A 128,294-nucleotide genomic window follows, 5' to 3' on the forward strand; every position below is an offset into this window, starting at 1 on the left:
GACAAGCAGAGAGAGTCATAGGACTTGAGGGGAAACACCCCCAATCAAAATGTATCTGAAATAATGCCCTTCTTTCTGTCTCCAATGCCTTTCTCTTAGGGCAGTCAACCATTGCCTGCAACTGAGACTATTGCTTACAATGACCTCCTAATTTATCTCTCTGTGTCAATGCTTGCTTGACTCCTGTGTATTTCTTCCACACACAATGGCCAAGGTGATTTTCAAAAAGTATAAATCAAATTATGTCATCCCTTGGTGGCTTAGCGGTAAAGAATCTGTCTGCCATGAGGGAGATGCAGGTTCAACCCATAGGTCGGGAAGATCCCCTGGAGAAGGAAATGACAACCCACTCCAGTATTCCTACCTGGAGAATCCCATGGACAGAGGAGTCTGGTGGGCTACAGTCCATGGCATCACAAAGTGTCAGACACAGCTGAGCAACTAAACAACAAACAACATGACTAAAAGTCTTTAGTAATTCCTTTTGCACTTTAGATAAATCTGAAATCCTTTCTGTGGATCCATGGCACTAACTGTCCCTGGAGGCTCAATTTACTATTTTCTAGCCCACACTAGACTTCAATTCCTTAAGTAAGATCTTTCAGGCCTCAGGGCCTTTGAACATGCTATTTCGTTTATTTAGAAATCTTCCCTTCATCCTATTCTTCTCTTACAAGTGGCTCTCCCTTTTCATTCCTTAGACTTCACCTTAAATGTCACTTCTTCAGGCAGAGCTTTCCAGACTATCCTATTTAAACTAGATTTCTCATTCTGGTCATTAGTCTCTGTTTTAGTCTTTTCATAGTATTTATCATGGTGGCACAGTGTTAAAAAGAGTCTGCCTGGTTCAATCTCTGAGTTGGGAAGATCCCCTGGAACAAGAAATGTCTACCCACTCCAGTATTCTTTCCTGGAGAATCCCATGGACAGGGGAGCCTGGTGGGCTACAGTCCATGGGGTTGCAAAGAGTCGGATGTGACTGAGCATGCACATTATTATTATCATTTCTTTTTCTTTTTTCTGATTTATTTTCTGCCTCCTGAACTTGAGTGTAGAGAGCTAAAATCATGCTTTTCTTATTCATTATTGTTTTCTTCTTGTGTAGTAAGGTACATGCCACAAAGTAGGAACTCAACAAATATCTATTAAATCAAGAAACACTTTATTTTGATATTTGGTTTTTCAAAAGGGTACATTTTTCATGACGTAGTCTGCTTTTGTCCACCTGATGTGAAGAGCCAACTCATTGGAAAAGACCTGATGCTGGGAAAAATTGAAGGCAAAAGGAGAAGAGGATGGGATAGGACAAGATGGTTAGATAGCATCACTGACTCAATGGATATGCATTTGAGCAAGCTCCGGGAGATGGTGAACTACAGAGAAGCCTGATGTGCTGCAGTCCATGGAGTTGCAACATGTTGGACATGACTGAGCGACTGAACAACAACAACAACAAAGTCTGCTTTAAAAAATTTTTAATTTTATTAAGCTTTATATGACATGCTGAAGTCTCTATTAAAATCATCTAGCTCTCAATTTCACTGAGATTGCTTTCGTTCCCCAGTTCCTCATGCTTTCTTGTCTCATCCTTTGTGGATTTTATGAACATGAATGTTTACTCGAATGTCAGCATACTTTGTCTGTTTTGTTCACTGCTGCAGCTTCAACATCTAGAACAGAGATTGACACATATATGCACTGCTGTGACATAAAGCCTATCCAGGGGGGAAGTTCTAAACTGATGCACTAAAACTTTAGATGCACAGAGCCATGGTTCTCACAATATAGAGTTTACAAACTGGCGTTGTATCCGCCAGAGGTGCCCTACAGAAGTGTTTTTGTTTCATCGGGGTAGTATTTTAAATTGTTCTAAATGAGTTGTGTGCTTGCTAAGTCACTTTAGTTGTGTCCAACTTTTTGCAACCCCAAGAACTCTAGCCTGCCAGGCTCCTCTGTCCGTGGGATTCTCCAGGTGAAGAATACTGGAGTGGGTTGTCATGCCCTCCTGCAGGGCGTCTTCCCGACCTAGGGATTGAACTCGTGTCTCTGCACTGGGAGGTGGGTTCTTTACCACGCACCACTTGGGAAGGCCTTAAATGAGTTTCCCATATTTAAAAGTTGGGACACCATGGAATATTACTCAGCCATTAAAAAGAATTCATTTGAATCAGTTCTAATGAGATGGATGAAACTGGAGCTCATTATACAGAGCGAAGTAAGCCAGAAAGATAAAGACCATTACAGTATACTAACACATATATATGGACTTTAGAAAGATGGTAATGATAACCCTATATGCAAAACAGAAAAAGAGACTCAGATGTACAGAACAGACTTGTGGACTCTGGGAGAAGGCGAGGGTGGGATGTTTCAAGAGAACAGCATTGAAACACGTATATTATCTAGGGTGAAACAGATAACCAGCCCAGGTTGGGTACATGAGACAAGTGCTCGGGCCTGGTGCACTGGGAAGACCCAGAGGGATCGGGTGGAGAGGGAGGTGGGAGGGGGGACTGGGATGGGGAATACATGTAAATCCATGGCTAATTCATTTCAATGTATGACAAAAACTACTGTAATGATGTAAAGTAATTAGCCTCCAACTAATAAAAATTAATGGAAAAAAAAAAGTTGGGGACCTCTGCCACATGGCGCGAGGGGCTGAGGCTGGCAAGCAGTGGCCCTGTTTGGAAGTCCATGTCCCCTCCATTCGCTTCTACTAACAATTCATGGTGACCAAAGATCCTGGAAATTCTGCCCCACTGCAGGCATCCTGAAAATAAGTGGGATTTTAAAACCAGATCAATACAGAATTTCAGCAGCAAACCCTTCAGAAATGTAGAATCAACTCAGGGAATATTTCTGCAAGATTGAGATGCATTAGGCCTGATTGGTCCTTCAGAGATTCTTCCAAATTTCTCTGCCAGTGATGCAGTAGGTTATTTATTACTACAGTAATAAATAATAGAAATTTTTTGCTATTCTTGAGATTTTCTTTGTTGTTAAATTCTGGGCATGGTGTAAGAAGCTGAATGGATTTCTTCCTCTTAGGATCAAGCTAACTCAGCTAATAAAAGTTATTCAAGGATACCCATGTTCCCAAAGAAAGGGGGAAATAAAAACAGGCATTATTTAAACCTTGCCTGGGCCATATGCCTTGACAGTTGACAAACAGCTTGTACCTGGACAAGTCAAGGTGTCTATTGTATCAATAGATGATGAGTTAGCACCAGAGGATCACCACCACCATCACCATCATCATCATCATTACTGATGAAATCTGAGTTTTAACGCAGGCATTTGAAAACAAGTGAAGTGCCCACACATTGTAACCAATCATTTCAAGTTGATATAAAGAGGTTCAAGTTACATTTGATCAGTAAGTACTTTAGCCTTGTCTGTAATCAGGGTCAATTTGACAAGGGATTTACTAGATCTAGAAATGAAGAGTTATTGGCCTAAGCAAATCTGGCCTGATTTCAAAATGATAATTATGTTTTTGATAAGCACTTGGCTTTTAGAATGTTATTTTTTGCTTCTATCCTCTTATTGTTTTGGTCACTGTGGGGAAAAAATAGGACTGATGAGGGTAAAAACATCCAAGTACTGCAGAGTTTGATTTAGCTTAGCAATTAGATACATTTTTATAAGTACTACTAATTGTCCCCTAAAATAAACTAGAATGCTATGAAAATGGATGTCACAGTCTAAAATTACTCATCTATTTCAAAATCTAATTCATAGCTTCTACTTAAATGTTTACAGATTATAGTAAAAAAAATAAGAACTATTAAAATTATAAAATGTGTAAGTATAATTTATGAGGAATGTATCATTCATGATTTAATTAAGTAGCTCATTGCAGCTGTTTAGGTTCATTTCTGAACAAAAATATCCTGCATCCAGCAGTACTATTAAAGACCAAAAGTTTTACCATGACAAGGTTTGCTTTTCCTTCACCTTTTTTTTTCTAAAAGTGTGAAAAAAAAAACAAAAACAAAAACACAAGAATCTAGCAAGCTGGAAGAGAACACTTTTTAAAACGTGGAAAAAATTAACAGAAGAGTAGTGATGCTCCATGTTCAAGGCCAGAGCCTTGGAATGGAATTAATCTGGAGTTCCTGGCATGGCCCATATTGGCTCCCCAGCCTAGAGCAGCCAAACTTAAGAATCACTGAGAATCGTTGATGGGGCTTACTAAAAATATATATGTGTCTAGAGCCTCAGACTGCTTAGTTCTAGGTTAGAACCTGGAAATCTGTAGTTGGTGAGGTTCTCAGGTGTATCTGATGATCCATATAAAGAAAGTGCTAGTCTAGTTCCAGGGGCTTTGAGAGATAGTAGAGGGACCTGAAATGTATCCATCATCCTGTTAGCCAGTAATTTCAAGTGAGCCTGGAATCCACGTTCTGAATCATGTAAGAGACCTCCAGGCTAGTTTAGTCCTTACATTCCAGAGTCTCAGAATCCAAGGTGAATGATGATAAGGGGACTGGAGATTAGAGGACTTGGAATTTAGTCTTCTTTTTGCCTCCAACCAACTGTGTAAAATCAATCTCACCTGTTTTATATCCATCTATAAAATAAAGGAGGTGGCCAAAGGGGTCCCTAAGACCAGGATTGCAAATTGGTAGCCTCAGGCCACATCCAGCCTGCAGATTGATTTCTCAGTACAATGTTTGAAAATAAAAGTTGGTTAGTTTCCCAATAGGGAGATCCCTTGGTCCCAAATCTAGATTTTCAGCTTCTCTTAGAAAATTGGAAATTCTGAGCAAAAAGGGGCCCTGATTCCTACCTAGAAACTATTGCCTGGTAGGGTAGGATTTGTTCCTTTTAAAAGGGCTACAACCTCTTATATCCCAAATGTAACCATACTTCCTACCCACCAGTCTGCTCTTACATTTGTTTCTGCTGAGTGCCTGGAGATTATGGAGCTGTTGACTCTTGTCGCAAGGTCGTTCTCAAGACTAACAACCTTTGTCTGTAGATTGCACCCTAGGAGTGGGTCCTTTAACCAGGCTTAAGTCTAGCTGGTGTCTCAGCAGCTACTTGGTCCTCCTTAAATTTTGAGTCAGGAAAGCAGTCTCTGCTGTTCCATTTTTAGGGCCTAGGGAGTCTTTAAGACAGAAAGAACAGAGTAGGAGCCTGAAGGAATGTGGTGGCTGCTTCTTCATAAAGGATCTGAAAGCTGAAATTTCTCTGTTTACAAATTCCTAAGTACAATATACCCAAGTGGGCCTTATTTAGGCCAAGTGTTTGTATCATGGGTTATGTGCTGTTCCACCAAGAGTAAAGACACAGCTAAATTGCCAGGTTTTTGCAAATTATAATGAAAATTGTATGGCACTGAGTCCAAAATCCTTGTACCAATATAATAATTACTGTATGACTAGAGTTACTGAAAGGAAGTGGCTTTTCTGGGAAAACAAAAGTGGGAAAAGTTCTCTTTTGCTTTTTAAGCATCTTTAGCCTAAAGGTGGGATAGTTGGGGTTGAGGGACTTGGGGAAATGCTGCTGAACTGATATAAACTTGATGGTGAAGGAATCAGATCTCACAGTTACTGGCGGAACTGACCTATTCAAGACATGTTTTTTTAATACCACTTACTCCTAAACACCTTCAAAATACACCAAATGCAAAGAGTGGCCAGTGTAGACAATAATCTCAGCTTCCTCAGGCAAATTAGTGCCCAAAACACACCCCCTGTGGTCAATTCATTCAAGTCAAACACTTCTTGGTTTCCAATTGTGGGCATAATTCTATGTTATAAAAATTGGATAAAATTTGAGCTCAGAAACTAGTATATACTACAAATATCTATGTAAGTGACCAAAAATACCTATTGGATGTTTTAAAGGATTCTATTGTTGAGAAAAGAATGGGAGAAGCGTATCATTTAGGCTGGGCCTAGAAGGATGGGTTGAATTCGATGGTAAAATGACAAGGATCATTTAGGTAAAGGGCCTAACAATAGCACACATGTTTCAGGAGACTTGAATGGTCTGCTATGACTGGAATGAAAGCTTCTTGAGTGATGAGGGAAATAAAAAGAAGTGAGAATTGGCAAGAAATAAGGCTAGAAAGCTAAATTACAGCCAAATCTAGAAGGGTTTGAATGCCATGTTAAGGCACTGGAGCATTATTTTTAGGTAAGAGTGATATTCATCGCAGGTTTTTGAGACAGGCCTTGAAATTAACATACTTTTATTTTAGAAAGATAACTCTCCCTGCAGAGTGCAGCATGGATTAGACAGGTGGGGGAGGGGGTAGCGGCAAGAGACAAAGTTGTTTTGAGGTTTCTAACTTAAATATGTTATTATTTTTTTCCTGAAACTGAAAGATAAAATATGTATTAATCTAGGTTTTGTTCAATGATGTGGTTTAATGTTAACTTAATATTAGATCTGAGTAAGAGATCTCCCAGGAAATTGAATTATTTTGTTAAAATAAAGGATGCGTGCATGCTAAGTCACTTCTGCTATGTCCTACTCTTTGATACTCTATGAACTATAGCCCACCACTCTCCTCTGTCCATGGGATTCTCCAGGCAAGAATACTGGAGTGGGTTGCTATGCCCTTCTCCAAAATAAAGGGTATATGTTATTGCATCCTAATATTCTTTTTTATTGAAGTACAGTTGATTTACAAAATTATGTTAGTTTCAGGTATACAGCAGATTCAGTATTTTCACAGATTATATTCTATTAAAGATATTACAAGATCATGGTTATAATTCCCTGTGCTATATAATATATATATCCTCATTGCTTATCTATTTTATGCATAGTAATTTGTATCTCTTAATCCTACACCTCTAATTTGGCCTTAACCCCTTCTCTCTCCTCTTTAGTAACCACTAGTTTGCTCTCTATGTCTGTGAGTCTGTTTCTGTTTTTCATATATACTCACTTGCATTATTTTTTGAATTCCACATATAAGTGACATCTCACACTATCGCATAATTGCACTCATCTCACACCCTAGTAAAGTAATGCTCAAAATTCTCCAAGCCAGGCTTTAGCAATATGTGAACCATGAACTTCCAGATGTACAAGCTGGTTTTAGAAAAGGCAGAGGAACCAGAGATCAAATTGCCAACATCCATTGGATCATCAAAAAAGCAAGAGAGTTCCAGAAAAACATCTATTTCTGCTTTATTGACTATGCCAAAAGCCTTTGACTGTGTGGATCACAATAAACTGTGGAAAAATCTGAAAGAGATGGGAATACCAGACCACCTGACCTGCCTCTTGAGAAACCTGTATGCAGGTCAGGAAGCAACATTTAGAATGGGACATGAAACAACAGATTGGTTCCAAATAGGAAAAGGAGTACATCAAGGCTGTATATTGTTACCCAGCTTATTTAACTTATATGCAGAGTACATCATGAGAAACGCTGAGCTGGAGGAAGCACAAGCTGGAATCAAGATTGCTGGGAGGAATATCAATAACCTCAGATATGCAGATGACACCACCCTTATGGCAGAAAGTGAAGAAGAACTAAAGAGATTCTTGATGAAAGTGAAAGAAGAGAGTGAAAAAGTTGGCTTAAAGCTCAACATTCAGAAAACTAAGATCATAGCATCCAGTCCCATCACTTCATGGGACATAGATGGGGAAACAGTGGAAACAGTGGCTGACTTTATTTTTCTAGGCTCCAAAATCACTGCAGATGGTGATTGCAGCCATGAAATTAAAAGATGCTTGCTTGTTGGAAGGAAAGTTATGACCAATCTAGACAGCATATTAAAAGGCGAAGACATTACTTTGCCAACAAAGGTCTGTCTAATTAAGGCTATGGTTTTTCCAGTAGTCATGTATGGATGTGAGAGTTGGACTATAAAGAAAGCTGAGCACCAAAGAATTGATGCTTTTGAATTATGGTGTTGGAGAAGACTCTTGAGAGTCCCTTGGACTGCAAGGAGATCCAACCAGTCCATCCTAAAGGAGATCAGTCTTGGGTGTTCATTGGAAGGACTGATGCTGAAGCTGAAACTCCAATACTTTGGCCACCTGATGTGGAGAGCTGACTCATTTGAAAAGACCCTGATGCTGGGAAAGACTGAGGGCAGGAGGAGAAGGGGATGACAGAGGATAAGATGGTTGGATGGCATCACCAACACAATGGACATGGGCTTGGGTGGACTCTGGGAGCTGGTGATGGACAGGGAGGCCTGGCGTGCTGCGGTTCATGGGGTCGCAGAAAGTTGGACACAACTGAGTGACTGAACTGAACTGATACAATATTTGTCTTTCTCTAACTTGCTTCACTATACATAATATTCTCCAGGCCCATCTACATTGCTGCAAATGGCAGAATATAATTTTTTATGGCTAATTTCCATGGTATATATATAGAACACATCTTTAGCCATTCATCTTTTGATGGACTTAGGTTGCTTCCATATCTTGGCTACTATAAATAGGGCTGCTATGAACATTTCGATGCATATATCTTTTGAAATTAGTGTTTTTATTTTTTCTAGATATATACCCAGGAGTGGGATTGCTGGATAATACAGTAGTTCTAGTTTTAGTCTTTTGAGGAATCTCTATACTATTTTTCATAGTGGCTACATCTATTTACATATTCTAATATAAAGATCCAACCAGTCCATCCTAAAGGAAATCAGTCTTGAATATTCACTGGAAAGACTGATACTGAAGCTGAAACTACAATACCTTGGCCACCTGATAAGAACTGACTCATTAGAAAAGACCCTGATGCTGGGAAAGACTGAAGGCAGGAGGAGAAGGGGATGACAGAGGATGAGATGGTTGGATGGCATCACCGACTCAAGACATGAGTTTGAGCAAGGTCCGGGAGTTGATGATGGACAAGGAGACCTGGCGTGCTGCAGTCCATGGGATCACAAACAGTTGGACACAACTGAGCGACTGAACTGAACTGAACTGAATATAAAGAAAGCTGAGTGCTGAGGAATTGATGCTTTTATTTTTTTATTTTATTTTTTTTTCCCATTTATTTTTATTAGTTGGAGGCTAATTACTTTACAGCATTGCAGTGGTTTTTGTCATACATTGAATTAGCCATGGATTTACATGTATTCCCCATCCCGGTCCCCCCTCCCACCTCCCTCTCCACCCCATCCCTCTGGGTCTTCCCAGTGCACCAGGCCTGAGCACTTGTCTCATGCATCAGTGTTGGAGAAGACTTGAGAGTCCCTTAGACTGCAAGGAGATCCAACTAGTCCATTCTAAAGGAAATCATTCCTGAATATTCATTGGAAGGACTGATGCTGAAAAGCTGAAACTCCAATACTTTGGCTACCTGATGCGAAGAACTGACTCATTAGAAAAGACCCTAATGCTGGGAAAGATTGAAGGCAGGAGGAGAAGGGGATGACAGAGGATGAGATGGTTGGATGGCATCACCGACTCAATGGTCATGAGTTTGAGTAAACTCCAGGAGTTGGTGATGGACAGGGAGGCCTGGTGTGCTGCAGTCCACGGGGTTGCAAAGAATCTGACATGACTGAGCAACTGAACTGAACTGAATATACTATCTCATTAAAAACTAGTATAATTTAAAAAACAACAATGGTTCAATTATTTAAAAACCTCCCCCTCCTCCTTATGAATTTCCTAGGGTCTTTTCCTCTTCCTCTTTTTCACCAATTCTAACTAAGCACTATTGCAGTACATTGGAGCAGTATTACAAAGTCTGGGCATTAACGCTAAGATGGTAATGTTTCAGATATAGTTTGGGGGTCTGGATGATCCTAGAGTTCCCTGTTCTTCCCTGCTACCAATAGCTGAGAATGTCATTAGACATATGGCATGAAAACTATCAAGTCAAACGTGGTAATAAGTCAGTAAACAAGAAATCTGATTATGACAAGAGATAGGAATGTAAAAGAAGCGTTACCCACTGAGAGGAAGAAGAACATAATATACACACTAATATTTCTAGTATGTTTTACGTTGGCCCATTAAATATGGAACCTGTTTTGGCCTCATGGAAGGATGGATGATTTTCCGTAGAGTCCGCCAATGACAGGCCTTTGAGGATTCTGAAGGGGAAAGGTAGCCCTTATGTAAAAAATACAATTACAACCATGTGAAATATCTTCTTGCTGGGTCTGGTACTATGGCACTGCACTGAGATGCTTAAAATTTCAATTCTTGTAAAATATGGAAAATGACAGCTGATAAGGACTATAACGCTGCTTCATGAATTTCACATAACTTGGAATACAGTCTGCCCATTGAGATGCAAGGCTGAAGAAAAATTCCATAGAACGAGGAAAGGCTGCACTTACTATTTCATTCTTTGGCCAATACTTTTTATTATTTTGGAGAACTATACACAGACTTCTTTATAAGTATTTTCATTCAATATAACTACTGTTAATTACAAATCAGTATTATCTTCATAAAAATAACACAGTCTTAGACTGTTTTAACTGGAAATATAGCAAAGAGCAATATGCTCAAAGAGCATATTCTTGAGCAAAGAGATGTCACTTGCCTTCAGGTTCCTAGGGGATGCCAGTGATGGACCCTAGGGCCCGATGGCCACAGTCCTCTGCCATGCAATCATAAAACACACAGCAAACTCAAGAGGATCCGCTCCTTCTCCAGCAATACTCCATGGCCAAGTTTAGGGCCTCCAGAGTCAGACAGGCTTGGGTTGCTTACTAGCTGTGTGATCTGGAGCAAGCTACCTAACCATCCCATGTCTCAGTTATCAAATCTGTAAAATAGAGACAATAATCTCCTAATGGGGCTTTGAGTGTTAAATGAGACAATTCATCCCAAGCAAGCTTTATGTCCCCTAGTGGGCAAAACCACCCTCTCCCCTTGACCAGTGATTTTAACAGGGTACTCAGCACATAATGAGTGCTCACAATCCATTAGTAATCATTTTGTATTGTCATTAAGGCCTTCCTTGGCGGCTCAGATGGTAAAAAATCTGCCTGCAATATAGGAGACACAGGTTCGATCCCTGGGTCGGAAAGATCCCCTGGAGAAGGGAATGGGAACCTACTCCAGTATTCTTGCCTGGAGAATCCCATGAACAGAGGAGCCTGGTGGGGCTACATCCATAGGGTCTCAAAGAGTCAGATGTAACTGAAGTGATTTAGCACACAGACATTGTCATCAAGGACCAGTAGCTTACAAAACCTCTTTGTTTCTTTCCTTGGCCTTGACAAGAACATGCAGACAAACGGTCAAATGTGTGGAGTAGGGAAGGGTGAGCCACAAATTGGACACCAGTTCCTGAAACTTTTGTTAATTTTTTTTTTTTTCTGCCACTAAGGAGAAGAAGGTGACCCACCCCTTGGCTTATTCCTGGTATTTTCAGATCTTACCAGGCTCGGCAGATGCCCAAGTAAAGAGAATGTTGTCACGTTACCAAGCCTGCTGTGCAGGAAAAGGGAAAACTATAACACGGTTAAATCATTTGCATGTTATTCTACAAGTTGCGCTCTGGTGAACCACGTCATCCGCGAATGTAATTTTCATGTATTTCTTCACCTCTCACCTTCTACCACTGCTATTACTTAACCCACTGACCCAGATAGCTGCTTATTAACATTTAATACATGTCGAAATGTTAGTGGGCTTTGAACAAAACGTGAACAAGTTTCTGACTTGCTTTTAGCTCTTCGCCCTTGAACCATTACATGAGTAATTCTTTACAGCTCTGCTCTGCTATTGCTATAAACATGGCACGGAATTTTTTTTTTTTAAAGATAAAAATGAACAATTTATGAAGAGAGTTGCCACCCCCGAGACATGTAAGCTTTCATTCATTTACTGAATGTTGATGAGCCCCTATTATGCTGGACGTTCTGTGCTAAGGGCTTAATGAGTGAATGTGGTGGTGATTTTCCAGTTGCTGTTCTGGTGGAAACAGGGGATGGGAGAGCTTGGGAGGAACAGACAGGTAAGTGGGCGATTATAATACAGAGTGAAAAGTCCTAAGACCCAAAAGGTGTGTCAGCAGTCACTCCAATTGAAACACATAGTGGGGTCCCTAACTTAGCCTTCAGGGGTTAGAAATGTTTGTTGCCTCCATTCAAAAACAAATATAAAGAAAATTATCCCCATTATCCTCATAAATAAAGAAATAAGTAAACCAAGTAAGTGGATAAGTCAAATTGATGATAAAAATACAAAACTCTAGGGAATTCCTTAACGGTCCAGTGGTTAGGACTTCGCAACTCCATGCTTTTTCACTGCCAGCCGAAGGTTCAAATCCCTAACTGGGAAACTAGGATTCCACAAGCCATGTGGTGCAGCCAAAAAAATAACTACAAATCTCTGTCTGACTTATTTCACTTAGTATGATAATCTCTAGGTCCATCCAGAAACTAACACAACATTGTAAATCAACTATACTTCAATTAGAAAAAAAATTCAGTCGAGGGGAAACCTGAAAGTTGGTGACATCTGAAGTGTGTATGTTGGGATATGCAAAATGCAAAAGTGTTTGAGGATAGGAATGTTTAATTTGACATAATTTTTTATTAATTCCTAAGTTTCTTTCAGAAAATACTTGACACAGCTAAATTTGGCAAACAGCAACTTTTATTTATTTTTTATTTTTTTACTTTTTTTTCAGCAACTTTAAAAAAAATTTTTTTAAATGATAAAAGTAATACATGAACCGACTTGAATAAATATTCAATGAGTACAGAAAGAAAGAGGAAGAAAGTGAACCTGCCTACTTCCTTCCCCCTTCCCCAAATCTACCCTCCTTGCCTAAGATGAACAGTTAACAGTGTTATGTGTATCCTTTTAGAAAAGTAGTTCTGTATTAGGTGGAGCCAACTAAAACTGCTCTTTCTGTTGGTCAAAATGGTCAAATGATCAACACTTTTGTAGGATTCCACCTAATATTTAGTCATCTGACACATCCTACTCTGTGACTTGCCTTTTTCTTTAGCAGCATACCTTTAAACTCTATGTGAATAAACAGAGATCAACTGTATTTCTTTGTCATCTAACATCTCTAAAAGGATCATTACAAAAGTAATCTTGAGATGACAGATTAAGGCCAATGATGGTGGAGCTGCTGGGAAAATTGCTCATAATTTGCTACCATTTGAAAAATAAACGGCTCGCCTGAGGTCAGCCTGACCAGAAGACCAGTTCTTTTCAAGGGGCCCAGTGTTCCTGGTTAAGAAGATTTTCAGTTTGCAAACAAAAGAATGGCCCATCCCCTCCCCTGTGTTAGGCTGGGTCTTGTTGCCTCTTATAATTTACCTTTCAGCCACCCAGCGTTCTCCCGCCGCACTGCGCCGGGCTCCAGGCTGTCTGGGGGAGAGGCTGGCTGGCTCCAAGACCCAGAGCCCGTAGTCTGCGACTCAGACTAAGTTTTTGTGTTAACAACAAATGTTAACTTGGTTTCTGATGACTGCCGGAGTCTTAGGCTAGTACCCTACCCTCTTAGATTGTTGCCTAGTATAATTTTTCATAATTGCAATCTTTCATAATAATGCCCTCAGAGGGCAATTTGAGTGGAAGTAGCCTTGGATTTATGATCAGAAAACTTGCCTTTAAATGTCTGCTCCATTGTTTATTAAAATGGATAGACTTCGGCCAAATCACTTCTCATTGAATCACAATTCGTTTTAATAGCTATAGAATTAAGATAGTAAAAAAAAAAAAGATCTTTCATTTACTGGGTGTTTACTGTATACCAAGTACTGCTTTCAGCACTTTGCATATATTCACTCACAGCCTTGTGAGGTGGTTGGGGCGCTATTTTAACCCTATTTTACAGATGAGAAAACTGAGGTGCAGAGGTTAAATATCAATAACTTGCCCAGAATCACATAGCCAGGGAGCAAAAGGAATGAAAGCCAGAGGTGCGGTGCTTAAAGAAGTTTACAGAGTATGAGAGGCTTTAGCATCTCTTCTTGGAGCTTCCCAGGTGGTTTGGTGGTAAAGAACTCACCTGCCAATGCAGGAGGTTCAGGCTCAATGCCTGGTTTGAGAAGATGCCCTGGAGAAAGAAATGGCAATCCGCTGCAGTATTCTTGTCTGGTAAATCCCACGGACAGAGGAGCCTGGCGGGCTACAACCCCCAGGGGTTACAAAGAGGTAGGAACACCAAGGGGCTGGGCACACACACGCACACACACAGCATCTCCTCTTGGCCAAAAGGGCAAAGAGGTGGTGTTTCTTTGTTTCTTTAAACTATTGCCCCCATGTGAGAGTCATCAACATTTTTGGAGCTGGACAGATTTCTGGAGAATCTCAGAAACATGTCAAGGGCAAACCTCTCATGTTAGGGAGAAAGATGCTGGGTCTAGAGCATTTAGGGGAGCTGGGTCAAGTTTAAGCTTGTTGATGAGCTTGTGGGGGCATAGATCTTGCTGCCCACTACCCTCAGTCATTCTCATGGTTTTCCCCACTTGGTTTAATACCACAAACAACTTAAAAAACCAAACACTGTTTATTGTGGAGAAAGTTAAACATCACCAATAGTATAATGGGCCCCAGGGGTCCCACTACCCAGTTTCAACAATCATTAGCCGCTTGGCCAATCTGGCTTCCTCTGTATTCCCACTCACTCTCCACCTACCAGCCCTCACTGGATAATTCTGAAGGGAATCTCAAGCATTATGCTAAGTTACTTCAGTTGTGTCCAACTCTCTGTGACCCCACGGACTGTAGCCTGTCAGGCTCCTCTGTCCAAGGGATCCTCCAGGCAAGATTACAGAAGTGGGTTGTTATTTCCTCCTCCATCAGGCATCAGACATTTCATCATAAAAAGTTCAGTATATATCCAAACTATAAGGACTCATTTAAAAAAATATTTATTGAAGTATAGGTGATTTATAATATCATGTTAGTTTCAGATATAGAGCATAGTGGTTTGGGTGGGTTTTTTTCAGATTATATTCCACTAGAGGTTTTTATAAGATGTTGGGTATAATTCCCTGTGCTATACAGAAGTCTTTTTTGGTTATCTATTTTATGCAGTAGTTTGTATCTGTTAATCCTATGCCCCTAATTTATCCCTCCTCCCACCTCCTTTTCCCCTTCGGTAACCATAAGTTTGTTTTCTGTGAGCCCTCTTCCACTTTGTATATAGATTTATTTATTTTTTTAAATTTCACATATAAGTGATATCACATAGGGCTTCCCTGGTAGCTCATATGGTAAAGAGTCCACCTGCAATGCAGGAGACCACGGTTCAACTCCTTGGTCGGGAAGATCCACTGGAGAAAGGACAGGCTACCCACTCCAGTATTCTTGGATTTCCCTTGTGGCTCAGCTGGTAAAGAATCCACCCGCAATGTGGAGACCTGGGTTTGATCCCTAGGTTGGGAAGATCCCCTGGAGAAGGGAACAGCTACCCACTCCATGGACTGTAGTCCACAGGGTCACAAAGAGTCGGACAACACTGAGCGACTTTCACTTTACAGTATTCATCTTTCTCTGAGTTATTTCACCAAGCATAGTATTCTCTAGGTCCATCCATGTTGCTGCAATATTTCATGGTTTGTTTTTTTTTTTTTAAGGCTAAGGACTCTTTAATATTAGCACAATGCTATTATCTAAAAAATAACAATAATCTCATCAAACAGCCTATCAGGGTTCCAGTTGCCTGCCCCACTTACCTCTCACTTAGGCCCCTGGTGGCTCAGATGGTAAAGAATCTGCCTGCAGTGTGGGAGACCCAGGTTCAGTCCCTGGGTTGGGAAGATCCCCTGGAGGAGGAAATGGCAACCCACTCGTGTTTCTGCCTGGGAAATTCCATGGACAGAGGAACCTGGTAGGCTACAGTCCATGGGGTCGCAAAGAATCGGTCATGACTGAGCAACTAACACTTTCAACTTCTTTTAAAATAGTTAATTGGCAGCAAGCAAATTTTGAACTTTCAACAAGTACAAAAGACTGTGGAAAAAACAAAAAGACTGTGGAGGATACAGAGATGGTAAAAAAAAAATCCTCACCCTTTGGTTCTGAGCAGTTGAGTATGAAGTTGAAAACCCACTATCTAAGTGAAATAAACCGTGTGCAGAGGGAAGCAGCACAGGATAGATGTTTGCTCATTGGTTGCCTGGGTTCAAGTCCATCTCTACCACTTACTAACCAGGTGACCATAACTAAGTCACTTGATCTATCAGTGCCTTCCTCTCTTTATCTGTAAAATGGGGCTAAATATAGACTGACCTCCAAGGGTTGTTTGGAAAAGCAATGTGTTAACACAGGCAAACAGATCAGCACTTAATGCATCAGAACTACTCAACAAACATTATCTATTATTATACCTGGGACCCATTAATAAGTCTTAAAGGTATTTCATAGTAGAAAGGTGGGGTGTTCCAGTTATTATGCCAGGAATAATTATAATACACAATAATAATTACTATGGATGATGATGATGAAGATGACGATGATGATCTTGGTCAGGATTTATTTTTTTAATGTGCAAGTCAATTAAAGTTAATTGTCAACCAGAATTTGCTAGTGATTTTGCACTTGCATCCTCTCTCTCTCTCATTCTCTCTCTGGGTTCACACACTCCTCCAAGCTGAAGTCAGAAGGACTCAATCCCTGCAGACACATCTCCAACACATTTCTGTCTTAAAGGGCCCAAGGGATAGAAGAGGTCTGATTCCAAATTGAAATGAGATAGCCATGGTGGAGAGGTTGCTATAATCTTTACGCTTAGAATAAGCATTCCTCCTGGATTGTTTGGTTTATGCCTTCAAAGTGTCACCCCTACCCTTGCCTGCTCTGTATATACCCCCATCTCCAGCGTTACTTTAAACACTGGGGGCCAGCAGACAGCCACAACCAGAGCCACTTCTGTCACTGGGAATAGTTTCTGCTACACCAAGGGCCGTGTTAGTATTGTTATCCCTTCAATCGTGGAAGCAGTTTCTATCAATCAAGAATGAAGGGAGTTTAACATGTACACACGACTATATATAAAATAGGTAAGCTACAAGGACCTACTCTATAGTGCAGGGAGCTATACTCAATATCTTATATAACCAATACTGGAAAAGAATCCTAAAAAGAATATATATATACATATATATATATATATATAATATATAACTGAATCATTTTGCTGTACATTTAATAACACAACATTGTAAATTAACTATCCTTCAATTAGAGGAAAAGCAAAGAATGAGGGAAAAGTCCCTAATCTGAGATCATTTAGTTGCAAATTTCAAGAATGGCAAGAAGATTAAATAATTCTATTCTCTCCCTCCCTCATCAATCAGGATACCTCATTTATATGTATTCTTTTTTTGTGTGTTTTAAATACTTTTTTCCTCCTGGTATTTACTTGATCATTTAATACTTTCAATCTTAAAGTAAGTTTTTCTTCCTTCCTTTCTCCTGCAACGTGACTTCTTTATCAGAGCCTAAGAAAAATGTCAAAGGTGAAAAGGTCATGGCATTTAGTGTGTGATTAAGACAAACTTGGATTGCAGAAATTTATGACAACAAGAATTTCAGAAAAAGAAGCTAGATTTCTCGGGGCCCAAATAAAATTTGGTAAAATAAAAATTAAAGAAAAAGGCACCCTGTTAGATACACATTTATTAGTAATTCCATCTTGCCGACATTCTGTCCCTACTGTGTGTATCATGGCTTTGTCTTGGGCAAGGCCTTCAGTGAGACCCACAGTTGAATTACAGCGCAGTTTCCTCAAAGAATGTATTATTTAGTGGAAAGGCTATGACAAGGTTAGAAATAATTCTAATCAAAGGCAAGGAAAGATATATGACTTCAGAGATGCCTGAGCCATGTGCTGTGGAGATTTATGGAACACAAATGTGACTCTTAAGTTTAGAAATACTTCTGATTCTGGGAAGTAGCAAGGATTTAGATAAGAGGCCCTACTGAGTTGATTTTTATTTATTTATTTTTTTTACAGAGACCCAGGAGGAGCACTTTCTGTTAAGTATAATAATCTTTTAGTGTCATCTTTTAAGTATAAAAAGTATACATATATAAGTATTAAGTAATGTCCAAAACATATATTTAAGTACTAAATATTAAGTACTAAAATACAGAATATGTATATATTTATATATACATATAAATGACTTCAGGATTTAAAATTGACCCCAAATCCTTAGAGGAAGAAATGGTGGCCCACTCTAGCATCCTTGCTTGGGAAATCCCACGGACAGAGGAGACTGGCCGGCTCTCCTCCAAGCCCACCAAGTCGGACTTGACGGAGTGAGTGAACACAGAGACTCTCTGCCTGCCTGGCTTGTGGGATTTCAGCCCCAGACCAGGGATCGAACCGACCGGCACCGGCAGTGAAAGCACTGAGCCCTAACCAGCTGGACCACCAGGGAATTCCCTAGATTCTGTTTTCATCTCCCCTTTCCTGCCAGCTGGATCTTACAAATCTCCCTCTTCCGGTGTTCTCACCTCACCCTACAAACTGCTCAAGGCTTCCCAATCTCCCTGTGGTCCTTTGCCCCATCCCCTCCTTTTTTTATACCACTCAATTTCTTGAAAATGTGTCTAGCAATAAATCCTAGGCTCCATCTCTTCACCCTGAATGTATCACTCAACCCACTGCAGCCTAAATTCTGGTGTCACAAACTCTGTGTGTGTGTCTAGGTGTGTGTCTGAGTCCAAGAGTATGGATTTAGTCACCAGTAACCTTGAGGTTAAGTAGGGTGGTGAATTATCACAGGAATTAAGTACAAGGGTGATGGAATCAGCCTGCCAAGTGTTCGAATCCTGGTGTAAATTTAATGTAAGTTACTTAACTTTCTTGAGCCTCAGTTTCCTCATCTATGCACTGGGGGATACCAAGAGTACCCACCTGGTAGAGTTACTGTGAGGTTGAAATGGGTTAGTTTCCATCAACATAAAGAATTTGGAACTTGCTAGGTGTTGCCATTTCCTATTATGTTTACAAGGCAACCATGCATTTCTATCTTATTTGACCTTCTTAAGAGATAAGCAACACCTGAACACGCCCATGCCCGTGAAATCTCCTTGAGCCATAGCTTTCTCTGTTTGCCTTTCTGACCCTTGCTTATCAGGATCCTTTGTGAGACCTTTTTCTGCTTAACCCCTAAATGTGGGCGTTTCCCTAGGTGTGACATCAGACCCCTGTTTTCCTCACAGGGGACACTCCATAGGATAAGGGGTGACGTTGTCCAAACCCTTGGCCGCCGCCACTTCCCTATGGCCAGGACCCATGCTGAGCCCCAGGACTGCACGTCTAGCTGACACGGCATCCATGAGCACCTCACACCCACCAGGCCTGTCTCCACATCCTTCACGTTCCATTACAAGCCTGCTTCTGTGTCTTGCTGAAGGGAAGCACATTGGAACTGACATCAGAAATCCGTTCCTCTCTCCACTCCTCTTCCACAGCACAGTTGGGGATCAAGGTCTAAGTTCTGCTCAGCATTTCTTTTTTACCCTTTCTCACCATTCTCACCTCCATTAACTTAATCCAGTTTACCACTCTTGTGGATCACCACATCAGGCTCCCGGTAATTTTCTCAAGTTCTGGCTCCTTTTCATTTACCCTTCACTGAGTCTTCCCACTCTCTTTCCCAAAATGTAAATCTGAATCACATCTGGCCCCAGAGTAGTCCTGCAGTGACTTCATAGCTTCATTCTCCATCAGAGGATGAAGTCCATGGTTCTGGCAGGAATGGTCCTTGTTTATCTCTGTGGTCTCCCATTCCTGTGAGGCCCTGATGCCCTATAGCTGTGCTGTGATGAACTGCAGCGTGGTCCATCTGCCTCATGCTGGTTCCTGCCTCTAGCCCCTTGCATGCCTGCTTCCTCCCTCTCCCTCTTGGCCCTCCTCTCTTCTGCATGCCTCAGAATCTGCCAACTCTTTGTGGGAGCTTCATGAGGCCACTGTACAATATGATCAAGGGTCTCCTCTGCATTCAAACATCGCCCTGTGCAGACTTCTGTTAGAGCATGTATAATGATTTCATCTTTGAGCCCCTGATGTGTCCCTCTTCTGTCTCTGCAAATCCCATGAGGACAGCATCTGTGTCTTGTCCAACTCCACATTCCTAGCGCCAAATAGAGCACACTCGGCACACAGGTGTTCAACAAACACTGCATGAAAGCTTGTCCTAAGAGAACACATCATCCTCTTTTGTCCTCACTAATTGTGAGCATTATCGCGAAAACAGTCTACCAATAACGATCATACACTCATTTCTCCCATTTGATGGACTTTCAAATCATTACTGGAAAAATAGTGACTATCAAGGAGCAAACTTGAAAATGACTGTCCCCTCGATGTAGTAATTCCATTTACGGGAATCTATCCTAAATAAGTGATCAGAGGCAGGGACGTTTTATTCACCAAGATCATCACCAAGTAATTTATGATAGGAAAAAAACTGGAAAAAATAGAGGAATGATGAAACGTCCAGAATTATGGTACATATATAGGGTTGACTGAACATTATGTTACCATTATATGGTATGTTTCCAAAGAATTGATAGTGATTTGGGACAATGCTTGTGTTATGATTAGTGAAAAAGCTAGATAGAAACCTACCAAATGTTGTAAAATCTTAAATCATATAATGAAAAAAAAAGAATAAACAGAGAAGAAAGATTCCAAAGAAACATAACAAAATGAACTCTTCAGTAATTATACCTTGGGTGGTGGTTGTTTTGTTTCATTCATTATAATTTTTGGTATTTTCTAAATTTTCTACAATAAGCATCTTTACTTTTACAATCAGAAATAAAAAAAATTTGAAATTACAGATTTGGGCTGTGTGAGGCTATAGCGAACCTTCTGGTTCTCTTTGTGCAGCAACATTCCTTCTCAGTTTTCCTTTGAGAACACAGCTCTCCACATTCTGAAGCCTTGTGATGTGGATGAGGTGGGCCCCCAACCCTGGCTCCAGGGATAGGCATGTGACTCAGGCCTGGCATGTGACCCAGGCCTGGCTGATCCTTATGTTCCATCTGTCTGGTTTCAGTGACTGGTTCTAGATGAGCATGTGACTTAAGCCAAGTCAGCACTTTTGCAGGAGATGTTCCTGAGGGCAGAAACGCTCTGATTGCATCTGCAATGAGCTGTAAGTCTAGAGCTGCATATGAAGTCAGGAAAGCAATACAGGGAAGCATTGCTAAGGGATGGAGATGAAGAAGAATTTCATGTGTGTGTACACATACAAACACATCTTCAACTCCTGATGACTGAGCTCTTAGACCTAGGAAAGCCTGGAACATCATCATCCCTGGACTTTCCAGTTATCTGAGCTAATAGGTTTTACATATTTTTGTTTTCATAAGTCAGTTTGAGTTGAGTTTCTACAACTTGCAATCAAGAGCCCTCACTAATACAATTATGAAAACAATAAAAATATATAAAGTATAACTCATGAAAGGGTGCAAGGGCTACCACAAAATAGCACAGAACTGGTCCCACACATCATCCCCTGAGATATAAAATATTTCCATTATTGTAAATGTTTCTACTGGACACGATCTAAAACAGTACATTCCACTGGCATTTCACTCACAGCACCTTCTACATGCCTCCTTTTAGGACAGAGCTAGCAGAGGTTAATACGAAAAATAGCTAATAGCCCTAAAGGCACTAGGATTGGTGGTTCTCTGCCATGCCTGGCCTTAAACCTTTAATTGCTAGATCTGGGGAGATTTGGGGTGTTCTTAAGGGGAGTTGGGATGAGAAGGTGTTAAGGGAAGTAGTTTTTTGTTTTTCTCAATGAGTACAGAAAGATTTCAATATTCTCCCAACCAATATGGCCACCCTGGGTATATACAGGCCCCTGTTAACAGATACTATAGTTTCTTATTGGGGTATGTGTTTTCCCTCCTGGAATGAGAATCCTCTAGGCAGAGACTCCATCTTATTGGTTTTTGTAGCATATGCTTACCTAGATGCTCATAGGTGTTTTTGAATGGAGAACATGAATGATAGTCCAGTCTATTGTTTTTTTTTTTTTTTTTTTTCCTGGATAGAAGTTTCCTGCCTAAAATTAAATTGCAATTTGGTCTCTTTTCATCCAATCTTCTGAAGACTTGTTATCCTCTCCAATATCAGTTGATTGAAGAAGAAAATTGTAAATTTTCTCTCTCGGGCATAATGTTGATATTTTAACACCTAGTGATTTTTCTCCCCACTATGAAATGATTTCAGAAATAAATCAAGATCCCAGAAACTTATCATTGCTCTGAGTGGTACCTTTTATCTCTGTCATTTTCAGAAAAAGATGCAGTCTGATGGCCCTGAGTACAGCACCCTTTGAATTTCAGTCATCCCATAGCTGCGTGACTTGAACCTTTTGCTAGGACATCGGACTGTGGGCCCCACACTTGACTCTAAGGGCTGCGGCAGGGTACCCACACCTTCTGTGAACAACGGTCCTCGCAGTCCCTAGTTCCTCCTTGCTCTCCCCAGACACTTCAGTGCTTACTGAATGACTAAATATACTTAAAGAGAGGTGGTCATTTATCCATATTGATCGAGTAGTGATAATTTTTAAGTGATTAGCTAACTTTAAAAGCTACATTTCTTTAGAGAAGGAAATGGCAACCCACTCCAGTATTCTTGCCTAGAAAATCCCATGGACGGAGGAGCCTGGTGGGCTACAGTCCACGGGGTCGCAAAGAGTCAGACACGACTGAGCGACTTCACTTTCCTTTCCTTTTTCTCTGCATTAGCTTGCCCGCCCTCTCCTATGTCTTCCTTTTCACTAATAATTCTAACGATTTACAGATATTTGCTAATTATACTGGAGGTCCAACCGTAGTTACTTGTAAAGAATGTATGTTATCCTCTTGCCTCAGCCCCCAATTTAATGTTTGCTCATTTGTGGTTTTGCAACACCCCCCATATTTTATGGTTCTTGTTAATGTTACTATTCATTGGTATGACAATTATGGTTAAAAAAAAAAAGGTACATTTCTTAAACCAGTTTAGGTCCTACCAACATGGAACAAGGGAGCTTTCAGTATGAAATAAGGGGAGAACTGGCTAATGATAAATTTTGGCTGCTACTTTAGAGAAGAGTCTAAATGCATCTAAATTATTCCACAGCTCTTTCTTATGGGCACTTTCCACTTATTTTCCATTCTGAAGAGAATGGAGAGGTGTCTTACTGATTTATTAGAATGCAGAGGGAAGACTCATCATACTTGGATGACTCCAAGTCTTATAATGGCTGGGTCTCCCCTCTTTTAACTGTGTGATCTTGGGCCACTTTTAGAACTGAAATAATAAACGTATCTGCTCTACCTACCTCACAAAGCTGTTATTGTGAGCACGAAATAACATTCAGCATAAGGAGGAACTATAAAACCCTACACAGATACTGTTGTTTCCTTGGGTAAAGCACTTCCTAGGCCGTGAAAAACTTGGCTTAAGAGGATCATTTTACTATTGTTCTGCTCTTGCTACAGGCTAGGGCGGCTAAGAGGAACCCAAGAACCGCCACCCTAGTAATACCTTCTGATAGGCACAGAAACAGTACAAGGGGGGGAAAAAAAAAGACGCTCAGAGGGCTTTTAGTACAAGAACTTTGGCGCAAATGGGTTTAAAAACTCGAGCTCGCAGAGTAAACTTCACAAGGCCCCTCCCTACCCCAAAGCCCCAGTCTCCAGAAAGGTCTCGGCAGCGGCCAAGCCGTCCAATAGAAACCAACGGTGCTTTTACAGGTCGAGGAGCAGGTGCAGAAACAGCTTTAAAAATTACCTACGCCTGGGCTCAGCCTTCTACCGCAGCTCCTGGCGCCACGCTTGGTCCCCTCGAACAACAGGAATAAAGAATGTCGGGGCCCAATTCCGCTCCCCCCAAATTCCTGTTCCCCGCGCCCCTCCACCATCAGCGGCGTCCGGCCTCCGCCCTCGGGAGCTTGCTCGAGGGGCGGTGGCGGACCTTTATTGTCTGGGGAGCATCTGCCAGGTGGCGGGCCGATCCCCTGATGTGCGCGCGGTGCCCAGCTTCACAAAGCGCGCGGCGGGCAACACCACTCTCGTCCGGGAACATCACCGGGGAGGAGAGGTGGAGAGATGTATGGGCTCTGGGGTCGTGAGCGCGGGGCGAGGGCCGACGTGCCCAACCACTCTCCGCGGGCTCAGTCCCCCGGGATCAGCACCTCGCAGGAACAGGGGTCAGACGCCGCCGCCAGGGAGCGAGACCCAGGCCGGAGGGAGGGAGGGAGGGGAGGCGAGGAGGGGCGCGCAGAAGGGGCGTGGCCGTCGCGCAGGGGGAGGGCGCTGGGAGGAGGGGCCGCGGCTCGGCGCTCGCGGCTCTGGGGGCTCGGCTTTGCCGCGCTCGCGGCACTCGGGCGAGAGCCGGAACGTGGAACAGAGCTCCGGTCCCAGCGCAGCCACCGCGATGAGAGGCGCTCGCGGCGCCTGGGATTTCCTCTTCGTTCTGCTGCTCCTGCTCCGCGTCCAGACAGGTGGGAGGGCGCTGCGGGTACTCGGACCGCGCCCCCGCGGCGCAGCTGTGCCCCGTGAGGGTCCGAATACGTTGGGTGGCTGGGGAGAGGGGGCTGCCGGCCCCTCTGCTGCGGTGCGTTTCGGCCTCGGGAAGATTCGGGGCGGCCCCGGGACTCTCCTGCGCCCTGCCCTGCTCACCTGCGCCGGGAGCCCTCCGCAGCCGGGGGGGGGGGGGGGGGGGGGGGGGCGCTGAGCTGCGGGTCTTCCAGGAAGGCTGAGGGCAGCGGGCTGCGTGTGAGTTCAGGGCTGCTTTTGTGAGGAGGGCGAGCTGAGCGGGGTCAGAGGCGGGCGGCGAGGGAGTTCTCACGCAGCGCGTTATCTCCGCCGGCCGAGGCGCGGCCGTTGCTTCCTTTTGTTAAAAGTTGTGCGTGAGAACCGGCCCACTGGTTCTCCGCCGCGCCGAGGGCGAAGTTGGAGGAGAGCCTTTTCTTTGCTCTGCAGCGGCTGCTTTCCAAGCCGCGGCGCTCTTTGTGCCCCAGAGCTGGGGACGCACCCGCTGCCTCCTCTGCTCCAGGCGCCACGCTGGACCGGAGTCGAAGGCTGCGGCGTCCTCGGGTCCCCCGGTTTTGCTTTCAGCAGTGGGGAGCGTGCGGCTCTGTGGCCGCGAACCTGGAGGTGCGGCTCCGGAGACAACTTGGGCAGGGGTGTGGAAAGCAGCCGCTAGGTTGCAGACTTTGCTTTTGTACATCCCGTGCCCAAGGCTCGCCCCTTTCTGCCGCGTGCCGTTTCTTTCCTGCAACGCGCCTCGGAGCGGCTGGTGGCTGCGTTTGCTGCCTGCTCCCGGGGGAGACCGGGATGGCGCGCCCAGACATTGCGGTCCCCGACCCCGGCCGCCGCCCACGCCCGGCCAGTGCCCGGCCAGGCTGACGGGGCTCTGCCAGCCCCTCACTCGGTGTCTGCGACCTCCAATCGCAGGTCCGTTTCCCTTGGGAATATTGAGAATCGCAACACACCCTCTCGCGTGACTGACTTAACGGCTGCCCGAGGTGGGGGCTGGGAGACGGAATGGAACTTTCCGCAAATCTTACTTAAATTTTAAAGCTCTTGTGAAAATCGGTTATATCTGCGCGGGAACGTGGGTCTTCAGGTGGAGGAGGAGGATTTGCAGGCTCCTGGAAGCCCTCAATCACATTCCTGCCCCCTTTTTCTGGGTGTCGCTGGTGCGCAAGCGAGTGCAAGTCGTCTAGCTAACCCCCTGAAGCTCTGCTATTTCCCACGTCATTTTTTTTTTTTTTTTAAACCCGTAAGGCTAACTTGATGATGTTAGGGTAGAAAGTGAGTCTGAACTGGAATTCAGGGGCTCCAGAAGAAGCATCGCTATCAACTATTGCGGAGCTGTCTCGTCCGTTTTCTGACTGCTGGTTAGTTTTCGCAGAAAATCTTAAGGCATTGTGAGGGCTTTCCTGTGGGGAAGAGAGGTAGGAAGGATCATGAACGAGTGGCCGGATTCCGGTGGCTCATTTGACTGACTAAGCTTCAAATGAGATGTTTGGTCCCTTACATCTTGGTGCCTTGATATTTTAATTTCATTTAAGACATGTGCACTGGACCCGATGGGGGCACGAGAACCATCACACCGGCTGTTTCCATTTTTTAGAAAATTAAATGAATAGCTTCCTTCTTCCTCAGAATTAGCCTGCTCCATCCTAGAGAATGTTTTGGCAAAGGGGATTTTAAGGTCTGGCTCCTGGGGGGCAGTGTGATGTAGTGACAAAAGCTCGTGCTGCCTTTCCGATTCTTTTCTCAGCTTTTATGGGCTGCCTGCCATTGTGCCAGTCCCTTAAATTCAGGGGAGCACACGGTCCTCCACAGGGTAGTGAGGGGTCTGCACCATGAAGGATCCTTTGGGTCCCAAATTCTCCTCTTTCAGTGTCGTGAGCACAGACTCTATACTTCTTCTTAACTCTTTCCCTGAATCCTTCCCGCCTCCTTGACATTCCAGTGCCTCTCCTGATCACAGAGACTCCTTGGTGGTACCCTACTCGTCTGACTCTGGTTAAAGCAGCAAGGTGTGTGTTCTCTCCAATCCACATGCTTGCCTACAGTTTCCCTTTGAGGGTTAGGAGGTGCCCACTCTGCAGGATCCTCCATTTCCGCCCCCCCCCCCCCCCCCCAGCCCTTGCAATGTTTACAACTCCTGTACCCAGCAGGATGAACCTGCAAGGAATAGTGAATCATACCCTGTCCTCGTTCCTGCAGATGTGAGGCTGGAGTCATTCTCAGCAGCTGGACGCAGAACATTCTGGATTATTATCCTGCTGGAAATAACATGACGGTCTTATACAGGAAACCCAGATAATTCATTTATGCCCTCTCTGGTCTCTCCCGCCCATCCACACATTTTTTTCCTTAAGACTTTATAAATCACTCATGCTGTGTGCAACACGTTTTTCTAGTGTACCTTAAATTTCATATTAGTGCCAGATCCTGTTCTGGGGTCCATTGCCTGAAATTTCCAGTCCTCTCGATAAGCCCTGGAGGTAGTCCTGTTACCACCCATATCAAAGCTGGAGAAACTGGCTGAGAACAAGCCAGTTCCCACAATAATCAGTGGTGAAGCCTGAGAGTGGCCCCACCTGCCCAGGTGTATATACTTTCACATGATTTCTCAATCGGTTATAAAGTGAGATTTATTTGAAACTATTACATATTGTATGCCTGGCATTGTTGGAGGTTCTGGGAATATAGGCTGGCCAAGATTATTACCTTCCCAATGTTGGTGAAAAAAGAGCTTGAATTGCCCGTCACAGGGTGTCTGAACTAGAGTTCTCAATTTGAGGGAAGTTTCGTCGAAGGGGGAGTCATTCACTGAGGCTCCCCAGGGGTATGTATGATATGTATATATGATAGCTCCCCTTTGGCCGCTGGGTAGGAGGGCACCCACTCCAGTGTTCCTGCCTGGAGAGTGCCATGAACAGAGACCGAATGACACAGCTTGAGGGCTTTAGATGGGAACTGCCCTGTTCCAGTTAGAATCCCTCCAAAATGAAGACGCGCTATCTCTAAAATGATGATGCAAGTTAGTTGAAATTCTTTTCCATCCCCACTGTATATAAGAAAAAAGTGGTCTTTGCATTGTATACTTGTGGTGAACTTGTGAGAGAGAAAACCCCCAGCGATGGATAACACCATTGGCCATTTACCCTGGATGAGCACCGTGAGTTATAACGCAGTTCACCACCCAAAATCTTTCTCTCTCCCAAACAAATGGTGTGCCAAGTTATTCTGTGGGCTTCCCTTGGAGCACGTTTATGTACAGATGTTGTGGTGATGGATTTTGCTGCTGTTGTTGACAGCCGCTAAAAGTTGGTCTTAGGATTTTGACTCATTTCCTGAAGTCTCCCCAGCTGATTAAAGGATACCAGGAAATGAGCCGTGGTGTCCTGAGCGGAATTCTTGAAGCTGGACTGCAATGCGGGAACCCCTCAAGGCAATGGTCAAGGCTGCAGCGGTATTTTCCAGAATGAATTTAGTTTAACAGCCGACAGGCTAGGGAAGTGTGCTAAATGTTACTGTGTTCGTGTTTGGTGTCTTTTTAAAAACAGGCACTGAAAGACATTTGAAGAAACCTTAGGCATGCAAAATTTCACACGTGGTCTCTAACTTGAATAGATATTTTCATGGCTGTAAATCCAGAGTGAAGAGGGCCTTCAACGGAGTTACCAGAGGTAAAAGTTTGAATATAGAGCGAATTCAGTATAAATCATTGTTGAAAGTAGAGAGGACTTATGAATAAGCCTGGCTTAGCAGCTCTGGTTTCTGACATTTTGGACTTGAGATAGCCCATTTTTTACTTCAGACACTTAATTGTAAACTGATAGCCCTTACTTGGATGTGTTTTGTTTGGCTCACATGATGCTGTTTTTGGAAAACACTGGGGAAGTATTTAAAATATGGAGAACTTGTATAAAAATCTAGATCTCTCAATTCTCTTGAAGAACTGAAAATTGCCTCTTTACATGGGACCTCAGCTCTTCCTGTTGCTCTAGACAGTCCCTCTCTACTACCAGTGAGGCTTTTAGGCATTTAGCCTTGGGCTCCAGTGAGCACAGGTGGGATATTGCAGGTACCTGGTGGAAGGCTCACAGGCCTAAGGAATGAAAGACAGCCTTGTCTTAGTCTGCTGACTCCATGACTGACAGCTTTGTGACCTTGGAACGAATTGCTTACTCTTGTGAGCTTCCCTCTTTCATCCTAGTTTTAGCTGTGTGATGTTGGGAAAATTACTTAACCTCTCTGTGTCAGTAAGTATGTGGCTACATATAAAGTTTTTAGCATGGTGATGCCTGGCACACTCATGGTACAGGCTCAATACATGTCAAGTTTAATACATAATTATAATCTATAAATTAGAAATTATTGCTATCCATAAAATGTAATTAATGCCTTCTCTAATATGATTACTTTAAAGATTAGAAACAAATTCTTGTAAAAATACTTGGTGTAGGTTCTGGGATGGGGATAGCCACCTAACAAATGAAGAAACTTCATAAGTGTGTAGCATTTGACTATTTCTCTTTATAACCCTTGCATGCAGATACCAACAGATTTTCGACAATTTTTAAAACGAAATAAACTTTAATTTTTGTCTTGAATTTTACATAGCTTTTGACATAACAGTTGGGAATCACTAGTCTTAGATATTGAACAGATCTTGGACTATTTTTTTCTCAGGAGGAAAAAAACCCAGATTTCTCCAGTGAAAATATTTATCGCTCCTAATTTTTTCCATTCATCTTATGTGTTAGCCTTAGTGCTTACCTTTTAGTTATGAAATGATTTTGCTAGATATCTTTGGCTGCATACCTTTCTGACAGCTATGTTTTTAAGGCTTTTTTGAACTTTAAAGTTTATGCGAAATTGCTATTCAGGGCATGTGGCATCCCAGTTAAGAGCTTGGGCTCTGAAATTGACAAGCTGGGTTTTTATCCAGTTCTTTTTTTTTTTTTTAAATCTAGTTCTACCTCTTGCCAGCTCTGTGACTTGGGATGAGACCCTTCACCTCGCTCAAGCTTCATTTCCTCACCCGTAAAATGGGAATGATGGCATAGGGCTACTGGAAGGAGAAAATTAGATTATGCACAAAACTCATTTTGCATAGCGTCCCTTACAGGGAAAGCATGGGAACTCCACCATCAGGCTGATTTTAATGTTTCTTTTTCAGCTTTGTCTCTTGGGAAAGAAATTTAGAAATGGTTTAAAACCAGGTTACATAGAGGGGTTTGTCTTGGTATTAATCAAGACGAGTTAGTTAGTGTTAGTCACTTTAGTCAGGTCCAATTCTTGCGACCCCATGGTCTGTAGCCCACCAGGCTCCTCTATCCATGGAATTCTCCAGAAATACTGGAATGGGGCAGGAATACTGCAGTGGGTTGCCATTCCTTTCTCTAAGGAATCTTCCCGACCCAGGGATCGAACCCGAGTCTCCTGCATTGCAGGCAAATTCTTTACCATCTGAGCCACCAGGGAATCCCAGATCAAGATGAAGTTTATCCATTTATTGTAATTGTTTTACTTTTATATATATTTTTTGACCTCATGGAGAGGTATGCGGGATCTTAGTTCCCTGACCAGAGATGGAACCTGCACCCTCTGCAGTGAAAGCATGGAGTCTTCACCACTGGACCCCCAGGGAAGTCCTGAAGCTAATCCATTTAATGTCTGTTTTGTTTTTTGTTTGTTTTAAGATTCAGTTAGCGTTGTGTTCTCTCCCTGGTTCTATGTTTAACCTTATTCGTAGCTGCTTTCTACAAAAGGGGGTGCAGCTTTCTGGATAAAAGTTTAGGAGGGGAAGTTCTGTAGATGGCCATTTTCTCACTGTGAATAATAAGTGTAGCTCACAGAGGGTCCCTGAACCTATGCCTTGTAAAGTGGCATTGAAAACCTTGAGAGGGAGGGGCTCCTCCGTGACTGTACGAGGTTCTTCTCTCTAGCTGTTGAAGGACCAGGCTGGGCTTGTCCATTGCCCCCACCACTGGACACACAGCAGTGCTCAGCCAGTATAGACTCTCGCCTCTTCTCTAGCACGTGTATAGAGCTCTGCTCAGTCAGCATTTCAGATTCAGTTTAGCAAAGGATGACCAATCCCTTTGCTTTGGTCCTGCAGGTACTGTACGTGTGGACTCCTGGGCTGTGGAGGAATAAAGTGAGAGCAGAACCATCAATTCAAAGTAGAATTTGGTGTCATAAGTGCAGAGTACCCAGGCAGTATTTCAAAGGAGAGGAGTTTACATCTTGGTGGGCATGTGATAGAGATCAGGGATCAGTAAAAGTGTCCATATGGGAGATAATATTTGACACTAAGATCTACACTTTAAAGGAGGGCAGAGTGTCTGTAGGTGAGGCTTGTATTGGGAAAAAACTCCTGAAAGAGGGAGCAAGAGATTAGGATCTTATTTGAAGATTCAATTCATGTTAGGACTAGGGGTAAGGAATTGGAGGGAAGAGGCTGGAAAGGAGAACTTCGGTTAGCCTCAAGGATCATTGGTGGGGGAGGGTTGTTTTAGTGTTGGGTTTGGTCCAGATTCTGCAAAATGCTTTTGTAGTCAAGGCTGTCGTAGACTTGACCCAGCAGTGGCCCTCCCAGCTTTGCTCGCCAGTCCCGGGCTGTCTGCTTCACCGTTTTGTCCTGGGGCACACTCCCCACCCAGCTCCGAGAACTTGGGCACCCCCTTGCTGTGGGCAGCTGAAACTAAGGAGTGTGTGTGTGTGTTTAAGTTTTAGTAAAATACACATGAAGTTTACCATCATGAACATTCTTTGGTGCACAGCTCAGTGGTATTATCTTCACATTTTTATTTAAGATCGAACACTTCCATCTTATAAAAACCTAGCGCACTCAACCCATGAAACAGCCCGTCAGCTCCTGGCAACCATCATTCTACTTTCTGTCTGTATGATTGTGACACTCTATGAACCTCACATAAGAGAAATCATTCAGCTCTTGTCTTTGTGACTGGCTTATTTCATTTAGCATACTGTCTTCATGTTTCAGGGCTTCCCTTGTAGCTCAGTCAGTAAAGAATCTGCCTAGTTCAGTTCCTGGGTTGGGAAGATCCCTTGCAGAAGGAAATGGCAACCCACTCCAGTATTCTTGCCTGGAGAATTCCATGGACAGAGGGGCCTGGTAGGCTACAATCCATGGGGTTGCAAGAGTCAGACATGACTTGGTGACTAAACCACCATGTGGTGATGTACACTGGAATTTCCTTCTTTTTAAGGAAGGCAGTGCCTGTACACGTACGTGTCTACCACAGTTTATCCATTCATCCATCAGTGAACACTTGGCTTCTCCCTTTTGGCTGTTGTGAAGAATGCTGTTATGAACATGGGTGTACAAATATCTAAGAAAGTTTCTGAGCCTCTGTTAGAATGGGGTTAAGCCTTTGAGTATTATATGTTAGGGGGAGCTGGACAGGGGTCCATCGGTCACACTCTTTAGATGATTAGATGGTCTTTGGATGAAAAACTGAGCACTTGGGTGTTGGGGTGCATGCTCTGGAGAGAAGGAGAAACACTTTAGATATAAGGGGAAGATAAAGGTGTCGGATTTGGTTAATTCACTTGGCCAACTTACAGGCATCTTGGATTTGCCAGTCACTGATGAGATAGTGAGGAGGGGGAACAGGAGTTACTGTGGGTGTGGTAACAGAACTGGGGGTGCTATGGAATTAACAGAAATAAAGCTAAGAGGATGAGCCCTTTTGAAAGAGGGCATGTGATGCTATGTTTGTTTTTTGGTTACTTACAGGCTGCATTTTCTTGAAACTCAATTTCACAGAAACTACGATAGCTATAAATGAAATTCTTAGGGTCAGGTTCAAGTGAAAAACAAAACTTAAACTCCAAAGGTCAACAGAACATGGCTCTGTAATGTTACAGTAGGATTTTGGGATTAGAAAGAATTATGTGTTGTGTACCAGTCATGTAATGAAAAGTAACTTTTCCTGAAAAGAAATTGATGACAGGAAGATAATTCTGCATTTATTCTCTGCATTAGACCATTAAATAAGTATGTTTATTGGTTTTCTCAGAGAATAAAATGGATGTTTTAGGTATAGAAGAGGATATAGAGTTGATTAAAGCTTTGGGAAATAGGCCCTTTGAAAGCAACTTAAAGAAATTGGATTTATTAAGCCTGAAGAAGATAAGGTGAAGGGAGGTTTAGTGAATGACAGTGTTCAAATATCTGCAGAACATGAGTGAAGAATGTGACTAAATAAGACTAGTTTGAATTGCCCCAGAAGGGAAGTTAGGTTTTTTTGTTTATGTGGAAAATCCTTTGATTGGAAGGGTTGAAATCCTTTGACTTTATTGTGTTACCAGAACTAGTTATAGGGTCTTGGCTGCAGGTGTGACAGAAGCCAAGTAAGTAATTTTCGTCTTTACATGGTTAGGTCCTGCGCCCCCCAGTTGGTATGATGACTGTGTAGGGGCCTACCTGAACTCTTTGCTAAATAAAATAACCAGCCCCTTTTCTCTCTTCACTGCTGTGGCTGTGGAGTGGAGTGTTTCTCGTCAATTCTGGGTGGACTAACAGGATCTTTGCAATTTTGGGTTATATTGAAGGTGGCCAATAAGGAAGTTGCACCTAAACCTGGGTTATTGATTGCTGTATTGGAGGTGGGGATGGTGAAAATAACCACAGAATGAATTGTACAGTGCCATAGCTTAAGCTGAGGGGCAGAATAAAAACAAGGAAGTTGGAGGTCTAGAGTAATCTATGCTCAGCCATAATTAGCCCTGACCTAAGAATGGCTGTGCTCTGTGATTGCCCCACCGACTGGTGATTCTGAGACACAGTCAGTCAGGCTGCACACAGGCTGGGGTCTGTAAGGATGAAGGAAGCCCTTTCCCCTTGATTACTCAGGGATGCACTGTTTGCTCTGGGGCCTGCCCAGCATTCTCACATCCCTTCACATCTGCCCCTTCCCTTTGGTCATTTGGTGGTCATGGTTCAATGGCAGTTAAATCAGCCGACCATCCAGCAGGAGAAGGTGGTAGAAATGGAACTGCAATTCAGCAGTCTCTAGTTGATTACATCATTTCACCTGTCATGTCGTCATGCATAAAGATTTCTGAGATGTGATTTCCTGCCTTGAAGGAAACGGGAATCTATGGAAACAGTGCTAGGTAGATGCTAATGTAGTAAAATTTATAATAAGACTTAAAGAACAGTTCAGGTTCAGAAGCTAAGTAAGACACATATTGTATCGCATTGGGCTCAGGTAGAATGGCTGATTGCAAGGAAGATTTGGAAACCAAGTTAAACCTTGAAGTGGGGCGATTGGTCAGGGTGTGAACAGTGGAAGCAGAGGGTGGCAGCTAGCTGAAAGACTCCCGTAGAAAACGATCTCTGTGGAGACTAACAGAATATGAGAGAGGATAAGTTTTAGGGCATCTGGATTTTTCTTCGGTAATTGCAGTATTTCCTATAATGCCATATGTGATGAGATTTTTATAAGTGTCATCTGGTCAAGGAGGTGCTCACTCAGAGAAGTAATTTTAGGAAGAGTGTAGATCTCACTTTTGCATGGTATTACATATATTGTGGGCTTCCTAGGTGGCGCTAGTAGTAAAGAACGTGCCTGCCAATGCAGGAGACTGAGAGATTTGGGTTCAATCCCTGGGTTGGGAAGATTCCCCTGGAGGAGGAAATGGCAACCCACTCCAGTATTCTTGCCTGGAGGATCCCATGGACAGAGGAGCCTGGAGTCGCAAAGAGTCAGACACAACTGAGCAACTAACACACACATATACACTATGCCCAGTGCACGCTCGTCCACGTGTGCACATACACACACACACACACAGTCTGCTGAGCAACTAACACACATATACACTATGCCCAGTGCACGCACGTGCGCATGTGCACGTGTGTACACACACACACACACACACACACAGAGTCTGCACCGTGCGCATCCAGAGTAGGTCCACGGATGTGTACTTGGAGTTGCTTTTAAGTCCAGAGCTGATTACCCTCCCCTGCCTTCCTACCTACCCATCCCCGCCCCCAGCCAAGATCACAGGTTTTGTATGCTCAACATCTGGTAGTAGCAAGAGGTAATCTTTGAGTCTTAACAAATTTTAAATATTTATTATAATGGTAACTCAGGTATGTAACATAAATTTATGCATAAGTATGCATAAATTCATTTGTTTAGCAAACAAAAAAATCCCCAGCAGCAAGTAAAACCCTCAAGGCTTGAAAAGAATTCTGATCTGCTCTGGGTTCCCTAGTCCTGTATTAAGAACGTATTAAATTTTTTTGAATTTACCAAGGCTAGATTAATGGCTCAGGATGTGATCTATTCTGGAGAAGGTTCCATGTGCACTTGAGAAAAAGGTGAAATTGATTGTTTTGGGGCGAAATGTCCTATAGTTATCAATTAGGTCTAGCTGGACCATTGTGTCATTTAAAGTTTGTGTTTCCTTGTTAATTTTCTGTTTAGTTGATCTATCCATAGGTGTGAGTGGGGTATTAAAGTCTTCCCACTATTACTGTGTTATTGTTAATTCCCCCTTCATTCTTGTTAGCATTTGCCTTACATATTGCGGTGCTCCTATGTTGGGTGCATATATAATTGTTATATCTTCTTGGATTGATCCTTTGATCATTATGTAGTGTCCTTCTTTGTCTCTTTTCACAGCCTTTATTTTGAAGTCTATTTTATCTGATATAAGTATTGCGACTCCTGCTTTCTTTAGGTCTCCAAAGGTAATGAGGGGTGCTGGTTACTGCCCTTTCCAAAGCAGTGATCCTCCAGGAGGAGGTAGCTGTTTGTGAGAGGTGGAACTATGATTTGAGATAAAGATGTGAGTGATGGTATTTTCCAGGGAATGCCTTGTACTTGACCTAATCGATTAAAAAATAATAGGGTAAATGAAAAGAGGAGAAGTTCTTACTTTTTCCTTTGTATCTCTTAAGTTCTTTAGTGAAGCAAAAACATTTGGTTTTACCCCAGGTGACTCAGATTATTTCAAAGTTTTAAAATTCTTGAAAACAATCAGGGCTGCCAGTAAGTTAAATATAATGGCCTATGCAGATTTAGCAGAGGAATTGCTTTGCAGGGTTTGAACAAAGGAGGCGTTATCAGGTTTGGTAATTGTTTGATGTCTCTGTTTTATTGAAAGGGAAGTATTTATAGAAACGGATCTAATGTAGATTTGACTTCTGGGGAAAATATTAGTGGTTTTGTGTGGCTTTTGGCTGTTTTTCTACTTGGCTAGGACATGTTTTAAAGAAAACAAGACTAAAATGGCTTAAAAAATTGAGAATTATTCTACTTGGAAAGACTGTGGCTCCTTTTAAAGTGTGTTTTATAGTTTGTAAAATGTTAAAAAATGTGTTTCCATCATGTTCTTCACAGTGTAGATTTCTTTTTTAACGGCTGATGGAAGATTTTCATCTCAAGAAACACCCTGGTAAAACCGCACAGGCTTTAGGCTTTTCGTCATTAGTTAAATTAAACTAGGATCCTTTCTTTAAAAATACGTCATTAGAATCACCACTTGAAAACAGTTAATTGGGATGTTTAAATGTTTTTCTCATTATTTTAGAATAGTTAGTATATTTACTACAGGGAAATTGTAGGCAAGTTTCTAGCTCACTTTATCATGAAAAAGGACCCTTCTTTCCAGCCTTTTAAAATAAACTAGCATATGTAGAAGGGTTTATGAATTTTTTAAGGAGATCTGAATGTGTAGCCTAATTTCCATTCCAGCATTTTCAAGGGATATTATTTTAAATGATCACTGTAGTTTCAGAATGAGTGCCTTCTAAGGAGAGGCTGGCCAGGATGCCGAAAGTGCTATGGTAGTGAGCAGCCTGCAGTGAGGTAGGTGAGCACAAGCCAGGTAGGTGGGCACAGTCCAGGCAGGTGAGCACAATCCAGGCAGGTGGGCACAGTCCAGGCAGGTGGGCACAGTCCAGGCAGGTGGGCACAGTCCAGGCAGGTGGACACAAGCCAGGCAGGTGGGCACGGTCCAGGCAGGTGGGCACAGTCCGGGCAGGTGGGCACAGTCCAGGCAGGTGCAGGTGGGGAATCTTGGATCCGCAGCTCTGGGCATAAAGCTACAGTGCTTAAGGTTTACAGCTTCATTCTCTTCGTTCCTTCAGTATCTTTTCAATGGACCCTACATGTACCAGGAATTTAGAGATTTGTTTACAAATATTTATTGATGCTGTGGCGGGGCATAGCCATGAGGAGGCAAAGATCCTTGTCCTTTTGGGGCTTATGTTCTAGTGAATTCTTTTCCTTTCATGAGCCCCGGTTTACAAAGAGCCCAGAAGAAAGAAAAAGTCTAGGGTCTCTTAGTGAGAAAGCAGCTTTATTTAGATATATTTCTATTTTGCATTAGGGTCAATTAAAGAAGGAAGTAAAGAAAGGCAAGATTTCTCCGAGGGTTGGGGGTCACAGGGAAGGTGGGGCCAGAGGAGGCAAAATGGAGAGAGATGGGAGTGGGGAGGGAACAGGGTCGCGGCAACTCCGGAGGGGACTTGTGAGATGTTTTGTCTCTTGAGTCCTGTCTGCCTCTGTGGTGCCCTCAAAGGGCTGAGCACATCCCAGCGTCCCAGCTTGGCATGTGACTTCAGCCTCTCTAGCAGGTATGAGACTGTACTGATGAAGGATGTACCAAAGTGGGTGACAGAAGTGTCCACAATGCCAGGGAATGTCTTCACTTCTCAGGAGTTCGTGGAGTCTTGAATGTGCCAAAAGTCCGTCATCCTTCTGTAGGTTTGGAACCATTTTTTTCTCAGAATGGACCAGAATGGTTTTTCACAGCTGAGAGAGATGCTTCAGGGAGGCAGGCTGAATGCTCTCCAGTCTGTCTGCAAGGACGGGAGGCTCTGTACCTCCTTTTCACATTCTTTCGTCTTTTTCTTGTCGAGATTGACCACCTTCCATTTTTAACGATACCTGTATTTATCACTTTGAGTCTGACAAAGCACGCAGGTCGTGGTGAAGCTAAAACAGTGTGGCCGCTGTTGTCAGGCTGGGCATGGTGTTTCCACTCCACTGTTACTGCGGTAGCCTGGATGAGAGGACAGGATGACTTCTTGGCATTTGAGCCTTAGGATGAACTTTCAGAGGTCCATGAAGTGATAAGCTCTCCGGCTTCAAATCGAGGACTCCCCACAGTGAGCATGGATGCTCTCGGCACACAGGACAGGGAAGTCCTTCCTCTGTCCACTCTTGGGCGTGGAGTGGGGCTCGCGCTGCCTTAGGTGGTGCAGTGTCTATCCTCGGGAAAGAATCCACGATGAAGACCGATACCCTCAGGAGTGTTTGCGTGGAAGAGAAGGCATCCCACTGACTACAGCTGTGGTTACTTAATGGCCGCATTAAGGTGGGAACTCAGGTGCTTGGTACAGTGTCAGGTAACAATTCTGATGAAACCAGCAGCCTTAGGTATACAAGTGCGGGCGCTTAAGTAATTACGAAATCAGTTGCTTTAAAGCACTTAGTCTAGATTTGACGGAAGACTAGTGTTTCTAAGCTGAGAGTAGAAATAAAATAAAAATCCAGTTTCATCATCGTTCATTAGCACCTGTTGTTTGGGGTGAGAACATCAGAGCCTAAATGTATTAGACTTTGTTTAAGTTTGCTCTTGGTTGACTAGGGAAGGGTTGAAGGAAACAGGAGAGGGGCCTGTGACTTCTCAGCTATTTCCTGGGTTATTTGAAAACTTACTAGCAGCCATTTTATTTCAAGATGGAGGAATTGGATCTCACAGTAACTTTAAAAACTATATAAATATAGCTTTAAAATACACAGAAATGTTAAGTCTATATATTGGGACTTCACAGGTGGTGCTAGTGGTAAAGAACCCACCTGCTGATAAAGGAGATGTTAAGAGATGTGGGTTCTATCCCCCGGTCGGGAAGATCCCCTGGAGGGCATGGCAACCCGCTGTAGAACTCTTGCCTGGAGAATTCTTTGGACAGAGGAGCCTGGTTGGCTACAGTCCGTAGGGTCACCAAGAGTCAGACTTGACTGAATTGGCATAGCATGTACACAGGCATATATATAATAATTATGGGACCATCTCACACACGGAGACAAATGTAACGAACCCTCATATACCCATCATCCAGCTTCAGCAGTTGATCAGCACCAGTTTTTCTTCCTTACTTCATCCTCCCATTTTATTTTCCTTTTCTAGCCATGCCATGTGTCTTGTTGGGATCCTTAGTTCCCTGACTAGGAATCGAACCCTGGTCCATGGTAGTGAAAGCCTGTGTCCTAACCACTGGACTGCCAGGGAATCCATCCCACCTTGTCCTCCCATTATTTTGAAGCATATCTCAAGCATTGTAGAAATTCATTTCTGAATGTTTCCAGTGTGTAGTTCTAAAATAGAAAGATTCCCTTCTCTGGACATAACGATGCCAGTGTCACAGCCTTCAAAGTCAGTGAAGTTCCACAATGTCATTGAATATCCAGGATTTACATTTCCCTTATTGAAAATAAATATGAAAACATATGTGAATATATAAATTTTTGCTAGAATCCACACAAGAGCCACATTGTCACTTGGCTGGTGCGGCCTTTAAGTCATTTCTAATTTGTAGGCTGTCTTCCCCAGTGTCTGTTGAAGAAACTGAGGATTTGTCCTGTGCAGTTTTCCACAGTCCAAATGCTGCTGCTGCATTCCTGTGGGCTGTTTAACATGCTCTGTTCCCTGAATTTCCTGTGAACTTGTCACATAGAGGTATGATTATACTCAGCTTTGGTTTCTTTTTTAACAAGATAACATCAATAGAGATGGTGTGTTCTTCTATAATTTTATTTTCTTTCCCTATTTTGGATATACTGTTGAGTACTTGCAAAATTTTTGGCATTTGTTCTAATGGTTGCCTTTATACCGATACCTTTATATAATATTCTTGGTTCACTCTTTCTGGGCCCAATTTCTTATTTGGTTGCCTTCTGTGAATAACATTTAAATTAGTTACTAGTCTATTCTTTCCCTTTTCTCTCCTAGCTTGGGATTTGAAGAGATATTCTTGTACTCCCAATTACTATCTATAAGGCAGTCAGCAAGCATATTCTGCTTTGCAGATACTCCTCCATCCCCTAACTTTTCTGAAACTGCACCAAAATTACTTTATCACAATATATAGCAGTCACATATTCTGCTATCTCCTTTTTTAATCATCATTTAATCTTAGTTTTGCAAGTAAATGTATATTTAATGCTTGCCAGCAGGGCTTAGGTCTTGTCTTTCCTGAAATTTTGGTTTTCTGTAGCTCGTTCTCTAACGTACCTCAGAAAGCACTCATGGGAAGTAGCTCCTGAATTATGTTCACAGAAGCTTTTCTGTAGCCTTTGCCTTTTATGCTTAAAAGTCAGGTTGTTTGATATAAATCCTTGGCTCATCTTTTCTTTGCTCAAGGTTCTTTAATATTTTACTATACTGTCTTTTGCCCTAAAGAGTTGTCAAAGTCTGCTGGCAGTCTGATTTTCTTTGCCTCGTATTTAGCTTGATATATTTGTCTAGATACCCAAAGGACTGTTTTTTACCTTTATTCTTTGAAGTCTAGTAGTTCTGTAGTGTTAGATGCTCTGGGTTGATTTCCAACCCCTCCCCCCACCCCGGGGACATAATGTGCTACTTCCCTGGTAGCTCAGATGGTAAAGAATCCACTGACAATGCAGGGAATCTGGGCTCGACTATAAATTTAAATTTGTCTACAGTGCAGCTTTTGCTGTTGACTCTATTCTTCATCTTGGCTTTTAGAGCTCCCATTTTGTGTATGTTATGTCTTCTTTGCCCGTCTTTTATTTTGACCATTTTCTCTCAAATCCTTTTAATATCTTCATAATTTGACAAAACATTTTCCTCCTTCAACTTCTTTTGAGGCATTATTCATTTTATTTGCTCTTGTGTTCTTTTTATTTACCCTATACTTCTGAAGTGATTTTTTTTCTTTCATTTTTCTTAGTTTTTTTTTTTTTTTTCCCATTTATTCTCACTAGTTGGAGGCCAATCACTCCACAACATTGCAGTGAGTTTTGTCACGCACTGACACGAATCAGCCATGGATTTACATGTATTCCCCATCCCGATCCCCCCTCCCACCTCTCTCTACCCCATCCCTCTGGGTCTTCCCAGCGCACCAGGCCCGAGCACTTGTCTCATGCATCCCACCTGGGCTGGTGATCTGTTTCACCGTAGATAACATACATGTTTCGATGCCATTCTCTCGAAACATCCCACCCTCGCCTTCTCCCACAGAGTTCAAGTCTGTTCTGTACCTGTGTGTCTCTTTTTCTGTTTTGCATATAGGGTTATCATTACCATCTTTCTAAATTCCATATATATGTGTTAGTATGCTGTAATGTTCTTTATCCTTCTGGCTTACTTCACTTTGTATAATGGGCTCCAGTTTCATCCATCTCATTAGAACTGATTCAAATGAATTCTTTTTAATAGCTGAGTAGTATTCCATGGTGTATATGTACCATAGCTTCCTCATCCATTCGTCTGCTGATGGGCATCTAGGTTGCTTCCATGTCCTGGCTATTATAAACAGTGCTGCGATGAACATTGGGGTGCACGTGTCTCTTTCAGATCTGGTTTCCTCGGTGTGTATGCCCAGAAGTGGGGTTGCTGGGTCATATGGCGGTTCTTTTTCCAGTTTTTAAAGAAATCTCCACACTGTTCTCCATCGCGGCTATACTAGTTTGCATTCCCACCAACAGTGTAAGAGTGTTCCCTTTTCTCCACACCCTCTCCAGCATTTATTGCTTGTAGACTTTTGGATAGCAGCCATCCTGACTGGTGTGTGATGGTACCTCATTGTGGTTTTGATTTGCATTTCTCTGATAATGAGTGATGTTGAGCATCTTTTCATGTGTTTGTTAGCTATCTATATGTCTTCTTTGGAGAAATGTCTGTTTAGTTCTTTGGCCAATTTTTTGATTGGGTCATTTATTTTTCTGGAATTGAGCTGTAGGAGTTGCTTGTATATTTTTGAGGTTAATCCTTTGTCTGTTGCTTCATTTGCTATTCTTTTCTCCCAATCTGAGGGCTGTCTTTTCACCTTGCTCATAGTTTCCTTTGTTGTGCAAAAGCTTTTAAGTTTAATTAGGTCCCATTTGTTTATTTTTGCTTTTATTTCCAATATTCTGGGAGGTGGGTCATAGAGGATCCTGCTGTGATTTATGTCGGAGAGTGTTTTGCCTCTGTTCTCCTCGAGGAGTTTTATAGTTTCTGGTCTTACATTTAGATCTTTAATCCATTTTGAGTTTATTTTTGTGTATGGTGTTAGAAAGTGTTCTAGTTTCATTCTTTTACAAGTGGTTGACCAGTTTTCCCAGCACCACTTGTTAAAGAGGTGGTCTTTTTTCCATTGTATATCCTTGCCTCCTTTGTCGAAGATAAGGTGACCATAGGTTCGTGGATTTATCTCTGGGCTTTCTATTCTGTTCCATTGATCTATATTTCTGTCTTTGTGCCAGTACCATACTGTCTTGATGACTGTGGCTTTGTAGTATAGTCTGAAGTCAGGCAGGTTGATTCCTCCAGTTCCACTCTTCTTTCTCAAGATTACTTTGGCTATTCGAGGTTTTTTGTATTTCCATACAAATTGTGAAATTATTTGTTCTAGTTCTGTGAAAAATACCGTTGGTAGCTTGATAGGGATTGCATTGACTCTATAGATTGCTTTGGGTAGTATAGCCATTTTGACAATATTGATTCTTCCAATCCATGAACATGGTATGTTTCTCCATCTGTTTGTGTCCTCTTTGATTTCTTTCATCAGTGTTTTATAGTTTTCTATGTATAGGTCTTTTGTTTCTTTAGGTAGATATACTCCTAAGTATTTTATTATTTTTGTTGCAATGGTGAATTGTATTGTTTCCTTAATTTCTCTTTCTGTTTTCTCATTGTTAGTGTATAGGAATGCAAGGGATTTCTGTGTGTTAATTTTATATCCTGCAACTTTACTATATTCATTGATTAGCTCTAGTAATTTTCTGGTAGAGTCTTTAGGGTTTTCTATGTAGAGGATCATGTCATCTGCAAACAGTGAGAGTTTCAGTTCTTCTTTTCCTATCTGGATTCCTTTTACTTCTTTTTCTGTTCTGATTGCTGTGGCCAAAACTTGCAAAACTATGTTGAATAGTAGTGCTGAGAGTGGGCACCCTTGTCTTGTTCCTGACTTTAAGGGAAATGCTTTCAGTTTTTCACCATTGAGGGTAATGCTTGCTGTGGGTTTGTCATACATAGCTTTTATTATGTTGAGGTATGTTCCTTCTATTCCTGCTTTCTGGAGAGTTTTAATCATAAATGGGTGTTGAATTTTGTCAAAGGCTTTTTCTGCATCTATTGAGATAATCAGATGGTTTTTATCTTTCAATTTGTTAGTGTGGTGTATTACATTGATTGATTTGCAGATATTAAAGAATCCTTGCATTCCTGGGATAAAGCCCACTTGGTCATGGTGTATGATTTTTTTAATATGTTGTTGGATTCTGTTTGCTAGAATTTTGTTAAGGATTTTTGCATCTATGTTCATCAGTGATATTGACCTGTAGTTTTCTTTTTTTGTGGCATCTTTGTCTGGTTTTGGAATTAGGGTGATGGTGGCCTCATAGAATGACTTTGGAAGTTTACCTTCTTCTGCAATTTTCTGGAAGAGTTTGAGTAAGATAGGTGTTAGCTCTTCTCTAAATTTTTGGTAGAATTCAGCTGTGAAGCCATCTGGTCCTAGGCTTTTGTTTGCTGGAAGATTTCTGATTACAGTTTCGATTTCCTTGCTTGTGATGGGCCTGTTAAGATCTTCTGTTTCTTCCTGGTTCAGTTTTGGAAAGTTATACTTCTCTAAGAATTTGTCCATTTCTTCCAAGTTGTCCATTTTATTGGCATAGAGCTGCTGGTAGGAGTCTTTTATGATCCTTTGTATTTGTGTTGTCTGTTGTGATCTCTCCATTTTCATTTCTAATTTTGTTAATTTGGTTCTTCTCCCTTTGTTTCTTAATGAGTCTTGCTAATGGTTTGTCAATTTTGTTTATTTTTTCAAAAAACCAGCTTTTAGCTTTGTTGATTTTTGCTATGGTCTCTTTAGTTTCTTTTGCATTTATTTCTGCCCTAATTTTTAAGATTTCTTTCCTTCTTCTAACCCTGGAGTTCTTCATTTCTTCCTTCTCTACTTGCTTTAGGTGTAGAGTTAGGTTATTTATTTGACTTTTTTCTTGTTTCTTGAGGTAAGCCTGTAATGCTATGAACCTTCCCCTTAGCACTGCTTTTACAGTGCCCCATAGGTTTTGGGTTGTTGTGTTTTTATTTTCATTCATTTCTATGCATATTTTGATTTCTTTCTTGATTTCTTCTATGATTTGTTGGTTATTCAGAAGCGTGTTATTTAGCCTCCATATGTTTGAATTTTTAACAATTTTTTTCCTGTAATTGAGTCTAATCTTACTGCACTGTGGTCAGAAAAGATGACTGGAATGATTTCATTTTTTTTGAATTTACCAAGACTAGATTTATGGCCCAGGATGTGATCTATTCTGGAGAAGGTTCCGTGTGCACTTGAGAAAAAGGTGAAGTTGATTGTTTTGGGGTGAAATGTCCTATAGATATCAATTAGGTCTAGCTGGTCCATTGTGTCATTTAAAGTTTGTGTTTCCTTGTTAATTTTCTGTTTAGTTGATCTAGCCATCGTTGTGAGTGGGGTGTTAAAGTCTCCCACTATTATTGTGTTACTATTAATTTCCTCTTTCATACTCGTTAGTGTTTGCCTTACATATTGCGGTGCTCCTATGTTGGGTGCATATATATTTATAATTGTTATATCTTCTTCTTGGATTGATCCTTTGATCATTATGTAGTGTCCTTTGTCTCTTTTCACAGCCTTTATTTGACAGTCTATTTTATCTGATATGAGCATTGCGACTCCTGCTTTCTTTTGGTCTCCATTTGTGTGAAATATTTTTTTCCAGCCCTTCACTTTCTGTATGTGTTCCTTGTTTTGAGGTGGGTCTCTTGTAGACAGCATATATAGGGGTCTTGTTTTTGTATCCATTCAGCCAGTCTTTGTCTTTTGGTTGGGGCATTCAACCCATTTACATTTAAGGAAATTATTGATAGGTATGGTCCCACTGCCATTTTCTTTGTTGTTTTGGGTTCACGTTTATACAACCTTTCTGTGTTTCCTGTCTAGAGAAGATCCTTTAGCTTTTGTTGAAGAGGTGGTTTGATGGTGCTGAATTCTCTCAGCTTTTGCTTGTCTGTAAAGCTTTTGAATTCTCCTTCATATCTGAATGAGATCCTTGCTGGGTACAGTAATCTAGGTTGTAGGTTATTCTCTTTCCTTTAAGTATGTCTTGCCATTCCCTTCTGGCCTGAAGGGTTTCTATTGATAGATCAGCTGTTATCCTTATGGGAATCGCTTTGTGTGTTATTTCTTGTTTCTCCCTTGCTGCTTTTAATATTTGTTCTTTGTGTTTGATCTTTGTTAATTTGATTAATATGTGTCTTGGGGTGTTTCGCCTTGGGTTTATCCTGTTTGGGACTCTCTGGGTTTCTTGGACTTGGGTGGCTATTTCCTTGCCCATTTTAGGGACATTTTCAGCTATTATCTCCTCGAGGATTTTCTCATGGCCTTTCTTTTTGTCTTCTTCTTCTGGGACTCCTATGATTCGAATGTTGGGGCGTTTCACATTGTCCCAGAGGTCCCTGAGGTTGTCCTCATTTCTTTTGATTCTTTTTTCTTTTTTCCTCTCTGCTTCATTTATTTCCACCATTTTATCTTCTACCTCACTTGTCCTATCTTCTGTCTCCGTTATTCTACTCTTGGTTCCCTTCAGAGTGTTTTTGACCTCATTTATTGCATTATTCATTTTTAATTGACTCTTTTTTATTTCTTCTAGGTCTTTATTATACATTTCTTGCATCTTCTCAGTCTTTGTCTCCAGGCTATTTATCTGTAACTCCATTTTGTTTTCAAGATTTTGGATCATTTTTATTATTATTCTAAATTCTTTTTCAGGCAGATTCCCTATCTCCTCCTCCTTTTGTTTGACGTGGTGGGCATTTTTCATGTTCCTTTACCTGTTGGGTGTTTCTCTGCCTTTTCATCTTGTTTAGATTGCTGTGTCTGGAGTGGGCTCTTTGTATTCTGGAGGTCTGTGGTTCCTTTTTATTGTGGAGGTTTCACCCAGTGGGTGGGGTTGGATGATTGGCTTGTCAAGGTTTCCTGGTTAGGGAAGCTTGCGTTGGTGTTCTGGTGCGTGGAACTGGATTTCTTCTCTCTGGAGTGCAGTGGAGTGCCCAGTAATGAGTTTTGAGATGGGTCTATGTGTTAGATGTGACTTCGGGCAGCCTGTATGTTGACGCTCAGGGCTATGTTCCTGCATTGCTGGAGAATTTGCGTGGTATGTCTTGCTCTGAAACTTACTGGCTCTTGGGTGGTGGTTGGTTTCAGTGTAGGTATGGAGGCTTTTGGATGGTCTCTTATTACTTAATGTTCCATGTAGTCAGGAGTTTTCTGGTGTTCTCAGGTTTTGGGCTTAAGTCTCCTGCCTCTGGATTTCAGTTTTATTCTTCCAGTAATCTCAAGACTTCTCCAACTATGCAGCACTGATAATAAAACTTCTAGGTTAATGGTGAAAAGCTTCTCCCCCGTGAGGTGCACCCAGAATTACATGAAGAAGAGGAGAGGGAGGAGGGAGATAGAGATGAGCAGGAGGAGAAAAGGGGGGACTCAAGAGGAGAGAGACAGATCTACGCAGTTGTCTGTTCCCAGAGTGTTCTCTGTAGCCCAGACACCCACGAAGATTCACAGAATTGGATTGGGAAGAGAAGGGGAAGGGAGGAAATGGAGGTGTTCTGAGGTAGAAAACGGAGAGTCAAGATTGGGAGAGAATAATCAACACACTCCTGAATAAACATGGGAACTGAATATTGGATTCTTAAATGTCCAAAGTTGATATCAAATACTGAAAAACAAAGATTAAAAATCTAGAGTAGAGGTTAAACTCTTAAAAATACAAGGTAAAAACAAAAACAAAAAAATTTTAGAAATATACATGAAGTTCACTTTAAAAATAGGGCATCTTTTTTTTTTTTTGCAAGGTTATAGTGAAATGAAAATGAAAATTAAGGAGTAGTAGAGAAGTAATAGAGGACTTTAAAAGAAAATAAGAGAAAAAGAAAAAAAAAACAAAAAAAATTTTTCCTAATTAAAAAAATAGTAAAAATCAATGAAAATGAAAGTTAAGGAGTAATGGGGGAGTAATAGGGAATTTTAAAAGAAAATAAAAGAGAAAAAAAAAGAAAAGAAAAAAATTTTTTAATTAAAAAAAAAAAAGGTAAAAATAGATCTAGGAATTTCTCTGGAGCTGTTGCGGTCAGTGTGGGTTCGGTTCAGTTTCAGATAGCTCCTCGTTCCAGCTTACACTTCTCAATAACTGTAGGCCCCTTCCGGTGTAGTCGGTGTTACCTACAGGGATTTTAATCTGTTGCACTGGTCCCTTCTGAAGCGGTTCCCTTTGTTTCTTTGGCTTCTGTTTGCCGGTCTCTTCAGTGCCTAATTTCCGCCCACAGGCGGGTGGAGGTGGTCTCTTCTTCAGGTTCGCTAGTTCCTTCGCGCTGCGGGGAGGGACTGGCGCTGCTTTCCCCGTCTACGCTGCTCAGGCTCCGGCTGCTCCATATGCAGCGGGCCCTGCGCTGCGCGGGTTCCAGCCCTCGGGTGTTCCACAAAAGCGAGGACTCGGCTGCGCCTGCGTTTTCTGCCTTCCCCGCCCGAGCGCCTCAGGCAGCCAGGAGCTTGACGGGCGTACTCTCCCCGGGTGCAGCACGCCTTCTCCCCTCCGAGTCCCCAGCCTCAGTTTCTGCACACGGGGTGCGTGCGCCTTGAGTTTAGCCGCGACCCTTCTGGTGGATGTCGACCATCCAGAATCTCAGGAAGTCTTTGGTTAGAAACTGGAGGCCTGCTTGCAGTGCAGTAGGGGATGCGGTCCTTGGGGCCGAGCCTGCCCCTTTCCCCTGCCCCCTGCCTCCTGCCTCCAGCAGGGCTGGGCTGGTCCGCAGCCGTCTAGCTCCTCCGGACTTGCTCGGTCCCTTTGTTCTGTGAACGGCCAGCAGTATGTTTGGGCCGGTTAATTTTCTCTCTCTCTTTTTCTGTCCCACAGTTTAAGTTGGTAACTCACAAAAGCTCCCTCCAATTGTCCCCAGGGCACTCAGGCCCGGTCCTTACCCTAAGCAATGCCGCCCGCTCCTCTCCGTTCTGCCCCCGCTTGTTGCTGGCGGGTGCGGGCGTCTGGGGTACTTTTCTGCTGGGAGTTGCTTTTAGGCACGTAATCTGTGGGTTTTATTTATTTTTCCTCCCAGTTAGGTTGCCCTCCGAGATTCAAAAACTTAACCCAGACCCACCAGTGCGAGGGTTTCCTGGTGATTGGAAACTTCCTCTATTAAGACTCCCTTCCCGGGACGGTCCGTCCCTAGCTCTTTTGTCTCTCTTTTTATCTTTTATATTTTGTCCTACTCCTTTCGAAGACAATGGGCTGCTTTTCTGGGCGCCTGATGTCCTCAGCTAGCGATCAGAAGTTGTTTTGTGACGTTTGCTCCGCGTTGAATTGTTCTTTCGATGAATTTGTAGGAGAGAAAGTGGTCTCCCCGTCCTATTCCTCCAGCATCTTGGCTCCTCCCTTTTCTTAGTTTTTTGTCTCCATTTTTCAAATCTTTTCTCCAGTCAGCTCATTTTTTTTCCTTTTTTATTTAATTGAAGTATAGTTGATTTACAATGTTGTGTCAATTTCTGGTATACAACAAAGTGATTCTGTTACATATATATATATATATATATTCAATCAATCAGCTCATTTATGACTTTAGAATTCTGATTGAGTCTATTCTTTTATAACTTTTTGATTTACTTTAGCTCATTTTTGAAGTATTCTAGTTTTCATATATGTCTTTCTGGCATGATTTTATTGTCTATACTAGGGATGTGATTCTGTTCCTTACCCTCTCTTTATTAAATAAAACATTTGGAATTCAACTGTGATTCTTTTCTGTTCTTCACTATGAGTTTTAGTTTTTCTGTACTCTTAGTAGAACCATTATAATTCTTCTAGCTTCTCAGTTCTGAAGAACCCACTTACATTGTTTTCACGAAGTGGTTTAGAAAAATGGACTTGACTCTTCTACTCCTGACATCTTCACTTGTTGGTCTCTGTCCCCAGCTCTTTCCTGACCGAGTCTTTCCTTGGCCCCGCTTCACTCACCCTGGAGTCGTCCTTAGCAGTTTCTCCGCAGTATGGAACTTTGGTTAGTTTGTTAGTTCATAGGGATTAGACCTCCCCCACCCCGGAACATCCCATTAGAAGTCCATGGGACACACTACCTGTGCACTCCTAGGGAAGCTGGAGCCTGCAGACTACTCCGCCAGCTTCCGTGGGTGCTCCAGAATGGGGACGGGAGCCTCCCAGCGAGTATCCCGTGGCAGTTCTCCAAGCTCCTGATGGTTTGTCCCCACTTCCTTCATACACAGCGTGCGTGGGGATCCCCCGTCACCTGGGTTTGTTGTAGATGCTATCTGTGGGTTTTTGGTTCTGCTCTATTTGTCCGTTTTTATGGTTAGGATGAATTGGGGAGATTCAATGAATTACACTCCCACTACCATCTTGCCAGAATATCTATGGGCTTTTTAAACATAAAATTGGTAACCTTTGGGTCTGTTAGCAAAATAGCAAAGTCTTAAGACCTTAAATCACTAATAATAGCTGTCTTATTTAAAAGTAATTTTCCTTCAAAATATAAGAATGTGTGATAGAAAAGTTAGTGCTTTTAACTATCTGAAAACTGACCACTTTATGGGATACTTAAGCCATATTCTAAACTTAGTGTTACAAAATGTAATGGTTGAAAGTATCTGAGGACCAGGAAGTCATCTCTGTTCTGTTGTTTCTGAGGAAAAGGTGTAAAGAGCCACCCACTTATGCCATTATTTGTTTGGGTTGATATTCCTTGAGTTCTAAAGGAGACAATTCTATTTTATAGTGTTAAAAGGATTAAACCACATTTTCACTTTTAATACCATCTAATAAAGATAAAATCATTACTTAATTAGGTGCATTTTTCTTTTAGCTTTTTTTCCCCCAGTGAAGAATTTGCATATCTCTAATTATAGTCATTTGAAAAAATTGCTGCCAGGATTTGACATAATATTAATTTAGATTTCCAAAAATACGAAATTTCCTTCCTCCAACTTGAGTTTCCTCCAATTGGCCATTGATTTAAATTACATGCTAAAAGGTGACAATTTAGAATTGGCCCCCTTTTTCTCCTGTATTTAGAGACAACCATTATTCTAAAGCCATTGAAAGAAGAAGTAAAACTTACTCAATGGGCATAGTGGAAACTTTTTTTTTTAATTCTGGAAAATAGAGCAAGATCATTTTCAGACTTTTCCTTCTGGTTTTTCTATGAAGAGATTGAGAAGAAATCATTTCAAAATGGAGCTGGTCTTTAAGAATCCTTTGCAAAGGGTAACAGGCTTAATGTATTGCTCTAAGTGAATGTCACCCAAGAAAAATTAAGGGAAAAGTCAATACTCATTAAGCAAATTGACCAGCCAAGTGTTTTGATAAATGTTGCAACAAATTTGAATAAACTAATTTTGTCCATTAGTGTGCTTTTAGTCCAATGTGATTGTTTGGGTCTAATTATTTTTTATTTTGTGTATTCAAAAGTAGAATGGCTGCAGAATTGATGATTGCTGCAATTATCTGATTAGCAATTTAGAAAATTGGTGAGTGGTATCTGACTACTCACCAAGCAGTGCCTGGCATTTCATAGGACTTTGTGCAGGAGCACACACAGTCTAAGGAGAGGCCTGGGCTGGCTGGCTGTGACCCACTGCAGGTGGGAGCCCTGAGGTCGTCACTGGTTAGCCTGGGCTGTGGATGTGGGCTCTTGCATGTCATGCACCAGATTGAGGTCTGGTGTGCTGCAGAAGTTGTATTTGCCACCCTGTGTCACTCTTCCGGAGTCCTGTAGCTGTTACTGGTGAATTCTGCAATATTTCCCACTTCTAAAGCTTGGGGATTCGAGAAATCTGTGCCCGAGTGGCTGCCAAAGCTTGTCAGGGGGACCCAGCGCGAGGCCGATTTCTAGGTGTAAAAGCCAGGCAGATTTGCTCACTCAAGAAAATCTGTTTTTGCAGGTTTGCTTTGAATTCCAAGATACAGATACAGATTAATTCTGGTTAAAAAGAATTTTTTTTGTTGCACTAATGCCATAGGTTTCTCCTGGTAACTGCCTTGTCAGGGAGGGAATGGTTGGTTCTCCAAGTGTGGTGCTAGACCCACAGTAGCAGCAGCATCACCTGGGGCTTCTTAGGGGTGTGGAAACTCTCCCTTCCCACTCCAGACCCACCAAATTTGGAAACTCTGGGGACGGGGCCCAGCGGTCCCTTTTACCAAGCTCTCCAGCTGTACCTGGTACAAGCTAAAGTTTTAAAACCACTAGCCCTGAGTATAAAAATGACTGAGCTTTGTTACAGTGTTGGGCTGAGATAGTTAAAAAAATTAAACCTAATGTAGCCTCTTGAGTGTTAGAAGAGTGTTCAATTCCCTGTTCTCTTTCTGTTGCACTGAAAAGATAGATAGGCGTTTCAGTTGCTCCAGACAGGAAAGCAGACAGTTGCAGTTCTGAGGGACCATGCCCCTGGTGGAGGCTGAAAAGTCGTTCATGGAGGTGGGGGTAGGGGAGCGGTGATGGAAAGGCCCGTCTGGATTGTATTTTAAAGCAGTAAATGTGATTGTGTTCCTCTCTGATCACACCTTTCAGAGACTTCTCAGTGTTCTTGGAACAAAGTCTGTCCATGTAGGTTCCATCCGAGACTTCCAGTGGCTCCATTTGGTCTCCACTTTGCACACAGTACCTGCCTCCTCTTCTGTTCTTAGTGCTGGCTTCACTCCTGGAAGCTGTCCTTGCTCCTTGCAGCTCCCTGCCCCTCTGTCCCTGCCGGGGGCACCCTTTTCTCCCTGCTTCCTGGTGCCCTTCAGAGCCTAGCTGGCGTGTTTCCCTCTCTGACCCCGCAGGGTAGGTCAGGTCAGGGCACCTTGTACGATGGATGTCTCCCCACTCCACACACTAATTGTGTGATTGGACAATTACTGGTTGACCTGTGCAGCTAAATATAAATTCCATGAGGGAGAGAGAAAGACTCTGCCTTTTTCACTGCTGCCCAAGGGTCCAGCCTGTAGCAAATATTCAAGAAAAGTTTTTGGATGAATGAATGAAAGGTAGGGAGAAGTAGTCCCATTTTTATTCCTAGGACACGTGGGGTGGTGTGGTTAATGTATGCAATTTTGATGGTGTGTCACCTAGTGAGTTTTATTTATAAGAGCAGTTGCCACCATCATCTAATCCTGCTGGAAGGGGGAGTCCCTTGCACAGGGGAGCAGAATCTCATGATTTCTAGTTTTCTAGATTTCTAGCTTATGGGACACCCAAGAGAGGTTCTTGAGTATTATGCGTCCAGGGATGTGGGAAAGGGGGGAAATCCTCTGATCATGGAGATATTCATAATAGACAGACCAGTAGCCCAAGTGGTAAAGGTGGCCCCTGGGGGGGGGGTTTCAGGGAAATGACTGTCCTCTGTCCCCTCAGGGCTTCTGGGAAGACCTGCTCGCTTTGCGCACAGAAGTTGATATTGGGGCACCACCTTTCTCCCCGCCCACTTTCAGATCTGTTTGATGGAACTGACACGCACTCCTGTGCCTCATTTTGGTCAGTTTGTCTTGGCCTAGATAAAGCTAGGGTTTTTCATTCCTGTTGTAGAAGGTGACAATCTGCGAGTTACCTCCCAGAGGTGACAGCTTCAAAGTGGGAGCATTTTGCCTCGAATCAGAAACTAACCTTGCTGACAGTCAGGGGAAGGGTTGGCAATAGCATCCATGGGTGTAATTTATTAAAAATACATGTATTAAGAGTGAGGGCTCATTTGTTTTTGGGGGGTGCTGCACAGAGGATCTTAGTTCCCCGACCAGGGATGGAACTGGTGCGCCCTGCAGTGGAAGCAGAGAGTCTTAACCACTGGACAACCAGGGAAGGAACTTAAATCCTCTTTAAAGATGGTGGTATCAAGATCTAGGGTGGCTTGTTGAGACTCTTTTGATATAAGAAGCTAATAATTTGCTCTCTGTATTTGCCAGTTGATGGATTATTGTTTTTATTTTACATTTGGGGCTCAGCATACTCTCATACCCAGTGTAAACTCCTGATAGATAAAGTGAAATGGAATAAACACAGGAAGTTTTAAAACAAACATCATAAACACTCCTTCTCATTTGCAACCATTTATTGACCATAAGGTAGGTATAGGATTGAGATAATGTCTGAATCCTGATGTAGCTCACTCACTACTGATTTATAGATGTCGGAACTCAGATGCTTGGAGAGGTCAGGTAACTTCCCCAAGTTTCACATCGCTCAGCTTGGAATCTCCACAACCCATAACGTTTCCATTTTATTCCTGTGGCCTCCCCTGCTCATCCAAGCTCAGAAAAGCAGAGTCATCTCCAGTCTGTGAGCTGGCTTCTAGACTTTAAAATATTGTTGAATAAAGTTACGGAAGTTGCAAGATGAATGCAAAGAACTTCAGGATACCCTTCACTTAGATTCACCGATTAACATTTCGCCACATTTGCTTTGTCCATGTATATACATATTAGTTTTTTTGGACTCTTTTGAGAGTTAAGTTGCTAATATGCCTCCCTGAAAACCCATCTGAGCCTCAGCCTTGGATTTATGAGAATATGGAGGCCACCCAGGCTGAGTTCCTTTTCTGGCCCCAATCCATGTGGTTCTACCCCTTCCACCTCCGCGGCTCGCCCCACCCTCCGCCCCGCCCCAGGCTGGGGCCTGGCCCCAAGCTGGGAGCCTCAGCTCACTCTTGTCCTCAGCCTTACTCCCAGTCCTTTAATTTAGATCCTAAAACCCATGCAACTGCCTTTCTGAAAATGGGCTCTCTCCAGCACCTAACCAACAGACCCTCTTCTATGACACCTAGTACAGGCAGATAAAAAGGGGCTCCTCGAAAAAAGGGGGGGCTCCTCATATGTTTCTATTTACTTTGTAAAGAAGGGGGAGACTGGGGCTCTGTCCCACCTTGTTCAGGGCTGCAGGTAAACTATTTGACCCCTTCACTTTGATTTCTCTTTTCAAGAGACTTGGGGCTTCCCTTGTGGCCCAGCTGGTAAAGAATCTGCCTGAAGGTACGGGAGACCTGGGTTCGATCCGTGGGTTGGGAAGATCCCCTGGAGAAGGGAACAGCTGCCCACTCCAGTATTCTGGCCTGGAGAACGCCATGGGCTCTATAGTTCTTGGGGTCACAAAGAATTGGACACAACCAATGCTGGTTGCCTTTTCTCTGGCAAGTGCTTCAGATGAAATTGTTTTTTTTTTTTTTAATCAACAATTTCGTTTTTACTTTCTTTGTTTTAAACCAGCTATAAAACGACATTTTGAAAGTGGAAACAAAAGGAAAAAGTTCTGTCCTCCTAATGTTTGGGATAGAGGGGAAGGTGCAATTTCCCTTGTCTGACAGTTCTATTAAAAGCAGAATTCAGAGTATAATCACTAATAAAATGTATTGATTTACCCATTATGGTGAAAATTAGCTTAAACATCTATTTAAGCCACGTATTATTCCAAGCATCTTTCCAAGTTAGAAAAGCAGAGAGAGCTCTTTCAAAAATATAGATCACATTTGAAGACAGAGTTTAAAAAGCGCCTCAGGAAAATAACCCAAATGTCAGGATAAATGGAGAAACTAAAATGTGATGTAATACATACAGTGAAGTATTATTCAGCCTTAAAAAAGAAATTCTGACACACTAACAATATAGATGAACCTTGGAGACGTTATGCTGAGTTAAGTGAGACACGAAAGGACAAGATTGTATGGGTCCACTTATGTGTGATCCCTAGGGAGGTCAGATTTTTGAGACAGCAAGTAAAGTGGTGGTTCCCCAGGGGCTGGGGTGTGGGAGTGATGGTATAATGGGGAGTTATTCCTGAATGGGTGCAGACTTTGACTTTGGGATGGAGAAGCTCTGGAAATGGGTAGTGGTGGTGGTCGCGTGACATTGTAAATGTATTTACTGCCATTCCATTGTTTAATTAAAAATGGTTAAAGTGATAGATTTTATTTCCATATATTTTACCAACAAAAAACGTTCTAAATACCCCCATTGACATGTATTTATGTTATATAAAACATATATGACCGTCCTTTGTTTATCGGTAACAATATGATGTCATTGAAATGAGATGCTGTAGAATTAAAACTAGAACTTCTAAGTGTCACATATTTTTATTTTGTATAAGCTTTCATTTGCTTTTAACTCGGCCTTATTTCCCCCTTTGAGCCTGGGATGGCATTTTTGAGAAACTGTCAGTTTCCTGGCTGGTGGACAAGGCGTGGTGATTAGATTAGAACTCGCCACCCGCACTCACTCTCAACCGCACACGTCTTGGACAGTGCTGCCATGAAGTCAGTTTCTGTCTGCAAGGTCCTTCTGCAGGTCCCGTCACGGGCCTGGCTGTTCTGCCCTCTGTGAGGCGTGCAGCCTTGGGGTTTGTTCAGAAACGAGATGCGCCCATGTCAGTTTTCCTGGGCCCTTGGTAGGTCTGGGGTGAAGTCAGCCTGTGACTAGCGTGGCCGGCCTTCCATGCCCTTCACGCCCTCTTCCTTTTCACTTTGCCATTAAAAGAAACAACATCTGTCAAAGCTTTTCTCAGGTTGGAGGTGGTGAGCAAAGTTATTAATTGTGTCTGCTATTTAATATTTGTTCCTTAAGTCAAGGAAGTTAACACTGAAAGAAATCAAGAGCTCCCCCACCTCCACCCCCAACCCCAGACTTCACAGATGGTAAGGGTCTTGTTCTGGTGTTTATTGATTTGAGTCCTTCTGCTTCTTATCTGGTGGTGCTTTCTGTAAGTGCTTTCCAGAACTCAAAACACGGAAATCTACGTATTTACAACAGGAGCCGCACTAGGCTTTTGGGGAAAACCCACTGGAAATGAGGAAGTTCCTCTTTCTGCTGCACGAGTGGATCCTGATACATCGTGCCTGTCAAGTCCAGACCTTATCTGACTCCCCAAAGACCCACTTCATAATGGCCTTGCAGATCTTTGTCTAAGATCAAAGGGGAAGTTCTGCTTCCTCAAACATCAGTTTGTATTTTTCTTAGGATAAGTGAGTAGGAAATATATTAAGTAGCCTTGTGAAAGCCTTTGAGGATGTGTGTGTATCTAGAAAAGATTTTGCAGGATAATAAGATGAGAAGGATCCTCCTTTCATTGTCCAATGAATGACACATGCTTACTGTTCACTTTGTAAGATGTAAGAGCTAGGGACTGAATTCCATGTTGAGGCCCTTATTCTAATTCTGTGTCCAAGCAGTAGTTTAAAAGCAAAGCAGGCAATTAATTATATTACTTATATAATAAGAGAATTGCTGCTGTTCAATGATTGCCACAAATAGTTGAGTACTGTTTGTCTAGCTACTGGTTTTATATATATATATATATATATATATATATATATATATATATATATATATATATATATATATATATATATTTAATCGAGACTCTTTTAAGGCCTAAGTATTTGATTAGGTACAGATCCTAGAGCTTTTGATGGCTTTTGATGCCCTCTTTTTAGTTTTTCAGAAGAGGAAACAGAGGCCTGTGGACTTGCTCAAGATTTAGCATCTAGAATTTCTCTATGTCCCCACCATTACATTTTTTCTTCACATCCTTCACTAACTGCTTCAGAGGGAAAATATGCGATTACACATTTCGTCTAAAACGTACAAATATTAAATATCTTAGCAGACACCAGACGGTTAATGACGTTGCTTGTCGCCTCCAGCCTGAGAAAAGCTTTGACAGGTGTTGTGTCTTTCAAAGGCATTTATGGGAAGCTGAATCCTTGATGCTGAGTCCTCTTAGTATGTTTCCTTATAGGTGTGCAGACCATCTCCTTGATCTTGCCTGTGCTTTTCCAACATCAAAAAACGTGCCCGCGGATGTCTTCTCTTGCCACCAGATGGCGCACTTGTGAGTGGGGAGCTGATGGAAGGAAGGAGTTAAGGGTTCAAGCACCGGGAAGCTCCCAGTTGGGGACTGTTGGCGGATCTGAGTAGCGACATACTTTATAGCAGAGCACCAGGCCTGCGTGATTTGGCCCAGGATCAGAAAAACAGCCAGAAAAGCAGAACATGCCAGTGCTGCAGGAAAGGTGTGATCAGCACAGGTGATTTATTAGTTCTGGGTTAGTCCATGTGGTTAAGGCAGAAAATGGAGGGGCTGACCCTGGCCCCGGGAGCAGAGTCAGGAGCCCAAACCACAGGTGAATCCACCCAGGCTGAAAGCCTGCAGGAGGAGGAGTCAGTGAGGGGGTGGTGGGGATCGGGTCGCTCAATCCTGCCTCCTGGAGAAGGGCACCCCCGTTCGCAGTGGGACATCCCTTCCGAGCATGGATCAATCACTCCTGCTCAGACGTCCATCACAGTGTGGGACTCAGGTGTGGTCCCCTGACTTCTTTTTGTGCATCGACATTTTTCTGAAAAGAACAGACCCAAAGAAAGAGGGGCTTAAAAACAATGGTGTTTTTACTCTGCCTCATGCACCTCGTGGCCACATTCATCAGCCCTTGAGGTCAGGCAGTGGCTCCCTTGGTGCTTCCATCAGGCCTGCCTCAGGACCTTCTCTGCTGTCTCTCCTCTGTCTCTTCTTCCCGTCCCCGCTTCCTTTGCTGTTCACCCTGGCTGCCTGCTCCTGTGGATGTTCATCCTCCCACCTTTTCACATGGGCCTCCTCTGCTCACTGACTTCAGGAGTCCTCCCTCCCATCTCCCTGACTCATCCCTCCCCTCCTGCCCCTCCTTCCTTTGCCAGGCCGTCAGGGCTGCGCTTCTCCCATATCCTGTGACTGCAGTACCATCAGAGATACCCCCGGGATTGGCGGGGGGGCGGGCTGGGAGGTTGGGGTGCTGGTGTGCAGTCAAGGGTGCGAATGAGTGGTGTAAGTTCTATGACTCACCCCTCCTCCCTACTGTCAGTGATCAATTCTGTGCTGAAGACTTTGAGACTGGTTCTCTGACCATTTGTGCCCCCCCACCTACTGCCATGAGAATCTAGCATCCTTCAAGGAGTCCCTCCTCACCATCTAGCTTGGAGTTTCCTGCTGCTTTCTTACCAATCAAGTCTTTGCCATCTCTACCCTACTCAGCCACCTTGGGCCTGGTCACTTTCTTCTTGGCCCCTCTGTTCTTTGTAGTCTCCACTGCCTTCATGGATGATTTCATGGACACCCCTCATCCCACCCGCTGACCGCCCACTGGGTGCTGATGAGTATGTGTGCGGCCCTCATCTCCTCCACCACCCCCTCTTGGCTTGCAGGACATTCTAGCGACCACCTGCTGATCCGATACCTCTAAATCAGTTTTATCCCCCTCTGGTCTTTTGGCACCCACTCTTCTCATAGGTGTAAGCCCCAAACTGTGGTGTCTTCTCTCCTTCCTCTTAACTTCCTCACTGCTCAGGTCCAGCCCATCCCAAGGCCCCGTGTTTGCCCAGTAAGCCCATCTCTCCTGTCCCTCCCCAAACCTGGTTTCTGTTCTCATTAGCTCCTGTCTGGATCTGGTCTTCTGGCTGTTCTTGTCTCTAGTCCTGTTCTGTCAGTACTGGCCTTCCCTGCTCCCAGAGGGGTCCCCCCAAAACACACCAGTAGCCCATCAGGGCAGGCTCACTTCCTTACGCGACAGAGACGGGTCTCTGGCCTTACACACTCTGATGCTGCAAGGATTCTGAGTGACACGTGACTTCTGAGCATGCGCCTCACTGGTTCTGTGACATTTGCTCTGTGGCCCCTGACCGATAGACCGTCTTCTCTGTCTGCATGCAGCCTGGCCAGGTCACGCACACTCTTTAATCTGAGTTCCAGGAATCCTTTCTGACCCATCTTCTGCCATCCCCCCCTCCACGCCCTTTCTGCCTGTGCTTGCTTCATTGTACTGTCATTATCTGTGTGAGTCCCGCTTCCCCACTGGGCTGCTATCCCCCGCTCTGTATTCCTGGTCCCCGGCCCCGCCCAGGCCAAATAGTGGAAGCTCAATTACCATTGCATCTGTGAACACACGATTCCGAAGCGCTGGCTTTGTTTCTGAGCCCTTTCGCTGTGCCACTCATGACTAACACTCCAGCTTTTCTTTCTGTCTTTTGGTTTCTTTCTTTCAATTAATTCATAATCTTTAGACCAACATTGAAAGACACTTGAGTTGCTTTAAAAAAAAAAAGCTGTGCTGCAGGAAATCTCTGTTATTTTGTGATTTTTAAACTGACTTTCAAATGGCTGATCATTTTACAATGGTCTGTTGCTATTACTTGAAACTGTAAACTGTCTTGAACATGGAAACAGATTTTGTGTAATCGCTAAATATCCTGGACCTAAAGTAGTACCAAGACCTAGCATGCAGAGAGAAAATTTCTTTTATTTTCAAAAGCTAAGTACAAATTTGCATCGTACCAAGGAAATGTTTTTTCAGTCCCCAAACATGGGAATATTACAGTGAGAGACTTACGGGATGGTGAGGAAGTTGCGTCAGTTACTTTTTATTCACTCAAGTCTAGAACCAAGTAGATTTAGGCAGTGAGTTCTATTCAGCTGAGTCCTTTAAATCTCTATGTTACAAAATTAAAGGTAACTCTGAACTTTGCTCCTACCCCCCAGATCCATCGGAAACAGTACAATTGTAAATTGGAATTCACATGATCCATTTAAGACTGTTCTCAGATTTACCAGTGGAGGGGCTCTTCCCGGTTGGAGTCAGGATTTGGGCGATGTGTTTGGGAGTGTGTAGTTGGGATGTGGTTCAGTTTCTTTGAAAGCTCATGGTCTCCTGCCGCGCGCCCCCCCCCCCCCCCCCCCCCACTGAAAAGATGCATTTGTTTTTTTGTTTGTTTGTTTTATGGTATGTATTGTAGTATAAAACAAACATTGACTGTTACTCGTCACTGAGTGAAATTGACCTTCAAGAAGACTGTTAAGCAATCTAGATGAGAAAAGCACCGCTCTGTAAGGTGGCGTGCTAAACTATCTTCCCCGATCCTGCACCTCTGCCTCTCCTGTATGTAGTCATGCCTTCACTGTGCACTTACTGAGCACCTTGTGTACTCCTGGGACCCCGTGAGGCTGTGAGGCTAGAGATGGGTGCGAACCTTGCTTTGGGTTCTGAGCGCTCACAGTTGAGTGGGTGGGCTGGGGTCCTCGTTGGATGAACTTTTCCTCAAACACAGGCAAACACACAGTCTTCCTGGCTCAGCTCTCACAGTGCCTCCCCCTGGAGTTTTTCTTGTTCCTTTTGGGCAGAATGACAGCTGCCTCCTTTGAGTCTTGGGACCTGTTTGTCATCTTTCAGTATTTTTGCTTCATTTGCATTGGGTTTGTCTCGTTTACAAGACTGCGTTCCCACCAGCATCTAGTTCACTACCATGGTAATAATCATGCAGCAGATCCGTGTTGACACCAGTGACTTCTTAATGGTTCTGGTGGGCCCCCTGGCAGGGCTTCCTTCAGTCTGCGTGGGATCCAGAGTGGATTCACGCTCTCCCTGCCACTGAGCAGGAGCATTTTTTATGACTTCTGTGGTTTTCACTGAGCTCATCCCTCCCTCCCCCAGCTCTATTCTATTTCCAGTATCATCCACTTGTTTTTAAAGCCTCATGGGTGTTGTGGGCAATTACTACAGTCCTTCCATCTTGATTTTTATCCAGTTTACTCCTATGGGAATATAAAAGTATGTCAGAAGCAGTAGGATATACAAATCATTAGCTCTTTTATTACGAATTGTGGTTGAATAGTATGTGAACCAAAGAGTAGCTAAACTGCAGTAGAGCTTTGCTCTTTGCCTTTGTCACAGCCTTACTTCCCCAAAACTAGAATAGCCTCTCTCCGTGGGTCATCTTCAATGCCATTATTTTGCCTGGTTCCTTATATTTGTGTCCAAAGAGGAGAAGGTTTTGTGATGACTTCCTTACTTTGAACTTCAGCTGTAAATCTGGTTTTTGCAGCTTCAGATATTTGGGAAGGGTGTTTGGATATTTGTGGAGGAGGACAGGTGAGACGCGTTTGAATGAACCGTTGACGTGGTCCAACCACTACTGTAGGTGTTTCGGGGGCCTCCTCTGCTCAAGCAAGTCACCCCCACTTACACAGGTCATTAAGAGCCTTCTGTAGAAGCCCCGAGTGGACTCTCAGTGAGTTTAATCCAAAGATTACAGAAAATAACAGGTCTACCTTGAATGGGCTTATTTTGCTTAAGAAAAGAAAGACTGATGGCTTTGTTCTTTTTGATGGAGAAGCAAAAGCTTTCCTGAGATTGGGTTGACTGATGGACGTTCTCAGACCATTCCCAGCTGCTGTCCTCCACACCCACAATGCAAAGTCTGCAAAGTTTTTAATTTTAGCTTGGAATGCAGAATCCCCCCATGTTTGTGAATTGGAGGCCTTCTCTCACTCTTCTAGTGTTTCACCCACATTTAGCTTGAAGTACTTGTGGGTTTTTTTTTCCCCCAGTTGAACCACGCTTGTAGAGTGTTGCTTAGATATCAGAGAATTGACAGCTTTCCCCCCAACACATACTCATATTTCATCAACTTTCATAACATGTGCTTAGATATAAGAGATCCCTGGGTTGGGAAGATTCCCTGGAGGAGGGCATGGCTATCCACTCCACTATTGGACAGAGGGACCTGGCGGGTTCCAGTCCATAGGGTCACACAGAGTCAGATACTACTGAACGACTTAGCACACACACAATTTATGTATAATATACTGTCAAGTTCAAATTCCATAAACAGGTTTGAAAATAAAACCAAAGGACTCAGATAGTGTGAGGAGAGAAGGAGAGATGGATGGAAGAAGAATCTGGTAGCCTTGAGCATTAAAGTCTCTTGGGTAGTAGTCAGTGTGATTAAAAACTGGGTTATTCAGCCCAGAGAGTTAAAGAGCTTCTGCTATGAATGCCTACTTTGTATAAGATAGTAGAAAGCTAGGAAGAAAAGGTGATGTTCATGCCCTTAAGCACAAATGTGTGGATTGAATGAAAATAATAACAGTGATTAATTTTTAGTGATGTGGATTTAAGATAAATTTGGGGGGCTCACAGAGGCTGCTACTGAAGGTCCGAGTGGTCAGATAAGAAAGCCAAGGAGGCTGAGAAAGTTTGAGGCTTCACCTGGGCCTTGATTTTAAATTAGATCAATTTTAATTATTATTGATTTATTGATTTTAAATCTAAGAATTACTGATTTTAAGTTTTTAAAAAATTGTGGCAAAATATACATACATTAAAAGGTACCATTTAGGAGTGTCTAATTCAGTGCTATGAAAGTGTGTTTACAATGATGTGCCACCATCACCGTGTCGTAAAGAAAATCATCCCAAACAAACTCAAGCCATTAAAAGAATAACTCTCCAATCCTTCTTCTCTTTAGCCCTTGGCAACCTCTCTTCTCTTTTCTGTCTCTCTGAGTTTGCCTATTACTGGTACGTCATATACGAGGAATCATACAATATTTAACCTTTTGTGTCTGGCTCATTTCACTTAGCATAATGTTTTCAAAGTTCCTGTTGCAGCATGTCAGAATTTCATTCCTTTTTGTGGCTGAAAAATACTCCTGTTTTGTGTATACACCTCATTGGGTTTACCTGTTCATCTGTTGATGGACAATTGGGTTATTTCCATCTTTTGGCTGTTGTGAATAATGCAGCTATGAATGTTGGTGTACGGGTATCTGCATTCCTGCTTTCAGTTCTTTTGGGTGTGGTTGAATTTTATACTGGTCAAAGAGGTTACAGGGGTTATGTTGGTATTTGTTTTGAACTGCTATTAAAATCTTGCATTGTTGACTGTTCATAAGTGCCCTTTTCCTCTCTTATTTATGCTTTTTGAGAGCAGGGACTGTCTCCTAGGTCCAGCACTTAGCAGGATACCTGGAATATTTTCTGAATAGATCCTGGAGTTCCTAGCCCCCAGCCATCATTCACTATACTGGTTGGTCCTCAGAATGGTGGGTTTTGCCATCTGTCATATTTGGGGAACTCATTAATTAACATATGTTCAGGAAACAGAAAATAACTCAGTATTTTTATTAGTCAAACATCATTAGGGGAGTACATTTCAAATGCGAAGGGTCCTGACATAAAACCTCATTCAGCAAATGTTTGTTAAGAACTTGCTATATACAGATTCATTTCAAAGTGTATGATTTCAGAGCAGTTTAAAAGCTCAGTTGGACTAATTTATTGATATTGACTTTTAATATAAAGGTATGTATATATATGTCTGCGTGTTTGTGTGTGTATATGTGTGGGTGTGTGGGTGTGTATATATGTGTGTGTGTGTGTGTTTGTGCATATATAACATGAACCTCTAATCTGTGTGTGTGTTTGTGTGTGAGAGAGAGAGAGAACATTATAACAACACTCAAGATAGTTTGGAGAAAAGAGAATAAATAATATCCACACCCCGCTCTAGTATATGCTCAAGTTTGAGGGTTGAACTTATACTTTATTTTCAGAAGAAAACCCTGAATGCCTCTGGTGGTGATTATTTTTAAAATTTATTTTTTTTTAAACTCTTAAAGTAAAGTGTAAGCTAGTGATCTCAAATTTGGAAGCTTTTCTTTTGGTGGTGGTATCTATAGTAATTTTAATGGATGAATCAAGCCATTACTTTTTCTTAGTAGAGCAACAGAGCATTGTCCTCCTTTGGAGAATAGGTCAGTAGACTGTTGACATCTGTTACTGGGGCTAGGTGTTTCAGAACCTGTCCTTCCACCAATCTTTTATATGGTCAGTGATTGAAGGGGATTTTTGTATAACTGTGCTGCGCTGGGGAGGAAGTACGATTTATGATCTTTGTTCTGAGGGCCCTCATACCCCAGAATAGGCAGAGGTAAGATCTAGATGTAGACCACTATTGTGCATCAGAAGCCAAATGGGTGATGGAGCTGAAGATTTTGGAGAGTTTAGTGGGAACAGGTGATCGTGACCTGGAATAATTAGAGAACAAACAATATCCATGAAGACTGGGCTTTTTTTCATGATAAGGAGGCAAATTGGTGGAGTAGTTATGTCCTGGGTGCATGGGCAGAGAGGTGGGCATAGCATGGAATGAAGAGCTTTTGTGTGATCCTTAGGCTAAACGGATTGGAGAGGCAGGTTGGGTCCAAGAGGGAAATAGCTAGAAATTAACACCATGAGAGTGGTTTGTAAACTGTGCATGATGTCAGTGTTAGCTGCTGCTTACCTCTGTTAGGGTTTTTGAGGCTGGGGTTGGGGCTGTTGAAAAAGTGTTTTGGGCTGATGGATCTCAGGGTTATGAGGCAGGATGATTTGGGGGTGGGGTGAGTGGAGGCTGGAGGCATGGAGATCTTTCAGGAACGGATGTTCTTTCTGGACGTTGTAAGTGACGTCAGGGATGAGGGCAGCAGGAGTGGGGAGGCATACAGGGATGTGTGACAGAGGCTCTGGGGAATGACTGGTATGATTTATTGGCAAGGAGGGAGAAGTCAGGCAGAAATCTGGGAAATGATGGGCCCAGTTACTTCCATAGGAAATGAGTAAGTCAGGGCTGATTGGAGGGAAGATGAGACTGTTTTTAGAGTAATCATGTCTCGTATTTATTATATGTTTTCTGCATGCCTGAGGACAGTTCTGAGTGCTTTCCATAATAACTTTATGAATTAGGTGCTGTTACTGCCCCCACTTTCCAGATGAGGAAACCAAGGTAGAGATGCGTGGTAACTTTCTTAAGGATCACACACGTGCATCCTGGCAGATGCAAATCTGGACAGTCTTATCTCTAGAGGTGATTGTACTGAGGGAAGTAAGTCCGCTGCAAACTGTTATATACAGAATGGATAAACAGCAAGGTCCTACTGTATAGTGCAGGGAGCTATATTCAGTATTCTGTGATTAAACCATAATGGGAAAGTATGAAAAAGAATATATATATTTATAACTGAATCACTTTGTTTATAGTAGAAATTAACATATAATTGTAAATCAACTGTACTTCAATTAAAAAAATTAGAAACCTCAAAAAAAGAGAAAGAGTCAAGTTCTTACCTAGGATGCCTTACTGCTTCACTATAATAACTAGCTGAAGAAATACATACTGCAGTGCACTCCAGTATTCTTGCCTGGGAAATCCATGGACAGAGGAACCTGGTGGTTATTTCATTCTCCAGGACATCTTCCCAACCCAAGGACTGAACTCGCATCTCTCACATTGGCAGCTGGGTTCTTTACCACCAGCCACCACGGAAGCCCAGATTGAAATATATTTGCAGTATAAATTCTTAAGAATTTTTGGATTACATTGGAAGTACTTCGTTTTTAAAGGAGATACTTGAAAAACCAGCATCTTCACTTAGCACTGTGCCCATTTTCTTATTTAACAGTCTGTATGACTAAAAATCACCCCAACCACTTTATTTCCATAGTCTGGTTCCACCATTTAGAGCTTCAGTCTGGGGGCACACACTTCTCTTCTGTTGGTGCTCGGTAATATTTGATGACTAATTCACCTTATTGTTGAATCTTCTGTGACTCAAGGCTGCCCAGCATCTTCTGATCTGAGGTGTACTTTGCGAGACATCATGGGGCTATAATTGATGGCATGGTTGGAAGGCACCCAGATGAAATATTTGTTTGGGTAACTAAACTAAGACTGGTGATTTAGGTTGACACTTTCAGGGGTCAACCTCAGCCCTTCTACAGAGCACTTTTGGGCTGTCCCTTTCCATGGGGTCTGTTTCTTCTATCTTCAGATGTCAGCATGCCTCCTTTTTTCTTTTTTTCTTTTTAACTTGTAACCTTTTAACTACTACTAAAGTTTTAACTACAGGTCTATTTCTGTGCTTTCTCCTGCCATAGCTCTCCAGGAAGAGGTCTACACTTGCAGGCATTACCCTTGAAGCCAACAGAAATTCCCACTCAGCTGAAATTGGATTTCCTGTGTGTCTTCCTAACCAGATCTGGGGACCTGTGTTTGTTCCCTTTGATCTTGCTCAGCATCTGCCCTGGGACCCACCCACCTTCTCTCGGGAGCCTTTTGATGTGTTGCCTCCCTTGTCTTTTTTAGCCTCTCCCCTTCCTTTCTGATGGTCCCATTTTAAAAAAACCTGTCTTGACTCTTCCCTACTCACTCTGAGCTGGGGGAACGCTATGACCAGTACTCACTGTGTTCCTCTTCTTTCTACAAAACCGTTTCCTTGGATTATTTGATCCTGTCTTATAACTTCACAGGTACTGCTCTTTCTCCACCATCTGAATTTCACATCACCCAGGTGTAGCACCTGGGAGCAGGTGTCCTGCTTCTCCCGTCTCTGCCCCTTTCTCACCGTATCTCCATCTGTGCCCTAAATGTGTGCAGAGGCTCCTGCTGTGGCTTACTCTGACTGCCCCTTCCTCCACTGGCTTGGACGGCTTTTGCTGCTCCTTCAGAACCCACGTCAGTTCTTGTCTCTGACCTTGTACGTGTGGAGGGGGTCACAAATCAAAGGCACATGAATCATCCCCCCCATGATCCTGCAGAAGTGACTGAAAGCCTCCCAGGGAGCTCTGTCATCCTGGTGCCCACACCCCCCAACCTGGATCGTATGTGAGTCGACCTCTTGCGTGTTTCATGGCACCGCCACTGCTAGAGTGCTCTTTGTCTTGCAGCCTCACATCTTCCTCTTTCTCTTAAATCCTTAACTGTGAGTTCTGTGGCTTCTGCCGACCTGTGGGCAGAACTTTTCACTGATCTCCTGGAGTCTAGTTGATCTCAGGTATCTTACCGTGCACGCGTGTCTCTGGTGTCTGTCTATGGTATCTGTCTGCTCTTTCTCCCCTTCTGATACTGTGGAAATCCAGCCCACTTCTTCCTCTGTAGCCTGAAGCTAAGTCTTGTATCTATGTTTCATTATTCTGGCATTGAACACTGTGTACTTTAAGATCTGGAGTGTAAGGACAGTGTGTCCCCTCTACGTGGATTTTCTCCCAGCATCTAACAGGGTGCTTTTGCAGCTTGTAAATAATGAACAGATACTTACCTTCATGCAACGGATGCGTGTATGCACTTGTGTGCACAAGTGAATGAATGGATTGGCTGCTGTGATTTCCTAATGTTCCAGTTTTATATTCAGAGTCTCTAGTTTTGTATCTTTAGTCTGACACTTTCCCAACTGAGCTATTTAGACACTCCTTTTAGTTTTGTATCTTTAGTTTGCTGTGTAGCAAATCTCTGTAGGCATTAGGGTTGATCAGGCTGCAACCCAACGTCTGCTATGAAATCTCATGATCTGACCATTAAAATAAGATTTTCATTTTCTGCCTTATCATTTGAAACACAAAGATCTTTTTTTTTAATGACCATCACCGAATAAGGAGAACTGCATAGGAATAACTGAATTCACAAAGCTGGAAGAAAAGCCAGGCTTTCGTGATCATGTATGTTTTGCCTAAAGAGTGATGGGCCGGTAGTTTTTTTGCTGTGCTGTCTAATCGTGTGAGGTTTTGTTTTTGTTGTTTCTAGACTGGGTGTCAGCATGCAGTGTCATTGCAGTGGCCCATACTCAGAGCGGAAGCTTGACCCCGTTGTGTGTTTAACCCAGAGAATGCCATGGCATCCAGCAAGTCTTGGCTTGCATACCAAGGGTGACCCTCAGGATTAATTGAAAGTTGCTGAAAATAACTTAATTTTCTAGATGAACTTTAGAAACTTTGAACAGAACTCTCTCACCATAAATAGCTGGGCAGCTTTGTCCTATTTTTATTGTCGAGTACACAGAAGATGGAAATCAATATTGGAAGAAGTGCTTTATTTCGCCCAAGAAAAAGATCATGTTCAACACGATTTTCGTTTTTCTTGGCAGGCTCTTCTCAACCATCTGTGAGTCCAGGGGAACTGTCTCTACCATCTATCCATCCAGCAAAATCAGAGTTAATTGTCAGTGTTGGCGACGAGATTAGGCTGTTATGCACTGATCCAGGATTTGTCAAGTGGACTTTTGAGATCCTGGGTCAGCTGAGGGAGAAAACAAACCCGGAATGGATCACCGAGAAAGCAGAAGCCACGAACACAGGCAATTACACGTGCACCAATAAAGGCGGCTTGAGCAGCTCCATTTATGTGTTTGTTAGAGGTAAATGCTCAGCTTTCTTTGATGCTATGCTTAGAGAACTTTATATCCTGTCCTTAATTAAGGATGACATAGATGGCTGAGTCATGGATAAAATATTACTGGCTGGGTCTAGAAAGCATAAGACACAATTTTCTTGGTTAGTTTTCCCCCACCTTCTGATACACAGTGGCCTCGGGTATGACTCCAGCTGAAGGTCTTGTAAGGCTGTGATGCTCTTCCTAATGAGATTGCAATATGGTTTAGCCCATTTGTCCTGGTGGTGTGAGTAAACCTGAGAATAAATTAGGCCCTTTGGGAAGACAGCATTTTAATGCCTTGAGATCCCAGATATTCCCACTTAGTAAAAACACTTCAGGGAACTGAAGGCCTCCAAAGGCCCCAAACAGACCAAAGCTTCAAATGAATTGACCCACTTTTAGAGAGTAAAGTCCAGAAACAATTCCGTTGGTTAAGCACCCTCTGTCCTTCCTGAGTTCTTAATAGTAGTCAGTTCATTCATTTAAAAAATTGTGACCTCTGAGAAACAAAAGGGAAATGTGATGGTTGGATTTCTGTACCTCATTTCCTGTGATGAATGCAGTGATTCATCTGTGTTTGTGCTTTTAATAACCTTGTCAGAAGGAGGTTTCCTGGCGGGGCCAGGGGAAGGCCTAGGGGAGGGGTCTTTTTGTTGGTGTGAAAACTAGAATACTTAAAGCTTAAGAGACATAACAAGGTTATAGGAGGAGAAATAGTTTCAGTTCTCGTCCTGGGTTTGTACCTGGCCTGAGGTTGTCACTGCAACCTCATCTATGATAATGTGGAAGAAGATCCAATAAATTTGTCCTAGATTGTGGATCTGAACAACCTCTGAAGTCACAGTTCCTCACAGCAACGCTTGGATAAGATCACCTGCTCTGTGTTCCTTATATAATTGTTTTCAGGGAGACAGAATAAATGCACATTCTAGCTCTATGGAAGGTTAGTAAAATTGACTCTCCTGTTCGCTATGAAGAAGGTTGCCATGAAACTGAAACTGCCTCTCTTTAGTTTATCTTTTACTCTTTCCTGGGTGGATAGCTGAAAAGAAATATACGTTCACAAGCCACAGCTAGCCTCTGGGTATGTTTCATAATTGTTGAGCCGCCCGTGTTCTATTCTTTGACATTCAAGAAGGTACTCTGTAATTTCCAGGTGGTAATGAAGTGTCATTCTGCTTATTAATAGGATGGGTAGATGTCTGAATAAATAGGGAAACTGCTGCATTAGCTAAATCAGTCTCACAGAGCGCTCAGGTTTTCTTTATAGGGGAAGTCATCCTCAATAACTTAGAACTATATTTAATTATTACCAGTTTAAGATGTTTAGATGCCTATATAGTTTGTCTTATGGCAGTGAAGGAAATCAGGGCTTTGTGGGAACTATAGCTCAAGTGACTGAGAAAGAGTAAGTGGGAAAATAACCAACGATAGCCTCAAACCATATTTCAGCCATTATGAGATAATTTATTTGCAGAATAAATTAGTTAGGCTGGGAGGTGCATAATTCATTTAAGAAAACTCTTTGAAAATTGGTCAAAATTATATGAAAAGTGGATTTCAATTATGTCATTGATTTTTGTGGAGCACTCAATTTGCATGTGGAAAGGACATTTAAAAAACATTTTAGGGACTTCCCTGGTGATCCAGTGGTTAATATTCCACACTTCCACTCTAGGGGGCACGGGTTTGATCCCAGGTTGGAGAACTAAGATCCCGCATGCCGCACAGTGTGGCCCAAAGATGAGAAAACGTTTTCAGTGTCATCTCTTGGCCCAACCATGTGTCTGTATGATCACTACACAGTATAGAGGTGGCAGCATACTGTGGGTGGGTACAGAATGAGGTTTGTGCAGAGGTTCCAGTCAGACTGAGGCTTTCCCAGCCCATGCCAGGTATCCCAGCATAATTACTAATTGCACCTCTTTCACTTCCAAGTGTCCTGGTTTGGACAGTCATGTATCATGTATTTGCCACAGCATTTCTGAACCTCGTAAGCTCCCCTTGTGCATATCACTTTATTTGATTTCCAGAAGTTCTATGTATACCTATCTTTCAAGGAATATGAATAGAGCACGGACCACATGTTGTTTGTACTGCATGGCCCCCTGATAGTTTTCTAGATTCTTTTCAGAAGCTAGAGGATCCTGGAGACTGTGAACTCCAGAAAGAAGGTCACTCCGGTTAGTGGAGAACACTTTTCCCCACACTACTAGATGTCATCAGGCTGCCTATGTTCTTTGCAGTGTTATCTGTTTTAGGGAAAAAGTAAATAATATAATAAATATTACAAATATTTAAATTCATAAATATTATAAAACATTTATATTTATAAATTTATAATTTAAAAATAAAATTTAAAATAAAAATAAAAAATTTATAATATTTATATTTATAAATATTATAGTAAAATATTCCCAGAATTTTAAGAACTCAGATTGTGGTATCAGTCACAGCTGGCTTTGAGTTCTTTCTAGCCATTTCTGGACCACATCACTTAAGGGGAGTTGCTAGTTTTGAGACTTCAGTTTATCTATAAAATGGTGATAGTGATAGCACCCATCACATTATAGGTGTTTTGAGGATTAAATGAGAAAGCTAAATGTGCCTGACATGGTTTAAGTGTTACTTTTTCCTTATTAGTATAGTTCAGATAAATTCTACTTTCATTTGCAGAGAATAAAGTCAGGAGCCATTTGGGCTACTGGGGATTTTTGCTGTGAAAGAGCATTTTATTTATTTTTAAATTTTTTGGCTGAGCCACATGGCACGCAGGATCTTAATTCCCTAACCAGTGATCAAACCTGTGCCCCCTGCAGTAGAAGCATTTGCCTACAGGATTACAAGGGAAGTCCCCGAAAGGCAACATCTTAGATCTTTATAAAATGTTTTCATTGTCATTTTAAAAACGTGCCATTTGAAATGCTGATTGTCGGTTATGCTGTAGACCCTGAGAAGCTTTTCCTGATCGACCTTCCCTTGTACGGGAAAGAAGAAAACGACACGCTGGTCCGCTGTCCCCTGACAGACCCCGAGGTGACCAATTATTCCCTTACGGGGTGTGAGGGGAAACCGCTCCCCAAGGATTTGACGTTTGTGGCTGACCCCAAGGCAGGCATCACAATCAGAAATGTGAAGCGTGAGTACCATCGACTCTGTCTGCACTGCTCAGCGAATCAGAGGGGCAAGTCCATGCTGTCCAAGAAATTCACCTTGAAAGTGCGGGCAGGTACGGCCCTTGTTTGCTTTTGGCTGGGTGTTGGAACATCCATTGATTTAAAAGGCTTCTCTTCTAACTGTCCATCTTAGTATTAGTATATTGGTCACTCAGGCAGCTGCTCTGATCAGTTCTCCCAGCCTCAAAATAATGCCAGCTGCTTGTAAATTCTTTATTTCACAGTCCAAATACCACGTGACTGGCCCAAGACCCACCACCAGCTGGGTGGGTTTACCAGGGAAGAGCAATTAGATGGTCCTGGGGACAGTCATTAAACCTACTGACATCAGGACATCCCAAAGTTTAGTAAATGCAGTGTTCCTTTCAAGGGAAACTTATTGGGAAGCCTTACACTGTTTAAAAAGATTAGCACACGGATTATTCACTCCTTGATTTACTGTTGATCTGTGAATTGACTTCCTCCTTAAATATTTAATTTTAATGCCTTCTTAGACGGTTCACAATCTGAGAAGGAAAGTACCAAGCTGACAATGGACCTTGTTATGAATGCAACATGAGGTAGAATATTTTGGTAGCTGGAGGATACCTAGACTTTTGTATTTCAGAGAACATCTTACTCAATACCAGGGAGCATTTAGCTATTGAGTAGTTATCGTTAAGGCTTTTGAAAAGGGTTCTCTTTGGAATTGAGGAAAGTTTGATTATTTAAAACCTGTGATTTTAAGAAATAATCAAGATGTACATGAGAAAGTTGCCTGTTTGGTCAAAAGGATGTAATTAGTTGTTGGTCACATCCTCATGAAACCATCAAGTGAAGTAAAGGTGAAGGCAGCTTCACTACGCTAGGGTTTCTGCCTAGCTTTGTTCAGGATTATTACCATCTCAAAGTAGACATTCTCTCTTTTTCACTCTATATTAATTAATTTACTTGAGGGATGCAGTTTGATTCCTGATGTCTTCAGGTACATAAGTAATACAGATTGGTTAGTGCCATACTTTATATTAAAGACCACAGAGTGAGCTGGGCATGGCGTAGGGAAAATGGTAAGTTGAAATGTTGAGTTACAGTGCAACCAGTTGTTTGAGGGCCACTTTTCATTTTATTCCAGCCATCAAAGCTGTGCCACTTGTGTCTGTGTCCAAACCCAGCTATCTTCTCAGGGAAGGAGAGGAGTTTGCAGTGACATGCTTGATAAAAGACGTGTCTAGCTCCGTGGACTCTATGTGGATAAAGGAAAACAGCCAGGTGAGTGGATTGTCTTCTCTGTTTTCCTCAATGTATCATGCTGTGTGGGAGGTTTGAAGGCTTTTCTTTAAAGAAGTTTTATTTTTTTAAGAAATGTATCTTATTGAAGTCTAGTTGATTTACCACGTTGTGTTAATTTCTACTCCACGGCATGGTACATAATATGCATTCTTTTTCAAATTCTGAGAGAGTCTATTAATCATCCTGAGGATGGCTCAGCTGGTGTGTCTGTCAGAGGTGGAGCTGTCTGGAGTGTGTTGAGATTCGTATTTCCCTGTTTCATAGCCCCATATGCAGACGTGTACGTTCATTATGAGTAACAAAGAAATGTCATTTTGTAAATTTATTTTGAGAAAGTCGGAAACTTCAGACTTGTTATTACTCCATACTGTTTCTCTGAATGACTTTAGTGGGGAAAATTTTTTTAAAAAATTAACAGTTCAGTGAATAGCTACCTTGATTTTTATAAAGCTATTATGGAAACTATTCAGGCCAGATTATTTAAAATACTGTGAAAAGTTGACATTTTCCCCTTTCATATTAAGAAACGTGATCTCAGATATTAACCCGGAAGCCCTTCCCTCCCCCATGGAGAGGCCTGTCCATTTGAGAGATGGGTTTCTTTGTGTATGGGTTTGATTTCCTCCTTTGAGACTGCTTACCTGAGATCAGGTTGCTAATGGTTTTCTGTTTGTTTTAGTCACTATTAATAAAGTGGTTATCTTCAATCTGAAGCATTTGGACATGTTTAGGTTATCATTCATTTGACAAATGCATATTGAATGTCTACTATATGTCAGATACTGTGTTAGGCGTATATTAATAAATTTTGGCTAGTTGTAGTTGAAGGGTTTTTTCCCTCTGAATTCACTCACATTAATAGCAAGGTCTTTGAAATGTCTAGTTTCCCTAGTATTTTGCTTTTAAGATTCCCATCGACTGAGTTTTCAATAATTTCTGTTTGCATACTCTTGGCCATCTAGTTAATTTGCTATCATAGTAGTTTTTCTTCAGTACACAGGTATATATACATTGGAAGGAAGAAAATATTGTCTTTTCCTCCTCCTCTTCCTCTTCTTCCTCATGCTCTGAATTGGCAATTTTATGCCTATTTAGAGAATCCTATGCTAAATAAATAACCATGGCGATTAGCATAATGCAAAGTCTTATGATGGTGTTCCTGCAGACCTGTGATGGATGATACCTTGCTAAGTGAAGTCTGCCATTGACTAGGAGAATGGAACCAACATCTCAGAGAAAGAAGTCCTAGTTTTCATACCATATAACCTAATAAAAACAATAGCTTACATATGGGTTTTTGACTAACCTTACAGAACACAATCCCATATTAATTGCCTTTCTATGATTCTTGATTTCAGATGAGAGAACAGTTTAGACTGTGTGTATAGCTGAGCCTCTGTATAAGTTGAAAATTAGCCTTTCTGAGATGAGAAATAAATTGCCCCAGGCAGTTTTGTTCTGAACCATTTTTTCCCAGGAGCCCTGCTTGCCATTCAAAATTAATCCACTGGCACTGGTAGATAAGGCTTCAGTGTTGGGAGCTCTTTGGGGAAATCCCAGTGCGTACCTCCAAGGGTTAAGGAAAACCAAATCACGTGCAAACACTATGTAACGTGTGACTTGCAGATGGGGCTCATGGCTGAATGCCAGAGTTCATCCATGAATCTTTTACTGACATCCTTTGGCTTAATTTGGAATACTTAGTGCTATTATAGCACTATCAAATTATTTTAAAAATCTGTGGAATTTGATTTGAATCATTTAGAGTAAGTTTAACTCACAATGAAATTTAGGGTGAATTGAGTGTTGGAAAGTTTTTGCAATTGTTTGTTTTAAAATGTAAGAGAATCTTGGAGTTTATTCAACACTGTAAATCTTGGTTAGCTTTTCTAAGGCTTATACATTCTCATATTTTTAGGGCTTTTAATCATGATCTTTGACAGTATCCTAAATCATGGCCTTCAGGTTTGGATGTTGATATTGTGTCAGTTATGACAAACTATTCCTTCCAGCACCAATGCATTCATTGTCCTGTTTAGCTCCCTAACAATGGACTCCTGGGCTCTTTGCAGGAACTAGAGGGAAGAATCGGTAAATGTAGAATATAGTATGTGACCTGTCCATCGTCTCTCTGCCTTTACAGAGGAGAAGTCTGTAACATGATGGACTAGGAGAGGCCAGAGAAAAATGTCATTTCCCCTTCGTGTCTTAACAATTGCTGTTAGGCAGCAAAAATGTCAGATTTCTGCCAATTATTAGAAGACGCTCTTAGAAAGGAGTATCTTCAAATCGACACAGTGCTCCAGACTGGAAAGGCCTTGAAAGACTTTTATTCTCTTACTCATTTTTGGAAATAAAATCTGAGACCATAGTGGCATCCTTGACTTGGCCAAGATCTCCCAGTTAGTTAACCAAGCAGGTTTCTCTTCTTTTTATTTCAAAACATTCAGCTTTGGCAGTCAGCTTTTATGTGTGCTTATTTTAGTGTAAAAAAATTTCTAAAAATATAATAGCATGAGAAAAAAGAGAAATAACTATAATTCTGCCACTGTACATTAGCAGCACTGTGCAGTAAAAATAGAATGTGAGCCTCCTATGTAATTTAAAATTTTCTAGTAGGCATGTGACACTAAAATCAATTTTAATGTATTTAGTCCAATGTATCCAAAATATTTTATCATGTAATTAACATAAAAATTATTAATGGGCTATTTTACACGACTTTCTTTCATATTAAGTCTTTAAAGTCTGGGACATATTTTATATCTAAACACCCTTCAGTTTGCATTTCAAGTGCTTGCAGTCTCGTGTGGTTAGTCCTTATAAATGCTATATTGCCCACATTTTTTTCCATGTTTCTTTTCTCTCTGTCCCCATGCATATGTATGAACACATGGTTACTGTCTTAAGGTATACTCATTTTACACTTTTTACATAAAATAAGCATTTTTAATTTTCATGTATTTAAAGTCTTTTTGATACCTGGTACACATTAGGTCATCTGCAGTTTTTCTCTTCAGCAAATATCTTGGAGCTTTTGTTTCCTGTTGAGTTGTTTCTTTGAGATAAATTTGCTGGAGTTGATCAGGGCTCTGAACGTGCCTCTGAGTTGCTTTCCAGCAGGATTGTTCTCCCTCACAGTACTGTCAGAATGGTCTGATGCTAATAGTCCACCATAGCCTGTACAGGGGTCTCCCTTGATCTTGTTCCATGTCAATATCCACTGTTATTTTGGGGTTTTTTAGTTGTTTCCCCACTTCCCACCTACCCCTCCCCATTGTAAAAGGAATGCGTTCATTTAAAAAAAAATTGGAAGATGCAGAAAACTCTATGCTATTCCTTTTCACTTTTTCAGAGAATGGTTGTAGTTTATATTATGGTTTTTTCCCCATGAGGTTTCCATACAAGAACTCTCTCCTTGTCTTACGTGCAGACAAATATTAACAGTAGGATGGTGATATCACAAGAGTAAATGCACAGCCTTTTTTCTTCAGCTCATGTGTAAATAATTTGGGGTTTGGTTCTTACATGTCTTGTGAACTTCTGAACGCTCTTTAATAGTTGCCAAAATTCTGCTGGGTAAGAAGAATAAGATGAATTTTCAAGTTAATCTTAGACATTGTAAATTTATTTTTATTAATGAAAATAATATAAATGTTAGTAAGATAGAACATGACTGTTAGTAGTGATGTTTTTTCTTTCAATCACTGGGATTTATTTTTTCAATTTATTTTTTCAATCACTGGGATTTATCTATTTATTTATGTAGAAAATACATAAATGTTTATAAAACAGGAAATATTGATAGGATACAGGTATGCTGACTTATAAAATATCAGTATCCTCTAGTATTTCTTAATATACTAGCTTTTAAAATTTGGCACTGTTTAAAAAAATTGTTTAGCACTGCAGAGAATTTGGAATTATGTATGCTGTGGTTATTAAGAAATGAATTTTCATGTTTTTTTCCAATCATTAATAATGACTATCTTTCAATATAGTCCTGTAATATGAAGTGTTCCAATGACAGACTTGTCATGGTGTTTTATTATTCTTACTTAAGTAGTGTATAATGAATGCTAATATGGAGAAGTTAATTGCTGCTATTTTTAATTTATCTAGGAAAGATCCTGAATATAAATTGCATGGTAATCTTTGATTTCTTTCTTGCCCTCCCCTTCTGAGAGCAGCAGACTAAAGCACAGACGAAGAAGAATAGCTGGCATCAGGGTGACTTCAGTTATCTCCGGCAGGAAAGGTTGACTATCAGCTCAGCAAGAGTTAATGATTCTGGTGTCTTCATGTGTTACGCCAATAATACTTTTGGATCAGCAAATGTCACAACAACTTTAGAAGTAGTAGGTAAATATCTCTGGGAATGGGTAAATCACTTGGCATAGTGAATAAAGAAATTACCTGATCGTTTCCTTTTTACATTAATGGAATGTTGAACAGATTCTTACGGATTTTAGTATCACTGAATGAATGAATGAATACATGAAAAAAAAAAAGATCTTCCAACCCGAGCACAAAAGCAAATCAAATTCTACCCATTTAATAGAGGCAAGTGAAAAGCTATAACTGTGAAGGTGTTTGAATGTGTCATTCTCTGCTTAACCCCCATACCCCAATAAAAGTAGGTTGAGCTTTTCCCAAAATTTTACTCCTTGCTGAATGACCTGAGTTTGGAAATGGACGGAGACTTTTTTCTTTGGAGAAAGACGTATGCTTAGTCCTGAATGTCTTTCTCCGGGTCTTTTGGTGAGGTTCTCCAGCCTTTTGGCTTTTGGTTCTACCGTTCATGGGCTCTAGTCACTTGGTAGCAGAAAGGGCTGAGCTGACTTCCTTCTCGGCATGCCCCTCACCTTACCCTGTCGTCTGACCCTGCAGGCTATCACATAAACTTCAGGGAGGCAGCCCACTGGCCGTGGCTGCTTGTTTCTGCAGAGCGTGAGCAAACATGTTAACCTGAGCCATAACTGGTACACACAACCGGTTTAGTCTTCTCTGACCTAGCAATCTGCTGCTGCTGCTAAATCGCTTCAGTCGTGTCCGACTCTGTGCGACCCTGTAGACGGCAGCCCACCAGGCTCCCCCGTCCCTGGGATTCTCCAGGCAAGAACACTGGAGTGGGCTCTAGCAATCTGACTAAATACTTATTTCCCAAGCATCTACTTAATGAGAGCAGACTGTGGTAAAGTACGTGATGTTTTTGAGTTATTGGAAAGTATAGTAATTTAAAAAAAATTTTTTTTTTTACACTTTTTGGACTTTCAGTATTGTTTGCAAGTTTTCTTGCTTTGTTTTTTGTGTTTTTTTTTTTGGATGCCACTGTATTCTCATTGCTTGATTTTGATTAAGTACTTGTAGGGTGGTGAAATTCTTCATCATAATTTCACCAATAATAAAATTACATAATATTTGTTTTCATTTCTCTCTTTCCCCCCATATTTCTTCAATACTTTATGTAGCAGTGTTAGAGGTTTGTGATTTATCCCACAATTATCTCATATGAGTTTGGTGTTTCTGCCCATGTTGTAATGGAAAGTGTCTCACCAAAATGAACGTGAAAAAGACGCTTTATTTGCAATTACAGAGCTAGTCCCAAGAGAGGGTACTATTCTGTCCCTAAACATGACTGTGAGCCATTTATTAATTTGAATAAAAGGCTATGCTTTTAAAATATTAAACTCCATAAGTGCTAATTTGCTAAGTTGATTAGGGAGCATGCTGATATATCAGCTTCAGCTCCAGAAAGCAATTAGTAAGGATGTTTTGAGCATATTGTTGTATGTAATCAGATTTTTAAAATCCATTCATCAATTTCCAAGAATATAACTGTATAACTGGAAACACTTGGGGTCATGTAATCTGAATCTGTACTGCTTCGGGAGAGGGTTGGGATGGGACAAGAGCAGGAAGAGACAGAGAAAAGTGATCTTTAGGGGCTGGGAGTAGAATTTGGACAGAGTGGAGTGGTGTGCCGCACAAGACTTTAGGATGACCCCTACCTAGTTTTGAGTTGGGGCTCTACCACTTAACTTTCAAATGCCCCCCACTTTAACTCTGCCTATATTTTCTCTTACAACACACACCCTCTAACTCCCAAGGCTGTAGAAGGGAGAAAGGCAACAGATTTTATAGATGTGCCTGGTGTAGTGTTTGCACTTGATTAACTGTTAATGTCTCATCAGTTTCTTAAATCATATTTTATAACAAGCCAGGTAGGAGTTTTTGATTCTAATAATTCTTGCACTTCATGAATTTGAAACTCTGTTCTATTATATAGGACATAAAACCATATTGACCAAACTAGACTATAGAAAACTCTTGAGGAACTAGTATTTCATGATGATTGTGACAGAAATCAGTGCAAATAATATCGCCTGTAATATTTCTATATTTTGCATTGTGTTTTATCTTTGAATTTATGACCTTGAGTACCTGAAAATTTAATATAGCTTTCAGATGAAACATTTATTTCCTCAAAACTAACTTAAATTAGCTTAAGGAATGACAGAGGGGCACCATTTATGATTCAGGTATTAGAACAAGCTGTTGGTTTCCAACTTGATTTCGTTTGGATGTTTTTTAAAATTTCACCTGAAAAATGTTTTTCCATTGATACAAAGGACAGTTGGACTCCATTTTTTTTTTTTTTTTTTTAATTCTGAATCTGTAGGAAACAAAACAGTAAATGTTCTAATGGCAACCTCATGTGGGGTATCAATTGCATGTTAGATGCTCTCCGGAGGATAGCTACTCAGTAGGTGGGTAGTGGTTTAGTCCGTAAGTCATGTCCAACTTCTGCGACCTCATGGACTGTAGCCCACCAAGTTCCTCTGTCCGTGGGGTTTTCCAGGCAAGAACACTGGAGTGGGTTGCCGTTTCCTTCTCTAAGGGATCTTCCCCACCCAGGGATTAAACCTGTGTCTCCTGCACTGCAGGTGGATTCTTTACCAACAGAGATACTAGGGAAGCCTGGGGTGTAAATATATTTAACTAGATAGTACCGTAGATAGTGAATGACAGTCTTAAATGTTATAACTCCATCTTCAATTTTGAAAAAGAAATAAAACAGTAAGATTAAAACTCCTTCATAATTCCACTGACTTGCTATAACCATTTTTAGGGTTTGGTATATGGTTTATATTTGTGTATGCAACAGGATTTTAATTATACATATAACCTTAGGTTCTCTCTCTTTCTCATTTAAAGTGTGTGGAGACTCTAAGATATGTTACAGTAAGAAGCCAGCCTTGGCCTCTCGCTGTGTGTATTCACGTTGAGGCTCTGCCTTTGGGTAGCCAGCTATATGGCTTTCCAGGACGTGGTTTCTTTTCTCATCTATAAATTAGGGGTTATAAGATTATATGCAGATGACACCACCCTTATGGCAGAAAGTGAAGAGGAACTGAAAAAAAAGCCTCTTGATGAAAGTGGAAGAGGAGACTGAAAAAGTTGGCTCAAAGCTCAACATTCAGAAAACTAAGATCATGGCATCCGGTCCCATCACTTCATGGGAAATAGATGCGGAGACAGTGGAAACAGTGTCAGACTTTATTTTTTTGGGCTCCAAAATCATTGCAGATGGTGACTGCAGCCATGAAATTAAAAGACGCTTCCTCTTTGGAAGGAAAGTTATGACTGACCTAGACAGCATATTTAAAAGCAGAGACGTTACTTTGCCAACAAAGGTCTGTCTAGTCAAGGCTATGGTTTTTCCAGTGGTCAGGTATGGATGTGAGAGTTGGACTGTGAAGAAAGCTGAGTGCCAAAAAATGGATGCTTTTGAATTGTGGTTTTGGAGAAGACTCTTGAGAGTCCCTTGGACTGCAAGGAGATCCAACCAGTCCATCCTAAAGGAGACCAGTCCTGGGTGTTCACTGGAAGGACTGATGCTGAAGCTGAAGCTCCAGTACTTTGGCCACCTAATGCGAAGAGTTGACTCATTGGAAAAGACCCTGATGCTGGGAGGGATTGGGGGCAGGAGGAGAAGGGGACGACAGAGGATGAGATGGCTGGATGGCATCACCAACTCAATGGGCACGAGTTTGAGTCAACTCCAGGAGTTGGTGATGGACAGGGGGTCCTGGCGTGCTGCGATTCATGGGGTCACAAAGAGTCGGACACGACTGAGCAGCTGAACTGAACTGAAGGTTCTCTTTCAGTATTGCTGTAAGATTAAATATTTGTCATAATTATTAAATAAAATACACTAAAGAACTTAAGGCAGTTCTTGACACATAGTAAATATTCCATAAAAGAAGTTTATAAATATAATATTGGCAATTATTATGGTCTTTTTCAAGCTCTTCATTGTATTATTACATAACCATTTCTAAGGAATGCTTTATTTACTTAACCAGTTCTCCCTTTTCTCATTTTTAAGATTATTATGACTAGGGTAAATGGCACTTCTTTTTTGCATGTAGCTATCTACCTCACTAAGAAGAGTTCTCTGGATTAAATTGAAAAATAGATAATTTTTTAAATGCTTTCTAAAGGAGTTGTGCCAAATTACAATGTGTAATTCAGCATGCTATTTTAATTACACTTGCAAAATTATTAAGTTTATTTCAAATTAGCTTTGCTAGTTTTCCATAGAAAGGATATAGATTATTTTTAACAGCTGTATTGAAGTTTTGCTGTTTTTAATGTGAAACGGGATCCCCTATTTAAATTACTAGTTTATTTTTCCTTCTGTATTTTCATGTCTTCTTTTTCCTATTACCTTAATTAATTTTTCTATATATAGACATTTGAAAACGTTTATGTATTCAGATTTGTCTTTTATAAGTTTATTTCTTTGATTGCTTCTAAAAAGCCTGGAAAACTGCCCCCAGCCCCAGCTTGGTCAAAGTTTAATAGAAGTCAATTTTGTTGTTTAGTTAAAAATATGGCTTAATTGTTAAAATGCTGTTCTGAATCATCTGTGATGTATGATATAAAAAGATATATTTTTAAGTTTAGTTTTCTTTAAATACTAAATTACATTCTTGCAATATTTTTATTGAACATTGGGGCTATCTTCCCCTCCTTGATTTATGACATCTTCTTATCACATATACAGTTATATTGGGTCTAGGAATGGGCTATTTAGTCCAAATAATTTTTAGCATAATATTCATCAGGACTGGTAGTTCTAAAAGACTTATCCAATGGTGATAGATCTTTAACCGAGTTGCTTAAGAGATAAAAATAAGAGAATAAACATTTCCAATGTGTGTCCTTTCTCATTTATGACTAATTCTCTAAGAGTAAAACAAAATGTAAAATGACTAGTTAAAATTCTTACTTGGCATGCTAAGTCGCTTCAGTCTTATCCAACTCTCTTTGTGATCCCATGGACTACTCTGTCCATGGGATTCTTCAGGCAAGAATACTGGAGTGGGTTGCCATTTATTTCTCCAGGGGATCTTCCAAACTCAGGGATCGAACCCAGGTCTCCTGCATTGTCGGCAGATTCTTTAGCATCTGAGCCACCGGAGAAGTCCAAGAATACTGGAGTGGGTAGCCTGTGCCTTCCCTAGGGGATCTTTCCAATCCAGGAATTGAACCAGAGTCTCCTGCATTGCAGGCAGATTCTTTACCATCTTACTTGGCACTACCAGTTAACACTGGAAATCAGTCCAGTACCTTTATAATCCAGAAGTGAAGCTGTGTTATTTGTTAAGATTTTTGCAGATAACAGTTTCTTTCTGTTTCATTCTGCTGTGGTTAGATAAAGGATTCATTAATATCTTCCCTATGATGAACACAACAGTATTTGTAAACGATGGAGAGAATGTGGATCTGGTTGTTGAGTATGAGGCATATCCCAAACCTGAACACCGACAGTGGATATATATGAACAGAACCTCCACTGATAAATGGGACGATTATCCCAAGTCTGAGAATGAAAGTAACATCAGGTAAGAAAAGGGCCTTCTCCTGGCAATTACGCAGTTATACCTTTCCCCTTCTCTTCTTGTTGTTTGGTCACTAACTTATGTCTGACTTTGTTTTGACCCCATGCGCTTGTAGCCCCGCCAGGTTCCTCTGGCCATGGGATTTCCCAGGCAAGAATAATGGAGTGGGTTGCCATACCCTTCTCCAGGGGATCTTCCTGACCCAGGGATTGAAACCCCATCTCCTGCAGTGTAGGTGGATTCTTAACTACTACCTCATCCTATTTCTGTGACCATCAGTGTATGAGGAAACAGCTGATACAGAAGGAAGTTTGGGGCTGCTCCCTGAGTCTTCATCACTTCATTTTGCCATGTGTTTAGAGCACCCAGAAGAGTCCATGCTTCAGTTGTATCATCTGTGAATTAGAGGACAGTCCTGTCCTGTAGTTCTGGGGATAGTTCAGAGCAGTCGCTGGCATATACTAGGGCCACATTAAATAATTCTTTTCAGAGAAAGAGGCATGTTAGTGCCTTTAGGTACATTTTTAAAGCTAGAAGGAAACTAAGAATCATTAAGAATCTTTAGGCCAGGCAATAAACCCAAGTTTCTTTTACATCAGCCTTCTCATTCGATTCTCAAATAAGTTTTATGTGCTTATTTCTGGCCATACGCTGTTCTCATTCCCTTATGTACATTAACTCAATAATTTTAGTCCTCACGACTGCTGTGAGGAGGCACGCTTACTTCCCTCCTTTCTATAGAAGAGAAATTTGAGACTTTGACGAGTTAAGTAATCTCATCAAGAGCCAGTGGTTTGTAAGAGGTCGGTGCCTAGTTAGAATTGGTGTTTTTTTCCACTGGTTGGGAGCTCTTGGCTGTTGTAAGAATATGGGTGAGAGAGGATACTGTCCTGGACCAAGGTCTAAGGGTTGGAGAGTGGATCGGGAGGAAGATGGACTGGTAGGTGTCCAGGCTTCCTCCTTAAAGGACTGAAGGGGCAGGGAAGAGGGAGGAGTCTGGCTGGGGCAGCTGGATTGGATGATAAGAGGCGATAGCATTCCAGGGGGAGGGAGAGGGGCAAATCCAGTGAACTGAGATAGGGGTTTGTTGAATTCAAACTTGCCTGTGGGATCTTGAGTGGAGATACTCAGGTAGAATGTTTCATAGGTCAGTTTCCCTGGATGCAGCTCCTGAGTGGGATGCACAGGCACGGGCTTCATTAAGAAGAGAGAGACACGGCAGAGAGTTGGGAAAGTAGGTTAAAAGGATGCAGGTGAGCTGCAGTCCCGTCCTAGGGGCGCTTTGCACTGGGGGCCATGAACATAGGTCTGGAGAGGAAAGAGGCATAGGACTGGGAGGTCTGGATAGGGGTCAGGATTTGAAAGTTGTAAGCGACAGTAAGTAGCTCAGAGGAGCGTGAATGCCCTGGGAGTGTATGCAGCGTGACAGGAGACTGAACAAGCCACCCATGTGCAGAGTTGCTTGTGGCCCGTGGGGGCCTAGGGCCACCCAGAGAGCTCCCTCCACCCTGGAGCCTGTGTCACTAACTCCCTGGTGGTTGTGCTGAACACAGCCACTTGTGATAACCTTGGTGTGAAACAGAAGCCCCGGTAGCACATGTCCCAGGGGCCACTTGGAAGAAGCAGCAGGGGTAGGAGGAGAACCAGGAGATGCTGGTGTTGTCAGAATGAAGGCGAGGGCCATGGTATTGACCTTGCTGCATGGCCCTTGAAGTGTCTGCTTTGAGACACCTTGGTGGAGAGGCCTGCCAGTCTGGGGTCTGGCCAGGCAGGTGAGTTCAGGACCCTGGTGAGAGGGGGGCTGAACGGAGGACCAGGGCGGGGAAGGGTGCTGGGCATAAGGACAGCACGGGACGAGGGTGAGGTTGCCTTGTGACGAGAAAGCCTTTCCCCACCCTGTTCTCACATACCAGGCATTTGTCTCAATGAAATAGTGGTGTGTGTTTGCATTTGTTAATACTGAATCACATGGGGCATACTTTTCCAAAACGGGCATGGATTTCCAGATGGAAACTGTGAAAGCCACACACTTTGAGGTAGGTGATCCACAGGTGACTGATGGGTGGCTCTTTTTTTGTAGATACGTAAGTGAACTTCATCTAACCAGATTAAAGGGGACTGAAGGAGGCACTTACGCGTTTCATGTGTCCAATTCTGATGTCAGTTCTTCCGTGACATTTAATGTTTACGTGAACAGTGAGTAGAACAAATGGTTCCTTATCTTTTTATTTTTTATTCTTTTGAGTTGTGGCTGGTGTTTGCAACAGCTGCCTCCCCGAGTTCATTGTGTACTGGGTCAATAATGTTTCATGATAATTTTGACCTTAACAAAGACCTCGTGGTTTGGTGGTTGGAAGGATGTGTACAAAAACCGATTCCTTGTCCTACAATTCGCTGCCCACATGACCTTGTAGCTGGTGCTCAGATGCTGGGTGCTGCCCTTTGAAGTCAACAGGGGAGACATAGAAGTTAAAAATAACAACAGTTTGAGGGAGAATGTATTATTATTGATTGCTGAGATGGGGAGCCGGAGGTTGAATAGGAGCTGGATTATGGTTTTAGGTGGGAAAGAGGTGCTGTCAAGCCCTGACAAATGATTTCTTTGTTACAGCACCTTTTCTTGCAGGGTTAGGGTATTATTTTGTGTGAAGTGAATGCAGTATTGATCAGCTCAGGGTGTTCCTGCTGTGTGCTGTGCGGGGACTGGGGGAGGAGGGAGCAGGCGGTTTAAGGTGGGAGGACAACGTCTCTGTACAAAGGTTGAGCCGCAGGGGCTGTCCTCACTAGCTGGGACTTTTCTCAAGTGTAGGACCTGCTCCTGCCTCTACTGTGAGGTCACCTGCATTTCCCAGGAAGAGGAGCAGGTGCCCGCCACACCACACCAGCAGGGGACCAAAGGCTGGAGGCCTCCAAAGACCTGGATCCCAAGGGACTGTCCACAAAATGACCATCAGGGTTAGCTATCTGCAGTGTATTGGTGGCGGGGGTGAGGGGGTGAGATGACAACCTGGAACGTTCCCTGGAAAGCAACTTAGTAATGACCGAGCCCTTCATATGTGTTGGGCTGCAGGAGAGGAGCCAGTTCCCCATCTTCCAGGAGCTTCCTACTTGCTCTGTGGAATGATTCTCCATCATTACCTCTCTGATGGTGCTGTTCACTAGCATAGTAGGGTGGGGAGCATGATCCCCTTACAAATGAAGACCGGAAACAGCTAGCAAGTGATGCTCAAGACAAGTTTTTGGTTGCTAATCTGGAGTCTTTTGTCTATTCCAGCATTTCCAAACTTGTATTTCCTGAACAAGGTGTTAACGTGTATTTAGATAAAGAGCATCATATCCGCATACAGATTTTTCTGAGCTACAGACTTTCTCAGCATCCTTGATAACGCTAATGTATATTTTGCCTGCTCAGAAGGAGGTGTGGGATTGAGCATATATCTCGAATTTGTATGACCACAAAACTGCTTTACCCAGGGAAGCATGTTAATTAACATCTCAGTTCTTCAGAACAGTTTTGATTACATGGTATTCTCATTGGCCTGCAATTCAGGTATCTCTAGATTAATTCAGATGTTAATCAGAGATTAGTGTATTACACATGGGCAAAATTGCCTTCTTCTGAGAAATCTTCATGTTCAAGTAATTGAAGAGATGATTGCAGGTGAATCAATATCCTAGCAAACATCATATGCATTACTTTCTATATAGAACTTTATTTTAGCCGTTCTAGTGCAGTGCTTCTCAAACTATGGTCAAGGACCTTGTGTATTTGTAGTTTCCAATTTGTTCTGAATCAATGTTTCTAAATGAAATACAGAAAGAACCAGTCACTAGAATGGAGAGATGGAAAAGAACAAAGATATATAAAATCCCAGAATGGATCTTTTTTTTATTACTAGACTCAACAGATACAATTATGTGAAATTGCTCCTTCTCAATGCTTACTCTTGGCTTCTGTGCTTACATAGCGTACACCAGAACTAGCAGATTTGTGGCCATGGTCTACTCGACAGGCCTCACTTTGAGAAGCTTAGTTGTTGCGAATTTTCTAAAATTGTGTCATTTGTGTCCATCTCTCTTTCCCTGGCTTCAAGGTCAAGGGCTCATTAAGATCTCTCTCCCCCCTTTTCCTGCTTCTATTTGCCAGTATGTGGCCTGCCAGTCAGCCATGCGTCATTGACCTTAGAAAGACGTCTCTGAAGTCACCCTTACTTTTCTCTGGGTGACAAAATTGCTACATTTTTACTTAACCAGCCCAATTTGCCGTCCAGCAGGATCCGTATTGATCACCTCTGCTGGTGAATTCGTGCCTGTTTGAGACTAGAGAGGAAATGGCCTGAACCTTCCCAAGTGACCCTCTCTTGGGTTCCCTGTAACTCTGGGGCCTGGGTCACAGATACTTCCAGCACGGGCTGAGCCGCTGCTTCAAGGCCCTGGGCACATGGGTGGCGGTGTGCAGTGCCTCTTCGCTTTGGCTCAGCTCTTCAGGGGTCTGTCTGTTCATCGAAGTCGCTTTATTACAGGCACTAAGCTGACTAAAGGCATTTCCTTCACTTACCCAGCACGTTGGAGTTCTTGATCTCCAGATGCTTTGACAGAGGTAGCATTTTTGTGTGAATACTTTATCTGTTTCTTAGAAACTGTGTCCCAGTTGCCCTTCACAGATATAATTAGCTAATTTCTTTGCTGACTTTTTATTTTTTGGATTAAAAAAAAAACTAGTTGATGCTATCATGGGGCAAGATTTTTTTTTATGTTAAATTTAAAATCAAAAGCTAAAAATAATTTTAATATTTAAACTTGGACCAGTTGTGTCCATTTTGACATATTATTTTAGCAAGCCAAATGCATATGTAGATCTGCTGTGTGGTCTATTCTGTAAATAAACTGAGCCCCAAGGGTGAAAGGAACTGTGCTCTGCAGAAACTAGAATGAATAAAAATCAGAATAATAAATGCATGCTGTTAGCGTAGAAATTCAGGCTACTTTTAGTGACAGGGATGCATAATTGCTTAATAGATTCAGCTATGAGAAATGCTCAAGGAAATCTTGATTTCAGTAGTTAAACATTTGGTAGTTGAAGACTTCATTTGCTTTGAAAATTTGAGAATGTTGTACATGTGTGTGTTTGTGTTTTATCACTTATGTGGGAGGCTTTAAGGGAAAGCTATGTACATTTAAACTTTAAAATGTTTCAGTACTGTTTTTGGCTTCTCTAACAAGACATGATTTGCATGGGTCTGTTGACTCCGTGACCTTAAAGGTGGTTTGTAATGGCCAAAAAATGGAACAAACAAAACAGTGATTCTTTGCCTTGAACTTGCATTGCTATAATTATTCTTGAATTGCTTATTGAAGATGTATATAGAAGTCAGATTCTTAATTCTAAAAGAAAGTTTCATATCTTTGATGAAAACGGCCATTTGTTTCTGTTTCAGATCAAAATTTGGCGACAAATAGGGTTTTAGGAGCTATAAAACTACCCAAGTGTTTTCTTAATACACCTTACTCTTTCCAAGATTCCTGCAGGTGTTAGAAAAAGTGATAAAACCAAGATTCTGTAGGTTAGGTAGCCTGTGATGGTACATTAGAAATGTGTGGTCTCTTTGATGACAGAAAGACTTGGAGAATGAATTTAATGGTTGCTAGAGAGAAGGGATAGTTAGGGAGATAGTTAGGGAGTTTGGGATGGACATGTACTCTGCTAGAGTTAAAATATATAAGCAACAAGGACCTACTGTATACCACATGCAGCTCTGCTCAATGTTATATGGCAGCCTGGATGGGAGGAGAGTTTGGAGGAGAATGGATACATATATTGGAGAAGGGAATGGCAGTCCATTCCAGTATTCTTGTCTGGAGAATCCCATGGACAGAGGGACCTGTTGGGTTACAGTTCACAGGGTCGCACAGAGTCAGACACGACTGAAGCGACTTAGCATGGCATGGATACATGTAAATACATGGCTGAGTCCCTTCAGTGTTCACCTGAAACTATCATAATATTGTTTCAAGTATACCCCAATAGAAAATAAAAAGGTTAAATTTTTTAAAAATGCAAAAAAATATAATTTTAGAAATCTTACAAATTAGCAAAAAAAAAAAAAAAAAGGCCGGGAGGGTGGAGAGAAACTTATGATCTCTTTGGTAATAATAAATGTCATACAATAAAGGTTTTTACCAGATTTAGGACAAATAAAAGGCCAAACATGTATTTTAACTGTAATTAATCTGGATTCTCGACTTTTCTCTCTCTTATATACACACACACACACACACACACACACACACGCATGCACGCACACATGCATGCACACACACACACCACATTTTTTTTATTCATTCATCCGCTGAAGGAGATTTGCATTGTTTTCATACTTTGTTGTAAAAATTACTGCAGTGAATGTGGGAACACAGATATCCTAGATAAGAAAAAGTTCTGTGTTGTTTTCCATAATGGATATACCAATTTATGTTCCCACCGTCCCGTTATGTTAAGGAACCTAGAGTTTTATTTTCTCCACATTCTTGCCTATGCTTGTTATTTGTTTTTTTGATGATATCCGGGTTGACAGGTTTGAGGTGACAGCACATTGTAGTCTGATTGCCAGTAGCCTAGAATGGCACTAGTAGTGTTATATCAGTAAAAGGTTATCTGGTAGCTTTTTGAGATCCACATTATGAATTTAGAATTTGTAGCAAATGGTGTTTGGAGATTTCTCTTCAGTCTCAAAGACCTTCTGTCCTTTAATGACAGACCTACTTTGGCTTCTCTGGTGGCTCAGGCCGTAAAGAATCTGCCTGCAATGTAAGAGACCCATGTTCGATCCCAGGGTCAGGAAGATCCCCTGGAGAAGGGAATGGCAGCCCACTCCAGTATCCTTGCCTGGGGAATCCCATGGACAGAGGAGCCTGGTGGGTCACAGTCTGTGGGGTCGCAAAAAGTCAGACACAACTGAGTGACTGACACTTGCACTTTCACAAATTGAGTGAGAGAATGGTGGTACTCAGGTGGCGGTGCAGAATGGCCAGCAGGACAAGAAAAGTCTGGAGAATGAAAAGGCTTGCCTTTCATCTTTGGGCTTACATGGAACACAGATGATGTTAAGCTCGATTGGATGACTGCTGAACTCTACCAAATTCTCAGAATCACCAGTTTCCCTTCATTATGGCAGAGTGTTAACAGAGGGGTTGAAACAATTTAAGGAAATGCTAACTAATGCATTATTTCTAAACCACTGCCTCACATAGTTAACATCCTGTCTGGTGTAAGCGATTATTTATAGATCATACAGTATACCCAAATCAGTCAAAGTAATAAATCATTCTGAATGAGGCCTTTCGATGGGAATGTTCCCCTTTGACCACATCTGCAGAATCTGGGCTGCTTTTTATATATTTGTGGTCATTGTTATTATTTAGTCGTTAAGTCGTGTCTGACTCTTTTGCAGCCCCATGAACTATACCCCAACAGGCTCCTCTGTCCATGGGATTTCTCAGGCAAGAATACTGGAGTGGATTGCCGTTCCATTGTCCAGGGGATCTTCCCAACCCAGGGACTGAACCCACATCTCCTGGGTTTCCTGCATTAGCAGGCAGATTATTTTACCACTGAGCCACCTGGAAAGCCACCTTCTCCAAGGGATCTTCCCAACCCAGGGATCGAACCCACGTGTCTTGCAGATTCTTAACCACTGAGCCACCAGGGAAGCCCATTTGTGGTCATATAGATCCGGTTATGGATGGCTAGACCATCCTTCCAGGGAGAAGCTCCCCAAGGTGGAACACCTTGCAACACCTTGGGCAGCCCACCATTTGCCACAGGTGCGTGTCGGGCTGTCAGGACAGCCTTGGAGCTAGATGGGTTTGGATAGCCTGCTTGCCAACCATTTGAGTCCCCCTCCTGGCTGCAAGTCTCTGATTATATTTAGGGTAAGTCTCTGATTATATTTAGGGTAAAAGTAATACTATCGGGTTTGGGGCACCTTTCCAAATCTTCGTGAGTCAAGAGAGCAGAGTTGCTAGGACTTTGCCTTTTTGGAAGATGGACATGTTTTCCAACCTCTTAACCATTTTTAAAAGTGATAGGACCTTCCAAACATTTGAGTGTCCAGACCTTTCTTGTGTTAGAGGCTAAAATTTTGAGACTTAATGCTGACACACTTGTGAAGTTTTGCTTGAGAAGCTTCTAGTATTTTTCTTTTCTTTTTTCTGGTTAGGTGGATTCTATTTGACCTACTTCTGTATTAAATTATTGGAGTTCTTAAACATTAAATAAAGCTAGTGCTACAAAGATAAGTGCTAAATAAATCAGAACTCCTTTCTGATTTATTTACTTGCTTTTCAGAGTTTGCTGTGAGACTACCACAGTATACCCAGAATGAGGCCTGGTTTGTGCAAACACTTACATACATTTGTTTTTAGATTAAAACAATGTTTTCCTATTACAAAATTGTTATAAGACGGGTATGATAACTTGAAATTAAAAGTAGGCAAAAATAAGAGTGAAATAAGTTTTAATTCTACCTTTTAAAGTTGATTTACATTTTATGGATTACCAGTGCTAATATATCTCCTAATACATATCTTTACAGACCACTTAAGAAAACTCGTTTTTGGGGGGGTTGACAAAAATGAAGTTCTTTTGCCCCGCCTTGTGTTTTGGTGCTGAACAGTGATGCGTCGCGAGCCGTTTCCAGGCCCTAACATTTCTCCTCAGCGCTCTGCTTAGGTGCTCAGTCGTATCCGACCCTGTGACCCCAGGGCTGTAGCCCGCCAGGCTCCTCTGTCTGTGAGGATTCTCCAGGCAAGAAGACTGGAGTGGGTTGCCATGCCCTCCTCCAGGGGATCTTCCCGACCCAGGGATCGAACCCAGGTCTCCTGCATTGCAGGCAGATTCTTTACCATCTGAGCCAGCTGGGAAGCCCAAATATTACTTTGGTATCTCCTTGCATGGATATTTCATGGTTTCCTTAACCAGTATCTGATACCGTTTTGAGACATTGTGCTGTGTGAGGTGGAACTCTGAAATGATGTGATTGAATTTTAAAGGAAATTTATTAAATGATTATTTAAAGTTTATAATTATCTTATTTAATCTCAAGTGAGCAACCTTACTTTAGTGGCAGGAAGTCAGTGAGGTTATCATCTGTCATTGTCTTTCATGCTCCTATATCTTGAACATATGTCTAGGAAGATACACTGTGCTGGCTTGCAGGACAATTCCAAATTAAGGAATAATGTTAGTATGGGTAGCTAATTCTATGTAAAAATAGTTTCTTGGCTTTCTGCATTAAGTTTTTTATAGGTAATTTGAGATACTTGACAGTATCTGAAGTCTGATTTTATTTTCTTTTCCCGAACTTGAAATGAGTTTTTGTTCTTAAATTGCTTGGGAGTTATGAGTGTTGTTTTTGATGTGACACTTTAATATCTCCTCCTTATGAAGAGGATCTCTGTGGATGCAAGAATTTCTATAGACATTTAAACTGGAAGAATAAAGGAATAGCATGGCAACCTAATTTTAAAGCAGAGTTTGAGTCTTTTATATTTTTAAAAAATTTAGGCATATTGGCATCATTCTTCTTTCATGTCTCCTAAGAAAGTTGGTGGTCTGGCTGGGTGTGTAGCTAGTTTGGGGAATCTATTCAATCACTGAACTGATGAGAGCAGGGTACCTTATCTAGATCGTTAGGCCCTTTGGTGGTGTGATCTGGCCATTATTTCATGTTTATGGCGTGAAAGCAGAAGAGGTTTGTAACCGCCTACTTCAGTGTTCCTGGGCCTTCCATGGTGGCCCACACAGTAAAGAATCTACCTGCAATGCAGGAGACCCGGGTTCATTCCCTCGGCCTCGAAGATCTCCTGGAGAGGGGAATGGCCACCCACTCCAGTATTCTTGCCTAGAGAATTCCATGAACCTGGTGGGCTACAGTCCATGGGGTCAGAGTCTGACCCAACTGAGACACTTTCACTTTTTCACTTTCAGACTTCAGCTAGAATTGACCCTGGCCCTGGGACATACTTTTCTAAAAATAGCCTGAGTAGTCCCTTTCATATAAGTGGAACTGCTGCTCTGTGGAAATTTCCGTTCCAATTGAGCCCCATGTGTTTTTACATCAAATTAGTCCCCTTCGGTTACAGATGTATACACGGTCACCTATAATGTATAGTGGAAATTTAAATTAATCCAAGAATAGGTATGTAATTTTTCCACAGGCATTGTGTTAACCCTTCTCTTCCACTTCTAAATTAATGTGGCAAAATGAATCCACTACTAACACAGAGTAGAAAAATAGCACTTTATCACATGTCTGCACTGCTAGGCAGCAAGCTGGACTGCGCCGTGACGTGTATACACATCCCGCTCCCCCACCCCCACCCCCGGGTCACCGGTGATGGTGCTTCTGGAAATTGAGCACAGTGATTCTGGCTGAGGAAGGCTTTCTCCAAGTAGTTTCGTCATTTTTTGTAAAGCTAACTTCTAGGATAGGGAGATCTTTTTGATGGCTGTTTAGAATAAGGATTGACAAACTATATAGCCTTCTGGCCAGATTTGACAAGTATCCTGTTTCTGAATGGCTCATAATCTAAGAATTTCCTTATTTCTTTGGGATGGGTGGGAGGTAGGAATGATTTTAAAAACAAGATTTGTGATGTGAAAATTTTCACAAGATGTGAAAAAGTCGAATTTCAGTGTGCGTGAATAAAATTGTAGCGGAACACAGCCTTGCACATTTGCATACACGTCTGTGGCTACATTTGTGGCAGAACTGAGTGTGTATAAGAGAGACTCATAACCCCTATAATGCAAAATATTTAGTTTCACCTTCCGCATTAAAAGTTTGCATACTTTTACATTTAGGACATCACTTTATTAGATTTTTTTTTTTTAATGATAAACATTCTGCAAAACATAACTGGATGCAGAAGACTGTAGTTGAAGTTTTGTTTAGTTGGTTCAATGAATTTCTGTTAAAGTGCTCACACACCAGTTTCTGGATGTCTTTAAGAATGTATAAAACAAAATGTAGTTTCTTTAATTTTTTTATTGAAATGTGGTTGATATACAATGTTGTGTTAGTTTCTGGCGTACAGCAGTGTTTCACTTCTGTGTGTGTATATATATATTCTTTTTCATATTCTTTTCCATTACAATTTGTTGCAGGATATTGAATATAAATCCCTATGCTATGCAGTAGGATCTTGTAGTTTATTTTGTATATATTAGTATCCCAAATGTACTTTCAAAATATCTGTTCTGGAGATTTTTTTTTTTAAGTATAATACTCCTTTTATAGGTAAAAGTTAACCCGAGTTTTTTAATACTTTTTTAATTGATTTAAATTCCTATATTATAATGATATTATGGCAGGAATGTGTATTTGACCCAGATCCAAATCAGGATAGTGACAAAGCATCACTGTGTTGCTGTTAAATGTCATCAGACCTACAGTTGTAAAAACAAATCCATCCTTATGGTTCCTCTTCATTTAGTCTTTTGTTATATGGACACTTGGGCTTCCCAGGTGGTTCAGTGGTAAAGAATCCACCTGCCAAGGCAGGAGATGCAGGTTCGATCCCCGGGTCAGAAAGATCCCCTGGAGAGGGAAATGAATGGCAACCCACTCCAGTATTCTTGCCTGGAAAATCCCATGGACAGAGGAGCCTGGTAGGCTATAGTCCCTGGGGTCACAGAGTTGGACACACACATGTACACACACACACGCGCGCGCGCGCGGACACTAATGTCTGTGTTCTTTGCTGATTAGAGAGTGTGGGCAGATGTGTGTTTGTAGCAAGAGTTGATGGAGTCGGTTAGGGTGAGCCAAAAACTATGATCATATCTTTCCCATCAGTTACTTGTATACCTCCTCCCATCCCTAGGCCCCCTACTCCTATCATCTGTGCTGTGTTCTTTAAAATTCAACTTGTTCTTGCCTTATGTATGGACCTGATGGTGGTGAAAAGAATATTTTTTTAAGATCATATATCTGTGGGATAAATCAGCAAGTGGTTGGGATTTTTAATTGCATGAGCAATAAATTCTCAGAAGAGTTATAAGCACTCTGAAATCTGCCTACAAGCTGATCAGTATTGTCGTAGATGCAAGATGACTCAGGTCCACAGTGCTTTGAAAGGAGACAAGACTATTTTTTTATCTCTACAGGAAATACATAACTTATACACCTCTTAGGCTTATCTAAACCTCCAACTTGGGAGGATTTAGGGAATGTGTCATTTGGTATACTGCTGATTGCAGAATATCTAAGAAAACACAGCTCAGATTTAACCTGGCGAATTGCAGGGAGTTATGTATCTTTAAAAGCAAAATGTATATTTAATGACTTAGACGGTGCGTTGAGGCACTTACAAAATGCAGATGAGCCCAGATTTTCATTTTTAGGAATCAGAATTATACCTAGCTCATTCTTTATGCATTAAACATGTTCCTTGTGCAACTTGCCACGTATAGCCCAAGCTGTACTCATGTAATTGAGCCCTTTCAGAATGAAGTCTCTTGTCACCAGCATTAGGGACAGGGCTGGAATTAGGATGAGGCAAGAGAGATGCCTAGGGTACAGAATTTAAGGAGGTGCTCACTCTTTTTTTTTTTTTTTTTTTTTTTCATTTATTTTTATTAGTTGGAGGCTAATTACTTTACAGTATTGTAGTGGGTTTTGTCATACATTGACATGAATTAGCCATGGATTTACATGTATTCCCCATCCCGATCCCCCTCTCTTGGTGTCTACCTGAGTCTGCAGGATCTGGAGGATGAGAGCCTTCTTAAATTCCTCACCTTAGGTGTTTTTCTTGCCGCATCCTTGTCCTGGCCCTGATGGGGTCCCTTGAAGATTCTCTAAAATAACCCCACTTCTGGGTCAGATTCTCAAATTACTTAATCTTGGGGGAGGTGAGGTGGGCCAGGAATGTGCTTTTTAACCTCATCTCTCTGTGCTTCAAATGCACCTTGAAGTTTCAGGGGCCCTCTGAGCTTGGTGGGCCAGCCTACGGGCCAACAGGACAAAAGCTGCTTGGCTTGCCTCAGGTTATAGTTGGGATAGTAGCTTAAAAATGTGTCTGATTAACCAGCACAGAGGAACAAGTAGGCCAGCCGGACCACACTGTTTGCCAGCCCTGGCCATTGTATAACTGCTACCAGGTGTCACGCTGGAAGGCTTGGATCTTAGGGCACTTGTAACCAAAGCTAAATGTAATTGATTATGTAATTTTCAGCTGTTCCAATTTTTTAAATTAAAAATGTTTTATCAGTTTATTATTAGCTGTGTTCATTGTTAAAAAAAATTAGAAAATAAGTCAAAAGAATGAAACAGATATTTATGTATAACTCTACTACCCAGAGATAACAACCATGAACATCATAAAGCATCCTTTCAGCCCCCCCTTTTTTTCCTACTGAGTAACATTTAATTCCATTAAAAATCCAGCATGTGGCATTAGGAACAATGAATGACAAGAGGGAGGTTGTTATGAGGAAATCTGTCTTATGAACTTGATTCCCATTTGAATTCTGTCCAGTTGGAGTCTGTCCAGTTATCTTTGCTGTCTGTGTGTGGACCTTCTCCTCTCATCGTTAATCTCAGTATGGAAGAAAAAATCCACATGGCCAGGTGTATGTGCGGATTTCTTATCTCGTGGCCCACTATTGCAAAAATGGTGTAACATAGGAAAGTCACCATCAGGCTAGGCTGTTCTTCCAGGTCCCTTCTTGTGACACTAATTGAATTCCTTTGGAATTTGAAGGACTTGTTTCTTTGGTAGGACTTAATAATTAACAGCTCTTACTTTGTGTCTGCAATAGGTCAGACTCTGCTAGGAGTCAGAGGTACAATCCATAAGACATGGTCCTTGCCCTTGAGAACAGTCGGATGGAGGCAGACCAGGATATTTTAGAAGTGCGTCAGGTGCTCTAAAGTGCTTCAGGAGTAGGGATGCGAGACCAACCAACTTGGCTTTGGAGAGTTGAGGATGGCTAGGAGAAGGAGATGACACTTGAATTGAGTCCAGAGAGACCTGCCGTATGGCGCCTGCCGTCTTCAGCAAATAGCATTCTCCTAAAGTTCCACTGTTTTCTGTGTTATGTCCTACTTTTCAGCCTGGTCACACAGTTGCCCATGATAATTAAATGAAACTTGCCAGATGGATGCTTTCGCAAGACAACGGCTTGTCTTCTTGCTCTATTTGTGAAAGCTGGCATTGGATCCAAGCTCTCAAGGATGCCCCTACCTTGAGATTGCTTTTGAAGTGTTGCTCTTTTGTGTGTGTTAGCCAAATGGCCTGCCCGTCAGCAGGGCCAGGTTGAATGACAGGTGGGTGTGCCATGCATGCAGACACTTTTATCCCTGCCAAGCCATTGTGCCTGCAAGGAGGTGAGGTGCTGAGAGGTTGTTCTACAAAGATGTCATTTATCAGCATTGCCTTCCTTCGAAGAAATTAGTTTCTGACCTGTTGGCCTTTTTCTCTGACCATTGTAATCGATGTCATGTAATCAATGACAGATTCCCAGTTCTTAAGGTTAAAACACATACATGTTATCATGCTGTCTTAAGCAGTTTCTCTTCAATATCTAATACCTTTAGATATTGAAGAGAATATTTAGAATGACCAATACAGTTAACCTAATTGCTACCAAACTTGATTAACCTAGGAGGGTGGGTAGTCTAAGGAGAAAAAATAATAAATGAGTAATAAATTAGTAATTAATGCTTTTTAAAAAATATTTTTAAAATTTATTTACTGGCTGTTCTGGGTCTTAGTCAAGGCATGTGGGATCTTGTTCCCTGACGAGGGATCAAACCCAGGCCCCCTGCACTGGGACATGGAGTCTTAGTCACTGAAGCACCAGGGAAGTCCCATTAATGAATGCTTTTTCTGTTTGATTTCTGTGAATCATTCTTGATTCCTTGTCAAGAATCATTTCATTTCATCGTCACAACATCACTATGAAGAGTTCCTGTTGTTACTGTTGTTATTCACGTTGGATACCCGGAGACTCGTGAGAGCCACCGAGGGCCCGCGCTTGGGTACAGGCCTGCCTGCCACGCACGTGGCCGCCCATAGCTCTGTGCAGAGTCTCGGGGTCGGCACCCGCGATGCTGTACCAGGGACACTGATGTGCTCATCACCATCTCTGCCAGTGTAGCTTACTCATTCTCGGGGGGTGTGAGTCCTTCAAGTGTATTACCAGTAGAACAGCTGAATGTAAGTTCTTTTTCCGTTCACTAATCTCAAGAATTTGCAGGGTACCTTTGATTGAATATCAGTTGATTATTATAGCTACACAGAAATGTCAAATTAGAGCATTCCTGCTGATACAGTTTACTTTTTCAGTGATTGTACTCAGGTTTAGACATATGTATGAGTAAAACTCTTGGCCTGGTTTCCTCTTCTAATTTTCTATTCCTCTTTTGCATTTGAAATAAAAGTTTGGAGTTAAAAGCCCATATTGTGTTTTACTCTGATGTTTTGGCTTCTCTTTAAAAAGGGTGATTCAGCTCCTTGTCTTCACCACCCCTTCCACACCCCCATCAAAAAAAGGAGGGGGGAAATTTCCGAGGCAGGCATCTTCTCTTTTCCCATAACTCCTCCTAATTTATTCTAGTTCCTGCAATAACTTGAAATTCCAGTGAGTCTTTGAATCATTTGAGAGTCTGATGGCAGGAATCCTGTAATAAACAGTGTTGTTGTTAAGTCACGTCTGACTCTTTGCAACCTCATGGACTGCAGCACACCAGGCTTCCCTGTCCCTCACTATCTCCCAGACTTTGCCCAAGTTCATGTTCTGCCACACTCTTCTCCTCCTGCCCTCAATCTTTCTCAGCATCAGGGTATATTTGAATGAGTCATCTTTTCCCATCAGGTGGCCAAGAGTATTGGAGCTTCAGCATTTTCACCCGTTAGACAGTTGGGAACCCTAGAATCCTGATAGAACCCATCTTTCAGGTTCTCTCTCCCTGGGAACAGAAACCTGGCCAGGTGGTCCTGCAACCTCAGTCGTCCCTGAGGCAGGGAGAGCTCGGAGACTCCCACATCCACAGGATGAACAGTCCACACAGGGGATGAGTAGCTCTAACCGGGGAAGCCTTTTTCTTGGTCAAACCTTCACATCCACCTCCCTGCACCTTCCATTCACTGGTTCACATTCTCCCCTTTGAGCAACATGTTCTCTCAGGGTCCTCTTAAGCCTTGAGAAAGTTTTTAAAGATTCAGAAATTGTGGAGGGAGCCTTGATGAGGTTTTCCAGCAGTCTGACATATGGCCGCTTCTCTCTTCCTCCAGCAAAACCAGAAATCCTGACACATGAGAGGCTGGTGAATGGCATGCTGCAGTGCGTGGCCACAGGGTTCCCAGAGCCAACCATCGATTGGTACTTTTGTCCAGGAACAGAGCAGAGGTGAGATGATTATTTTGGATACCACTTAACACTCATCAGGAAAAGACTGCAATTCACTTAAATTTCAAATATGTTTTCAAAGTATTATTTTTTAAAAAAAACTTTGTTTTGATTAATTTTTTTTATCCATGTGGCTTTTTAGAGAGCATAATTGCTATATTTTTCTTGGTAGACATTAATTTTGTTTGCTGAAACATGATTACTGAACGACATCTTTATTTCGGTGGTTATCTTTTGGATTTATCATGCAATTTCCAGCCTGCAGGTAGATAAAGCAATTTCCCAGGACAGAGTAATTAGATTTCCAATATATACACAGGAGGTAATATGTGTGGGAAATATGACTGTAGTTATCATGAAAAAAATTACCTGAGAAGTTAATTGCCAAGTTACCAAAAAAGTAATGATCGCGCAATTACCACACATATGGTGCTGGGGAGCTACATGTTTTAAAAAGGTTTTCTCCTTGATGAGGTGCCCAGCCCCTGAGCAGAGTACATCTGGAATTGTACTTCCTCTCTTTCACAATCCACACTTAAGCCTTAAATTGTCCTTTCGCATTACCTGAAGACGAAAATGGGGTCAGCATCACTGTTTTTATCCATCAAATGCTATTTTACGCTCAGGCTTTAAAGCCCAGTGTAACATCACAATTGAGTAGTCACGATAATAATAGAAATTTCATTTTTCACAGAATAGCCCTTTTAAAAAAAATAAACAGCAAGTTAGAGAGGTTACATAAGACTGTTGTGCTCAGCTGGGTTTTAGTTGAGTGTTTTCTTTGGGGGAGAAGCAGGGAGGTTCAGGATCCCTGGAAAGTTTGCCCACAGAGGACACAGCCCCAGTAGCTGTAGACGTTTGCTGAGAAAATGTTTATGAAATGCCAGCTGTATGCTGGACATGGGTCTAGTGAACAAAACACAGCTGAGTCCCATTAGTGAGTTTATATTCTCATGAGTAGAGATGGATAGAAGACTGATATCTACCATATGCAGGTGTTGCAAGCTAGAAAGTAAAGCCAGGTATGGGAACAAAATTGCTAGGCCTGTGGGGGGATAATTTAAAATAGAGTCATCTGAGTCCGCTTCCTGATGCTCTTTGCCACCTGGAGTTCATTCAACCCAGTAGGCACTGTCTCCATCTCCCTCTATGGCACTTCGAGCCAGAGCATCCTCACTTCTGGAGTGTGGGGGTGGCCCTATCTTCATCCTTAAAGACTTTATTGCCTTCCTCCTCCACCATCTTCCTTTTCAACCCTGCATACATCTGTTCACAATTACTTTATTTATAAATGGCTGCTGTGTGCAGGGATGGAAGCCAGCCGTCTTACTGAATTCATCTCTAATCCTTTCAGTAACCCTCCAAGATGGGTATTACTGCCCCAATTTTACAGCTGTAGGAACTGAGTCTTGGAGACTTTTAAGTACTACTCACAAGTCAACAGAGTAGGTGTTTGAGTCCGGATTTTAAACCCACATCTCACCTCAAAACCTCTTCTCTTTTTCCTCTTCCAAGTGCTTTTCTTGCTCTCGGTGCCACAGACATGCTCATTTGTCATCACACTTCCACTTGTAAAAGCGAATATCTGATTATGAATCTCTGACTTGGTTTTAAAAGTATGCGGTATCCAATGCATTCAATTGATTTTCTCTTGAGAGTAAGTCTGGGCTGCTGTTTCTCTCACCTAGGTGTTCTGTTCCCATTGGGCCAGTGGATGTACAGATCCAAAATTCATCTGTCTTACCATTTGGAAAACTAGTGGTTCATAGCACCATTGATGACAGCACATTCAAACACAATGGGACGGTGGAATGCAGGGCTTACAACGATGTGGGCAAGAGTTCTGCCTATTTTAACTTTGCATTTAAAGGTAACAGCAAAGGTATATTTCTTTTTAATCCAATTTAAGGGGATGTTTAGACTCTGCCTGCCATTTCAATCATGACTTTTAAGTCCATTCCATCACTGGCATGTCATTTCCGGTAATATCTACATTGCGCATGTGATTGTCATCAAACGTACTAAGTTTCATCTTGTGCTAGTTTGTTAATAAAGTGTGTGCAGTAACCATGCTCTTTGTGTGTTTTGTGTACTTTATGCACGTGTGCACATATGTATGTATGTGTGTATGCATGTGCATGTGTGTGTATATATAAAATTAATCATGTGTTTCCAACTGTTTCCATTAGAAAAGGATAGAGAAATAAAATAGGGGAAATAGATTTACCTTATACCCTAACAGAAACGGAATTAGGACAATTAAAACATTTAAATTCAATTAAAAATTATTTAAATTGTTACTTAAAATCAGTTATTTTACACATTGCCAGACACCATGTCAGAAAGTTAACATTACCTTTTGTGAAATCATGTTAATGAGCTACTTTCTTTTAACATCTTTAAAATCTGACTCATGAGTGACTAGCTCTCCCAACATAAGTTAAATGATCCTGTAGACAAATTGATGAATTGGTATGAAGTTGGAAGACAAAAGAACTGGGTGCATACATTCATAGGGTTCGGTTTTTGTTTCCTTGAGTTGGCAAAGACCAAAAAGTGGTATTTGTTCAGTATTTGAGTGATGAGGGGAAGAGTCTTATATTGTTCTTCATCATGGATTTTTTTTTTTCCAGGCAGGGCAATGAAAAGAACACTTTAAAAAATGTTTTTCTTGGTTGTGAAAGACACTCAATATTTCATGTAGAAAATTTGGAAAATACAGGAAAGCATAAAGAATAGAGTAATAAAACATCCATAAAGGAAACATCTTAAAGTTCAAGGCAGGAATTTGAAGTGCAGAGTTCACTCAGATGTCACTTTTTACTGAAAAACTGCATAACGTTACTCTTGTGCTCTAGAAATCTCAACTTCTTTCTCACAGTTTTCTGGTTGAAAGTGCTTATGTTAAAAGATTCCTAGAGTAAGATAATAGCCATAGCTCAGATGCACCTGGTTTGACTCCTGCTGTGATGAGCGGTAGTATGGGAGGTGGGTGAGTTGGAGGTGAGAGGTGTTGTGTAAAGATCCGACCGGGCTAATAAATAGGTTGTAACTCCACATCTCTCTTTGATTTTAGAACAAATCCATGCCCACACCCTGTTCACGCCGTTGCTGATTGGTTTTGTGATCGCAGCTGGTTTAATGTGTATCTTCGTGATGATCCTTACATACAAATATTTGCAGGTAACCATTTATTTGTTCTCTCCCTCAAATGCTATAATGGTAAAACCATTAACCATTAAAAGATGACTCCTCTTTCCCTTTCTCCCTCCACCAGAAACCCATGTATGAAGTACAGTGGAAGGTTGTTGAAGAGATAAATGGAAACAATTATGTTTACATAGACCCAACACAACTTCCTTATGATCACAAATGGGAATTTCCCAGGAACAGGCTGAGTTTTGGTCAGTATGCTACAGGGGTTTTCCATGACACCTTTTTGTTTTCACATAGCAGTGCCTTTATGGAATCCTAGTAGCTTTCTTTGTTTTATTTCACCTGAAACAATAAGGGTTTTTTCTGCGATTTCACTGCCTTTGGTAGAGTTGGCATCAAGTACACTGTAGGGAAGTGTATTTTGGCACATTTGTCCCTAATTCTTCTATTGGTTTTGAAATGACACAAATGTTTCTTCAGTTCCACCACCGCCACTTACTCCCCTGTCTTCCTTCCTCCAGGGAAAACCTTGGGTGCTGGCGCCTTTGGGAAGGTCGTTGAGGCCACTGCTTATGGCTTAATTAAGTCGGATGCAGCCATGACTGTTGCTGTCAAGATGCTCAAACGTAAGTTCCTGCAGGCTGTTATGGGTGCTCACCGTCAGTGTCCCAGATTTGCTTTTTGCTAAAATAAGATGTTTTTAATTTTAGCAAGCGCCCATTTAACAGAACGAGAAGCCCTAATGTCTGAACTCAAAGTCTTGAGTTACCTCGGTAATCATATGAATATTGTGAATCTTCTGGGAGCGTGCACCATTGGAGGTAAGGCCATGGCCAACCTGACTCTTGTAATTGGTCAAATTATCAAAAGGTGGGAGATTTTGATATGATTTTTGACAATGCTTGATTATAAGCTCCTTGAAGGATTTTGACCCAAGTGGTTAACCTCTTGCTGGATTTCCCCCGACCCCACTGAATGTTAAGAATGTATATTTTAATGTATATAAGTATATGGGGTTTCTCTGGTGGCTCAGATGATAAAGAATCTGCCTGTAATGCAGGAGATCCAGGTTCATGTGTCTTCTTCTTAAGAATTATATTTTGTAAAAAAAAAGAATTATATTTTGTGTTTGTCATGATGGGGTACAACGCCCAGGACATACCTAGTTACTGTCGTGTATGTCACACCAACATTGACCTCTTGAATATCTTGAGAATGTCTCATCTCCTCCAGAAAGCTTTTCTTTTATCTTGCGAGCTTTTATATAGGCTGGATGACATTTAGCCACTAAAGAGTTAATGTTCATGTGCATGCTATCATTAAAAATAGGCCTCCAAGCCTACCAACCCTCAAATCTACAGCAAATGAGCAAAGACTTCACTTTGATAAAAAAAGAAATTTTCAGTTTTAAAGCATTCATTAGTCCTCCCATCAAGGCTTTCTATGATGTTTCCAGAAAACATTTTGGTCTAAAGGAACAAAGATGTGTTAAAATGAGCCATTCCTCAAGATCTGGAGAGATCCACGGTCAAGTTGACAGCTTTCTGTGATTTCTTAAAACAGCCCCCATAAATGTTGCTTCACCGACATCATGAATTGTTCATGAAAGATTTTTGCCCAAGTTAATTAGTTGTCTGTTAAATGACTTCAGAGCTATAGTTTTTTAGGCTTTTACAACAGGGAAAGAAAACAAAAGTTCAACTGATAGGGCCCCAAACACACGTGATGGCCCTCCTCTTCAGGGTTTCTCCCCACCTTCCAGTCTCAGCTGGCGGTTCCAGTGGTTGGTTTTCCTATCATGCTGCTCTTTGTGCTTATGCTCATCGTCATTTCCATAATAACATTACAAAAGGCGTGAAGCCCTCTCTGTAAACAAGTGAATCAGAGGACTCACGTAGGAAGCTTGGTAACTAATGATGAAAGCTGTAACTCCTGTCTAAAACCAGCAGTCATTCCTGACCCCTAATCAGGCAGAAATTCAGGTTACAAAAGTGGTTTAGTTTTACTCCACAGAATCCCGCGTTCTGCTAAGCAGTGTTCATAGATAGGATTGTACTCGTACTTGGTAGGCTTAGCATTGACCCTGGATATGAGTGGCTGTGATCGCCCTTGAGTATTTTTATGAAAGATTGGATGGTCTGTATATCTCACCTCCCTCTAACCGTCTCTTAAATGCTCATAGGGCCCACCCTGGTCATTACGGAATATTGTTGCTATGGTGATCTTCTGAATTTTTTGAGAAGAAAGCGTGATTCATTTATTTGCTCAAAGCAGGAAGATCACACCGAAGTGGCGCTTTATAAGAACCTTCTTCATTCAAAGGAGTCTTCCTGGTAAGACTGATTTACATAAATAGCTGTTGACAGGCAGTTCATGGGGTCATAAGGGTTTGCAATCAAGGCTGATTCTTTAAAAAAGTGAACTGAGGTACTTTGAGGTGCAAAATCAGAATTATTAAATCACTTAAATGTGATTAACGGTTTAGAAAGTTCAAACTGTTTTTAGAGATTCAAATAGTCTTGAACTTAAGTTTGTGTTGATTTTTAAAAATGTATCTTTAGTGTTTTTCCGAGCTTTAGTTCTCCTAGCTGAATGAGGTCTGTACCTGTTTCTCTTGGAATGGTTCTTCCCTGCGCGTCAGTCTGTCTATGCTGTTGAGCCCGGGTCCTGTATCGTTTCTGTGCCTGTTTCTCTTACCGTGGTTCTTATTGTGCGTCAGTCTGTTATACTGTCCAGCAGGATCCTCTGTGCATCTTAGAGTGAGGCGCTGTTTCTAGGGAACATGGGAAAGGCTGCCAGGTTATCACAGTGAATTCCCTTAAACCTTTGACAAAATGGCAGGGAGCTCCACACAGCTCTCCGTACCGGGGTTTCTCACCATCTACCTCGGAATTATTTCTGTGTTCCTTGCCCTTTTTCCTTAACTTAGGCTATCAAGAGGCACAACTACTGTAGCACATTTTTTAAAATTCTGCACCTTATTTTCATCTCTTTTATCCTTGATACCATTCTGAATTTGAATATGCCAAGAGTTTCAAGTTCCTTTAAGAATTGGTGTAGTTTATGATCAGAATAGAATTCTCTGCCGTGTTGGGCCTTTTCTTTCGAAGTGTTTGTTAAGATCCACCATTTAAGATTTTCTAGATGTATGCAGCCCAGCAGAATCATAGTCATCATGCCCAATCCCTTAAACATGTTATCTCTGCAGTTGTGTGATGGGTTTCCTCTTTCCTTATTATTTACCATATCCCCTACATTTTGAGAATGCAAGACTTTATCTCCTGAACTTAACCCCAGGCCCTCAAAGCGACCTCGATAAATATGGTTGATGGGCGATTACCTCTTAAAGTGTTTTTCTGTACCTCTGGCTGAAGTTTTAAACCCTAGATGAAACTTTTTATTTATTTTTCAATCCTGTAAACTTTGAGTGGTGTCAAGTGGCAGTAAAATACAATATAACCAAACCACCTTTGGTTGCTTCTCTGACACATATGCTCTTTATGTGAATAAATGAACCACTTTGCCTTATTTCTAAAACCTTGGCCCCATATATATTTTTTTATTTTCTGTAGTAATGGCCTAAATAGTTCAATTCTGTGTAGTGTTTTTTTGTGCTTTGGGATCCCATATGGGATTGGAACCACCAGCATGCTGTGAAGGAGATTGTTGTCATGGTGTTTCTATGCTAATCAGAAGCAGGAAGTACCAGAAATCTTGAAGACTCTCCAGCCAAATGTTACAGATTCAAGAGGTACAGATGGTTCAGAAAATCATCCAAATTATTGGTGTTTATCTGAACCAAACTTGGTTTTTTTAAACCATCTTCCATCAGTCGCTATATGTTAACGATCCCTGTCTTCCCCCACTAATAACACATCTCAGAAACTCTGGTTCTTTGTCTCTTTCTTGTCTCTTTCATCTTATCTCTCTTGAGGCTAATTTAGAGAGTTTGAAGTGATGTGGGATAATGGTTTTGGTTCTGTGTTTCTCATTAAATCCCTGGTGTCAAGAGATAGGAAATTTCTAACCAGAGTCCCCTCTGCAGTTGAATACAAAAAAGGCCATCTAATTCCTAGGGATTGGACCCGAATGTTGAATATTAAAAACTCATATCTTACTGAACAAGATTTTCTTCATTCAAACTTGTCAGTACTTTCTTTAAATAAAATCAGCTTCTCATGTGAAAAAGGAAGTGGAGAGAGAGCCTGCCTCTCGTGTGCTCACCCATGTTCTGTTTTATTTACTCGTGATTTGATGGATGTTTCATTTCTCCCAGCAGTGATAGTACTAATGAGTACATGGACATGAAACCTGGAGTTTCTTATGTTGTACCAACCAAGGCAGACAAGAGGAGATCTGCAAGAATAGGTGGGTACCTATCAAACAATAAGAGCAACCTCATTGACTCAGAATTTCTCATACCACCATGGAATCTAACACCATCCTGGTAGTAACTGGTTCTTCTTTATAATAGGATCAGGGTAAGCGGGTATTTGGAGTCAGAGCCTGTATTATTGTATCTGAGCATCTTGTTTTATATTTGATAACATATGAATATCAAAATACATCAGATACATATAAAAAATATGAGACTTTTGTGTTCATCCACCATTCTTCTTCCTTAAAGATTTTGTAACTTAGCCCAGGATTGGGAATATTAATTTGTGATTCAGCACCTTCCTGTCCTTAACACTGGGGAGAGGATTTGCATGCAAGTTCACATCAGTTCCCTGATTACCAGCCCTTGGCGGTGTTGTCACTGTCTTTTACTCTCTTTGTATTTAAGATTTTAATTGCTAAGAAAATCCTTCTTCTCCTCACAGGCTCATACATAGAAAGAGACGTGACTCCCGCTATCATGGAAGATGACGAGCTGGCCCTGGACTTGGAGGACTTGCTGAGCTTTTCTTACCAGGTGGCAAAGGGCATGGCGTTCCTTGCCTCAAAGAATGTAAGTGGGGGTCATTCTCAGAAGGGTCCTGTCCCTGCCCCCACCACCCCCAGGGAGTATTTAGAGCCATAGTTAGAATGCAGAGTGTTGCTTGAAGTGTGGTAACCAAAAGCAGAGGAAATATAGCTTCTTCATGTTCCAACTGCTGTCTCTTTGAAATTCCTGTTCTCATAAGTTTTAAAGTGCAAGCCTGTCTAAATGAGCTTCCTATGAATATATTTTTTATATGCAATGAATTCATTTAGAATTTGGCTTTTAGGATATAGGAGCTGCTCTTAGAAAATAAAGAGATAGTTATTTTATCAGCCAAAGGAAAGGGTATCTCTTGTAGTTGCAGTGCTTGATGAAGCACACACATGAGTCTTTTTGAAGTTAGACCTCAAATATTTCATGTATGGTTTACCAAGTGCTGGGGAAGTAAGGAATCGAGAGAGAGTAATAAACATTTGATCAGAAGGTTGAGGATAGGAAGAGAATGAAGGAACCAAAAGAAGAAACATGGTCTCTAGAAGGGTGAGAGGAATTTCTTAGGAAACCAGGCTAACAGAATAGGATGAGGTTACAGATCCTACCCGTAAGTGTCATTGGTGACATTTCCAAACAATTAGCAAACTAAAAGAAGATATAGGATGACTGAAATAAAGAGCCTCTTCCCTTTGTCCTTTGGAGGGGTCAAATTCAAGTTGTAGACATTTTAGAAACTCTTTTTAAAAGGACATATTCAAAGAGAAGCATGTAAAATGAAAGCAGTCCTAAGTGGGGGGGGCGGGGAGCATTTATTCAAGTTGGTTTTGAAAGCAATTATAGTAATTAAAGTCCTAACAATGTAAAACAGATTTGAGCATCATTCAAAGTGTAATCTAGATATTTATTTTTGGTGCACCAAATAGTTTAAATGTAAAGCAAAACTATTGGTGCTATATAACATAAGCAGCATTCTAGCATTAAATATAGCTCTCACTCTTTAAAAAGTTTAAAATAAATGTAAATGGTTTTCTTTGTCTCCTGCTCTCCTAATAGTGTATTCATAGAGACTTGGCAGCCAGAAATATCCTCCTTACTCATGGTCGAATCACAAAGATTTGTGATTTTGGTCTAGCCAGAGACATCAAGAATGATTCTAATTATGTGGTCAAAGGAAACGTGAGTACCCACTCTCTCTTGACAGTCCAGTGAAGGATTTTTGTTTCAAGTTTTCTTAAATATTGTCTTATGATTTTCATAATGCACATCCTACCTTTGCGATATCATGCGTTTTAGCAGTCAAATTAAGTATACTTAAGCAAAATTCCAATAATAGAATTCCTAATTCTAATTGTGTAATTATGGGGCATGTGAAGGAAACAGAAATAGCCTTAATTTTCATTATAGCTTGAGAATAGCAATGAACTCGATTTTGTTCAAGTGAAACAAATGTGGACCTGAAGGTCACAGCAGGAAATTTTATTTTGAGATTGACAGTCTATGTGAAAAAGATTAAAATCTAAGATAATGTTCAGAATTAGGCATATAGAATGTTGGGTCTTATAATGAAGAGAGCTTATTAAAGACGTTCATAAGGAATAATTGGCTTATGGAACATAGTGATTTTATTTCAAAGTGCTTTATTTCATTGCCAATTTTCATTGTATCATCAGGGCAACCCCTTGGCATTAGAATGCAGAGTCTTCACATTTTAAAAGTTGGGGAAACTAAAAGCACAGTGTATTTTAGTGATATTTGTCTGAGATGACACGGATCAGTAGAGGCTGAAACCAGAGCCTGTGATTCCCAGAGCAATATCCCATTAGTATGGGAAGCCAGTAGTCCTGAACATATATTTTTCTCCATCTATTTTCCCAGGCCCATATCTTCAGTCCAGAGCTATTCCTAGAGGTAGCTATTTGTGTGCCTACACATAATGTAATATTTCCTTCTCCATCACTGAGGCGTCTCTGTGGGTGGGCTGTACTAGACTTGGTTTTTGTAGAAATGTTGCTGGGTTTACTTTCTGATGACAGCATGCGTTTCTATAATAATAACTTGCTAAGGCTAGGAGTGTTAATAACACCAAGTCCCCACCATCCTGGTGCACTACTGGAAGGAAGAATGAAAGGTCGCTCTCTATCCAGACCTTTGAATATTGACAAAAGGCTAGTGGGTTCCGGGCCCCGTCTTGCTGAGTTTGAACCTGGTTCTATCATTTAGTGGGTATGTAATATTTGGTAAAGATGACCCCAGCACCTCTGATTTCAAGACATCTTTTATTAATAGATCTCAGGTTAAGAGCCCCTATAAGAACTTTAGCACAAAATCTGGGAGGGGATACTGAAAAGCATTTTATTTTTTTCCTACTGACTAAAATAACTTTAAGACCAGAAAAAAATTGTCTTCCCAGTTTTGGGTCCTAAGTGGATTATGAGAAGGGTTGATTTAGCTTTCTGTGGTGAATTAAGATCCAAGAATCTAGAAATGTCTCTAAGAGTAATAGTCACAGAAAGTTTGGCTGGATGTTTAGCGGGAGGAGTTCAGCATGTGAAGTTCAACTGTTGAGTTTAAACTCTGAATCTGCCACTTACCACGTTGGAATAGTCATAGTCAGCATAAGCCACTGCTGTCTTATTGAGTGATTGCTTGTACAGGGCAATTTTTCAGATCCTAGTGAATCAGCCATACCGAACTAAGCACTGGTACCTACATTATCTCATTTAACCCACAAGACAACTCATGGAATTTGAGGTATGATTTTCGCTTGACATAAGAATATCCTGAGGCTTCTATTACAGATGTATGTGATGTTCCCAGTGTGTTAGTAAGGGATAATTGTGGCTGTGTTTGTCAGAACACCCAAAAGGAAAGTAAAATAAGTATAGGAGTTTCAGGCCAGGCCTGGTAGGGAGGTTCTATACCAGGGAGCAAATTCCTCAACCTTCCCATTTTATACCATCCCTGGTGTGGCCCTTAGCTTCATGGTCCACGATGGCCTCAAGAAAGCCAGCCAACATATCCAGAAGGCGAGACAATGGAGGAAGAGACAAGGAAAAGGCCACAGGACACATGCCAACCTCACATTAAGGAAGTTTTCCAGAAACTGTCACACAGTTCTTAGTGGCCAAAGCCGAGCCGCGTGGCTGCACACGGCTCTGAAGGGGCTGCGCGATGTGGTCCGTACCCTGGGAGGCCACGTTTCTGTTAAGGGATGAGGGTAACTGACAAGGCCAGCGGTGGAGCCCAGGTTAGAACCCAAGCGTCTGTCTCCAACATCTGTGCTCCTAACGCCAGGCTGTACAGACTCAGTGACCCCCATCTTGAAAATGAAGATAGTACTGGGGCTTCCCTGGTAGCTCAGACGGTGAAGAATCTGCCTGCAGAACAGGAGACCCAGGTTCGATCCCTGGGTTGGGAAGATGCCCTGGAGAAGGAAATGGCAGCCCACTCCAGAAGATAGTATACAGCTGAGCATTGCACAAGGCAGGAGTGAGTCTCAGCATAAATGAAAGCAGCCCTCGATATCCATGGTTCCTCCACATTCTTGGATTCGACCAAGCATGGGTCATGTAGCATTTATTATTGAAAAATATTCTGTATAAGTGGACCCGTGCAGTTCAGACCCTCATTGTTCAGGGGCCAGCTCTACTGGTGATCCACTTATGTCAGAGGTAGTCGGAAAAAAAGTAAAAAATCATAATTCACAGGAGTTCCCCGCCAGTCCCACGGTTAGGATTCTGGGCTTTCACTGACAAGGCCTGGGTTCAGTCCCCACTCCACCCCACAAAAGAAAAGCCACCCCAAACTAAAAAAAACACACATAACATAATCCTCAGAGGCAGTCAGGGTGCTCTGAGGTCATATGGGTTAGAAGGTCTTTGTGAGATGCCCATCAGGTGAAATCCCCACCTCTCTATAGGAATATTTTCTTTTCAGTTTTTGATTTTTTTTAGCTTTGTGATTCACATTGTTGGATCTGTTGTGCTTCCATTGCAGGCTCGACTCCCTGTGAAGTGGATGGCACCGGAGAGTATTTTCAACTGTGTGTACACGTTTGAAAGTGATGTCTGGTCCTATGGGATTTTTCTGTGGGAGCTGTTCTCTTTAGGTAAAGTGAGCCTTGCCAAAGGCATCTTGGTCACACTCAGAGCGGCTTCTTTAAGGTGGTACGGTGCTCCCCTTGCTTATTGTCATGCTGATTTGCAAACTGTTTGTGCCTTAGGAAGCAGCCCCTACCCTGGAATGCCAGTCGATTCTAAGTTCTACAAGATGATCAAGGAAGGGTTCCGAATGCTCAGCCCCGAGCATGCACCTGCGGAAATGTAAGGGCCCAGATGTCCTTCCTTCAGATAACGTTTCCTCTTTTGTTTTCCTTTTTTAAAGACAGAAACCCGTATGTTGAGGGTTTTCACTAAGCATAGTTTGAAATGTCACTTGGTTCCTTGTTGTGACATAGGGCAAATGCTATTTCTGTCACTGAGTTTCATAAAACTTGCTACCAAATAAACAAAGTTTTGGCAGAGTCTCAGTACACAGTTTTATTTTATACCCATGTCATTCAGTATGTCCAGTTGTGTAGCCCTGGAATTAGGTTTGAAATTGTTGAATGGCATATACCTGTAAATCAGTTAAGGGCATTGCGGAGTGATAATTGGCCCTGGTCTTGCAGGTATGACATCATGAAGACCTGCTGGGATGCTGATCCCTTGAAGAGGCCAACATTTAAGCAGATTGTGCAGCTGATTGAGAAGCAGATCTCAGAGAGCACCAATCATGTGAGTACACTCTGTCCAGGCATAGGACCTCCGTTCTCTTGGTTCCAAAGCATGTCTTCCTTCTCAGGTTCTGGGGGTGAGGACTAAGCTACCCACCCTTTCTCTCCTTCACTTAGGCTATAAATTGAGTAGGAAAGGGAAGCAGTGGAAACAAGTTCTTCTTGCCTAGTCCCCTACTCTGAGCCAAGGGATATGAGGTGAAGAGAGGAAAGAGTGGAGGGCTTGGCGCTCAGCAGTGTGGACATAAAAGTTTCCATAAGGATTTGCCACTTTTCCTTCTCCACCCCAAGTTGTTGGTCATGGGGGTTTGCATCATCTCTCTCTCACATGTCAGGCCATTCAGCCTTCGGAGGCTTGGGGTAAGGTGCATAGAAAAGACAGCTTGTTCCCTGCAGGAAAATAAACCTTTTGCTCAAGTAAGTATAACCAGAACATGGCAGATAGCTTTCAAGGCCACAAAGCATAGAGAATGAAGAGTTGCGTGAAGTTGAGGGATCCCTCCCAGTGATTTGAGAAGCGGGGAGTTCAAAACTCAAATTGATGATTTCTTTTGCTTTTAAGGAAGAATGAGTGATCCTTATGTCGATCCTTAAGCTGCTTGTTTCTTCTGGATTGTGCTTAGAGCTATCTTTTCTTAAGATTATACCGTTGATACTTTCAGGTTGAAACTTGCTCTTCCGGGTGTCAAAGCACATTTCAAATTAGACAGCATTTCACACCCAAATGCCTGGTTCTCAATGGAAGAACCACCGATTTCTTAGTGAATGACATCAGCCATTAGATGGGAATTGGCTACAGAAATTTATGTGCCTTTTAAAAAGTTAGATCGTTCTCATTCCTAGATGCGTCCCAGCAGAAAAGCACGTTTTGGACTATCACCTCTTACATAATCAGACCATGGGAAAATGAGGGATAAAACTTGTCCGTGTGATTCGGTTCTTGGCTGTAAGGCCTTGTCAACCTCCTGGCTGTGAGAATCTTCCTAAGTTATTTGCAGTTCCTAAGCTGCACATGTGCCCCTTTGTTCCTTGTGGGTACTGGCGTATTGACTCTGGATTTATTTTCCTCAGATTTATTCCAACTTAGCAAACTGCAGCCCCCACCGGGAGAACCCCGCAGTGGACCATTCTGTGCGCATCAACTCCGTGGGTAGCAGCGCCTCCTCCACGCAGCCTCTGCTTGTCCACGAAGATGTCTGAAGCAGAGTCTGCATCCGGGGGGGGGGGGTCTCCTGACAACCCCGACCCCCCAACTCTTGGTTTTCACAATGGTTCCTTTGTTTTCCTTCGACTCAATCCTACTCCAGGGTAGTAGACACCCTGATGTAATCCTGTCTTTATGAGCACCCTTTAGTGGCCGATGATTTTTGTCATCAGCTACCATCGAGCTGCCTATGTTCCTGATAGCACACTAGCCTCTGCTAAGGAGGAAACTTCAGACTTGGAGAAAGGGAGGGTGGGGTGGGCTAGACACACTGAGTCCTCCCCAGAGTTTCTCCAATTTGTATCGAAAAGTGTAGTTGATAGTTGGAGTACATGGCAGTAGTCACCTTCATTCCTCATAATCACCCATGATGCTATGATGATGCAGCAAGACTAGAAGCTGAAACCTTATCCCTTGATGCGGAAAATAGAATGTTATTCAAAGGCCAGAAGCCTATGAATATCTGGGCTCAAGAAATCTACTATTTCATGCTGGGAGTTAGTCATAGGCCATGGAAAAATGTTCTCCGGGCCTGAATAAAGACTGCTGGGCATGAGCCTTCATGCTTCTGAACTGGTTTCTAAATCAAATTGACTAATAGCAGCTGAATTGGAGAGACGGCCTCCCAGAACACATTTTGTATATACTCATCTATAAATTGTACACATTCACATATTTGAGGGGTGGGGAACCCACAAGGTGTAGTTTCTGAATACAATTCTGGCTTAAGTCTGCTGTGTATAGGAATAACTAATGAGCCAGAACAAGTTTGAAGGAAACAGTGCTTTAAAAAAAAAATAATTGCCAAGCACAATCTTAACAAAAATCTCCTTTTGTAGCCGATGAACTTGCTCTAGAGATTGTCCAGAACAAGCCGACCAGCTTTAGAATGTCATCGTGTTCAGTGGATTTGATGCCATTTGAAAAAGTGATTTATTGCATGACTGTGGCAGGAGTGACAACCAGTGCTATCTTAGTTTGGATTCTTCTGTAGCCAAAAATAAACTTTAGATTCAGCCTCCATCACAGGCATGTCCTGGACACCTGGCCAGTATCTGTATAAGTGTGTATGAGTGCGTGTGTATGTATGCTTGTAGACAAAATATTTTGGGAGTAGTCTTGCCTTGAGCCAGGAGGGTCGTTCAGCACCCAAGAAGCAGCCTGCTTTCAGCAGCAGCCCAGCTTTTGTTTCACTTCACCTTGCTGTGCATAGAGGCTTACCAAAAGCTTCCACAGAGGAGTGCTTAAGTCCATATTTATTTGCAATCCACCTCCACTTACGGCACTCTGTTACTTATACTCACCGTGCTGTACCTGTTCCTTAGACCTGATTAATGCTCCTCTCCTACCGAAACATGTTTCAGTTCTACCCTTTAGGCTGTAGCCTGAATATTATTCTTAGTGTTACCTGGTTTGTTTGTTTTTTTTGCCTCTACCCAGTTATAGGAGATCCATGGGTACATGGCAAGGTTTATGTGTTGTCTTGCAAGATTCAGGTATGCTGCCCTCACGGTTTTCCCCTCCAGGTCTCTTTGCGTTCATGTAGAGAACTGTGGCCATTTATCTGAAAGTAACCATTTGCACTGGGGTTCTATGCTCTCGCACCTTTCCAAAGGTAACAGGTTGGGGCGTTTTGTTGCTAATGTAAGACGTTTTTGCTGTTTGCCACACTTTGTCTGAAAATTTCCTTTGCGTTTCTATTGACTTTGGTTATAGTAAGAAAAGTGGTTGTTAACTGTAGATGTCTAGGTACTTCAGGGGCACTTCACTGAGAGTTTTGTCTTGGATATTCTTGAAAGTTTATATTTTTATAATTTTTTTTTTACATCTGATGTTTCTTTGCAGTAGCTTAATGTTTGAAATTATTTTGTGGCTTTTTTTTTTTTTTTGTAAATATTGAAATGTAGCAATAATGTCTTTTGAATATTCCCAAGCCCATGGGTCCTTGAAAATATTTTTTATATATACAGTAACTTTATGTGTAAATATGTAAGCGGTGCAAGTTTAAAGGATGTTGATGTTCTATGTGTTTTTTCCTGATATGTTGTCCAATTGTTCACAGTTATGAAGAATTCTAATAAAAGTGTAAATATAAAGTCAAACGGAATTTTTATTTTATTAATTCAGAGTCAGTGAAATTAAACTTGAAAGTGTTAAAGTGCATTCACCCTGTCATTAGAATGGTTTGTACCTAGTATGTGTAAGTTGAGGTTTCTCATGTGGCTCATAGGTAAAGAACCCGCCTGCCAGTGCAGGAGATGCAGGAGACTTGGGTTTGAGGAGGATCCCCTGGAGAACGAAATGGCAACCCACGCCAATATTCTTGCCTGAAAAATCCCATGGACAGAGGAGCCTGGTGGTCTGTAGTCCACAGGTCATAAAAAGTCAGACACGACCTTGCAACTGAGCACACGCACACATGCGTGTATGTAAGATGCTTGCAAGGCTATCAGATCACTAGGATTTGTATACTTAAAGATTCGATAAACAATTTATTAAGAATTAGTATGTGCTGTGTTTTCTCATTTTATTTTTACAACCCAAGATCTCCATTTAAATTGAAAAGTGAATATAGAAAACATTGCTAAGATGATTATTAAGTTGATTCATGTGAAATGACCCATCTTGGTTAGCAGTTTTATGTGGTTCAATCTGATATAACTAGCCTGTTTCCTCCTAAAAGAGATTGTCTAAAAATTAATATGAACAGTGAAGTAATTCACAACGTTGACATGAGGAATCCTGAGTAAATGGTTTGTATTCTTTTTGGCTTAGATTTTGAACATCCGTCCTGAGATGTTCACGCTCCACCTTTCAGTCTTTATTCTCACTTGTTTCTGGGACAAAATTCTATCATTTGCTTGGAGGGAGGTGACTTGTATTGTTTAATTCAGTGTGTTTTGTGACTGGAGCATCCTTTGTATTCAGGAGGGACTGTCCAGACCAGTGAACCCTGCATAGAGCCTAAGAGTTATTCCAGCTTAAAATAAAGACTCATCCTGAACCACAAAATCCTATTAAAAATGAGGTAAGCACACCAGATACCATCAGTTTTTATTTTTATTTTTTTCTGTCATGGCATCTACTCCTGCAGAAGTAACTCCTGAAAGGAGAGGGAAGAGGGGTTAAAGGTGACCTGTAATGAAGAGGGATCCTTTTAAAGTCTTGAGGGGGAATGGTTTGACCAGAAACATATCAATAATCAATGAAAAGTAGGCCCACATTTCAGTTAAGCATTTTCCATTATTTTATTACAGACAAGAATGAATGCTAATTGACCACAAAACAAGAAAATCCTTTATACATGTTTTCAGTGTCATTTAGACTTTTTCATGTATGTGCAGTCTCGAGTTAGAAGCAGTCCAGGGCCCCTGTTCCATTAGTCTAGGTGTTTCTTTCACTGACCCAGCTTTAATCAAGTAGATGCTTGGTGTCAGCATTCTGGGTTCAGAGGTGCCAGCCTTGTCCCAACCTCTTACTGCTCTGTGACACTGAACAGATGAGCTCTTGAAAGCTCATCTCCCGTAACAGTGGTGACTGCCTCGATATACTCAACTGAAGTCTGTTCATGTGCCTATTACATAAAAAGCACTCAAAAATGGTAACTTTTGTCATGACTGATTAGGCTCCTTAAGAAGGAAGAAGATGCTCCTGTACCAACTACCCACGTAACCCAGCAGTTACCCCACATAGAACTCTGGTCAGAAATGTGCTTCTAGCTACTGGCTTCCTCTAAAATGCAAACAAAAACTGTACTAGTTTGCTGTGAAATGACTTTGCTAGAGAGATGTCTCTGTTTTATTAAAATTTTATTAAAATCACCAGGAATTCAAGGCTCTTATTTTTGCTCCAGCCTTCCCTCCATTCTTCTCTCATGTTACCATAGACTCATAAACATGTGCCACGCTTCTGTTTCCATTCATCCCGACTTCATGTTGTCTCTTCTTTCCCAGCAAGCCCCCAGCTTTCAAGACCGGGCAAATCATCTCATTGAAAGTTCCTCTGCATCCCCATGACACTTGGTACCCATCCTTTTTATTGCTCTTACAATCTATTCTGCCTGGTACTGTAATTATTTTGATTCTTGAGTTAGCTTCTCCCCACCTGTACTATATTCAGTGTTAGAATTAGCATACCTGTATGGGCTAGGGTCTCTGGTTTCACAGGTTATCATTCACTTGTTAAAATATTTAATTAGACACTCCAGAAGTTAAGTTGCTTGAGAAGTTGCTGGGAGTGAAGACTAGCCCAAGTTCACTCAGTGATCTGTGGAGCTCTGCACCTCCGTGGTGAGAAGTACCTGGTCTTACCATGCCGGCATCTCCCCATCTGTGTCCGTGTAGTCATCCCTCTTCTATCACAGCACTTGGTCCCATGGAGATGCCTTAGTCTCAGCTTCTCTAGGAAGCCTGTACTTGTCAGTGGGAGTTAGCCTAAGGAGAGATTCACCCGTCACCCTTAAATGATCACCATGTTTCAAGATTTCTGGAGAAACAGGTGTTCTCAGATGCTCCTGAGGCTTCTAGCACAATGTTTCATGAGTGATTAATTAATCTTTTTTGAATGAATAATTAAACATTCCATCAGCACAGAGTAAGGGAGAGCCGTCTGGGAGGAAATGGGTCTCAGAAAGACAGGAAATGTACAGCGTTTACCCAGAGCAGCACCTTGGCAATGCAGCTTCATTTCGTCCTAGGGCTGAGGCTTTGGGGAGAAGAGGGAAGGGGAACTAAGAACGTTCTTTCTGGCAGCCTCACCGAGGAATACCCAGCTGCCTCGTGGGAAAGAGAAGAAGAGAAGTAGAGAAAAGGAGGGCTTGGCTAGCTGGGGCAGGGTTGGGGAGGAAGGGAAAGAGACAGAGTTCTCTTTCTGTGTGGTGTGGAGGTTACAAACACCCTCCTGGGCTGGAGTTAACAGAAACAAGACAGGAGACCTACACCCTAGACTTGAACTTGGGAGGGCCCATGAGGGCCAGCATCTCCATGAAGAAACATCCTGCACACCCACCCCCAGGAGAGGCCTTGGGACCGGCCTGGCTAGTACCAGCTGGGCAGCCTTCCAGTGGATACCTGTAAAGGAAAGTGTATTAGTCTATTACACCTGCCGTAATGATGAATCACAAACTGGGAGGCTGAAACAACAGACTTCCATTGTCTTCTGGAGGTTAGAAGTCCTAGATCAAGGTGTTGGCAGGGTTGGGTTGATTCCTTCTGAAGGTTGTCAAGTCTGTTTATTGCCTGTTACCAGGCTCCCTGTGGTTCGCTAGCCATCTTTGGCATTCCTTGGCTTGTAGATCTCTCTTTTCTTCACGTGGTGTTCTCCCTCTGTGTGTGTGTATGTGTATCCAATTTCCTCTTTGAGAATGGCAGTCATGTTGGGTTAGCCAACTCCTCTGGTATGACCTCATCTTAACTAATTATGTCTGCAATGGTCTTATTTCCAATAAGGTCAGTTTTGACATCCTGGAAATTACCGTTATGACTTCAATATGAATTGATGGGATACCAATTCAGTCCATAGCAGAACTGTCTCAAAGACCTTCCGTACTGTAGCAGGTGACCTGATCCTCACTAGTGTACTGAAATTGGCTCTCTGAAAATAAATGATCTCCAAAATGCCAATTTCAGAGCACACTTTTCAGTTATTTTCTTATTTAGAACAGGGCCTAGTCTGCAGAAGACACACCATACTTCTTGAATGAGGGAAACCTCATGCTCCCCCCTGAAACTTGCTCCCCTTACCCCTTTCACCGTCCTCCTCTGTTTTCCCCCATCACCCCTTCAACGGTCAGAATTGCACAGGGTCTCGTCCTTAATGCCTTCTCTCATCGGATATGCTCCCATCAACCCCTGATCTATTTCATGTCATCTCTGGGATGTGGCTGTCATGGTAAGATGATTCCAACTCGGTCTCTGGTATTTCTGTCCCTGTCTAGACTAGGGTTGTGAGATAAAATAGAAGACACCCAGTTAACTGTCCCAGGCAATATTGGAGACATAGATACTGAAGAAATATTTATAGTTTATCTGAAATCCAAATGTAACTGGGTGTCCCTATATTTTGTTTGCTAAATCTGATAACCCTTGTCTAGATTTGCAGAATCAAGCTCCAGCATGTGGAAGAAATGAAGAGTTTTGTTGATTGTAAAAAACCAGAGGAGGAACTTTATTTTAGTGAAGATCTGTACATGTCAGGTCTCCTTGTGTTTGCTGTCTAAAGGTGATGTCCACCTTCATTCTTAAAAACATTTCTCACTGGATATAAAACTCAAAAATGGCAATTAAATTTTTCAGCATCCTCATTTCCATGCCCTCTTCTGATTTCTATTGTCGTCGTTGAAAAGTCAGATCAATGTATTGTTCTTTTGAAGATAGTTATCTTTTTTCTTTATTGCTTCTAACACTGTCTTTGATTTCACTATGAAATGTCTAAGCTCTGATTGATACAAATGAACTTACAAAACAGAAACAGACGAGATCAAATTTCTTTCTATTTCTTACTGAGATTTTTTTGGACTCTGAATCTAGGGATTGATGTTTTTCATGGATACGGGGTATTTCTTAGCTCTTCTAAAACTGCCTCTGCCCATCCTGTTTCTCTTCTCCATCTAGAATTTCAATTCATTGCATCTTAGAGCATCTCACTCTACCCTCCATGTCACTTAATCGTTCATATTTCCCTTCTTTTTGTCTTTTTACGCTATTTACAAGGTAATTTTTGTTCTTCCTGTTATCTGAATCCCCCTTCAGCTCCTGCCCAGGGAGAACTTTTTTTTTTAAGCCCCATTATTGAAGTATAATTAGCATACTATAAAAAATCTACTCATTGTAAGTGTACAGTTCAGTGATTTTATTAAATTCATAGAGTTGTGCAGCCATCCTCATGATATAGTTTAGAACATTTTCTCCAAAATTTATCTCATGCTTGTTTGCACTTAATGAGTATTCAAATAATTTTAATGAATTAATTTTTGATTACTCTTGCCTTGTAAGATGGCACCACATATTTGACTCTCATAGAATTTACTCAGTTATTTAGATCACTGGGATCTCTCTAAATGTTTTGATCAAATAACAGTGATAAATGATAGGTTGCCTTGTTTGGATATTATCAGTGATGATGCAGACAGTGGTGATGATGATAATGATAGCTACCATTTGTTGAATGCCTACTATATACCTGGGTCTATGTTGGATGCTGTATGGCTGGTTAACTGACACCATCTTGGACCCACACAGTTCCTCCTGTCCTTCCACTGTTCCTACCCAGGATTGTGCTCTGTGGTAAATCCCTTTGTTGCGAACAGCTTTGTAGTTAATAGATATTGTTTATAACCATTACAACCAGGTGACCTCTATGCTCTGATAGTCTCCAAACAATGACAAAGGCCTTTGTTGACGTATTCCCAGTACCCACAAGACTAGTTACCCTTTCATAAATCTTGACTTAGGAATGCACTCCCTGATTCCAAGCAAGTACCCCCATACCCTAGGTTATGTATAAAATTGTCCCAGTGGCCCCAGTGTGAGGTGCAGTGCAAATGTTTCCAGATCTTTGTCTGGTCAATCCATCGTGTAAGTTACTCTATAATAAACTGGTTCATTGATTAAATGGAGCTGCCTGACTCATTTTTTGGTCTCAGGATAACTTCTTAGTTTGATAGGTATTTTTTATTCTTCCTGTCCTTCAACAGATGTTTTACCCAGATTACCTTATTTTAAGCCTCAAAAGAACACTAGGTGGTAGGTATGAATTATCTCCAGTCAAAGATCAGAAAACTGCCTCTGAGAGGCTCGCTGTCTTGCCTTAAACCCCACAGCTAGGAGCAGTCGAGTTGAGAGGCAAGCTCTAGTTCGTTTGATCTCTGAATTTTAAACAGCAACGTCACTATAAACTAGCTGGTTTATATAGACAGGCAAGCTCCGTGTATCCTCTGCGCTTTGGAGGAGGTTTTAGCCATTTCACCTTCAATTTTGCAAAGAGAGAGAAAGTGAATCAACCATTTTGATCCCTTTTGTTAATACCAACTCCTCTGAATGTTGGTGAGAATGGTGGTTGAAGTCAAACTTAATGTGAGGCTCCAGAATCAACCACTGATTTCCCAGGTTCGCAGTCTGCTCTCTCACCTATGTACCACCTCGTATCCTTCAAGGACATTTTCCCCTTTGTATTTAAAAGAACAGTCTTGTTCATTCCAGCCTTGTGAGAAAAACATAATAGTGTTTGCAGCAGGGCCTGGAGTCCGAAATGCAGAGAAGCGTTGGAGAAAGAGGGCAAATCAGGAATTGCAGATCCGTGAGAGTGGTGGTGAAAATACCACATTTCCTTTGCTCCAGCAGTTGTTATTGTTGCTTATAAATTAACAAGCTGTTGCCCATATGTCTCCTCCACTGTTGATTCCACTTTTGTTGGTTAAGTGCAGCTTTCATGATGTGGATTTGACGGGGTTGTTCGGGTAGGCAGTGTTAACCTCCCAAGGGCTGGGTCTTCAGGGTAAAGGCTCCTAATTGAAATGCATGTTCTCAAGGGGCTCTTCTAGGTGTCTCTGTCCACCGTTGGCTTTGAAGTGTGTGCGTGCTTTTTCAAGCACATCAGCAAGACCCTGGTGTATTGTATGAGGCTGACCTTTTTCTCTGTGGTCTGTGGCTTAGCAGCTGCTTTTGTTCTATAGCTAATGAAGAATGAGGACAGGCAAGCACTTTTGTGGTGGTTATTTGTCTCAGGATGTGATAGACATTCTAGGGCAGCTGAAAACATTTATGTTGACATGACAGATCACCAGACCTGAGTGCCAAACCTCCCTTATATGGCATCATTTGCTCTAATCAGGGTGTGCGTTACTCTTGAGGGGGCGGGTCGTCTAAAAAACGGGTATGGGTAAACTGACTTTCTCTACTTACATCCAGTTGATATGATATTAGTCTGTGAAAACGGTTTTCATTCGGTGACCTAATCTATCAATAACTTCTTCAAGTGGCTTTCTTGAGAAGGTTACTAGAACCTCAAACAGGTTCAGTGAGAAAGAATGCTGCCGTCGATGAGTGATGTCTGCCTGGACACGGGTGTGGGGGATGCTGTATGTTTGTTAACCCATGTAACACCTTTATATAGCTCCTATTATGTTCTCAGTGCTTTACGTACATTAACTCATATGATCCTCTCGATGACCATGCTTAATATTTTATAGATGAGGAAACCAAGGCATAGCGGGGTCAAGTAACTTGACATAGTAAGTTGCCAAGGCAGAATTTGAATCCAGGGAGTCTGGCTTTGGAGTTTGGTTCTAAAGCACTATGTCAAGACTGCCTCTATTGTCCTGTTTCAGTCAAGGCAGATTACATGGGCTAGACTCACTCACTCACTCAGTAAAAGCCTCACATGTTTTCCCCTTGGCCTCAGATACAAGAAGGTATCTATTCGTGAGCCACAGCGGAGGTGGAACTTCCCAGGATGAGAAGGAGGAATTCCCCAGGTGCTCATGTGTGGGTAAAAACCACAAGTCCAGGGTAACCCAGGTCTCTGAAATGCATAATGTTTAAAGCTGGCAGGGAAAGTTGAAGCTAATGATGCTATGAAAGGTATTCCAAGCCCATCACTTGCTCTATCTGTGCTTCTGTTTACAGCTCAAGTGAGCTTTTTTCCTTTTAGACAACCATTTATTAAGTGCTAAGCAGTTGGCATTATTTCATTTTTTTTTTCCCTTAATTGTGGCACTTGAGAGCTAGTTCCCTGATCAGGGATCAAACCTGGGCCCCTGCATTGGGAGCACGGAGTCTTAGCCACTGGACCACCAGGGAAGTCCTGCATTGTTTCATCATATCCTCACAACAGTCCTGGGAGGTAGGACTTTGTCTCCATCACACAAATGAGGAAACTAAGATGCAGGGAATTCAAGCAAATTTTGTTTGGCTCCAAAGTCTCTCTCAATGGAATCAGAAATTTTCAACTCCTTTTGCTGGGTTGCTGCGGAATCCCCAGTTAAAAGGAAATTCTAGGAAGCAAAACATTCCGTGGCAATGGGGTCCCAGAGGTGTGCCTGGCAGACTCTTATTCCCCTTCTCCACAGTCACCCCAGACTAGTCCATCACAGACCACATTTGGGAAACCACGGATGTTCCCTACAGTTCAGTAGCTTAAAATTCTGTCCCATTTCCATGTGGTTGACTAACTGATGGCTCCTCTTACTAGGTTTCCTGTCCAGGGGCATTTGGGTAGCATTTCTCTGCCATTAAACAGAGACTCTTTTGACTCAATAGGAAGATACTGGAGGAATTACACCCTCCTTGTCTGCAAGTTTTCCAGTTTTCTCCAGCACTGAGGCTGTTGCTTTCAAATTAACTGTTAATCCCTCTTAGATGAACAGTGTGAACTCTGATATGATTCCTTCTATAGCTTTCTATTTTATACAAATATACATCTTTACCTCTATCATCCATCTAGCTCTCCTTGCATATGTATTTATATATGTATTTCTTGTTCTTTAAAGAAATGGGATTATATATTCTGCAACTTATGTTTTTAACTTCTACTATATGATGATTATCACTCTAGATCACCACGTGTAAATGAAACTTGCAATTTTGCTTTGCATGGACATACCAAAAACCTGATGTTTTCAGATAAGAAACATCACTTTAGCTACTGAAAGTTTATAGACCTTATATTTTGGGGCCTACCTCTAACAAATGTAGAAGTTGGCATGCAATTTGTTTGTTTGGGTTAAAAACAGAGTTGGGGAAGTATGTGATAATAGATTTTAGTCAATTTATTAGATAAAGATGATCCATATGAGAAGGCCTAGAGCAATGCCAGGTAAGGTGTGTGAGTTCATTAAAGGTTAATTAAATCTGAAAGTATGATATCCTTTAGTAAGTAAAAAGAGGCTGAGAAAGTAGAAGGTACATTAAGTGTGCCTGGATTGATTTTTATTCAGTGAATTTTAAAAGGAAGATTATTAGCTTCTTTTAGATGTCTAAAGGAAATTGAAAGAAAAGGAGGTATTTTCCAATCATACACACGCATCTACAGTTCAGTTGCCTATGATTAAAATAAAGCCAGACCACACCAGGGTTACATTAGATATTCACTGCTCTGATAGCAATGAGTTATCACTTCCTCCTTGAACTGTTCTCCAATGATTGCAGTTCCCCTACTCATAAGAATGTCAATCCTTACCCCTGTTTGGACTGATTAGTTAAGCATTAGTCTGCTTATAACCAGCAATCAAAATATAATAGCTGCACACCAATAGCTGTCAAGCCGTATAACCTCCAACTCCCTGACTTTCCGAATTCATCAGAAGACTAGTTGTTGGAAACAACGCTTATGCACAATCATCTAAAGGATAATAAGTTCATCTCTTCTCTCCTATGAAATGTAAGTTCTCTCCATGAACATAAGAAAGTTGTTTGCATGGACAAGGCTGTATTGAACCATAACCCTAGAAATGTTTTTGCTGAATTATACTTTGGAGTATTCCATCAGCTTCTACCTTAGATTAAGAAAATTGTAAAAAGAACATTATAGTGATGAATGTTTGGTGTTTGGAGTCAAGAAGACCTGAATTTTAATCTCAGCTCTGCCATTTGTTAGCTTTAAGACTTCAGGTGAGTCATGTAATTTCTCTGCCCCTTGGCTGCCTCATTTATTAAATAGAAATAAGAACAGCTTCTAGCTCTTTGGCTGTTTGTAGAATTAAATGAGATAATCCAGGCTAAGTGTTGGCAGGCTGGTACTCAATTCCTGGTCTTCTTGGCTGAGGATCTAGATACCTGGGGGCCAGGCTTTCCATTTCCTACACCCTTTGAGTCTCCAACAGTCTCCCCAGTTACATCCCCAGCCTCCCTGGCAGGTCCCCATTTGCCTCCTCATTCATTCTGGGAAAAGCTGGCATAATGACTTCTATGAACCTAGGCTTTAAAAAATGAAGGCTCCAAAAGGGAGGGGATGTTGTCTTCTGGCAGCTCCTGCGTGTCACACAAATTAATCTTCCAACAAATTATACTGCCACATCTGAAAAAGAGTTTGTTGATCTGCCAGCAAGTCGACAAGTGCGCTGAATATAACTCAGGGATTCACTCTTTGTCTGAAGTCTGTTGATGTCCCAGTGATCAGCAGCATTCAGCTGTGGGCCCCAGAAGAGTGCCCTGCAGACCACATGCTGGCCAGCACAGGATACCATCCTCACCGTTGTTTTTAGTGCACTTGTATTTATTACAAAAGAAGCAGAAGGGCATAATGGAGGAAACTTCTTTAGATCCGTTGAACCCCACCCAAAGTCTGTTCAGCACCGAGGTGACTTCAGATGGTGTCATTTAAGTTCTGTGGGGTTGGACTTAACCGTTTTTGAAATGAGTTGGTCTTGATATATCAGTGGTTTTCAAAATACTCAGTAAACACGGGGATGGGAGTGGGTGGGGCTTTGAGTCCCCACCCTTGATTTACCGAGCTACCTGATGTTTATCTGATCTATATATCTGGTTAGAAGAAAGAGGTCTGCTACCCAAAGCAAGAAAAAGGTTGTAAAAAACCACTGGATTGGTTGATCTCTAGGGTCTGCAATTCAGATTCTCAGAATCAGCCGAGAACAGATGATGACCTTTCTCTTGTGTGTCTTTCCACCCAGGCCCTTTCCTAGATGTAAGCGAATAATAGGTGCAGCCCCAGCCGTGACTCAGAACCCAGACACACAACGTCAGAACTGAACCCTTCTGGGATGTGCACAGCTCGTTAGGAATTGTGGCAAAATGCCTCCTACCCTGGTTTTCAAGATCACTCTTCCTTGCTTCCCCCTCCCCGACCCCAACCTTGCCTTGGGCTGCACCCCTTTGCTGTGGATGCATCAGGACTCAGACAGGCACATAGGTAATTTCTCTTCTGGCTGCCTTAACTGCTGCTTTGCCATTTTCCCTACCTGAAGCCTGCAATTCTAGAATTCGGGGGCACTGTTTCCAAAGTCACACCAAATAATATTGGTCAATCAATCACTGAATCCCAATTACCCAACAACTATTTTCTCAGGACTTGCTCTGTAGAAAGCAGAGGACTGGGTGGTGACTTCAGGAAATGCATGGGTTCCTGGGGGTGGCAGATCGCATATGTTCACCTTAGCACTGTGGGATCAGGGTGCACACAACGCGTTGGGAACAAAGAGAGGAACAGTTAGCTGTGCCTGGAGAATTGGAAGAGATTTTATAGTGCTTGGAATATAGTATCTCCTCAATAAATATGTAGTGAATGAGTGGATAATTGAGAAGGTGGACTCCGGAGGTAGGCTGCTTAGAATTGAACCCCAGCTCCTTCACTTCATTAGTTGTGTGACATTTGGCAAGTTAGGTAGCCCCTCTGTGCTTCAGTTTTCCCGTCTGAAAAAATGGGGCTGACAGTACTGACCTTACCTCATAGGGTTGCTTTGAGGATTAAGAGTGAACAAAGTTTTTTAGCCAGTGCCAACTATTACATGTAGGATAGACAAACAGCAAGGTCTTGCTGTGGAGCAGAGGGAAGTATATTCAGTATCCTGTGATAAATCCTAATGGAAAGTAACATGAAAAAATGTGTGTATGTGTGTAACTGAGGCCGTTTGCTGCGCAGCGGAAAATGACTCAACATTGTCAATCAGTTATACTTCAATAAGCTCTTTTCCAGAATGAGTCAACGCGTGTAGATCAATGTTTGGCACAAGGTCCATGGGTCAGTGCAATACACGGGCCTCTTGGTTACCATGGGTACTGAACAGGCGTGTTGGCTCAGAAGGTAAAGAATCTGCCTGTCATGCTGGAGACCCAGGTTTGATCTCTGGGTGGGGAAGATCACCTGGAGACGTGAATGCCAACCCACTCCAGTATTCTTGCCTGGAGAATTCCATGAACAGAGTCAGACATGACTGAGCAACTTTCACTTCACTGGAAGGAGTAGAGAAAGGAGGGGAAGAGGGGATCCAGACTATAACCACAGGAGTTCCTTTCAGCAACTCCCAGATGGAACTTGCTCTTATCAGCATTCAAGAAAACAAAAACAAAATAAAAACCTGGCCTGGGATGCACAGTCCCCTGAATTTGCCCTCCCTTCCCCAGCCTCATGCTCTTCCCCATCCCTCCTTTTCATTTCCTTTCCTCCTTTCCTCTCCTTTTCCCTTCTCCATCCTCTTCTACTTCCCTCTGTTTCCTTGTCCTTTCTGCTCCCTCCTCTCATTCCCTCCAGCTCCTTTCAGCCCTCTGAGGTCCGTTATTTTCTTCCACCCTCTGTCTCCCCTCCTCCTTTCCCTGTAGCCTTGGTCTTCCTCCTTGCCCATGTCAGCCAAGCTGGCCCTATAGACATTGCTCCAAAGCCTGGAAAACCAGACCCTCCTCTGCTCTTTGTCCCCCTTCCTCTTTGTGCCCCTTCCTATGCAAAAGGCAGGAAGAGATGAAGACAGACCAGAGCAAAAAAATGAATCTTTTGTTCTTGTTATTGTTGCTTCTCAGTGAAAAGTACCCCCAGATGCCCTTTCTTGACAACACAGCCAGGGCTCTCTTGATAACATTTGTAGCTCGGGGTGATTGTGGCTTTTGGCCTGCTCAGTTTTTACTGTCAAACACTCTAGCGGTTTTCGGGGTTTAAATGGCAGCAATCCACATGGACAGAACCACCCCTGCTGACACCCTGAGGGGGCAAAGCTTGGATCCTCAGAAAGACAAAATTCATTTACTGCACTTAGAAATCAATGCTCAAGAATGAAGAGCGATCCCTTCCCTCCGAGAAGTCTGGCCGCCATGGCTCTCCCACAAGTGGCCTCCCTTTTCTCTTCTGCAAATGATTCCTGCAGGTTGGTTAAGTGCCTGACACCATTCAGTGTTCCTCAGAGGCAGCATTGACAGGACAGAAGGGGTCCCTGCTCCACTGGGATAACTTCTAATGGATGAGGTAGACCATAAACAAGTAAAAGCTTGAGTAATAAACTTTCCTGGTAGTTACTAGTGCAATAAAGAAAACAGACTAGAGTAATCAGTAAACGCACTTTGATGAAGAAGGATTTGCGTTAAGTCACACAGTCAGGAAAGTTCTCCCTGAAAGGGATCCATTGAGCTGAATCTTTAATAACAAGAAGGAGCCTCTACATATACCCAGGGAAGACCCAAACATCAAGATGGGAAGAGTTTGGAGAAAAGGACTCCAAGGGATGGAGCATAGGGACTGAGTGGGGAGATGATATGTGATGAAACTGGAGGAGGAAGCAGGGACCAGTTTTCATTAGCCACATTTATAAACCCTTCTGTAAGTAACAGTAAGTAATAGAGAATGATTGGATAATTATATCAAAAAAGGCATTTACTGTAAGGAGCTTAGATAGCCCACAGGATTGTCAGGGACAGATGTAGAAAAGTGACAAGAACAAGGAACAGCAGCTGGACACTGACAGTGCTCGAGCTGCCATCCCTGTCACTGGACACTCCGCTGGATGGCAGCCAATGCCCCTTCTGCTGCCATCCGCAGAGTCCCTGCATCACCCAAGCTTGTGTCACATGCTAGGTATGTGGGCCTGTTAGGGTTCTCCAGAGAGACAGAATCCGTAAGATGTGAGATGTCTATCTACCCATCATCTGTTCTATCATAAAGAATTGAGTCACATGATTATAGAGCTGAGAAGTGCCAAGATCTATCGTTGGCAAGCTGGGGAACCAAGATGGCAGATGGTATAAATTTCAGTCTAAGCCTGAAAGCAGAAGATGACCAGTCTTCTGCAAGACAGTGTCTAAGCTCGAAGACAGGCAGAGAAAGGGAATTCTTCCTTTCTC

General features: G+C 41.9%; 1 protein-coding gene across 8 annotated transcripts; it reads left to right on the forward strand.

The window, feature by feature from the left end:
* The first annotated feature begins 23,981 nt into the window (after positions 1-23,981).
* Positions 23,982-114,620, forward strand: KIT (KIT proto-oncogene, receptor tyrosine kinase). 8 transcript variants are annotated; one of them, XM_020910422.2, is made up of 21 exons: positions 23,982-24,107; positions 67,407-67,676; positions 70,641-70,922; positions 71,981-72,117; positions 76,329-76,500; positions 81,863-82,052; positions 84,130-84,245; positions 98,352-98,466; positions 100,155-100,348; positions 101,543-101,649; positions 101,744-101,870; positions 102,144-102,248; positions 102,333-102,443; positions 103,805-103,955; positions 105,902-105,990; positions 106,446-106,573; positions 107,594-107,716; positions 110,537-110,648; positions 110,763-110,862; positions 111,210-111,315; positions 112,386-114,620. In XM_020910422.2, exons 1-21 carry the CDS (start codon positions 24,011-24,013, stop codon positions 112,512-112,514), a joined length of 2,961 nt encoding a protein of 986 aa, XP_020766081.2. In that variant the 5' UTR covers positions 23,982-24,010; the 3' UTR covers positions 112,515-114,620. The 8 variants fall into 8 exon arrangements, with proteins under 8 accessions (XP_020766081.2, XP_070314156.1, XP_020766072.2 ...); XM_070458055.1 differs by having other exon boundaries at positions 100,155-100,336; XM_020910413.2 differs by having other exon boundaries at positions 23,983-24,107; positions 105,899-105,990.
* The last annotated feature ends 13,674 nt before the right edge of the window (positions 114,621-128,294 follow it).

The sequence above is a fragment of the Odocoileus virginianus genome, chromosome 29, assembly GCF_023699985.2.
Source record: "Odocoileus virginianus isolate 20LAN1187 ecotype Illinois chromosome 29, Ovbor_1.2, whole genome shotgun sequence".
NCBI classification, from domain to species: Eukaryota; Metazoa; Chordata; class Mammalia; order Artiodactyla; family Cervidae; genus Odocoileus; species Odocoileus virginianus.

What these genes read in the sequence shown, in the direction of transcription:
- KIT (XM_020910413.2), top strand. Translation starts at nt 24,011, where the DNA reads ATGGGCTCTGGGGTCGTGAGCGCGGGGCGAGGGCCGACGTGCCCAACC. An exon ending in CACCTTGAAAGTGCGGGCAG is followed by an intron (nt 70,923 to 71,980) that starts GTACGGCCCTTG and finishes ATTTTATTCCAG; the next exon opens with CCATCAAAGCTGTGCCACTT. An exon ending in GAGAATGAAAGTAACATCAG is followed by an intron (nt 82,053 to 84,129) that starts GTAAGAAAAGGG and finishes CTTTTTTTGTAG; the next exon opens with ATACGTAAGTGAACTTCATC.